General features: G+C 41.5%; 7 protein-coding genes across 9 annotated transcripts; 2 read left to right on the forward strand and 5 right to left on the reverse strand.

Moving 5' to 3' along the window:
• Positions 1-7,012: 7,012 nt before the first annotated feature.
• LOC121887541 (ubiquitin carboxyl-terminal hydrolase 31-like) lies at positions 7,013-23,498 on the reverse strand. The gene is made up of 16 exons (XM_042398377.1): positions 22,051-23,498; positions 18,191-18,328; positions 17,912-18,000; positions 17,047-17,139; positions 16,641-16,776; positions 16,129-16,279; positions 15,716-15,896; positions 15,514-15,625; positions 13,347-13,441; positions 12,561-12,638; positions 12,266-12,395; positions 11,824-11,943; positions 10,719-10,944; positions 10,464-10,622; positions 10,196-10,348; positions 7,013-10,090 (listed from the first exon to the last, which is right to left on the reverse strand). Exons 1-16 carry the CDS (start codon positions 22,585-22,587, stop codon positions 8,547-8,549), a joined length of 3,942 nt encoding a protein of 1,313 aa, XP_042254311.1. The 5' UTR covers positions 22,588-23,498; the 3' UTR covers positions 7,013-8,546.
• A 1,299-nt stretch (positions 23,499-24,797) lies between these two features.
• On the reverse strand, positions 24,798-32,330 carry cog7 (component of oligomeric golgi complex 7). The gene is made up of 17 exons (XM_042397054.1): positions 31,754-32,330; positions 30,277-30,425; positions 29,918-30,034; positions 29,513-29,681; positions 29,263-29,345; positions 29,010-29,132; positions 28,344-28,542; positions 28,117-28,244; positions 27,827-27,981; positions 27,591-27,707; positions 27,425-27,490; positions 27,110-27,296; positions 26,879-27,019; positions 26,616-26,699; positions 26,255-26,369; positions 26,008-26,151; positions 24,798-25,647 (listed from the first exon to the last, which is right to left on the reverse strand). The coding sequence occupies exons 1-17, from the start codon at positions 31,917-31,919 to the stop codon at positions 25,481-25,483; spliced, it is 2,310 nt and encodes a 769-aa protein (XP_042252988.1). The 5' UTR covers positions 31,920-32,330; the 3' UTR covers positions 24,798-25,480.
• A 690-nt stretch (positions 32,331-33,020) lies between these two features.
• LOC121887504 (myeloid-associated differentiation marker-like protein 2) lies at positions 33,021-34,248 on the forward strand. Its single transcript, XM_042398302.1, has one exon. It carries the CDS (start codon positions 33,180-33,182, stop codon positions 34,074-34,076), a length of 897 nt encoding a protein of 298 aa, XP_042254236.1. The 5' UTR covers positions 33,021-33,179; the 3' UTR covers positions 34,077-34,248.
• A 1,314-nt stretch (positions 34,249-35,562) lies between these two features.
• Positions 35,563-36,501, forward strand: LOC121886399 (myeloid-associated differentiation marker-like protein 2). Its single transcript, XM_042396326.1, has one exon. The coding sequence runs from the start codon at positions 35,607-35,609 to the stop codon at positions 36,462-36,464; it is 858 nt and encodes a 285-aa protein (XP_042252260.1). The 5' UTR covers positions 35,563-35,606; the 3' UTR covers positions 36,465-36,501.
• A 148-nt stretch (positions 36,502-36,649) lies between these two features.
• LOC121886397 (putative protein MSS51 homolog, mitochondrial) lies at positions 36,650-41,305 on the reverse strand. The gene is made up of 7 exons (XM_042396323.1): positions 40,133-41,305; positions 39,780-39,959; positions 39,073-39,222; positions 38,862-38,986; positions 38,192-38,755; positions 38,011-38,104; positions 36,650-37,479 (listed from the first exon to the last, which is right to left on the reverse strand). The coding sequence occupies exons 1-7, from the start codon at positions 40,186-40,188 to the stop codon at positions 37,275-37,277; spliced, it is 1,374 nt and encodes a 457-aa protein (XP_042252257.1). The 5' UTR covers positions 40,189-41,305; the 3' UTR covers positions 36,650-37,274.
• A 44-nt stretch (positions 41,306-41,349) lies between these two features.
• LOC121886398 (putative protein MSS51 homolog, mitochondrial) lies at positions 41,350-51,104 on the reverse strand. Its single transcript, XM_042396324.1, has 7 exons — positions 50,931-51,104; positions 49,237-49,414; positions 48,820-48,969; positions 47,637-47,761; positions 46,766-47,329; positions 42,924-43,017; positions 41,350-42,140 (listed from the first exon to the last, which is right to left on the reverse strand). The coding sequence occupies exons 2-7, from the start codon at positions 49,392-49,394 to the stop codon at positions 41,933-41,935; spliced, it is 1,299 nt and encodes a 432-aa protein (XP_042252258.1). The 5' UTR covers positions 49,395-49,414; positions 50,931-51,104; the 3' UTR covers positions 41,350-41,932.
• Positions 51,105-52,278: 1,174 nt separating this feature from the next.
• capn15 (calpain 15) lies at positions 52,279-94,497 on the reverse strand. 3 transcript variants are annotated; one of them, XM_042397585.1, is made up of 12 exons: positions 94,421-94,497; positions 74,466-76,128; positions 68,277-68,485; positions 66,221-66,404; positions 65,029-65,252; positions 64,160-64,285; positions 62,820-62,972; positions 60,562-60,723; positions 60,235-60,470; positions 59,955-60,124; positions 57,682-57,860; positions 52,279-55,661 (listed from the first exon to the last, which is right to left on the reverse strand). In XM_042397585.1, exons 2-12 carry the CDS (start codon positions 76,104-76,106, stop codon positions 55,484-55,486), a joined length of 3,462 nt encoding a protein of 1,153 aa, XP_042253519.1. In that variant the 5' UTR covers positions 76,107-76,128; positions 94,421-94,497; the 3' UTR covers positions 52,279-55,483. The 3 variants fall into 3 exon arrangements, with proteins under 3 accessions (XP_042253519.1, XP_042253518.1, XP_042253517.1); XM_042397584.1 differs by lacking the exon at positions 94,421-94,497 and adding an exon at positions 91,566-91,830; XM_042397583.1 differs by lacking the exon at positions 94,421-94,497 and adding an exon at positions 87,168-89,491.
• Positions 94,498-144,179: the final 49,682 nt, after the last annotated feature.

Consider the following 144,179-nt stretch of genomic DNA (forward strand, 5'->3'; position numbering starts at 1 on the left):
GTTCTAATTAGGGTGCATGCCTCGTGTCTCACTGAGGAGAATAACAAGCCTCATCCCAAGGCTGCCTCGAGATGAACCTCACATCCGCAGCAAACCAAAACACATCTGATGTATCAGCAACCCCTGGACTCCAGACCACACCTGAGTAGACATGCAGTGCATTAGGATTTTGATGGGGGTTTATATCATGTGGCAGCATTTTCTAAGCAGGAAGTCCTGCAGAGCTGGAGCAACACTGAGGACAGCCAGGTAGAGAGGCTCTGCCTGCTGTTTTTTAATGGCCAAACAGTTTTTTCAGGTAATAAACACATTTACAAACCCCAATTATTAGCAAGTGGGAAATTACAGGAGGAGGAACAAGGTGAATTTGGATGACGTTCAGGCTTATGCAGAAAGAAAGATGATTCTGCATAAGCTTGCTATATTGTGTGAGGCAATCTTAAGTTACACACATATGCACATATATGCAAATGCTTCTACACATATTGTAAATGCAAAATAAGGGGAGAAAACAATTGTCATATGGGAAAGAATGAAAGTAATCTGTAATATTGTGTATAATCAATTATCAACCTTATTATGATATTGCATAAAATCCACAATGACCTACAACCCACAAAAATAATCCTGTGCTTTACTTCACAAAAATTTAAATTGTAATCCATCAAACACTAAATTTACTGTTTTTGCCCATAAACATCAATGCACGCACACACACACACACACACACACATACACACTCACACTGGAGGATGGTCCAACCTCCCCTGGCGGCTTGTCTCATATTGGATGTCAGATGCTGGAGACAGCTGCACTCATCACAGCTTTTATGAATACATTACCTTTTATGTTCATCCAAACACTAATTTATCTTCCTCAGAAAATCAAACAGGACATACATTCACTCATCATTCCTCTGGAAAATCGGAACTTTCAGAAAGTGTGCTGCATGTAAGACAAAAATAGCTGCAAATATTTCAGCTGGGTGGTAATTCAAGCCCCGTCTTTGACAGAGCGTGTGCACAGATTGTGTGTGTATTTGTGTTGTCTGTTTGTGCCCGCTTTTTTTTTTTTTTTTTTTTTTTTTTAGCAAAGATGGCTTATGAAATATCAAAGTGTGTTATTTGCCTCCATGAAACTCCACAACATCAAAGCCTTTCCCCCCCTCTCCCACAAGAACCCAAGAACCTCGAGTTTTTTTACCCAATCAGCCTCGCCTGTCTTCCATCTCAGCATTGCTCAAAAGGCAAAAGCCTCTAATGATACAAGATACAAGACGGAGAGACTGCTGCCAACAAAACGGGTAAAAAAAAAAAAATGGATCAACAACTAAACAGGCACATTTTCGTTGATGATTGACATCCCTGCGTCTTTTTATTATTCCTGTGATGTTCGTCCAGACACACTGATGCCAGAAACTGTGGCCTCACACTTTGGCTGATGCAGCAATCTGGTGATATGCGCATCTCTGCCTGCCAACCACCTGGCTGGAAGAAGCATAATCAACCTCTGAGTCAATCACTCTTCACACAGCCAATGGTGTAGGATGAGTGTCAGAGGAAGCGTGGCAGACATGCGCTGCCTGTATGTCCAACTTTGACACCTCACACCTTGCTCTCGAGCATCCTGATGTATTGTACATCTGTACTGGCGAAGCCTTGGGATTCCAGCTACCCACTACTGTGCATTATGTGGGAGAACTGAATGTGCAGCGTGTGGGAGGAATATGGCTGCTTGGTCTTAGACATTTTACAGGTTAGGGTTTTAGTATGTATAACCTCTGCCATCTTGAGCACAAAGAGCACTTATCTAGCTACCTAAAATGTCAATGAATTAATTAATTGAAGCAGTTTGAGAAAAACATTGAATCTTAAATTGCTTACTGGGAGGATGATGAAGGACTCTGTTAAAGCAGATTATATCCTGCATCTGGTTCTATTGCATATAAAATGCTTTTGTATCTATAATTTTGTATTTATCTATACAATTGAGGACTAAACCTGATGGGAGTTGCTTCTAGTCCACAAACAAGAGCACAGTCTCCTTGGGTGTTAAAGTTGTTTTTCAAGGCACCACTCACTACTTGGGGTTATGTAATTCAGCCCTGGATGTCCCGCATGACACGTCATGTATATTGCATCGCCTAAAAAGCAGCTCTCTCTCTGACTGCACTCAAGGCTTACTAGATTTTTCATCTCCAATTAAAAGGGAACTAAAGTACTGCATCACTGGACTCAAGAAGATAAATAATTGACATGCTCGCTCCTGAAACAAGTGAATAATTGAATTTGTTTTTCATTTGGTGGAGAAAAAAAAGGGTCTCACATTGAGAATGCATTCATTGCTTGATGTAATGCTACATGTCTAGTTGTTAAGATGATTAAATGAATAAGTTGGGAATTTGGTCATTTTGTTAATGGCAGTGTTCAGAGTACTTTTCCCCCCCCCAACTCCATTACAGAGACCAACAGGTAGAAATAAAAAATAACAAAACAATAAAATTCAAAAAACACCATCAAGAACGATGCTATTTGTTCTGTTTTATTTATTTTTTTAAAGATGCAAGGTGTTGTTTGCTATCAACTGGACCAAAACCTGCTGAGGAAAACCAATTAAATACTCACTTCATTTCAGTCATCAGTGTGACCTTTAAGGACTTGCTGCTTTCTCAAACATCAAATTAATTTAAATTAATACTTCTAGATACATAGTTTACAATCCAGCTAAGGAGAAAACTGTAAATATTTTCTTCCATTGTAAATTTGTGCCTGACAATTAGTAGGCACAATTGTATTAGTACAATAAGTACGCACATAAGTACAAATTAAAGAATGACAAATGCTAATAGCTTAGCAGTAGCACCAGAAAGGTTACAAAGTCTTAAAAACTGGCTCAGTAATGTCTGTTTTACAGCAATATCTATCTTAAGTTAGCTAACGTTAGCTAACATTAGCCACCATAAGCTACTGCTCCATACCCAGAAGGGGACTGCCTATTGGTCTGAAGGTTCATTGTTCCATAACATAATTTGAAAAATTTCCCATTGGACCAAAAGCCGGATTATTATCCCAAAAGCAAAAGCCCACTGCTACGAAGGCCTGTTGCTCCAAAAACACACACTCTGTTGGAGTTCAGTGACTGTCGGCCCTTGTACTACTTTCCAGATTCCATTAACATATTGCTCAATTTAACAGATAACGTATAAATCACAATGTATGACTTTGTATGACTCCTAAAGAAAGACTTTTCATTTCAGCTGATATTTAACTTTAACAGCTCTTCTGTGAATTAAGTTAAATAAACTAAAGTAAGATGTGTAACATTACTGTTTGACATTCTTAAACACCACCAGTCAACTAAGCATGTCCACACAATTTTTATAACGTGATTTCATTAAATCAGAGCTTTGCCTTGTGAAACATGACATCAAATCCATCAGAGTGAACTGTGAAAAGTCTGAAAGTTAATGTACATTTTAAATGACTGACGACGAGGCAAATAAAGTCTGTTTCCTACTGTCAGAGGAAAGCCTCTATTAACATATTGTTAAATTTAATAGTGTATTTTGACGTGCTGGATAAAAAAGAATGATGTTTTATGATGTGACAACTTTGTAAGTCTGGTTAGGTTTAGGCACAAAAACCACTTTGTTAGTGTTAGGGAAAGATCATGGTTTGGGTTAAAATGATCACTCGCACATCAAGGGAGAGTGTGTGTTTTCGGAGCAACGGGCCTTTGGTGCAGTGGGCTTTTGTTTTCAGGATAACAGGCCGTCGGACTAATGGGCTTTTGGTCCAATGGGAAGTTTTTTCGAACTATTAGGGTTTTGGAATAATGGACCATCGGATCAATGGCATGGAAACCAGAAGAGGAGAGGCTTTAGTCTAAGCTTTAGTAAACAAATTTTTCAAATGCTAGATGGCATTTGAATGTTTATGAATTCAATTTTTAATTTACAAGAGAACATGCTATTTCTTCTTTCAAAATTACATAGTCTCGCTTTAATTGCCATTTTTAATTTTTAATTTTAAGAAAATTCTTGAATGAACCTGGGTCAGTGAGTGCATCGATTATTTTGTATTTGTTCAAGGATATGCTAAGAATTATTAAATTGCTTAAAAGGCATTTATTTTCTTTTGCAGTAAATGGTACTTCAGAATGCTCTCTGATCTATAAATACCAGCATATCTGTATTCAACTCAGCTACTACCACCTGCTTTTGAAAGTTTTCCACTTGTCTGCTAGTCTCACACCTTTATTGTGTTTTCCATCAACGTGCAACGGTAATATGTAAATGAAAAGCTTAATAAGGCTTTCAAATGTCCCAGACTCCTCTGGGTTTTCTTGCTGTGATGTGAATGGATCACATACAGGCCTGTTAACAGGAAGAACAGGGTAAACATTCACGAATATGGTGGAGACAATATCATAAACTTATGTACTTTCTAATACAATAACCCTGCAATAAATATTGTGCATTCAAAATGATTAGTTTTGTTGAAATTGTATTATAGAGGTAGTAATTCTCTAGTAATTCCATTGTATTTTTATCTGTAGTTTGGTGTGTGTTGTATTTGCATTGTATTGCTGTATGATGTAAAATATACTGTATTTGAATGTTACACATCTCCGCAAACATGAGCCTAAAAAATTAAATGAACAATATTTAGCAATATCTCAACAAGAAAATTATAATAACAAAAGGCTCACAGTGTTGTTGGGTAATTGATATGGATTATATTATATACAATAGGTGGTATATCACAGAGGTGTTTGTGATGTTGTGTGCACCCCCTTGTATGTCTTTTTCGCCACATTAGTCAACGAATCGACCCACCCAAACAGCAAGCAGTGAAAAAGTGAAAGCTAATCATGAAGATCCTGCTTATTGTCTTCTTCTATCCAGGGACAGAATGTCTCAAAATGGAGACTTAGCAACAGCATTAAGGATTGAATTTGGCCCCAGGAGACACCAAGATTGGGTTGATCAATACGATTAGATTGCCTTTCTACAATGCATCAAGCACATTAATGTAGCAAAAGCAAAACATGTTAACTAATTCAGCATGTTAGCTGCATTATGTTCAGGAGTCAAGAAGGGTAATGTCACGGTTTGTGTGTTAAATCCAGATAAAAGTTGTTGAATTCTCCACTGAGGTCTTGCTAATGATGTTCTCTTGGAAGCTGATACAATTGGCAAACAATTATTGATTTCAGCAGAAGAGCCTGGCTCCTTTACAGAATGATCTTGTGCCAGGTTGCAGTCTGTGAATTTTCTAATTACACTCATACATGCATATTAATTGAGCAACCTCATGTTTTTCTCCAGAATACCAGACAAAATGTTAATTTCTGATAAGCTATACAGAGTAGATCCTTCCTGTTGTATGTGAAGAGCATGTTGTAGCCCCCAACACACCACAGGCAATTTTTAAATTTCATCACTTCTCAGACTGCGCAAGAGGTGAGAAGTGAGAGGGTGAAAATGTAATTCCCAAAACTGATGACTGTTATACAAAATTACAAGAACAGAAAGACAAAGAGGCAGCATTAACTCTTAATATGCCCAGTCTTGGGCCAAACTAATAAAACCCCAATTGAGTTAGCTCTAAATAAATGATGGTGCTGTAGTTTAATAACATATCTCCCTTGCTGACAGCATTATATTTGACGGTACTATATATCTTAATAATCCCCCAAGTTCAAATTGAAGGGCATTTCTCAGGGATAAATTCATGTCGGATGTTGCTTTATTTCCCTAACCTGTTATTTTTTTTCTATCTATTCAGATTTTTAGGCAAACACTGAGCTCCACCAAGTGGAGGAAATGAGAAATGAAAATAGAAATCCACAAGAGAAGCTGTAAGAAAACAAACAAACACAAAACTGTAAATGTACAGTAACACAAACCAGCCAAACCTACATATGTCCTCAAAATGTCATTTAATTATATCATTTATTTTCTTCTTGCATTGCTAAATCAATGCCAACAAACACCGCTTTCTCTCATCAAACGGGTGAACACCATAAATGTAAAAAAAAAAAGAATAAAAATTACATTATATCACAGAATAAAAATGGAAAAATAAAAAAGCATTAATCATTTTCATGCATCTGTGAAAATAAATAAATGTCAACATATTTGTACATCCTTTTTATTTCATCAACATTGTGTGCTGATTTTGAAGATTTTCTACAGTCACTCAAGACTATTGCAGACATGACTGCATTTCAGAGCCACTGCGATGTTTATATACTGCATGTATTGGGTGTTATAACCACAGTATGGACACACTGTAGCCACCAGGCACTGAGGAGAATATCTTGTGTTATTTTGCACTGCGCATCAAGGAACCATTTGTGGTCTATTTATAAACGCTGCTCCTTGAATGTGACACTGACATTCAGTTAATTTAAAATTCTGTTGTATATAATTATAATTTGCTGTCATTTCAATATTTGTATGCGGTTGAAAAAAAGTTCAATGATGCCTTTCAGTGCAGTCTCCAACAGTGATAAAAAGTCTCTTCTAGGTGAGCATTAATATTTAAAAAAAACATGTCCATCCAATAACAGTATCGGTTTTGTTGTAGGTTTTTTGAGACACACAACAATTGACATCAACACAGTGTCCGATTTTAGAGATTATATTGCACATCAACATTTTTTTGGATCATCATGGGAAAAAAAACAGCGGTTATTTCAGCATTTTTTCTTGAATGGCCCCCAACATAAATTGTCAACAGGTAAAATTCTAGTCTCAGAAAACAGTCCTATATGAAACACTACTCTCTCTGGAACAGTGTAATTTTAATTCCTCAGCCTTAGTGGATCAATTTTTTTTTTACAGAATCTCATTAAAACTTGCATTTTCAAAGTTGATAAATGAAAGTCATGGCACAATTTGTAAAATGCAGCAATATTTTGTTCCCAAAGTAATAAAAAAAGAAAAGAAAAAAGCTTGGAATCATGAGGAAAAAGCGTGAGACAAATGAATACAATACAGAAATCATTTGCATGTGAGTTGATTTACTTTGAGAGGGTGAATGAGCAATACTTATCATCCATACAAAATGTATATCACTTTGAAGAAATGTGCAAACAAAGCTTTAATAAAGAATGCCTTAACATGCTCTCTGATGCTGGCATTTGGAAAAATATACAATTAGAAATATATACACATCCAAGAGTAGCACTTCTACATACTCAGTGTGGGCATTAGCAAGAATTTGCTTGCATAGTTAAGTGCATGCGTAAGCGATTTATCATGCAACAACTGTCATATACTTCATGAATGGTGATCTTTTTACTCAATCTACGTCGGTGCATTCGGTGTTGGTCTAACTCTGTAAATGCAAGCTAAAGATGTGCGCAAGCTGTAATGTCACACGTGAAGACAGAGGATGGGTAAAACACACCATAATGCTATATGTACATGTATGGTGTTCAACAAAGGCATCCCAGCTGTCTTTGAATATGCTGTCTGTGTGCGTTAGTGGCTTTTTTTTTTTTTGTACATTAACCCTGTGTTCATCTGAGAGGAATGTTTGGAGATGTCTGGCAGTCTGAAGAGGCTGATCCCCATGAGGGCACCGCAGTCAAGTGTTGGCATCAGCAGCTGGAGGGCAGAAGAGGGTGGTGGGTGGGGTTCTCTGAGGGGTAACAGGTTATTACTGGTAAATAAACACAAAACATTTAAGAACCATTATACAAACCAAGGTCTCCAGACATTTAATACCAACGACACATGCTTCTATCCTGCACTTCTCCTCTGCCTCTCGATGACAGTCTAATTTTGGCTGCACAAAAATACTTCTTAAAGGCTGTTGCACAATTACTACATCAAGGAGCATATGTAAACAGCAGTTTGGGTTAAATAGGCTTAATCGGGTTTTTACTTGAAATTACATTTTCAGTGCTTAATAAATATTAAAATTGAATTATAAATTTACCAACACCTGCAGTTATACAATTTTGATTAAATACTTAACTATGATTATCTGAGGCACTGATGTTTGTTGTTGACATATGGCTCTCAATATTGATGGAGAGCTTGTAGATAAAGATTTTTGGAAATAATTCACTGCATCTTCATGTTAAAAATTGCCAGTAAACTTCCTTTGGTGACTGAGTAGTCCGTGTTTGATGTCATGTATCTCAAAAGGTTTCATTCTGCCGTTATATCTGCTTTCCATCATGTGCAAAGTCACTTTTATGTTCACCTCCTACTGAGATGTACTTCTCCCAACTATGCTACAGACAGAACAAGGCAATAATTCAACACATGTGCAGCCCATGCTTATTTATAATACAGTATAATATTCCTCAAAATCATTGCAATCCATACAAAGTGCTTCGTTAAAATCCATTCCTAAATAACTATTTAACAATGTGGACAGTAAATGTCCAGTATGGCAGCTGGTATTCAGTAACGACTGAAAAGCTACAGGTGCTTTAAAGATGTTTGTCAGACACTCGGTCTAGTTTGATCGTAAAACACCTCAGAGCTGCACTAGAGAGATTGTTATTGGGCCCTTGAAAGAACTTTACTTGGACCTCTGGCTAGTTTGTGTGGAGCTGATAGGGATTTTTCTGGACTGCATTGTCTTTTTAGCAGGCTCTTTCTTTGAAGGTTCTTTTGCATTAGCAGAGGACTGGGTGGTCGTTTCTGCTCCAGATAGCTTGGATTTTGTGGAGGGCAGCAGTGAATGCTTAGCTGCACTGGACACCTTAGAGGATTCCTTGTCTTTGGCTGTGCTCACATTAGTCTGGGCCTCTGAAGCCCCATTCTGGGCTTTCTTGCTTGCTCCATGCGGGATTCCCTCTTTTGCTGCGTCTCCACCAACATCCTCTGGACTTCCTTTAGCTTCTGCCGCCCCTGCTTTCCCACCATCACTTGACTTGCGTGTCTCTTTGGGCCTCAGAGCAGTTTTGAAGAAGGACAAACCTTTGTCCTCTATCTTACTGTTCCTTCGAGGCCCCTTTGATGGCGGGGCTGCACTCACCGATGAAACACCCACACTCGAGGATCGCAGACTAGTCATGGAGGAGCTACTGCTTGAGCTTCGGCCTCCCGCCTTGTTCTCCACAGCACGGCCAGGCCTGACCTCCGCTTTACTACCAGCACTCGACCTGGAGGGAGGACCTCCATGGTTAACCTTCTTCTCTGAGACCACATTGGTCCGTGAGGATTCACGACTAGTACTCCTGTCTGTTACTCTAGTCCTTCCTGAGGCAGAACTTTTCTCGCCTCCCCCTCTGGGTGATGTCCTCCTCTGAGGCTGTGAGCTTTGTAATCCTGGAGAACCACTCTTTTTCTGTTTGGCAGAGTCAAGATGTATTACCTCCTGGGTTTGTGATGACCCTTTCTTGGAGGGGGTTGCTGTTCTTGAGGAACCAGCCTTACTAGCTTTAGGTGGTCCATCACTTTTATCCTTGGGATTTGATGCTGACTCTGCACCCTTGGTCTGTGTTCGAGACGGTGACTTGACAATGGCTGGGGATGCAGGAGACAGAGAGCTGGACGATGTTGAGGAGGTGGCAGGACGCTTCTTGGGACTCCTTTCACTCTCCAACCCGGTCTTTGCTGAGGTCTTTTTGACAGCAGCGCTATCTGGAGCCCCATTTCTTTGTTTCGGCTCCTTTGCAGTCGCCCCGTGTCGAGGACTGACTTGTTCAGCAGCAGTGACTACATTATTGTTATCCCCAGCCTGGGTGGAGCTCCTCTGCTCTGCCTGTGCCACAGCCTTGGAGTGAACTTGCTCTATCAGCCTCTTACTGCCTGGATTACTATCCAAAGCTGCAAGAGATGACTTGCCCCCTGAAAATCTTTCTGGCTTAGGTGACCCACTGAAGCAGGAGGTTGACAGCTTGCTATCAACCACCTCTCCTATCCTCTCCAGTGTCGGGGAGGAGGAGTGGGATTCCAGGGAGAAGCGTGAGGGAGAGTTGGAACGAAGTTGGAGCTTAGCGGAGTGTGACCAGGATGGCTTAGTGCCGTTCTCACCGAGCACTAGTGGGCTGGCAATAGAAGATCTTGAGGAGAATGTCTGTCTTTGCATGCCTCTCACTGCTGACCGGCTTGATAAGCCTGCATTGTAGAAAGATACACATCGATATTAGATTCACCAAGAAAATATTCATGCTTGTCACCTTAGAAACAATGAAATAAGCTCAGGAAATAAGTGTCTCTCACCATCGTCCTCGCTCCGTTCACCAGCAAACTCAGCGGACTCAGAAAGGGAGGCCAATGAGGTGCGTCTGGAGGAACCAGATGAGGCTTGGCTAGGTGGACGACTACCCATCAGCCGGCTAATCCAGTGCTCACACAATGAAGAACTAGTGGATCCTAAAGTACCAAACAGACAGTGGTTAAACATGTGCAATATATTTCAAAAGGAACCTTCAAACATGTACAAGATGTAAGGGAGTTTACAGCAATTAAATATGATAATAAAAATTACCTCCAACAGAACTGTTGGCAGACCAAGATGGAATTGTGGCCCGTCTTTGATAAAACAAGATGTAAGCAGTCTGCTTACAGACCTCATCTTCAGAAATGGGTTGAACATCGCTATCATCAAAGCAATACCACTGTCCATCAATGGAGTTCTTACACTGAGCTACAAGACAGAAAGCAATAAAATATAACAAAACCAGTTACTAAAAATCAACTGGAACATGTGTCACTGATTCTGTGGATGCTGCTGCTCTGTTACCTGTGTAATGTCCTCCCTGCATGGTCCCATGATGATTACACACTGCATACAGGTCATAAAGGTAGTCCTCAGGATCACGGCCCATCCCGTAAGGCCGTCTCCATGGCGACCAGTGGGAGGGTAGACTCCAACTGCTCTGGCTCCTCTTTACCATGTGCGGAGCCATGTCCATGCCAGTCAGCGGGAACTTCACCATGTTCTGCATCTTCATCCGTCGATCCCCATCCTAAAGGCAAAGCTTGACATTAACTTTTTTTGCTCACCAGCCACTGTGGCTAGTGGTTTTCCAAAGTTGGTAGCCACTCAACATTTTCATTGTCACAATTTTGTTATTGGGAAATTACATTTTATTTGATTAAAGTTGACTACGGTGTGCTACAATTTATTTGAAGAACTAGATTTACAACCTTTTAAATGTAAATGACCATATAACACCAAAATATAAAATGTATAACACTACAGTCATCAAATATTCAGCTCTGATAAGGTTGTATGTAAAGCTCATGTTGTATGAAACATGCAACCAATTCAATTGTTTCCTGATTCAAAATTACAGAATTCTATACTTCTAAATGTTTCTTGCTAGCTGTATGTTTACATCCTCAGAAGTGAATGTGAACTGTATGTAGATGCAGCAGTAAGGGTTTTGAGTGTGTGTAAGCAGCCTGGCCATGCTCTCGTAGCTGCAGCAGGCAAGGGGGGGGGGGGGGGGGGGCATTTATCAGCCCTCTAAGTGGCTGTAGGAAAGGCAATGCTCACTGGGAGTCGAGCTGACAGCAGTTTTCCTCGGATCGATCTGCAGCGCTGCTCCAGTTTATGACAAAAGAGTTCACAACACGGAATGCCACCCGCCAAAATAGCTAGTAAGAGTGACTGTGTGATACGCAACTGCTGAATTCTACCTGCATTTGGCGGGTGGGCGGGTGCTAATGTCAAGCCCTGTCAGATGGATCATTTATTTTACAAATTCAAGTTCAGTGACAACAGTATACACTTCGCGAATAGCAAGTTTTTTCATAAACACTTCCTACATAGTAATGTAAAAAGATATCTCATGTTTTTGGTTACTCTCAGACTTAATCAAGACTTCTGTCTTCATCATTACCTGTCTAAAGCGTTTCAGGTGAAGTATGAGGATGTCTGGCAGGGTCCACAGACTGAGCTTGATGCTGCCCTGCTGAAGCTGCTTACAGTGTGGACATCGCCAAGCATCATCAGGGGCAAGCTGAAATCATTTTGGAAGAAACCTTAGTTAGTAAAGAGCAACTCAACTCCAACTTGTGTTTATGTTTTATTTAGACTGTTTTATGTTTTTTGGTACTGTAAAACATATCAACTGATGCCATTTTTATACACGAAACAGTATTTATACTGAAACAATATTATATAAAAACATGTAGAAAAGCTTAATTGTACTGCCATCTACTGGACATCAAATGATTTCTTAATTTAAGAAACCTCCTTGAACTCACATATGTACTCAGTATCAGTGATATTCTCACCACTACACTACTGCAGCCTACATGATACATGATGTTTCAGCCTACCTGTTCCTCTTTGGTGTAGAGTTGAAAGCACTGGGCAAGTGAGCAGGTCTGAGGCTGCAGGTGCTGCTCCTTTACTTGACGCACACTCTCAGCATCTGGGATGTATTCATCCTCAGTTCTTTTGAACAGACTGCAGGCGTAACATGGCACAGAGGGATCAAACAGAACTTCAAAAGACAGTTACAGTATATATTTTTGTTGAGTTCTCAGGGGAGATATAACACATCACACATCTGCCCTGAACTTAATGAAATATGTGTGATATGAGATTCAGCCCTCGTCAGTTCTCACTTACTAGTCTTTCGTCTCCTTGTCCCATTCAACAACAATTTTGACGTGAGGTGGCCCTCCAGGACCACAAGACTTATATGCTCTGTTAAAAAATTAGGTCAGAACAGGAAATCACATTATATTTTCTATTGTGGGCATTTAGCTGATATCATTTATGCAGAATTATTACTGTATAGAATGATTAGACTACAATAGAGTAAGTTTCAATTTTAGATTGCCACTACAAGTCACTACAATGAGTACAAAAGTACATATCTGCAGAAAGAAAAGAAGAGAAAAAGCAGAGAAACAGATAATTTTGTATCTAAAAAGTTATGTTTGCAAAAGAATTTTATTTGGAGTTTGATGATGAGCATGCCTTTTTGAAATTGCATATTAGTAGGCATTGCGGTCATGAAGTATACAGTAATTAAATGCGATAAATATGTTCTGACAAACCAAAAAAGTACTGCATTATTTCAAACTTCAACTTAGTTTAAGGGTTCATCCTCTGTTTGTTTTTTCATGTGGCAGCGGTGAAGCAATTTTTTTTTTTCTCATTCCCTCATTTTAATAAATCCGTGTAATAATCTCAATGGTCAACACCCTCTTAGAGGAAAATCTATAAAAACCAGACAAGCTATTATATATCTCAAGAGATATTTTAACATCAGCACGACTAAAGAGTCGGCCCACATTCTGTAGCTCTTCAATCAACTTCAAGTGGACTGCAGGATTTATATAATGATTCAAGTATATACTATTCAAGTATAAGGTAACACTTCCCCCTGGTGGTGAAAAGGGACATTACCTCTCCACAGAGGGATGGCAGAGTGGCTGCTCCTCCTGAGGCAACAGATATGTGATTCCAACTACTCCTACCACACGCAAAGTGAAGGGTCCTACCTACAGACCATCAAGAACGAGACAACATTATAAAACATGACATGGCAGCATTATCAAACAATTACTTTAAAAGGTAATTTTGTAATTTATATACTTTTATGATGTCAGATGTCTGTTAAACATGGTCAAAGTTCCAAAACTTGAGGTGAACGTATGTAAAAATGAGGCCTTAATTTCAAAAGCCCAGGCTCCAGCCTGCTCTGAACGCTCTGTTTGCAAAGTTTCCTCTACTTTCACATCAAACTGACATCAGATTGTTCATGCATGCCCACAAACTGTGTTTTGCTCCTTAACTGTTTTTGCTAAGGTTGTGCCACGGGTGTATATTTTGGATCAGATTCAGGCTTGAACAAGTTCATATTTCGACTTAAGAATAGGGGGTCCGTTTCACAAAGCAGGTTTAGTGAAAACTCAGAGTCTGTTAACCCTGAAACTCCAAGTTTTCCGTCTCAAAAAGGGAGGTAACTCAAACCAGAGAAAGAGGGGTAACTCTAGCCTGTTTCAGAGAGAGAGTTAATTTAAGCTCTCGGTCAGTTACCGTAGTAACAGACTATGAACCTAATCTGGTCGGGACCAGGTTTTTCTCAATGAACCTCGAGTTTCTCTCTGTCTCCACCCTCTGTCAGAGCCACACACTCCATTTGATTTCCTCATTCATTCAATCAGCAGGTGAGTTTTGGCGTAGTTCTGCCGTCTGTCATTTAAAAAAATCATTAAAAAAATCAGTCAATATATTAGAAGTCCATTAGGCACAGTAGGTGGCGACTTTTTTCACTAACATGGCATGTCCTTTTGATAACGATCCCGTGGATGAAGGTGCAGCATTACTGCGCATAGAATTAGCCTAAATATTCGTCGGCAGATGGTTATCAGACCGCGCATAAATGTTCTAGCATTTCCAGACAATTATCTTTTTGAGCTTAGGGCCAGCTCCTCTGCCTCCGTTAGGGGTGGCGGTGCTGGACCACCACCCGTTTTACGGGCATTTGCCTTCTTTCTGTTGGCTGAGTGGAAGTCTGTGTTAGTTTAAATAGGCTTAATTATTTAATAGAACGTGATATAGATTAGAAGACATTTATGTGTGTGAAACCAGCAGTCAAACAGCCACTTAATATTTACTTAACAATGTAAAACATGATCAAAATGAGGTACCCCCATGAGATTATGCTGAGGTTTTACCTGTTTGAACAATGTTTTTATATTTCATCCTAAACTGCTGCCAAGTGCGCTTCTCCCCCGCGGCATTGCACCTAGGCTAAATGAAATAAATTAATAGGCGACCATTCAAGCAGTTTTCCTCTGTACTATTATTGTGATTGCAAAGGACTACATTTAAACTTACGCATTGACCCGAGCAGCAATGTTCTCCCACGCTGTCTCCTTCTCTTTTGCAGCTGCAGCGGTGATGCACTTCTTTCTGAAAACGTGTTCAAACTCGTCGTATGAGCGCACTAAGATTTCTAGTTCTAGTGGGGCGAAAAACGCAGCCCTCCTCATCCCCGTTGCCATGGTGACTCGTTGAATCGGGGCACCATTGATGTTGGCTTTTTATCGTTGTGGTGCACGCGCTTAACTACAGGTGAAACTACTCCGAGTTGATTAAACTGACTCAAATCAGCTGTTCTGGAACCGGAAACTCAGAGTTTCCTATCTCAGAGTAGATCAACTCAGAGTTCAGGATTAGACTCAGAGTTTGTTGAGCCTGCTTTGTGAAACGGACCCCTGGAAAAAGAAGCAAAATCCGACTACTATTGTTTGTTTATGTAGCCTCCAGAGCTGGCAGAAGTCTGCCAAGGCGCATCTTTAGGAGCTAACAAATCAATCAAGAGTGGGCTCATCGGGAGGGGGGACAGGAGCTAAAGCGGCCTGTTTCAGACAGGCTGAACTGAAGGGGCTGCATAAAGGGCTAGTATGCGGGAAGAGAAGTTGTTTGAACTATAAATCATGCAAAGATATTCTAGTAGAGCCCCAGAATATAAATATAGACCTGGAAATGTGCATGTCAAGTCCTCTTTGACATCCAATTGTCTGTGTGGATGCGTCTGAAGAGTACGTTACAGTATGTTATGTACCTGCACAAAGACTCCAGGGCGCAAAAGATGCCGCATCTTCTCCAGAATCTCTTTCTGCAGTACATCCCATGTCACTGTACGCTCCAAATACAGTATAAATGGATTACCAAACCTGCAGGAAAAACGTAAAAAAATATACAGTTTTAATGCTTTCTTGGGCACAGTGATAGAAATCGTAAAACACTGCTCTTCATTAAAGTACCTGCGTCCTTGCTGTCCAGCACAGGCCCTGTTACACACCAATAGGACGATCTTCTCAGCCTGCCCAGTATTCTTATTGGGACTCTGAGGTGGGGTTGTAGGCTCTTGTATTTGTGTAGATATCCTGTTATTATCTGTGCCATACTTCAAGTTGTTCTGGTTGAGATTTGCATGTGGGCTCCCTGTAATAAAGCAGAAAAAGTTACTCACATGAAGTTTTAAGAAGTTAGAACCGTACACTGTCTTGTAAGCGTCTTCAAAAATCAATCCAATATACTGGTCAGTATGTGTAGTAGCCTCCCGATTAGAACATATATCCAATATTAGTCCATTTCTTATCTAATTTAGTCTCTTACTGCTGTAATAAGACAAAGAGCTAAACGAATTTCTGAAGGAATAAACAGGAAGTTGTACCGCCTCGCTTCGAGCGGATCTGCTCTGGTCTGAATAGTTCAGGTGTCTCGAAGGCAAAGATGGAGTCACTCTCCTGAATGATCTCAAGGTCGTCGTCGTCGTCACAGAAGGAGCGATGAAAGCCGTCGTAGTACATTTCGGTGAGGACGATCTGAGCAGAACAAAAAAGGGGAACAACAGCAGGGTGTGGGTGGCGTTTGAATTAATTCATTTGATCTAAATGACCCAGATATTCCAGAATATCTACCAGGTAGTAACAAAAATTCAGATCAGAGAGGCTTTAGATTCTGAAATACAATGAACGCTTATAAATATTTATATCGCGCTGATAGTAAAATTCAGCTCAAATCAGTCTAGATAATCTTAATCTTCTATGAGACACAGCAAACACAGACTTAACCAACACTCCTTCTCTCTATCCAGTTTCCTCAAAGTAGTACACACTAAGTTTAATCCTCTTATTTCTGATACATTCATGTCCTCCAGAAGGAACATTTCAAATGAGGCTGCACCTGTTGAGCAGGGATTTTGGTCTCTTGGGCCACAGCTTGTCTCAGCCTGGACACGGTGCCAGAGAGAGGCACCGCCACCCCGACTCTCATACAGTGGGAGCACTTTCCTTGGTACACTACTGTCACATACAAGGGCCTGCAACACAGACAGAGTGAAATTAATTGGCTGTTTCATAACCATGGCTAGAGTTATGGTTCAAAGATAGACAGCATCTTCTAATTTTAGCATTCTCCTGTCAGATCTTTCATGTTGTTTGTCTATGCTGGGTTTGACAATCTTTTTAATGCCGGCTTCAACAGCAAAATGAGACTGGATCTTGCCTTGCTCGCATTTTCGGATAGAGGGACATTTTTTTGGTGTGACAGATATTGTCTTACTCATAAACTAGATACAGAGTCACCTTACCGTGTGTGAGGTACCGGGATTGGCAGTGAGATGCAGAGGAAAGGATCAAAAGTGTTGCTCTGTTTCTGGCAGTGAGGGCAAGTCAGAGAGGACCTACACAGAGACGTGATGAGAATAATGTAAGGCAGCTGGAACAGTGTATCATTTTTAAAGGAGTAGTAGCCATTTTTGGAAATATGCCTCTTTGCTTTCTAGCCAAGAGTTAGATGAGAAGATCGAACCCACTCTAATTATCTGTACAGTAAATATGAAGCTACAACTACCAGCTGATTGGCTAACTTAGCACAAAGACAAGAAACAGGGAAACAGCTAGCCTGGTTCTGTCCAAAGGTAACAAAATCAGACTACCTAAGCTAATCAGCTGCTAGATGTGGATTCACATTTACCGTACAGACATGAGAGTGATATTGATCTTAACTCTCAGCACGAAAGAGAAGAAGTGCATTTCCCAAAACTACAACTAAATTAGTGGAATACACGAATGAAAAACATAACATTCACTTCTAGTCAATGGTCTGTACAGTGTTATGTTTGATGTGCTGTAAAGATTATAGTTGTGCATAAAGATATGATGTGAAAAAATTACAGGGGGGTAGACAAAATAATGTGCACACTCGTTGAAAAAGGTCCCACAACTTGTGTACCGTTTGTATATGTATATTTATCAAGGTCAATAGATGACACCTTTTCTACTCTCTGAGGAAATACTCTCTCATATTAATCATTAATGTAGAAATCAGTATTTACATTAGGTATAAACAGATTATATACCTGCAATTAAACAGTATCATCAGTGGATATCTATGAATCAAACAATGATACATTAATATCACTTGAAAACTTGGGCTGAGATTGAATGTTTCACCTGTATTGTGCCTGAAACAGCTCCTGTACAAAAGAGCCAGGTGCTGGTAGTGGAGATCCTTCAGGGGCATTTTCATCTTCTACTGGAGGCTGGAAAAACAAAGGAAGGCGGTGCAATTATTTGGCAAAGAAGCACAAGATAATGCATGTGAAATTACAGCAGGTTGTGCCAAAGAGACGACATCCTGTTGAAATATAAAAACTTTGATCAGAGATTCAGATTACACTATATCTGAATATGTACTGTCTATACTGTTTGTCCAACTGTGTTGCTGTTTACCTTCCTTGGGGGTCTGCTCTCAGGGTGGATGATGTTATTGAGGTCTTCGTGGACTCTATCCAGCAACCAGAGGAGGAATTCCTGGGCATCGTGCTGGGAGTTACCCCTGAACTGAAGGGCGCTCTTTGACACCACATTCTGCAGCAGACAAGAGCAGAATAAACATATTATGGTTCTAATGGCTCAAAAAGACAGAAGGGATTTTGTAGTGCAATGAGTACCCTTTCTTTCTTTCAACCATGCCTTGTCATAAAATATTCATTAAGTTTGACCAGGATCATGAACAGCACAATCCTAAAGGTCAGCAGAGGTGTGGGTGATGGTGAAATGCAGGCGCGGAGAGGCTTTTTAAAAACCAGGACACAGGCTGAAAATCGACAGCTTAACCTCACTGACAATTAGCTATTGGAGATCACAACAGTGTGTACACTACAGAGCCACCCAGGCTGGCAGCTATTAAAGTCACCTCTACTCATGGGCTATCAAATGTCACGCAAGGTCAAAGATATGAAGGAACCGAGCAATGTGCGCTTTCTCAGCCCGTCCCATGAGACATCCTTCCTCATTTTGAAGGCATTAGCAAGGCAGCCTCACCATTTTCTGCAGAAAGTGGTGCAAACAAAGAGCTAGACTCTCATCTGTGGCTTGACCACAGAGGTTGTCCTTAAGTAAAAATCTGTTGATGAAAGTAGATCTTAAGTTGGCTTTAGTATGTTACTCTGACAGTTTGAGGGAGGATACATCACACTCAAACTGAATATCAATTATGCATTTTATGAAATATTTGTCTTTTTGAAACTGTTATGCAGTTCGTTCCTCTCAAGGTCCTGGTGAATAAAAGAAAGTGTCCAAAATGTGCGTGATGCTTTGCGTAAAAGTGATCATTGTAGGTGACAAAACATTTGAATGAAGCTCTTACCTAAATAAATGCAATAGTGCAAACATTCATTGTCTGTGAACACAGTTTCAAGTGATTCTAATTAAGAGTAAGTGTTGGGAAGAACATGCTCACTTAAGAAACTTCTATTTTAAATTTGAAGTCTCAAGTTCAATCTGATATATCCCTTATTTTCTCTGACATAACAAAACTCCTCCAGAGACAAAGAGGATGTTACACAACTGTTTTCTCAGTCTAAGTAGTACTCCTCACGACAAGGAAACTCATCTTCGTGTGCAAAATCAGTGCTAGCGCTCATTAAAGGTTCTTTTTATAATTTTATTTTGGCTGATCATTACCACAATGAAACACCAGACACAGAAAAAAAACAGGATTTGTCACTGATCACAGGAATTATTTTGCATATAGGTACCACAAGGTGTAACTCATTTGAACCCATTCTCCATCTACTATATTTTAAATTAAATCAGGTGAAAGGACCATTATCACAAAGCAATGCTTGAATTTGATCCTTAAATATATATTTATAATACATGTCAGACCTAATCTGTAAAGTCTTAGAACTGTATCAACCATTGATTTCAGTTGCCTTGTGTTGCTTACAGGCTACCACCATTTGTCAGATTTGTTTTACCATCAATCATGTTGTCAAATTAAGTAGCACTTTTCACAAATGGTGAAGGTCTCTCCCAATCATCCTCGAGAGTTTGTGTAGGCAGTTTGGGTGGTGTACAACACCATAATCTTCTACACCAATTGCTTCTGAGAGAAAATGGCTTCTGAGACACAGTGGATAATTCCCCTGTGTTGTTATAACGGATGTCCTCCTAATGATCTTTAAGTGCTCTCGGTTATGGCTCAGATTGTGGTCTGAGAGAAGCGGCACAAAGCGGTCACATGTGCACGCTCGGCTGTAATGTACACTGAGTTCAATTAGCTGCATTTAAGGCGGTGACGTATAAGTTTGAGAGCAAAATCCATCCAGATATGTAATTTTTTAAAGATATTAGATGAAAAAGTAAGTTACATAACTATTGCATTCCTCCCCAAACATATAAGGAATGACATTACTGGATCTCACCCCGTTTATTTAGATAATCATGAGAAAAAACACTAACTAACAAGAATGGTGAGTTTTTGGATATCAGATTTCCTAGTTTATTACAAATTATATACTCAAATTAACATATATTCTTTAGCAAAGTGACAGAAAGCCTGTAGCTGTATTTCCCTACCCAGTCAAACATATTCAAAGTCTCTCTAAAGAGAATAATCTATATCCAATCAGACAGTTTGTACTCTGGCTGGCAACCAAGGTAGAAAAAAATGGACAGAAATAGTAACACCGTCAAGAATAAGTGATGTGTAGTATGGTCCTTTTCAATTCAGCTCCTCTCTATTATGTATTTTGAACTTAAGATGAAAATAGGTTATCAGACAGAAAAAGAAGAACAAAAAGTATCCCTGCTTTGTGAAGAGAACAAGCCTTTGTGATTTTGACAGGCAAACTTTTCAGTGCTTTATGAGGTGAAATGATGAAAACGCAGAAAAGGGCTGGAACAAAAGCTGAGAAGTGTGGAACAGACAAATCGACCGTGGCAGAGAAGAGGCAGTTCAAAAAAACTGATGAGTTTAATTACAGCTCAGCTCTAGCACTCAACACTCAGCTGACCAGCGTTAAACTGCCTTTTAAAGAAAAGAGTTTTGTCTCCTGACACTGACTTCACTAGGTTTTATTCTACTAATAATAAGAGCAAATATTACGTAAACTTAATAAGTGTGAGCTCTGCTGGCTCTGATGTGGAATCTGAATCTTGACCAAATACAGCGAGACAAACAAGTTTGTATCTAAACTGTAAAACCAATATTTTTTTCCTATAGAATCGACCAAACACTGATGTTCTGTGACTCATTCTTTTCCAGAAACTTGTTGACAAGCAAACCAGTCATTCAAGGCTGATGCATAATCACTGCATCTGACTGTCTGCAGTTATTCTGATAAATGAGGCATATGCACAATATTTAATGAGCTCACAGTCATAATTTACCATTTGAAAGAAAGCATCTGAATATGATGTTGTAGATGTCAGTGTGTGCAGAATGCAGAAAAGACATTTTTTATTTAAGAATAGTAAAAAAGTAGCATTATGCAAAATTACTACTACCAGTACTAGTACTACTATTACTACTACTAGCCCCATGTGTGCATCTCATGTCTTATCCTTTGGGCTGCAACTAACGATCATTTCCATCATCGATTAATCTTCCGATTATTTTCTCGATTCATCAATTTATCGCTTTGTCTGTAAAAATATCAGAACAATAGTGAAACATGCCTGTTATAATTTCTTAGAGCCCAAGGTGACGTCTTCAAATGTCTTGTTTTGTCTAAAATCCAAACATATGCAGTTAACTATCATGTATGACACAGAAATGCTTCAAATCATCAAGTATGAAGATGAAACCAGCAAATGTCTGGCATTTTCCCTTTAAAAATGACAAAAAAAAGATTATTCGATTTTGAAAATAGTATACCAATTAATTTTCTGTCTATCAATTAATCGTTGCAGCTCTAGTTATCAGTAACAGTATCATATTAGAGGCACAAACTGGGGCTAAGGTGCTACAAGCCCATTTGTATCTACCCTCAAAAGTTTACTCTTCTGTTTAAAATAATACTTTCTCTGTTCACAAGTGAACAGATGGCTTAAAATTAACCTCCAGCTGGCAGGAAAACAGCAACCAAACTTCAACAAAAATCATCAAAGCTTTAAACTTGAGAAGATCCTCACATTCCCCTTGTGTTTATTAAAACAGATGAGGGACATTAAGGTATCTGGAAACTTTAATCTAGTCTATGTGAAGGTATTTGACATGATTTGGGTCTATATGCAGCTATCATGTGCCTCAGTGTCTACTTGTTGTGAGATTAATTATGAAAATTTAAATTCGGACAACATACCTTGAAGTCTCTGCTGTGCTGAGGTGTGTACTCGAAGGTCCACAACGCCCGAACCAGACCGGACAGCTGCTCTGTCACCTCCCCTGCCTCCTGCTGCTGGCTGCCCTTCTTCTGCACCAGCACCCCGTTAGACTTGGCCTTGTCGCTGTTGCTGCTGGTCTCTCCTCCTCCTTTAAACTGCTCCAAAGCCAGGTACTCAGCGAAGAGCTCCGTGTTGCTCAGGCACTGCAAGATAGCGTTCATGAAGCAAGTGTTGCCGTGGTTTTTGAGCCCGGCGACACCCGGCACCTTGTCCCCGAATGGGAAACCCCCGCAATCGCTGTCGTCGGACGGGACTGACCCTCCAGTCGTGGTCGGGATCAAAGTTGCGTCGTCCTTCTCAACCTCGGCGGCCTGCTCGTCGGTGCCGAAATGAGACAGAGTCGAGAGAGTCCGGAGAACTCTGTTCATAAAGCTCCCCACGGAGCGGACCGAGCTCCTCCGGAACAGCTTTTTGCTGAAGGATTTCTTCTCCTTGTTACTCACAACTTTCGACATGGTCGGTCTGGTGGCTTTCCCCGCTTTTTACGCCTTTAAAATCCACAGTGGGCCCCCTTGTTTAGAGCATCGCCTCGACACTGTCATCCCCATGCAGGGACAGCTCCCTCACTTTGCGATGTTTTACGCATATTTCACAGAAATATCAAGGCCTGGCAGTACTGGGGGATCATATCATATTGAGACAGCAGAGTAACATCAAACGACAGTCAGCCCACTTGCAACACTGCGTCGGATTGCATAAACACCCTCCGTGGAGAGCCACCATCAGGGCGCTTTACATGAATGCCTGGGGTAGTCCCGCACCAGCCAGCAGCCGGTCGGTCCGGTGACATAACATCACCTGTGCCATTGTTCAGACACGAAAAAAAACACAAGGTGCTGGGGGTGCCTATCAGCGGACACAATGTCTGTGAGACATAAACATCAAATCAACCTTTCACATTTAGGCTCAAGAGTGACGAGCGGAATTCCTCATCATTTATTAAAGAAACCGCAGCTCCACCCTTTTAAAGGTATTCCTCCACCCCTGCTCGTCAATCCGCGGTAATGTTGAAAACTGACGGGTTGGTGATATTTACCCGGAGGATGCCTTCACTAAACCGACTCCACAGCGGGCGCGCTGGTAGGAGCTCTGCCAAACTGAGGAAGCCCCCGACCGGAGCGGCACAGCCCGCCGCTCCCTCGCGTTCGGCCGCCGACGAGCATCTTTTCTCGCGACAGATGTGAACGGTGCACGTTTGGGTGTCCCCATCCGAAAGTTGTTTTAAATATTTGTTTCTTTCTTAGTTCGCCTTAATTCCTCCTTTGGATGGGATTCATGGCAAGGCCGCGTATCCAGTCTCCATCCTCATCTGTAGGCACCGATACTGCAGGCAGGGCGGTAACGGCTGACGTCAGGGCCAAACACTGGTCCATGTTGGAGGAGAGCAGGTACAGCGGCATGTGATGCTGGATGATGCTCCATCCCCCTTTCTGGCCAGCATGCACACTGATGAGCTCCAATCGGGTAGCAACGGCAGTATATTGACGTTAAAATTAAAATAGCAACTGTCAAATTTACATATTTTGAGGGTCTCTATAAAGATTTCAGTGGCACACATTCAACCTACATCTCCCTATAGTAACATGTTATAACATTGTCCTAAATATTGGAGGAACCTTCAAGATCCTTAAGGGGTATTGTGAGGTTTGTTTTGTTTTGTGATGGGTCTTGTCAGTGATTAGAAATTACTCTTCCTGTCGCCACAGATGTGTCAAACTTAAAACGAAGGCTGCTGTTAATGCTGATTTCCATTATCAATTATTAGAGACAAAAACATTTCTAATTTTTGTATAGTTGTATTCTACTTATTTTCATGGTTCATTTTTCATTCGACAGTGTCAGAAAATAGTGAAAAACGCCTATCACAATTTCACAGAAGCCCAAATTGCTCCCATCTTTTGTCCAACTAACAGTTCAAACCTCCAAGATATTCAATTTACATTATAATTAACATTAAATACAAGTGTGTAAAGCAGAAAATCTTCACATTTGACAGGTTGGAACCAGAATAAATGTTTTCTTCAATCCACTGATCAATTAATCGACTACTTCAAATATTAGACTTGGGCTCCCCCCCTACCAACCCCCGGTGCCATTCTTCTCAGTCATAAATCTCATGTGTGTGGTACAGTCAGGTCTTCTATGTCCACATGTTTTCCCCTGACAGTTGACTGTGACAAATACGCCAATTTTCATGGCTTGAGGGTGAAAATACATTCAGCATCAGTTCAGAACAAAAAATTGCAAAACGCAGCACTGTTGAGATGTTGGATATGGTTCAACTGATGTGTGATTATAAAAGAAGACTCAGAGAAAAGGCCATTTACATTTACAAAACTAGGTCAACTACACTATAAACTCATTCAACCCTCCCCCATTTCATCAAGTTAACCAAAATAACCTATAAAAAGTCAAGTCAATTTTATTTATATAGCGCCAAATCATAACAGAAGTTATCTCAGGACACTTTTCAGATAGAGCAAGCAGTTGGTGACAGCAGCAAGGAAAACTCCCCTTTAACGGGAAGAAACCTCGAGCAGAACCGGGCTCTGGGTGGACAGCCGTCTGCCTCGACCGACTGGGTTGAGAGAAAGAGAACAAGAACAAGAGAGAGAGAGCAGGAGGAAAGGACAGCACAGCACAATGCAACACATAGGCTACACGATAGTGTTGATGTAAATGTTTTATGTACAGATTTTCAAGACACTACATGGAAGAATATCCACATCCATATTCTTTGTCCACCGCCTACCACAATAAGAGAAAGAAATATCACCTTCATTGAGTAAACGGCTGAATATGAAGCTCGGTTAACAGAAAACTGTACAGCTCATATCAGAAATATTACCTAATATAACTTAATATTATAGATGAATTATATTAGTATGACAAATAATTAACAACAAATAAATCAATCAGATTTCAAATGCTCTCAAACATCCCCTGATGTACATTTTGTTATTCCCTTAGATGTTCTGCAACTAATAAGTGCAAAAGCTAAAGATGTTTAAGCCAAGACACTTTCACCTTTTGGTTTGACTTGAAGGCATCATCACTGGTGATCATTTAAAGTCATCATGTAAAGTAACTGCAGTATAAAAAAGAAAAGTCAGAACCATCCTGATTTCTATCTCTTAGCATTCCCATAAATCCCATACCTATTTGGACAGGAGTGTCCTACAATGCCGCAACCCTAAGCGGGAATCATTACAAGGAAATCTGAGACTCAAGGAGCTGTAAATGACATCACGTTCCTCTGCGTTTTGTTGAAGAAGCCAGCTAGTCTGCAGCGCCTCTCTGACAGCCCCCTGTACCTACACGGTCAGTCTTCCGCTCGGTTTGTTGCTGTTAGTAGTCGATGCAGCGGAGGGCAGCGATGGTGGAGGCCAGTCGACGAGGCAACAGTTTGGCAGTCTGTCTGTAGTCTTCTGGTTTGGCTCTCAATAGGGTGAGGATTTGCTGGAGGGTGCGGGAGGGCTGCAGGCCCAGAGCGTCCATCACGTTGCTCAGATAGTCTGTGGAGCAGGAACAGGGGTCATCACCTCAAATTACTTTATTGTAACTGGGAGCAGTAACTTCATTTAATCGTTCTTTGTTGGTATTAATAACAATGCAATTACATATCACTGTTGTGTGAAACCCTCTTACCTTCATTTTGGTCATTTTCATACTTTCATTCACAAGATTAAATGGTTTTTCACATTGTTAACTCTCAAATAAAAGCTGGTATTCAAATAATAAGCTGTAGAATTATTTAGAAAAACTTTAACTTTGCCAAATTACAAAATTATCACTTGATGAAATGCTAAAACAACAGCAGCTCAGCTATCATAAGAAATCTCTAATATGTGAGATATGAAGGTGTGGTTATGTACCGATATCTGTGGCCAGCTGTTTAGTGGAATGGGGGCTCAGTTGGGGGATAAGCAGCATGGCATCGCAGTACGTCTGCATGGTTGCCCGAGCGATGGAGCCCAGCCAGTAGTCTGCGGTGTTGTCCAGTTCGGGAAGGTCGTCGCCTGAGATACAAGGAAGGACGTGTTTCAAAACGGATCACAGGGGTATGAAGGGAACAAGAAGAGAGATGCATTGAGAGGACAATCAGGGTGGATGGTCGGTAACCTTGCTCTGGAGGGAATGGCAGCTTCCCAGCGTGTAGGGCCATCTCTAGCGCCGGATCCTCCTGTGTCACAAATGGTTCCAAGTGGAGCGGCAGAGACATCAGGTACTGACCTATCTGAAAGAGTAAAACAGAGTCATTAATATGTCTGGCTGTCTGGGAGCTACAGTATCATAAGCACCATACTTATATTAGCTGTAAAATATGTATGAAAAGACATTGACTTTATTTTATGAGATTACATCCTCATGGGGTTTTTTTTTTTGTATTAATCTGCACTACATGCTTAAATTACATCAATTATGATTTAGTGATTATTTACATTAAATGTCATGACTTATATTCAGATCAAAGCTAACTAACATTTGTGATGTATTCTTGCGGTGACAGGCTGAAAGTAGGCAGGTCCTCTGTGTAGCTCTCTCCAAAACCAGGTGACTCTTGACTCTGAGCACAAAGGGCACGAATGACACAGTATGAGATGAGATTCAATTAGATACGTCACACACTCAAATGCAGACACGCACACACACATACACACACACACATAATCCATTAGGTCTTAGCGAAGCACTCAAATCCTGACAATCAAATCAAATCATGGGAGAAACTTGACACTTGCTCACCTCCATCTTGGAGACGAGGCAGAGCTGGTGTTTGATCTGTAGGAAGACCGAGTCGAAGGCCAGCTGATTGGCCTGCTGGTTGAGTCTGGTCAGAGCTGCTCTGGGCTCAGCTAACAGGCTGGAGTTGCCTGTGCCTTTCTCCTGCAAGACAAGGGGGGGGAAACAGATGCATGAGAATAAACATCATATACAGATTTAATACGTATTCCAACACCGAGCCCTGCTCCGTACCTTTAATGAGTAGAGGACTTCCATCAGGCTGTTGTATTCAGCCATGCTGCCCCTCTGAAGGTAGTTGTATTCCTGCCAGGGGTTCTTGGTGGTGCTCTTCCTCTCTGTGGAGCTGGCCTCCTGGATGCCTGCCAGGCTGCGGGGGCTGTATGACTCTGACAAGTACTTACCTGCTGTACCCAGTATCCTACAGGAGGGATTGATTGATTGATTACAGAGAATTATTGCAATTACAAAAATGTGAGAATGTGCCTAGATAACAGCATGCTCGTCTCTGATGTCCCTTATGAGACAAAGTTAAAATATTTCTCTTACTTGTTTGACAGCTGTTGCTCAAAGGCGCCACACTGTCTAAGTAACTCTCCACAAGTGGCAATAATTCTGCAAAACACAATAGAAACATATTAAATGCACAGACACAACTTTTGGTGTAAAAAATTTGTGTTTTATCAAATGATCCCGAATGTAAAAGCGTATTAACCTGACTGAGTTCTGGAAGGCTGTCCAGTCCTCCTGGAAAACAGATGAACTGGGTGTGTCCTCCAGTTTGCACTTCTTCCTGATTGACTGCAACGTTGTGGAGAAGTCAGACACATACCTAGAAAAAGCATAATGTTAACACAATGCATAAATCAATCCAAAAAAAACCCCATCCATACACAGTAAAATGAGGCAAAGTATTTAATAAGACTTTGCATGAAAGTGAAGGATATCTACTTGGTAAAGAGGGCTTTGAGAGCTTTGAGGAGGCCGCACACAGCCAGTCCGTCAGTCAGTTTGACACAGCGGTCCACAGCGGCGCTGGCCAGGCCGAACAGTTTGCCAACAGAGTGGCTCAGCTCTTCTACACAATCAATTACCTCCCCATGTTCCTAAAGATAGGGGACAATATGGAGAATGTGACACAAAGCACAAACACAGAGAAAATATAAAAATACAAGGTGAATAATATCAAAATTCTGGATGTAAAGCTATTATATATCATGTGTGTGTGTGTGGTGTCTCACCAAAGGAACAGCACTGATCTGGATGAGGAGGTGAGCTTCCTCCAGATCTCCATACTGTAGCTGGTAAGACTTATAGGGGTCGTACAGCGCACAGACGAGCTCGTTCACCTTCAGTAGGTTATGCTCACCTGGAAATGACACAGAGAGAATATGACGACCACTTCCACCACATCTGCAGTATCTACGGTTGAATTGTTTTAGCTGTCATTCCTCTGCTTTGTACAGACCCAGGTGTGGCAGCATGGCAGCCTCCAGGCTGTGTCCGAATGTGGACGTGGTGTTGTTGAGTTCCAGCAGGGTGTCGAGACGCTGCTCTTGAGCCGCCCGGTCCATGGCCGTGCTCAGGCACACGGGGATGGATGGGACCATGGCCCCCAGAGTCTGGATCAGCAACACTGTCACCACCTCGTAAGGGTTCTTGAACACCTGGTAGGTATTGAAATACGGGTAATGTGTACATGCTCAGCGTAGGCAGCGATGCACTGACCCATATGAATTTTAGAATAACTAAGATCAACACATTTTTTATACTGCAAAGCAATGTTTTATGGTGCAGGTTGCATTTATTACCTTAAAAAATGTGTTAGACTTGGAAAGTATGTCAAAGCAGTTACTCAACCTTTTAATTCATGCATGTGTTAATCAAATGAAACTTTAAATGAGTCTCTACCAATTAGTTTTAAATATTCATAATCAATAATGAGTTCATAATAAGACTGTAGAAGAAAAGAAAACAACTTAATTTGAGACAAAAAAAGAGCCCAAAGTTTGGTATTGTACTTTTCTTCACTGACTACTGTCCGGCAATTTCAAACAGTGTGTTTGTATTGTTTCTAGTTATCACTGCAGAGCAACTGGTTAAGTGTCTCTTGTGTTGCAGTGGTGTGTCTGACCTGGCTGCTCCACTGGAGCTGAGCGTGCCACGTGGAGAGCAAGGTGTCGTAGAATTCGGAAAGCTGCTGGTTCAGACTGAGCTCGCTCTGAGAGAGATCCTGCCACATGCTCACTAACTGGCCCTGGAGATACCGAGAGATAGACATTCATTCACAAATACATACATTGTACGCTCACACCAAAGAGATAAACGTATAAGAATGTGGTTTTATGATGAGATTACTAACTGATGATTAGGACTTAACCACTTACCTTGTGACACTTGTAGTAGTAGGCGAGGAGCTGTGGCATTCTATCTATTTCTGTGAAGACTTTAACAAACAGCTTGGCTTGGTCTGCAGAGAAATGGTGAACATGAAAATTAAATAGACATACTCATCAGATGATGATAAAAAATAAAAATAAAAAAAACACTGAAACTGAACTACAGTGAATAAAGAAATGAAATACATTTGCTTTGAGAAACTCTTCTGAAAAACACATTTTTCTACTGGGTTCTTACCTATAGACATGGAATTAAAGGTTGCTACTATCTGGGGGCTGGCCAACGCCTCCAGTCTGTTTTTCAGAGCCTCCAGGTGGACACACTTCTCTGAATAGTCTGGTGTGTCCACCAGCATTGCCAGACTGTTCTGCATGCTGGTCAGCTTGGAGGAGATCACTGCAAGGTCCTGGAAGAAGAAAAGAACAGAAATATCTAGATGATGTTGAATACATAATCTACCAATCTATCAATATGTTAATACACAGTACAATATGGTTTGATGTAAAACCCACGAATATAAATGAAAAAGAAAGCTGATCAGTTTATTGTAGCTACCATAACAAAAGGTTCATTATTATGAAGCAGCAAGCCAGTCACAAACAATAAGAAGTGGAGTCTTGTGGCCATATCTTTCTTTTGTACCTGTGTTTTGAAGGTCTCCTCAATGTCTGCACTCAATGTGCTCCATTTATCTGCCTCCTGCAGTGCCTCAGCTGCCAGTTGCATGCGACCTTTCACTTGATCAATCTCCACCAGGACCTGGTGAAAAATATCCACACCAAATACAAGTCATGTACTATCAGACGTTGACTGTTATAGTGCTTATTATTGAAGCAATTATTTCAATAATATAATATCAGGTAAACACTTTAAGAGTCAAAATAGTAGATTTGTATCTTTCTTTTACATACAGTATGTTACTTGTGAACCCTCAATATACTACACAAGTACACATATGCTATTTATGTAGTAATGACATAGTGATGGATTTTCTCACACACCTGCATGGACTGCACAGTGTCCTGCTCAAACTTCTTGATGTCCTCTTTCACCAGGACCATTTGCTCCTTTAGGAAGGAAGCCTCCTGTTTCACAGCCTCAACATCTCGCAGCACTCTGGGCATATTCTGGACGGCCTGATTACTGCTCTCTACACAAAGACATACAGTCAGTAGTCTTTCAGTCAGTAAAAGACACACAGTAACAAGAGTATCTCATACTTGAGGCTCGAAATTGCCAGCCATCAATATGTGCAAATTTCCTTGATAGGATTCAAGATTAACAGAGTAAATGGCACTGCTATCTCAACATCTGATAGCTTTTTACTGTCATCATGTTTCTACCAGAGGCTGCACATTAGCAGTGACTCAGTCATCAGGTCACTGTATATAATGGATTCACATAAACAGTGTTGACCTTAAATGATCTCTGCTCACATAATGAAACCATGCAAAATTATAGTTAGGATCGGTCCATACAGAACTACAGAAAAATCCTTTAAAGCAGTTTCTATGTTGCGTAAATATCGATCAAGGCTTTTTAAATAAACTTTGTTGGTGTCCTCTACATGTAATTCATTTGATGTTGTTGATTTAGGGTTACAAGCTTTTATTGATATTTCTGTTGCTTATTTTCTCAAATAACTGATTCATCGTTTTGTCTGTAAGATGTCAAAAAATGGTTTCAAAAGCCAAAAGGTGACATCCTCAAATGTCCTGTTTTGTGCAACCAATCATCCAAAACGTAAAGACAACCGTTTTACATTTCCAGAAGATTAAGACAACCACTAAACATTCAAATTTGAAAAGGTGGATACATCAAATTGACTTTTGGAAGTAAAACAACTCACTGGATAACTTATAATTGTGATAATTTATCATTATGTATATAATAGCCTATAGTGTGGATTAAATGCAGCAAAGTTTTATTTATAAAGTATCATTGTTATATAATATGTTATAATGAAAACAGGTGTTGATTTTTTAACTTTATGGACTTCATGGTCATTTTGGAGGCTGTGCTTTGTGTTGCTGTTGAATTGAATTTGTGTTATACTGAGAAGTGTTTCTAATATTTAGTCTACCCTCATTAACATAAATAGAGTGAACAAGATATTAACATATCATCTTTATTGGCCAAGTAACATATGTTAACATATACAAGGAATCTGACTCCGGTTTAGTGGCTCTAGAATTATCACCTTTCTGACAATGTCAGCAAAAACTGAAAATGTATAAGCTTCATAGTGGAAATTAATGGCAGAGCTGCTGCATTAAATTGCACAATAATAAAGTGGTTGGTGAGTGTATATACTTTATATTAGAAACAATGCAGTCAAATGGGATTCATTGCATAGCTCTTGCATTTATTTTAGCTTGGTGTACCTAATAAAATGGCAACTGAGGTCTGTAAAACAACAGCTACAGTCTCTTAGAGTGTTTCTATGCAACGTGTCATTAGTTTACTGTAACTACCAACCTTCAATAGCATTGTTGACTTCCTGGATGAATAGCTGCAGTTTCATGACCAATGTGGCTGCGTGTGTGTCCGCCTTCCCCGGCGCGTCCTTCTGCACCACCCTGAAGGCGCCGTTTACCCAGTCTTTCACATCAAAATCATCATCCAGGAATTTAGAGAAATCCATTTTGCCCCTTCACAGTTTGACCAATACAAGAAGCCGAGCCTTGTTCAGCCAAACTCTTCTGCTGCAGTCTGTCATCGACCCATTGCTAACGCCAGCTTTAGCTAATTTTTCCCAAACAAAGGCTTCGACACGAATATAAAATAAATAGCCCAGGAAAATGAAATGATCATTACAACTAAATACAGTTCCAACAAGGCAACGGCCTCCTCCAGAGTTGATTTTTAAACGTCCACAGCATTAAAAGGGGAAAAGTAGAGACATATTTCTCTATGTTGGATGCTAGCAGTGCAAGTGACACTTGACAACAACTTCCTTTTTGTGCTTCCTGTTATTTATCTTCCGCAGAAACAAGCGCCAGCACGACAAACTGACCCGCCGTGTCTTCTAAATCCTGTAAAGAGAGTAAAGCATATTTCGTCTACAAAATTTTAATATTTTTGTTTAAAAAATTAAGATGTATCGTGTTTGGTAAAGAAAAAAAGAGGGGAGAACCATGATACATCCATTGGGAGGACTTAAAGATGTGCCACATATAAGTACGTCCGTGCAGAAACTTTTAACTTTTTTTTAATTGGACTTCTTTGCTCTGAATTTGACTCACAGGACTCCTTCCAGGCCCAAACATGCTCCACCCATCAAATGGCTGAAGTTACTAAGTTTTACAGTTTAATTCATTGAATATGCATCAATGTACTCTGCTTCCCTCTTTAGGCTAACAATCATATAAACCAGCACAGACACACAGCCAGTGGATCTCATTTCGGATAGCAGGCACGTCACATCTGGGTCTACTGGTGATGCAACTTGAGTCAAAAAAGAAAAAAAGAGCATTGCTTCTTGCAGGACCAGGATAAATGTACTGTTGACATCACTGGAAATCCTCTTCTTTATTTCACTGCTCATTGTGGTTTCATGTAGAAAAAACATCCTACACCTAGAAATTATATATTTTATTAAAGTTTTATTGAAAAAGGACACAAAGACAACAAAAATATTAAATTACTATAACATAATAATATCCCTTTACATTGTCATGCTCTCAGAGACAAAGGATTTCATTCATTTCATATCTGCTGCAGTTGACATTTATCACTACTCATCTTCTGTTTTATGAATATTATCTAACCAGAGGACTGTGGGAAAGGCAGTTGGAGGCAGTAAAACAACTGAAAACACATCTCATTTCAGTCTTTAGCAGCTGCCTGTGAGGACGTACACAGCGAAGGTGTTTCAACAGCACTTCTGCTCATTCAAAGAGAGATGGGAATAATGGATAGTATTAAGGACACAATGTCTAAAGCTGTGTTTTCTCCTTCTACTCTGATGTCCGGCCGAGGTGGGCTCCACATGGCTCAGATCATTCTGTGTCTGGTCACCTTTCTCCTGGGTGCCTTCAGAGGAGGGAGCAGCCATACCTACTGGAACTACGCCATGTTCACCTGGGGCTTCTGCCCCATCATGACCCTCATCATCACCCTCATTGAGATGTTCAAGCTGGATATAATACTCAATATGTTTTGCCTGGACTGGTCTGACTTCGCCACAGGGATGGCCATGTCCTCTGCGCTCATGACTGTCTCTGTGGCTATCACCTATGCCAACTTCTATGCATGCCTGAAATGCCTGTACGGCTGGATAGTGACTATATGTGCTTTCTTGTGTGGCTTAGTCTACCTGCTTGAGGTGGTGAAGGATAAATTTGTGGACAAGAAGAAAGGGAGCTACCTGGCTGCTCTGCCTGGATTCTGGAAAGTTTTGGAGGCATTTGTGAGCTGCATGATTTTTATATCACTGACTGGTTACAGAGACAAGCCGGCTCTGATCTTGTGTGTTATAGCATATGCTATTCCTTTCCCCATCCTGCCTGTAATCATAGCCACCAACATCCTCAAAAAACTGAAGAAGTGTTTGCCCTTTAACTTGGACAGGTTTGTGTTTATATTTCTGGTGATCTCAGTTTTGCTGTATGTATTTGCTGCTATCATGTGGCCCATTTTTATGTTCAAAAACAATCCTCGTCCCAGTGACTGTCCACCCAGCTTCTGTATCTGGGCCATTCAGTTTATGGTTGCGTTCATGACCTATGTGAACCTCATTCTTTTCACACTGGACCTCATTTTTACCCTCCTTGGTATCTGTGGCTTTAAACGCACATAAGCTTACTGCTGATTTGATCTTTAAGTGTGCCTTTCAACAACTACGTACTTCTATTAAATGTAAATTTGATGCACACATCAAAGGAAAAACAAACCTAAGTAAATACTGCACATCTCATCACACAGGATTAAAAGTCAAGAGTAGAGAATTCTAGATTTTAGTTTCTAGCTAAAAAAAAAAAAAGTGTAAATAATGCTTTTAAAGCCCAGATCTGTGCACAGAAGTCACATTGTCAACATTTGGGACCAAACAGATGCTATTTTACAGAGTGTCCACAGCCTATATTTGAAAAGAAACAGCACTGTAGCTCTACACCAATCACAGATTAGATCTTTAAACATCCACTTCTGATCATACTCAAAAAACCAGACCTGCAAGGTACATTTTATCAGGCATCACATGTAATTTGGGTCAATAAACAGACTGACAAGGAACAGATTAACACATGATCACATGTAATACAACCCATGTCCCATGTGCCGTATTGTATATTTTTACTGTATGAAAATTCAATGTATGATGTATAATTTAACCTTAAAATTAATTTCTATTTGTAATTTTACATTTTTATACTGTCTAATCTGTTGGTGTGATTTTATTGTAAATCTGAAATATGACCCATGAAAATGAGACTGCACATGGATGAACACACATGTTTCCTGAAATCTGTCCCCATCATCCAAACATTGATATAAGCCAGAATGCTAAAAGCCATCAGTGCACAATGGGACTAAAGTGACTCTCAAATAAAGATGTATGCATGACCTCATTCTTTCAATACCGGATGAAAAAGCCTAAAATTACAGGTAAAATATGTACATGTGTATGTGAAAGAGACAGAGAGATAGGGTGTATATGTCTGTTTGGAGAGCTTCATAAATAATGTTTAAAAATTCTATTTTTAGTTTGTTATTTCCAAGAAATCTCAAATTTTGAGATTTAGATCTGGTTATGGTTACAAAAAATCAATTCTGTTTTCCCTTTATCTCAGGTATGTGGTCCATGGAAGACAAAGATAATGAAGATGAAAGATAAGAACAGAAAGATTTAAGATATTCATCTTTTTTATACTGATTTTCAACACATAGGGGGAATAGATACAATTAGCTGATGCTGGATTCTGAAAATTTTGACTGAATAAATTACTGAATAAACTACAATAAATATAGACATGAATTGCAGGGAAAAACTCTAGATAAGCAGAAATAAACAACAGTGTCTATTGGGGGTAACATACTGTCAAACAGACAGTGTGCACAATAGTTTCCTTTTCATGGAAAACACACTGACAGAGTCTGAAGAGCAGTTCATGAATCAAAAAATTTGAATAGGATTGGGTATGTAAATAATGTCTGCCCTTTGTATAAGACTCAGCTCTATCTCAACTTGAGAACAGAGCAGCAGTAGCGACGAGGGCAATTACTGATCAAGTAGCATAAAGTGTAGTTAATCTTGCGATTGGAGTTTTCGCATAAATATAGACACATCTTCTTCCTATTTTCAAGATCTGGGCTTCCTAATTTGAGCATCATGTGTGGCCCATTCAAATCCTTGCAGGGCATTTTGCACCTCCTGGAAATAATCTTCAGCACTTTATCTCTCGTCGCCGTCATCTTCAGGGGCCATGTAATGATTCCATGGGGCATCTGGTGTGAGTTTGTCTGGGTTTTCTGCATCATTGTGCCCCTGGTCCTGATTGTGGTGGAGGCCAAAAAGTGGAATGTCCTCCTGGCTGCCTTCCTACCCAACTGGGCTGACCTGAGCTGCGGGCTGACCCTGCTGTGTACTGTGATGATCATCTCCGCCACAGTCGCCTTTGCAGCTATTTTCGTCTGCCTCTCCTGCATTCCGAGCATCATGTGTTTCATCTTCTCCCTGGTTGCCACTGGGGTCTTCCTGGTTGATGCGATAATGCAAAAAATGAAGTGTCCAAGTGGCTACTTCTCCAGCCTGAGAGGAGTTCTCCGTACAGCAGAAGCCTTTATAGCTTGTATTATTATCACTGCAGGCCATGACTTCTTTGTAAGACTGGAATGGTACAATCACCCGCCTGGGATGATATGCAGCATCGTTGTGTTTGCCATTTGCCTGATCGTCACTGTGATCATCATTATTCTCAATCTACTCAAACTACTACAGCGTCTAGTCCCATGCGGGCTGAATAAGTTGGAGCTTGTGTTCGACATCGTGGCAGTGCTGTTGTACCTGCTCGCTATCATTCTTTGGTGTGTCTTTGGTTATAAACGCTATTATTACCGCTATGAATACAATGCTACCAACTTCTGCCACAGTTGTGCCTTTGCAGACCTGAATGCTGTTACTGTTGGAGCCATAATCAATCTTATCCTTTACATTGTAGATCTGGTTTTGGCTTTTAAAGCTCGCTAAAAATATAGACATGACGTGCTCAAAGATTGATGGAAACACTGATTTACTATTGTTGATTTCAGTTCCTCACTTGCAAGTTGACCACTCAATAAAGAGAATATTTAACAGACAATAGCTGTGTATGTGTAGGTATGTAAGGTAATGAATGATTGACACTTATTACACATGAAACTTTTTTAATCGCATTAAAAAATAGCATTAAATCCTGCATTGCAGTATGCAAGTGTTCATATCAGCAGGTGACAATATGCTGAAAAAAAGCTTGTTTTGGTGATGTCATATTGTTAATTGCAAATAAATTTCATACTTAATTCTCAAGCCTCATGATGAAAATGTACCATTTTACTTTGGGGTATCATTTCTTCTAGTCACAAATGATTAGAAGTGTATGATGTATGAAAGTGGGTTTGAGTCAGTGGTATGATCAGAGTGGACAATGCAGTCTCTCTCACATTAAATATTTGGATAATTCGTATTGTAGACTTACAACACCAGTTGACATTTGACTGTGAATACAAAGTTTTGTTGTATCTCTGCCAATACAACAATAGCTCAGATACATGAAATTCAAATCACACAATTCTGTCAGTTGACTGCCATGGAAGTGAGATAGTGAATGCAAATGTCATAGCAAACACTCATAGATGCTATCAAAGTAAAATGGTGCTAACCTTTACAACACTACTTAGCTGTAATACATGATTAGAATGTATGAAATAGCTTATAGAGACTTAAAAAAAAAAAACAATGCTTCATAGAAAAATCTGAGTTTCGGTCAGGTGTGTTTTCGCACCGCAGCACTTAGCTCCTTCAGGCCTCATCTGGTTCCTCGAACTCCACAGTCTCCAGTAGACCCTGAAAAGAGAAGTAGTGGGAGTTGCAATAGACGGGAGGCTTGTTAGGATCCGAACCCGCCGCTTCTGGTTTCAATGATGCAAAAGGGTTGGCTCCACTTCCCTTCATATCCATCTCCAGCTCCAACAGGATCTGTAGGGAGTAGGTCATCTCTGTCTCACTGTGGAAGGAGCAAAAGAAGCACCAGCAGCCATTACATGTCGCACATGTCATGGATGAGTTCCCATGGATGATAAGAGAGCAGCGAGAGAACAAACAGTGAGCTTGCTTAACTGTAACTGTATATTTGCATACTTTCAAACACTTGTGTAAGACATTGTACAGTAATGCAGATAACACACATCCTAGCAATGTGCCAAGTTGTATAATATTCACTGTGAAATCAGATGGAGAGCTGCAGGGATATGTAATTATTTTAATACATTACAAGTTACTTTATATGATTTAGTTAATTAGCAGTGTAATTACCTACAGTGACAATTTCAAGCCATATTATGCTCTCTGTAAACTTGTAATCCAATGCATTTTTTTCTAAGAATTGGTAATCTGATAACTGTATTGAAATCTGTAATCTGCAACTTATTTCCTATTTGTCAGCTGCAATAAATGACTTTAACATTTTGTATTTAGCTATTATAATTCTGTTACAACACATATGCTAAGTGTGTGACTACTAGTCTGTAACACTCACCTGAGAGCAGTGAAAAGAGAAGGAATCTCATAATCCCTAAGAAGCAGAAGTGTTGGAAGCCAACCCTGGTCCAGACCCTGACTGGCATCAAACCCTTGACACAAAAAAGAAAATAAGTATGTATAGGAGAATGATATTATATATGATATGATATTACATTCTACAGGGAAGATGTCCTCACCAGGATTAAATCCGACCACCAGGTCCGGCTTGGCTGCTTCCTCTTTCTCCACCAGCTCCTCCCAGAACTGGTGGTAGAGACCCTTATAGGCACTGATGAAGACCCTCTGCCTGGGGCCAAACGCCCTGAGTGGAGGCCTCATGATGGGGCCGTCCATCACCTCTGGTCCCACCATGACTACCTCTATGCCTTGGTGTCCAGGAAACATCTTGTTCAGCTCATCGTAGTCAGTCAGTCTGGCTGCCAGTGTCTCACTGTGTCCTGCTCCCACCAGGTGAATAGTGAGAGGTTTGGAATAAGGTTTAAGGCCAAACAGCCTCATGCCCCAGGCTATGGTCAGCGGCCTTGAGAAAAACTCACTGCAAACCCTCCACAGTGACTGCTTCAGGTCCTCATCTACGGGTCGAGGCCTGCCGGCGTTGGTCCACAAGTCTTTCATGGTTGCTCCGGTCAAAATGGGATCAAGGCAAGCTGTGAGATCTCCCTGCATGGCGAGCCAGTCATCCCAGCCCTTAACCTCTGACTGGGGCTTTGACCATTTGTCTGTAGGGAACGGAAGAACTCCTGACGATGGGACAAAGGAGAAAAAATACTAAAATTAGTTTAGTAGAACTACACCCAATCCATGACTTCTTTCTTGCACATGTCTTATCTACTCATAACACTTTACCTTTGTACACAAGCCATTCTACAACTCTGTCAATGGCAGCTTGACGCAGAACTGAGCAGAACTTCTTATGTTTGGGCCAGTCGTCCTTCTGACACTCTTTACAGCAGTAATAAACATTTAGACATCTGCGCAAAGAGTGGACAAAAGTGAGAAATATGTGATTGTAAACTCTGATGAAGGTTGCATAGGTCAGATCTTTGTTTTTGTTTACCTGGAACAACGCTTCAGGCTTTGTGGGTTTGAAAGTTGATTGGGCCGCTTCTCACAACGTGCACAGATCTTAAAAGATTCCTCCATCTTCTCAAACATCTCCTTTTGAGACCGGAAGGCCATGGGTTTACCCTTGGTGTCCGGGCCAGTTCTGGAGAGAGAAATGAAAGCAGAATAGAGATATAATGGACTAGAGTAAATGACCAGTAACTGATTATTAATTATTAAAGTCACAAACCACACATATCACCCTTGTTAAAAATTAACAAATATGCTAAATATTAAATTGTCTAGTGAGTTTATATCCACATGTATTCCCACCAGCCACCAATGAGACTTGCACTTTTCTATTCTTAGACTGGGACATTTGCTGTCGGAGGAGGGGAGTGTAGGGACAGCACAGGCAGATAACATAGTGACTTTACATATAATAATGTTGCAGAAAATGGGGCCTGGAGCTTAATGGTGACAGCTCGGACAGAGAGTGAATAGCAGGGAGCAAAAAAGCATGAAACAGCCGGGCTGTGGTGGCATGCTACTATCTCAAAATGCCATTCAAATGTCAAGCAGTCACTGTTGACGAGCACGAGGCGCTTCCTGCTGCGCGTGGCTTCAGACACCTTTCTTTGTGTGTGTGTGTGTTCTTAAAGTAGCCATGGAAAATTAGGAATATACCTCATATTAAAGTACCAAACTTATTCCACTTACTTCTCTGTTTCCGTCATGTTGAGGTTTACACGCTGCTTAGTGTTTCTTCTCCTGCTGCTGCTGCTGTTCTGGTTTGAGATATGAGCGGCCTGCTGCGGGCTGCCGCTGCCAGATATAACACCTGTGCTTTCCCTTCTAGAAAGCTCTGACAAGTCTGGACCATTCCTGACCTCACAGGAGCTGCAAATATATGAGCCATGTTAAAAAAAAACAAAAAAACATTCACATCTGTACAGACACATGTTTGTTTTTTTACGGAAAGATAATTCCATAAATCCACTCACGGTTGTAGGATACGATTCTAGAGGAATTAATTTTAATTAAGACTTTAATTACTTTTAATGATGACCCACCGAGACATCAGGTATTCCATTATTCCGCCACCTATATTTTCGTTGTGCTTTTGCATCTTTTCTCCAGTAGAGGTCAGTGTCGCACAGAAAACGCCGGATTCATGAAGTCAAACACATGCAGACCAATAAGTAGTGGTGGACTATGTTTAAACATATAGGCATCAGTGTCATGATTGATTAATAATTATAATTACACATGAATTAATCCAACAAGAAACTCACTTTTTTCATGGCGACAGATGGCAGTTTCCAAAGCAGATTCACACACGGACCCCTAATTTCCATTAGGTCTTGCATTTGGTCTTGCTCATATGGGAATATTTTTGTTTTTCCATTTATCGTTGATTTTGAAGTGTCATCACTGCACATGGTGAGATAATTGTGATGAGAATGAATCCCAATTCATTTGAGCATATTCCCTTGTGTACTGTATTACTTCACTTCTGGTAAATTTAAGGAAAATGAAGCCATTCCTCTTTTTGACTGAAAGCTGGAATACATACAGAATTTAGAGGAGTTTAGAGGACACACCAATGTTTATTTGAAATATTTGCAGAAAGTGCATCTAGTAGGGATAGTTTTGTAGTGACGAGGTGGTATTTTTAAAGTTGCTACAGAGGCAAAATCCTATGATTTTGGCCTTGCAATATAAAGCAATCGTGTCTAATAGGCCTGCAATAAGTGGTTATAATGCTTATAATGCTCAGCTTTGTTGAGACTGTGTCAGATAGGTGACTTATTTCATGGTCGTTTTTAAGCCTGTGGCTCATGCTGGTTTTCGGTGTTGCATTGTATTGTAAAGTGTTACTGTTATTGTTAATCCACCCTGAATAAAACTTTAAATGCTGCTTGGCCTTTCTATTGTTAAGAGATAGGGAAGAGGCATGATTGCTTTTGGAGAGTTTCCACTCAGCACATAAAAACATGTCATGTCCTCGGTTTAATCTTGTGTTGTCTGGGCTCTTGAGCTTAACAAACACATGAAAAATGTCCAAATACCCTCGAGCTCAGCCCACTCCTGTGTAACACAAAACTCTGAAAACAATACTGTAATTTAGTGTCCCAAAGATAAATACAAGAGGTTTCATAGCCTGCTTATTACATTTCAGAATACTCAAACATAACCATTTTCATATTACTATTATCACTATTAAGGAGGACAACAAGAACGCAATGACTAGATGAATATTGAAGAAAAAAATAAACAAAAGACTTCATTGTGTCACTCCATCATTTATTTAGATTTCATTTTAAATCATGTGTTAAATTAGTATTCATGTGATCCAATTTGATGCAGCTATTGTGTGATCTGGGAATAGGTCTAGCTGCAGAACAAATTAGGCGACCATCAAATGATGAGTGAACTCATTTTGGTCTCATTACATGTGTACACCCATGAGCCTTTATATCCAACACCCGTGTCACCTCACGGCACTGACAAACCTCTGAGCCCTGCTGGTGCCCTTAGGTGCCGTCATCCAACAAAATGAGCCTTAAGCGGAACTCTGAGTGATTTCTGTAATCTGCCTTGTTAATTAATAATTAAAAGATTCAAAGAGCAGTGTTTAGCAGCCTATTGCAGCAGTGAATGTGTCTTCTTAAAAGCAATAAAGATGTGTGTTCCCTGTGTAAGCTTCAGTGTCCAGCGGCAGCATGATTGAGAATTGTCCATTTCTGAAAGGTTGCAGAAAGCCCCTCAAGGATCTCCGGAAATCCCCAACCCTATTTTGAAACCCGCATCTTTAAAGGGCAGGACTTGTGGCACTCCAAACAGGCTTTGATAATCCTCATAATGGCCTTCTAATTGTCTGGACCGGGCTCCTCAAAGTCTTCTCGTTGCAGCAATCCTTGGAAACAGATGTAGTGAGAGTTGCAGTAGACTGGCGTTTTGTTGGGGGAGGCCTGGACCTGTTCTGGCTTCTGTGAGGTGAATGGATTGGGTCCACTGTCCCTGATGTGCATCTCCAACTCGAGGAGGATCTGCAGGGAGTACTTGAGCTCCATCTCACTTTGGGGACAGAGAAAGAGAGAGAGAGAGAGCGAAGGAACCAATTAATGAAGTAAGTTTCATTTTATTATCCTCGTGAGAGACTGATGAGAGATTAAACACCTGTTCGAAGACTTATTTTAACATCCATCCTCAAGGGGACAGTTTGACAGAAATGAGAGGGGAACAGCATCAACAGAAGAGAGAGAGAACAACATCAATAACTTTGCAATATCATCAAGTTACAGTCTACTGGGGCAGTTTGTAGAGAATGCCTGCAGCAGAGGAAACAAATCTTTTCTTCAACATGGTCTTTACACAAACAGGAAACGGGCTTTTGCCACAGGAGGGAAAGAGTGTGAAGTGAGAGGAGGAGTGGGCAACGATAAGTGCTTTGAGACTGAGGACTGTGGTGATGAGGTCAGGTAGGTGAAGCGTAGGGACCAAAACATGATGTATGGGTGAACATGATTGTGCCATAAAGGAGGGCAGGATCTACTAAATAACAGTACTGAAAGAGAAGGAGGAGGTGCAGTTGGATGGGAAGGTTCTGTATTAAACAGTTATGACATTTTCTCCTTTACAAGTTTAAGAAAAAAGCAGAGAAGCATGAGACTAAGCAGGTGGAAAGCAAACTGTTCAACTGTATAACATGACAAGTGAATATTCAGATAGCAGATGCAACTTAATGACTCCCTCTGGAACAAAGAATTTTAAATGCACTATTGCTCAAAGGGGTATGAATTTTATTATCTCAGCTATAAACAGTGAAACGGGTACAGTTTTTACAGTAATGTGACTAACCTGAACATGGTGAAGAAGGAGGGGATGTTATAGTCTCTGAGCAACAGAAGGGTGGGCAGCCAACCCTCTATCAGACCCTGGTTAGCGTGGAACCCTGGGTTAAAAACACAGTAAAACACATATGAGTAATTATATCAGTAAGGCAGAAAGATTAATATCAAATGCACTCATATAGACATCATGAGAGAACATATTTGTTTTAGATACAAAACAACAAGAATGTCAACCTGGATGTGTTGTGAAAACACCACTCAGGCCACCAATTCTCCATTCAGGAAGTTGTACAGCCAACTTGTTTTCTGTTACCCATTTCATTATTAAAGCCCCTGAAAGCTAGGTTTTTGGCCACTTGGGGGCAGCAGAAACTAGCTGTAAACACAACTCTGACACGTTATTATCACATTTTTAAGTTGCTATGTTGACAATGTCGGCAAACAAGTTTCCTATTGTCATGTCCAGCACATACACAGCAACATTAGCATTCAATTGGAATCATAATCCCGGCCACCTGATGAATGTAAATCCAACATTCACTCTCTCTTTAGCTCTGTTTTGCTCTCCACCAACTCCTAAGGGAATTTGGCTCTTAAGCTGCTAAATGCTTGGCTATCTTTATCAGCTAGTTGATGACTTTGTCTGACTTCTGTTTGGTGCATACAGGTAGCATACAGGGTATTTAGAGCTTTTCCAGTGAGAACAGCTGCTGGCTGAAAACAATGCTATGAGAGTGGTGTGAGCGAATCGCAACAGCTAGCTGCAGGCCATGAAACCAAAACAATAAGCTAAAAGATGCTATAAACCCCTGTTATAAATTATTGTAATCCTTTCTTAATACAAAAATAATGGTCATTTTACATATTTCTCCATAACATTAAAGTCCCCCTCAAGGCATGTTTCAAGACATATTAAAACAATCAGCTTCAATTAACAGGTCAAACCTACATCGCTGAAAAGTCCATTCTCAGTTTATGTGCACTGGATGTTTCATGTTTTCACATCATATTGTTTTATAGACAACGAGTGGCTGCAAAGTAGTTGTGTCACAAATCACGCTCATAGCTCTGAAACTGAGATTTATGGTGCGCGCAGAGAAACTTTCCACTCTCAGCAGATGAATGTGAAAACAGCCTTCAAGTGTCAAACTCTGCACATACATCATTCAGCACAGTGAAGCTCAAACATCCAACTGAAGGAACAAGAAGAAAAACACATTTTTGAGTGGAGGGAGGCTTTAAATATTCATTACTATATCAGCAATAGTCAAAGTAAAACAAAAAAACATCTTTAGGTATTATTCATTAAGAGTTTAACCCAGCAAAATAACAGGAAGCTGAAAATCAGGGCTTTTAATCTAGAATAAGCCACCCTTGCAACATTCCTATTTCCCTAAATGAGTTGGCTGAATGACAGACACTAAGAATCACTTATTGAGCTCTCTGTTTCTCATCCTACAGGTCTCATACAGCCCGACAGAGAAAAAAGTCAGGTCTCTTTCCCCAATGAGGTGAAGATCGAACGGATTACACTCGATTAGTCTCCAGTTTGCCACGTCTTCCTCTTGTTGTTGTCAATTTCAGCCTTTCTTATCAGTCAATATGACAAAGTTAATCTTGCTCCAAACAAGCTAACCTCATTTAAGAACTTCACCTGACTTGTTCAAACTCACACACCAGCTGAAAATTCACAGTGACATTCTTGCACATACACACCGACAATCCGGTGCAGCAGTCCGGCTATATTTAAGCTGGGTTGGGTACATAATCCTTCAGCATATTAACTGACAGATGTCACTTTCCCTCGACTCTGGTTTATTCAGTAGTATGCTTTTTTTTTTTTCTAGTGAAGTGAATAGCTTGTCCTTCAACCAGATGACTGAGGTTCAAGCCACCATGGCAGCAAATACTGTAAATCCACCCTGCTTATGTGTCCTTGAGTGAGACAAATCCAAGAGAGCAGGAAAATTTTCCCTGCACTGATCAATAAAGTCTCACATTATTAGTTTATCCAGGAAAATTATATAACTGTAGATTAATATTTAGTAAGCATCAAGGAAAAGTGCTTGTGCAAGGAAACTATGCATGTGAAAAATATGAATGCTGCAACATGAATTTCTTAAAGCTTCAGCTGTTCCGCACTGTACATACTGGTGTGTACACTGGTTATGTGTGTGTTGCGGGAGGGGAGGGGGGGGGGGGGTGTTGAGCATGCCACAGAGGCGGAGGATTGTTGAGGCCTGTGATACTGGCACACAGATGGTATCATGTTATCTGCCGCCTGCCCCAAATTTCCAGGGGACTCAAACTGCAGAAAGAGATTGATTTGAATAATGCATACTGTGATACGAACATCCCTGAGGTTACGCTTCTCATCATGATAAAACATTTAACAGGGAGTTAGCGTTTAAGCGTTTAGACCTTCAGGAGATAAGGTGACAAAGAGACACTTCTGACTGTTAATGACTGCAATAATTGCCTGGCGCCAGAAAGAGTTTGGGCCATATGGCGGATAAAGTTGCTGTTAATGGTAATAGATTTATTTTGTTTCCTGGTCTGAATCTTTTAGGGAGGATTTCTCTAATACAACTCTCATTTATTCATGGATATCCAAAGCCATAGGGATGTTCTGTTTGTATTTACGACGTGCCTGTTCTCAGTGGTCTATCTTTGTATGGATGACATTACTTAGCTCACATCCATTTCCTTTGTGAGAGCTGACAGCTGACAGCACCCCCCCTCTCTCTTATTCCTTAAGGTCAATGTCTCTCTGTTTCCTCTGTTTATCTGTTTTCACTGCCTTCTAGTAGTCTTCTCTTTCTCACTGTGACTTTCACACACATACACACAAACACACACACACACACACAACAAACACACACACCTTTCGTCATGCTGCTTGCTTCCCTATCACTTAAACAGTGTCATAATGCAGTGCTCTGCCAGCTTTGCGCTATGAAATGCAGTCAGCCACTCATGGTAGTTTACTCACAGGATGACTGATACCTGTATATTTAGCTCCGGCAGAGCCCGCAGTGATAACTGAGCCAGGGGTTATGAGTGTGGTTGGGTCAGGGCTTTGCTGCTGCTTTGCAGGTTAAAGGGTCAGAGAACAGACTCAGTGCAGAGCTTAGAAAGTGCAGAGTTATATTGCGACTTTAATGAGGTGATTGTCTGTGAGGGTGGACAGATGAAAAGAGTTTAACTGTAACATCTTATTTATCATGAAGTGTGGGAAAAAAGTTGCAGTTGTGATTTGTATTCCAAAATGGTGTAGTATTAAAACGTATGATCAAAAAACAGACGAAAAGGTCAGATATTTGTCCTCATAATAGTTTTGGGATGGTGAAATTCTTTTAAATCAATGATTTTGCACACGACCGGGGGTTACAATGTGTGCCAGAGTGAATCCGACAGGGGAACAGAGTCACTCTTTTCAAAAGGGCAGCTTACCGACATTATGCTGAGTCCAGCAATCAGAAGCCAAACTCTTTCCCAGCTGCTCACATTAATCACCCAAATCCCCAATAAAAGTCCAGAGCTAATGAATAGGCCAGATCCTGTGAGTTACACGTCTCCCACTCGCTCTGTTCCCTGAAAGAGGTAATTGTCAAACAAGCATAAAGAGAGACAAGTCACCATTTCTCCAAGACAGCTGACCACTTAAGCTAAGCAGTTTCTATTTATAGACGCGCTGATCATATGGCTCTTCACTGGGTGATTTATATCATTTTGAGGTGAAAGACTCCTTTCAACCACACATATGTCAAGCTGTTAGTGCGTGTTCGATATCACCTCTTATATTTAGTTTGCGCATGTCTGGCAGGATGTTGTGAGTACTGTACATACCAGGATGAAATCCAACCACCAGGTCTGGCTTGGCTGCTTCCCCTTTCTCCACCAGCTCCTCCCAGAACTGGTGGTAAAGACCCTTATAGGCGCTGATGTAGACCCTCTGTCTGGGGCCAAACGCCCTGAGTGGAGGCCTCATGATGGGGCCTTCCACCACCTCCGGTCCCACCATGACTACTTCTATGCCTTGGTGTCCAGGGAACATGTTGTTCAGCTCATCGTAGTCGGTCAGTCTGGCTCCCATGGATTCATTGTGGGATGCGCCCGCTAGGTGAATAGTGAGGGGTTTAGCATACGGGTCAAGGCTGTAGTGCTGTACGGCCATGCCAACTGTGAGAACTCGAGAGAGGAACTCGCTCTGAATCCGCCATAAAGACTGTCGCAGGTCCTCGTCATCCGGCCGCGGTCTGCAGGCGTTCTTCCAAAGAGTTGCCATGTTGCCACCAGACAAGATGGTGTTCAGACACGGTGTGAGGTCCCCCTGCATGGAAAGCCAGTCCTCCCAGTTCTTCACCTCAGCAGCTGACTTACACCACTTCTTATTAGGGAATGGAAGGTTGCCTGTGTGGGGGGTAGAAGATGTATGATGGATCCACCAAATTGAGGAAACAGATGAGAGTTGATTCTGTCTGGCAAGTTTAGTGTTTGAAAAGCAATCAGGGACATTCAAAGGCTGAGGAATTTTAATTAAAAATTCAAAAATGTATTGCTCTGTGGCTTTCTGTCACTTTCTCTCTCTCAGGCATTTCATTTCTGCAGCTCAGCTTTAAAAGTATGCCATCTCATTACTGTGATTTTCTCTGTTTTGTGACCTCAAACAGCTATTAAGGCATTTTAATTTCAGCTGCACCGGCTATTCATCTCTCACCAGTGAACATCAGCCACTCCACAAGCCTGTCAATGGCCACTAGACGCAGCTTCTTGCAGACCTTTTTGTGCAGAGGCCAGTCCTTTTTCTGACAATCCTTGGAGCAGTAGTACACGTTCAAGCACCTGTGAGACAAAGATGGTGGGGTGGGGTGGGGTGGGGGTGGAGGGGGTCACAGAAACACAGAGGAATCAGTGAAAGGAATGAAAACTACACAAGTTTTTTGTTTGTTCTAAGATACATTGAAAGATTTAATCTGAAGAAACTGATGATTTATGACTTGAACATCATTTAGAAGACCTGAAGATCATCTAGAAGAAAAACTCAAGTGAGTCAGAGAACGCACAAGTGTCCTTGAAACTTCTGCACAGATACCTCGTCCTTAAGAGTAATAAACAGAGCAATGTGAGTCAGAATGAGAATCATGAAAGTGCTGGAAAAGTCACATGCTGGCACTGTTGGACTGTTGGTGGTAAATCTGAGATATTAAAGGTTGAAGTGGGTTTTACTTGTCACTAATTCTGTCGTCTGTCAACCTAAATGTCTGCTGCTACTGGTAACTTTTTGGAGAGAGGCAGTGGCAGCTGAGAATTTCTAGTGAATGCACAAAGCTGTGTGTGTGAATCATAGCGAGAGAGAGAGAGAGAGAGAGAGAGAGAGAGAGAGTGTGAGAGAGAGAGATAGGGGGGTAGAGAAGCAGAGAGCCAGATGACAAATGAGGCAAAAAAACAATGAAATATGAAGCATAGTGTGTCACACTCTCTATTGTCAATCCACTCCTCGAAATACATTCCGTGATGTTGTGACATTATAAACTGCTATAAGCTGCTCTTAATAGGCTCCAGAGTTGCAGAGAGATGAATCACAGTCAGGGGACTTTGCTATATTTGAATCTGGCCATTGTCCACCTTTGTAGAGCTGTCCACACCTTTGTAAGCTATCACTCTACTCCTGATACAGCGGCATCTGGTAATGTTTCATACATGACAGCTATTGCACAACAATGTCAAAACAATGCCCTCACCAGGTTTCAGTTGCCAAAAATACTGCGATTGTCAACAATGATTAATGTTAATCAGTGTTAATGCTAGAATATTGTAAATCACACGCCATGGACAACTGCATCAGTGATCTCACCAATCATTCTCAAGCACCACCCTTCACTTGCTGGCTTTGCACTCACTTGACGCAACGCTTGAGGCTCTGTCCCTCAGTGAGATGCTCTGAGAGTTTGTTGCAGCCGGTGCAGAATTTAAAGGTCTCCTCCATCTTCTGGAACATCTCCTTGTAGTTGCGGAATGAGATTCCTTTAGTCTTTCCTTCGACAGCGGCCCTTTTGTTTTTAAGGATAAGACACTTTATTTGCCGAGCACAAAATATGTTCAAGAATATGGTGGAATTTGAGACACAGAAGAAACATACAGAGCAAGTAGTGAAAGCATGGGATATATGGAGTGGAACTATATGAGTATTTAACCATGTAAACTAATCAAAGTCTGGATGTTATGTACATCATACATGTAACAAGAACTTTAGCTGAGTAACGGCTGGACAAGACAGTTGAGTTTACTAAGTTAGTACTAAGTTAGTTAGTTTTTACCTGTATTGTCCGTAGTCCTGCATGTTGAGGTTGTTGAGAATCACCTTAGAGAGCCCAGGAACGTTGGAGTCAAGAGAGTAGAAGCCAGATTGGTCCGAAAAGACGCTGTCATTCCCTGGAGCATAGGACTGTGGGAGCGCTGGGATCTGGGATGCCATTTTATGGCCTTTACTTTGCACTAGGAGAGCAATGAAGCATTAAATGTTGTAATATTGTGCACATATCACATAATGTTTATTCCAAAAGGTGGACAGATGTTTGATTTGATGATGATTTTGTTTACCTTTTCCCATAAAATGGAAATCACAGTGTACTGTCATAGTCTTAGACATGGACAGTTGGTTACAAGCAAATGTATGCTGTGCACTTACTGACAGATAGAAAGCACATTCAATGGGATGTGAGGGACAAGGACCCCCCCCCCCCCTACCAGCTCAGACTGACATTTGAAAAGAAACAGGGCTAAAAACGAAGACTTTGACAGAAGGACTCCAGAGAGAGTTTGAAAAGCTACTCTTTATGATGCATCGCCCACAAAAAGCCATTTCAAAAGTGCACAGTTGCAAAAGTGAAAGTATGGGCCTCCACATTTTCAAGGATGACTTTCTCAAGGATGTACGATTATTTCAGCAACTTAATAGCTTATAAACATAATAACGACTCCTGAGAGTTAAATCCTACTTTAAACTGTGTTAATCTCAAGATAGACACTGTGGGTATCTCTGAACATACCTATAATGGTGTAAAGTAGACAGACTATACACTTCAGACTGGGATGTGGTTTTAAAATACACCCTGTCACTCTCTTAGACACACACAGACACTGGCCTAATGCCCCGATGACAGAAACCCTCACAACAAGAGGATCACCCAAATCTGAAACAAGCAGAGGCTCCATTAGACATGTTCTTTGAGGTACGTCATCATGCCACTGCCCTTGACAAAAATCCTCCGTCAGCTCACCACGATCCCCGCTCCCCCACTACTTGCATGTCACATGATTTATTCACTTGGCCTGTCGTGAGGGGAAAAAAAGAGGGGAGAGAAATGTGATCATCTAGTGGTGGCACACAGCTCTCTGTGGCTCCCTCTTTCTTTAGGTTTTAAAGCTTTAGGTTTCAAATGACTACATACTATCTTTAAATTTATCTTACATCAAATAAAACCTAAAATAGGGATCATAAAGTATCTCAAGGATCAAGCAATGGACAGAAGTTTAATCTACAGGCCTGCTTGTGCTGAACATTAATTAACCAAACTGCATTAAACTTCATGAAGCTTGCAGCAATAAGACTATATTCTTAACCTGAGATCTGCACATGAACACAAGTTTTTTTTTTTCCCACTTTAAGGGAACTCTGTATCTTTTCAATTTCATACTGTCTATTGCTGAGCAATAATTTGGCCTTATCATGTCTGCAGACAAAATTGAAAAGCCTTTATCTAATTAATTCCTTCATATCTACAGAGCACCAGGGGGTTGGAAATGAACAGATTTCCCACAAGAGGGCAGGTTTAACTTTTCTCTCAACATATCTTGACCATGACACTGCCAACTTATTCGCATGCACGGTCCTTTCGCTGACCAGTATACCCAGCATTATCACATTTTCACCTTGCCTTGCCACTCCAGACTAAGAAGATGACTCTGGTATGTCACACAACAACACCAACAGATATTCTAGCATTCGTACCTTTGGTTCCAGACGAAAAGAGTGCTTTCTAGATGGGTTTCCTTGGTTCTTGGTTCAGAGGTGATTGACAACTCCTTATGCAGGATGTCACAATCCCAGTGTCTCTGCTGGGGTCTGTAAAATGTACCCCCACAGAGCTAAACAGGGCAGGGAGGGTGGGGGAAGTTTCGGGACTATGGAGTGTTCTAGACATCTGAGGTTTGAGGGGGACGGGGACTGGGGGGGCTGGGGGAGAGACAGGGAGCTGGACAGACTAGAGAGGGGGTTTGGTGGGAGGCAAAGAGGAGAGGAGCAGATCAGGGTAGAAATACATTTTTAGAAAGGAAGGGTGGGATGGAGTAAAGAAGGTGGGGAGGTTTGGGAGAAGATGGGTGGAGATTCAAAAAGGGAGGGGTGAGGAGGGGCGGACTTTTTTGGGCTTCAGAGACTCAGTCACATGGACTTACAGTATCTTTCCTGTTGTTGTCCAGTGGTTTTTTGCTGCTCCCCCAAATGTAACGCAACCCTTCAACCACGGCCTACCCTCGCTTATATGCACACACACACAAACAGAAATACACACACGAGGATAAAGTGCCAGAAAATCAGATAAATTAGAAAGATATATTCCATATAAAAATATTATTCTGCAAAAACACACTCAGTCTGCTGGGAAAGAGGGAGTCCAGAGATGAGAAGAGGCACATCACAGGCTGGGAAACGGAGAGCAAAGAGGAATCAATGATAACAAACACATCGGAAAGCGGATCTCTGAAATCGATAAAAGTTCAGTAAACAAGTGTATGTGTTAGTAAAAGAAAACGTTTGATATGTAAATATATCATCCTTTCATCAGAGCCCTGTCTTTTTCTTCTGAAATACTTCATGCTTGCAAGCTTCAACTTCCTCTTATTATTAATCAAAATCTAAATAATTTCTGCTCTGACTGTTTATAATCGTGTGCTTTTCAAGTTGTTTCTAACAAACTAACAGGACAAGCTGCTAACCTTTGCTAATTAGCCCTAAACAACCATGAATGTCATGTAAAAGAACATCTTGTGCAAATCCATCCGGTAGATGTTGAGATATTTCACTGGATAAATGAAAACATTGACCTGCTGGTGGTGTCAGAGGAATACTCAATGAATCACCAGATTCATCCTCTGGGTACAATCAATAACTGAACCTAATTTCATGGTGATTCACTCCATTTATGAGACATTTCAGTGTGAGCCAAAGTGACACTGCCATTCCGCTACGTGGCTAAAAAGGTAAGCGAGCAAGTCTGTTCCTGTGTAATAAATGGAAATTGGTAGACAGAAATATGGATAACATTATGTTAGTAATAACAACAAATGTTGCCTTTTAATTTAAAAAAAATTTATTTGGTCCATTGGAACCTGAGATTGAAAATTAAACATACATGTTTGTACACATGTACTCATATTCCCCCCAGAAAAGATCAATAAAATATATATCACATTCGTCAGAGTTCCATTTTTTCAGCATTAGGTTTTTTTTTTGTTTTTTTTTTTACTACTTTGATACTTTTTTCTTTATTTTGTACAAGTTTAAAAGAGTCAGTTGATTCCCCGCCCCCATTTTATATCTTTTGTGTGGCTTAAGTTTGCAGTCTTTACAATTTACAAGGAGGGGACCAGACAAAGGAGAGGAGAGAGAAAAGGCGTGTTGGCTAGTCTGTGAATGACTAGCTTATCTCTGGCTGTTGCCTCTTCAGCAGCAGGGGGGGCCCCTTATGCATGGCGGGGTCACCGTCACAACTGAACAGGAGAGGATTGGGTTCACAGGACACCAGCAAGAGCCAAAGTGACAATTATGACAAAAACATTAAAAAAAAAAAAAATCAATCTCATGTAAATGTAAAGTGATCCAGCAGTGACACTGAATTTTTGAGGTGCCTTGTCTTTGCAGGTGTTTCAGTGCAGGTTCATTTCTTGTTGAGCTAAATCCCTCTGGGCTCAAACGAAAGCCATAAATTATCACATTCCTTTATCTGTCATTCATCAGTTCAGTATTCAACAGTATTCATTAGACAACAGGCCTGCAAATCACTTACACAAATAAATTAGACGCTAAATTCACAGCTTCTTGGCTGTGACCACGCATTCACACTCACACAGGGCCAACAGACAGTTGAAAGTGGTCATTATACATTATGTTTCTTTGGAAAACGTATTTACAATTTCATTAAAGAAACATTACATGTAGTTTTCTTACAAATTATCCTGAAGATGTCATGAAGTACGGCCTACTAGAGCTGGTAGATGTGGTTGTGCAGAGTAAGTAAGACTGCAAGCATCGGGACACAGTGCTGCCATTTGACCATCAACGCTGACAATACCAACAAAAAGGGACGAAATGCCCATGAGACGGGCACGTTTCAGCACCTGTTTAACTCAAGGTCGCTGAGATGAAGTACTAAACTGAGTCATCTCATGAAGGAACTTTAATGTTTAGATTCAAAATGAATAAAACATAAAAAAAAAAATCCCCTAATCATTCATTGTAGTATGAGTGCTCCAAGGATTTTACTTTCAAGTTTTTTCCCATTTCACTAAATAATAGTAAGACATCAACTTCATCCTGTTACTATAGTACCGCATTAGTCTCACCCCTCTCTCTAATTAAACATCTATGTTGCCATGGTGAGGACTGTAAGATCCTTCTTGAAACAGGAGTAATGGCTTTGACACTGGAGAAACAAGGAAGGACAGGCTGATGGGGTGCTACAAGAGGACCTACGTAACAACAGCTGTAGGCAACCTGTCCTTCGACACAGCCCGACCGAAAACTGCGACAGAACGAAACTACTTTCTGTGTCACAACATGTCTCGAGGGCTCTCTTCTGTCTCTTGTTATGTGTGCATGGAGTCTGACAAAATGGTAATTTGTTATTACACGAGGACTCCGTGCTGTTGCAACTGTGATGTCGGTGTATTCTTGTGGGAGGATGGCCCAGATGCTTGCGCTGCACCCAAGCAAACAAAAGTGGTCCCTGACCTCCCAAAGTAAACTCAGCGGCTCCTCTTAAGAGTTCCCCTATGGCAAACTGACTGTTCAAACAGCCACTAGCTCTTCTAGTACTCCCTAAGTACACTAAAAGTGTAAATCGTCACCCCGGCAAACTGTTGAAGTGTGAGAAATACCGATTGACCTTCAGTACCAAAACGATCCGACACAAATTTTTGGGGTGTCAAAATCCAAGAGTGCAAGGTGCAGCATTAATTCACCCTACATCATTGTGAAGAGAGTGTGAATTTATGTGTTGAGATATAAACTGACTGGTGAACTGGATGAAGCCTGAGGGGGAAACTACAAAGCTTGTCATGTAATGACTCACCTCCACAAGTCAAACCCCAAACTGGGAATGAGTGAAAATGGATTAAAGGGAGGAAAAAAAAGGAGGTACAGTGGTTGCTTCTCGGTATGGGAAAAAGCCAATATTATATGTTTATGTCTATCAAAGCACTAGGATGAGAATTCTACTGTTTGTGGGTATTCACAAGATAAAAACCTGCATCACAATATTACTCTCTATATGAACCTGGCTAGTCAGAACAACAGAGATAAATAAAGATGCCATTCCAACTATCTGGACACCACACACCTGCCACAAAATCAGCTTGAGGTTTTGCTTGAGTCTGGCTTACTGTACAAATCATGGGTTTGGTCCTGAGCTAGAGAGAGCGCTAGACAGCACTGCGGTGATGATGGAGAGTGGGGACAAGCAGTACTGTATGGATGATGGCTTTTTCTACAACCTCAAACATGCACAAAAAACAGATGAGACGGCAACAAAGGTCATGTATAAAACAAGTAACACTGATACTGACAAGTCTCAAATTTAAAAAAAAAACAAAAAACAAAACATGTATGACTGTGAGGAAAACTGGTAGTCGGGTTTGGCTCATCAAGTACCGTACTGAAGGCTCCCGCTTTGTTAGCTGTCCGAGGGAGCGGGCGACATGGAGGGTGGGGGGGGTGGGGAGTGTCTGATCGGGGCGGGTGATTGGCTCATAGGTTGTGGGTCGGTAAATGGCTCAGTAGTTACAGCACTCCACCCTGACTTTTCCGAAACTCATGGAAAGCAGGGTAGTCTCCAAGCATACGAAACTCAGGGCTGACATCTGCTCCACATACAGCGCTTGTACCAAAAATGTCCACATTTCATAGTTTGAACTGGTCCTTTCAGGTGCCTGGAGTTGGGGGGCTCCTGCATGAAAAATCATTTTTGTGAGTGAGTCCTGGTCACTCCATGTGGCCCGCCTCCCTCATTTCATCCTGACATGGCACATCCACTTGGCAAGGGACAGAGTGCATGCGGGCCGGATGAAAACTTCAGCATTTGTGGAGCGTTAAAAGGAGAGCACATAAACGCTGCCCGTTCCTGCTTTACATTCAGGTGTGTGTTCATCCGAAGAAGACACACAAAATACACATCTTGCTCCATGTTGTAGGGTCGAACATGCCGCTTGCCCCCCTTGCCTGGTTTTCCAGTGGTCTGACAGTTAATTGGATTAGAGTCTGTGTGTATGTGAGATAGTGGGCGGTGGTCATAGGGGCCTGGGCCGGTGTAGGCCGTCAATGTCTGGGGTGAGTTGGGGGCTGTGGGTGGCCTTGGTGGGGGTCCAGTCTCCCAGAGAGGCCTGGGCTGCCTTGCGGTGAGCGAGGCGGTGGGTGATGGAGAAGCCGGCGTTTCCCTCCAGCTGCGAAAGCACCACCAGCACCTGCCTGCAGGGGGAGACAGAGCATTGAAATAAAAACACACAGCTGAGAGAGGCCTCCAGCTGCAGACATTTCTAGCTTCAGTCAAGGCAGATTAAATATGAATACAAACATGGTATCTTCAGTTGTGCACTGTGTATGTAGGGACTGTAAGAAAATCATTGGTGTGAGGAGGGGGCTGAATCTTATATTTCATATTTCATTTTATAAAAAAGCAAGGCCCTATAAATATTTTCTTTGGACCCCCCCCTGATATCCTCCCTCAGAATCTCAATACAAGATATTCATGGAAAACAGAAGAAAATAGTGAAAATACAGCCACTCTCTAATTTCAAATAAAGAGCTGCTAAATAAACACTTATGCAATTATCTAATGAGTGAACCAGGGAGAGGTGGCTGCTGATGGACTTTCTACCCACGCCAGATTCCAGACAATCAAAATAAATATGAATTTCTTTTCTTTCTTTTTTTTTAAACATTAAATCTCACAAGGGAAGGCTGAAATAAAATCCCCTGCTCTCCCCAAAAAGTCAGACTACCCTCCATTCAGCTAAAAGAAAACAAAACAGCTACAAGAAAACAAAACAAAACATAACCACTCCCCTTTTCTGTCTCCTCCTCACCCCTTAATCATTTTCATACAGTCCCTAAGTATGCAACTGTTTTGGGAACTGTTTATTATTCACTCAGAAAAGGTAAAGCTACGATTGTAGGGAGACAAATAGATCAGTCAGCACTGTAAAGTAAATTGTTTGATTCATATCAGGATAAGATTCACACCTCCATAGTTTTAATAATATGTGAGTTCACTCCAGTAACATTTACTGTACATCTTGTCTGGAATATGATTACCTTATCTTCTAAACGCTTTCACTTATGAACTGACTGTATAACCGTAAGTGAATAACAACATTAGAAAATAAGACTGATATTGCAGCGTTAAGTGTTTTTATCAAGTGAACTGCCATAATGTTCTTGTTAAAGGAGAGAGGATGTCATTAAGAGACATGGTCCTCATGCATGGTGACTTTTTTACAGTTTCCCATTAAGTGGGACATAACTCCGAGGTGAGGAGGCTGTAAATCTATATTAATGTGCGCTGTAATGGGTCTGTACAACTGAAACAGTTGTGGATGTCCACAGAACCTAAATTCAGAGAGATCTAATGATGTGTGAAGAGCTCCCCTGTGCTCGATTTCGCAGGTGTGTATAATATTTTTAGGTCTTTAAAGGGCAGTGTACACTGAGTTCCCAAAAAAATAAAAAACAAAAAAAAAAGGCTGCTATAACTGTAGGTAGATTATTAAGAAATATACTTTACAGCACTAATCCACTGGGATCATCGTGTTTATATAAGTGTGTCTGTGAAAGGATATACAGGAATTGACTACATGGGTGGATGTTTGCTGCACCTGTTCCAAATGTTCGCTAAGCATTTTAATCTCTTCCACTTGTTATCTGTTCAGGTTATTCCTACCGAGCCAAAATAGCTTGAAAAAAAAAAAAAAAGACTTTAAAGATTCCCTCTAGACATATTTTAAGATGTATATAAAATACTCTACTTTGAATTATAAATTGTGTCTCATATGGTTTTCCCACAAAAAAAGTTCAGTTATCTTGTTAAAAATCATTAAAATTCCCTCTACTCCTCCTCTATCATTAAAAATTACAGAATCTATAAATATGCAAATATATTTCATTTCAGAAGTTTAACTGCTGGACACAAGACGTCTACTATTTCACTGTAAAGTTCATTCTGAATGTTTGTGCACTGGAGGCTTCAGATTTCCACATCACACTTGTGTAAGTTGAATATTGGACCAGGATTGAAACACAGAGAAACTTCCAGTGGATGAATATGAAAACAGCTTTCCACTGTCAAACTCTGCACATACATCATTCTGCACAGTGAAGCTCAACATTCAACTGCACAAGAAGAAAAACATATTTTTGAGTAGAGGTGTACTTTAAGATTTATGTGTGTATGTTTGTGTGATAAAGAGCAGAGGGTATATAATGTGCGTACCGGTGTAAAGGCGGTACGCTGTCGATGGTCTTGAGGCTGCCGCGTGTGGACACCACATTGAAGCTGTCAGTGCAGTCACAGGAGACGTGAAGGTAGTACTTGGGATGGCGGTTCTCCACCACCACGATGAGCCCCGCCCAGCCGTGCGTCAGGTAGTAGCAGGTCATGCCCTCACGGCCCTGAGAGCACATACGGATGAACACAGTCAAACAAGTGGACACACACTGATATGTAAGCAGAAAAATGTACAAGAAGAACACATTCGCACATTTATGTGAGTTTATGATTCTTATGAGTTTAAAAGAATGTATTATATAGAACCTTGAAAACTCACATACTTTAGAAATTTACCATTTTAGACGCAAAAAATAGCAATGCATGAGAGTTTTTCAAAAAGGGAGAGAAGGTCAGAGAATGTGAGGCTCCTCGCTGTTACATATAAATGGAAACATTTGAGTTTCATCTCAAGGTTTTAACTTTATTGTAAAAGTAAACGCATTTTAGTTTGGCAAGTTTGGAGACTCTGCTCATGTGATGCTCCTGATCTGATCAAGCTGAGCTCAAACCCCCCCCGACCAGAGAAACACTAAATTTGATGAAAAAGAACACATATTTCAAAATTCACACATTTGAAAGGATTACTGCAAGAACGCAGCACTCAACTCATCTGTATGCAGATAAAAAGAGTGCTAGATGTTTCTATGGACCACCTAGTGTTACTGATACGTTATGGTCATGATTGGATGGTATATGGAAAATGTGAGTGTAAACGACTGATGCCTGCCTGAGCTACCGCAAAGCTCCGTGAAGTGAAACAAAACAAAAAATAATAGACTAGGTTTCAGCGAGATGTGTGATGTTAAGATGTATTAAAATCAGCTGCTAGTGCTTCTGCAGCACCAGTTCAAAACTATTTGGGACAGATTTTGCTGCTCGTCCTCCAATTTGGGGGAATTCTGAGGTTTGTAATCTATATACAAACCTCATATACAGAACCAGTTAAACGTTTGGACACACCTTCCCATTCCCTTCAATGAGAAAGTGTGTCCAAACTTTTGACTGGTACTGCATGTCAAAGGCTGGTGTAGGTAAAGAAAGTGGTATTTCTTCTATCATAATGTGTCAATGTGTCACATACCTGTTTTATGGCTGCACTGCATTCTGTTCTACTGAGTCTTTTACCTGCTTTGAGCCTGCTAGCTTTCTCCCACTATGACAGTAAAATGGCAGGTCTGAACAGAAAACTTTGTGTTTGGTTTTGATTGACCGACACCAAAAACTGACAAATAATCTGCTGTCTAACTACTAAGTGGTGGCGTTAGAGAGGTACATCACCAACAGCAGCATTTCATAGATTTATGCCTTTAAGACTGCATTCAACATTTACAAGAACGACTCTGTCTGACAGTGAGATGATTTTCATCTTTCAAGCAGTGGCTGCTGATCTCTCTTCTGGAGCCTGTAATTGTAATAAAGTGAAAACAAGTGCAGCTTAACTGCTTGAACTCCTGCCATATCACCTCTAAATGGCCCAGTAAAATTGTCCAGCAATCCCACTGTACCTAAAAATATGTCCCAACTGCACACATACGTGGTGCTAAATAATAAAGTTCTTGTTTTAAGTGTCAGGACTGCTGAAATCATTTATTAATATCCACAAAAACCCCACATTTTTTAACCATATTGTTAAAAACACTAGTTTTCATGTAGTGGCTGCCATGCACTCCCAAGTGCTTTGCCCACCTACTGTGAGAGGTGAATTCCTGGAGAGCTGAAGAGCTGAATGATATAACAAAGATGATCTCAACAGTTTAAAAAGAGCTGTCATCCTCTTAAATATCAGCCAATGTGACAGCACTTTCAGGAAAGCGTTGTTCAAGAGAGCCAGAGTAATTTGTTTCCTTGGGTGTGAGAGCCTGTGTGTGTGTGTGTCAGATACACATATTTGCACATGTAAAGGCAGAATAGGATTTAAGACTGCAAAGAAAATCTAAAGTGCAATCTCAAAGTGGCTTACAGAGGTGCAAGTATTCTTCAGCTTCACAAGCAAATATATTATATTCAAAGCAGGTGAATAAACAGTGTCTGTGTGTATGTAACTGTGAGATAGAAGGATGGGGGGGGGGCAGTGAGTGAAGGTGAAAGCAGGAAAGTGAAAATATAATAACAGATATTTCACAGAACCATTGGTTGGTTTATAGTAGATTTGTTTGTTCTCTTATTCTCAGATATATATCTGTGTGTGTGTGTGTGTGTGTAAATGTGTGTTTCACCTCGTGTCTTTCGCCTTTGTTTTCCGTGAGGAGGATTATAGCATCGGCAAGCGTAGTTGCAGTCGCTTCCACCTGCTCCACCATCACCTGTCTGGAGCTGTAGATGGCCAAGATGTAGCCGGGGAAGTCCTGGCTGGGCCGCCGTGCTGCTCCGCTGGTAGGACTAGAAACTGGGAAAGAGATAGAAAACTAGATAAATATTCATAAGCGAAAACAACAAAAAAGCAAAAAAAACCCACAACAAAAGCATTGCTTGTGCAAATGACGTGTGTACACCTACCGGGTGTGGGTGGACCTCCCGTCCCACTGACATTCATCTGCCAGTGGTTGAAGGCGCAACAGACAACAGCATACTCCCCCGGCTCCAGCATCACATCACAGCCCACAAACTTCTTCACCGCTCGCTTGCTGTGGGCCAACAGGCGGCCCAGGGTCAGTTTGTTGCTGCTGCCGAAGGAAGCGCGGAACACCATGATGCACAGGTCCAGCAGGTGACTGTCGGCCGTGTCTGAGCGCCTGGGAAGGGAGGAGGGATGAATGGGTTAAAGAAAGAAAGAGAGGAGTGAAGGGAACAAAAAAAAGCTGAAAGGGAGGGAGGGCTGATTACCTGCTTCCCTCCTGGAAGAGAGCGAACTCTAACGCCGTCCTCTCCAGCACAGTGAGGGCTGTGACTGTGACCGGCCCGCTGGCTTTGCTGGGGAAACAGCCCTGTAGCCTCACCTCCTGCCAGTCTGAGTGGATCTTACAGATGTCCACTGAGTCAAAGTACCTGTGGGAGGAGAGTTGAGAGAGGAGACAGCGTTCTTTAGTCTATATATGGCATCAACAGTGAAATCTGTGTGTGTCTGTATGTTCTTCAGAGACACCAGCGGTTTGACTGGATGGTCTCCGCCTGTCATGAGCCGAGTGTATTTGTATGCATCACACGGAGCTCTTTAACACCGGTGTAGCCTCTGAGGGTGCTGCTGTACAAACACCATTTACTTGCTAACATATCAGACCTCCGTCTTCAAAGACAGAGACCCCAAGAGACATCCTCTTCCTCTCTTCCAGTCTGTTTTTTCGTTGTTTCATCACTTCCTAACCTCGCTCTGACAACTGCGTTACATCTTACTTTTGTCTTCTTGACAATCAGGAGGAAGCGAGAGCAAAAAAGGACAAATATGCTCAAGTTTTTCATTAAGTTTTGATCACTAGAGACAAACACCTCTGCTGTTGATAAGTGTTTTGCACTATCACACGTTTTCAGTGTAATAATCTTTCTGAAATGTTATTAAGAATCAACATCACTCCTATTTGTCCGCTTGATGCGTATGATTCGATATAAGGGCTTTCTAATTTGGTCAGTGTTTATCCAACAGGCTGAACACGTTTTATTTTTCCTTTAGGTTTATCATATAGTACAAAGCTGAGAGATTATGTGTCTGTCAGAGAAAACAATAAACAGTCGGAAGACGGATGGGATCCTCGTCTGGGCCAAACACATTTTTCAGGTTTGTGTTGTTGGAGAGGACAGCCGCATTGGTCTTCCTGGACTTATTGCAACTTTTGTTTTGTCAGACAGGAGGGACATGAATAACAGACCCACAGACTTACATAATTTATCTTTAGGTGAAACTACTAACTTTTGTGACCTTGTCCATCCATCAGATGGTTTGCTAAGAGGAATATTTCTGAGCGGCTCAGTCCATGAGATCATTTTGAAGTTGTTGTGTAAAAAGGTTGGCTTATTCACACAGAATAGAAACATTTACTAAAACGTTTTCGCAGATTTTCTTCAAATTTTATTTGAATTTCAGGTTTGAGGATTTATTGTTACTGTTAATAACGTTATGGTTGTGTCAGTAATGTTTTGGGAATGTTCTGGGCAACAACTCCCTATTGTGGTTACATTACTTTCATTTTTGTTTTCATTCAAACCGTTAATGTCATCGGTGTTTGTTGTCTTCTCCAAGGTCACCAGCCTGAGAAAGATATGCAGTCACGCAAAGAAACACCCAGAAGGACAGCAACAGAAATACCACTCAATACTGGAAACTGTGTGACTGAATGACAGGATTAATCTAATATGACAAAACACACTGTGAGGCATGACAAGTCTAAGCTTCTAACTGCCAAATCCCTGGAAAACAGAGCAACCACACAAAAAAAAAAAACATCACAATTCCATAATAACACTGTGGTGTGGGCACCAGTGTATCATATGCTTGTCAACAAATGTATGAAAAACAACAAAAACAGTTATTCAGATCGGTGTCAATACCAGATGGTCGTAAAATCCGCAGAAGCATGAGATTACTAAGCCATCCATCACTTTTAGCACATTACTGGATGTGAGTCCATCCTGGCACAATTAGAGGAGATTTTGAGAGTTATTTCACCTGTACTCGGTTAACAAAAGCTTTGACATTTGTTATGCCAAACAGCTGGTGTTGTGTAGTTCTTCCCTGGGATAACCCCCCCCCATAGGAAGTCATGCATTTTACATTTCTAACAAGTGATGTGTCTGGAATAAAAAACAAGAAGTGTAGCTTTAGCAGCCACGCTCAAATTTAATAAAGCAGAGAAGAATCAGTGCGCCCATCACACTGCTGAGCTCGGTGATTGACTGTGAAGCCAAAGTGTAGAGCAAAAACACCACAGCATGATGGTATGATGACTAATGTTGACTAAATATTCTGGTTCAGTGTTGACTGGAGATGCTGTCATGAGTCCTAAGGGCCACTAGGGGGAAGAAAGGCTAACAGAGTGAGTGAGTGAATGTGTAGTCTAAAAAAAAAAAAAAGAGGTGATTCCTATCTACAACTGAGGGATTTTAAAAGAAATCACACTTTTTTTGTGTGTGTGTGTGAACGTGGGTCTTACTTTATAAAGTCAGTATACTCCATCCAGAAGACCCCCTCGCTGCTGCCGTGAGCCATCAGCTCGTGACGCAGGTGCTGCGGCCAATCTGTCCACTCGTCCGACCAGCTGCCGTTCCACGAGAAGCGACCCCACGGGTTACGTAGTCGCAACAGCCTGGAGCGGGAGAAGGAGATGACAGACAGACAAGACAGGGAGAGGCCAAAAACAGAATCCAGTTAAAGTGACAACAGCTTTCAGTCAACGCAGCATCCCCATCTCTGCAGACTCATATTGCTCCTCTTATGGATGATTGCCTCCTTTTTTAACAACCCATTTCATTTTACTGCCTCCTCCCTACAGTGAAAAATGTAGGAGGCATAATAGGAAACCATAGTGGAGAGTTCCCACTTTCTAAAAAAAGTGCAGGTGAAGAGCTGTTTCCAAGCTGCTTTTCATCTCCTCGGGCTCCTAGCAAGAGGACTCCAACTCATTTTAGATCAAGCGCTGTGGCCCAATCTTCCACTCTGATTGCTTTATGGCAGTAAATTAAAGTGCTTGTGTGTGGCTCTTGAGCAAATTACATCTGGGATTTACTGCTACTCTCAACTTCCTCTCAAAGGTAGGACAGAAGAAGCCTCCATTGTGTTGACTTGCAGTGCTACCCTGATCAAAGGGATCAAACTGAACTGGGGTGCACCTGTTCTCTACTGGCATCAAACCCCTTCCCAGTTTATCTATGAATCCTTCAAAGAACACCTTCACAAAGTAAGGATCTGTTTCATCAGTTCTAAACTAAGGAAAACTTTTCATCAATATCTATAATATATTTAATGTAGCTCAAATCTGAGGCAACACAAGGTTATGAATACTTTTTTAATGTGTGCAAAATATTTAATATTTTGTACAATGCCAGTGAAACCTATTGTATAATTCATTTGTTTTTGAACTACATCAGTCATGAATGGGAGATGTAGCTGAAGGCAAAGGAAAGAATTAAAGGAGACTTTTTCAGCCTTGAGAAAACTAAAATATGGATGTTATAAGTGGAGTGGCACTTAAACTAAAAGGGTGACGGGTAATGTTTTGTTCAATAGAATGCGCTGTATACTTTAAAGCCATATGTGGCCAGAATGTCAATTGAACATAGACTATAATTTTATTTTATCCTACAATGTCATGTTTCCATTAGAAGTCTACTATGTTAGAAAGATAGATAGAACAGATGTGAAGAGGGAGCAAACAGATAGATAGATGAACAAAGGAAAACAGGTGATGATCGGGATGAGAAGTAACTCATAGAAAGTTGAAAACACAGTCAATTGTTCATTTCAGTTCATGTTCCTTCCACTGTCAATCCGTACCTGTAACCCTGGACGTCTCGTACATCCAGGATGGAATAGGCGTGGCGAGGCCGCAGACCCAGAGACTCATAGACAACATCGTCTACCTTCATGTTGCCTCCTCCGCAAGACGCACCCATTAGAAACCTGACAGAGAAGCACAACACACAGGATTCACAACATTGTCATTGGTGAACATACAATACGTCTTTACACAAATCTTCTGGAATGAATTTAAGTAGAGGTTATATCCTCATGTATGTTAATGGAATGGACAAAATATTAGGAACACCTGTACACCACCACCACCCACTACCACCTCGATAATAAAAGTAGAATTATCACCTTTCTGACAGTGTCAACAAAAACTTGAAAATGTATATATAAGCTTTGTAAATGTAAAATTCATGACAAAGGCTGTTGTATTGGATTGCATTAGATTGCACAGGTGTACTTAATGAAGCGGCTGGTGAGTGTTTATTGTCATGATGTTCCAGGCCGTTCCCCTTTGATATATTAAATAGTACTGCAGGTTTTCTGACAGATGGACCTGCAGTTTGGCCATAGATGATTTGGCCCCTTTGGAGCTCTGCTAGTTGTCTCATGTTGCTTTGAAAGCTAACATATCAAAGTGCTGATTACAAGACCTCTTTTGTTACTGACATATGTTGCAAATTGGCATTCATCACCTTCCTAGTTTTGAAACACCTTAGTGTCTTTTTCCAGTGAGACGTTTACTATTCATTATGCCGTCTATTCCCTGTATAGTACAAGAATATACCAACCTATTGTTTATGTATTTATGAATTATTTTATTCAAAAAAGCAAAGTCAGCAAAGATGATGTTCCTTAGAAAAAGCATATTTTTCCATTATTCCATTATTTCTTACCCGGCCTCCTTGGAGCTGAGCATCTTGGCCCAGATGAGGTCTGTATCGATGGGTTCCTCCCTCGGGTTGGTGGAGCTGACCTGCAGCATCAGGGAGTCGCAGGGAGCCCCCGTCAGTGTGGCCAGGCCCTCGATGGCGCGCCCTGCCTGCAGGGCAAAGTAGGAGCCATGGAGTTTGGCCAGGGCCTTCTCAATCAGCGCCACCCATAGCTGCTTCCTCTGGGCCTGGAATGATGGGAAAGAAAAAAAGGAAATAGTCATCAATCTAGGTTGAAAGGTTGACATGTAATGGGATGTTCTGTGTGCTGTGGGGCTTGTTTTGAAGTGTTGCCTCTCAAACGTCTGGCTGGAACTCAAATATTTAAAGGTTTCTGAACATGATAATGTGATAAATGAAAAATGGAATGTCTTATTTATGCATTCTTCTATTATTCCTTGTTATCTTATCATCATTCACATTACAGTTTTTTTTTTATACCGGCATTTCTTACATTCTCAGCCATAATGGAGAAGCAATACACTTTGATCTGGCCTGCCCTACAAAACACCACTTTCTTTCTTGAGGATCTAAGGTGGATGATGCCAGCTAGTCACTACAAGGTTATGTAGGTAAGCTATTAAATCTCTCATGTGTGTGTCTGTGCCTTTTGTTTCCCTGCGTTTTATTTGTTGCATAATGCAATACTTCATTTGTCCTGTAATTGACTGTTGATTAATTAGACCTGCAGGTATATTCCTCCTCTGTAAGGTCCTTTGAGGCACGCAAGATAATGAATGAACTTGAACTTACATTAATAAGATAATAGTAAATTGATTTTGCTGTGACTCTGTGAATGTGACTCCGTGATGCTGAACAAGCACGGAGGAACTTAGATTGATGCTTAGTGTTACAGAGAGTGAGTTTATGTGCTCAGTTGTTTCATGTTCGGCTGCCTTCAAGGGTCACAATATGGTACGAGTGTGACTATAAAAAGCATGTCGGAGGGTGAACGCTCTGCGCGCTTCAGTATGTTGCACTGTAGTCTCTATCTTCTATAACCTCTATAAACGGAAAAGGACAAACATTATATGAGCAGAGTAGGGTTTGTTTCCGCTACGCATTGTGCATCTCTGACATTTGTAGTGAACAAGTGTCCAGGTCTTGTGCAGCCTTCCTTTTTCTAGCTTTCACTGCTTCCCTGCCTCTTTCTGACCTGGGAGAAGAGGAGGTAGCCGTAGTCGTCGCAGGGCAGCATGTCGTCCACCAGCACCGTGGTCCACGTCCCGTCTTTGCATAACCGGACCTGGTAGGCTCCCTCTTGGCAGATAGTCCTGGTGATCATCACCCTCTCCACCAGCTCCGGACGCTCCGCCAGCACCGCCAGCGCACTCAGGAACCTGGAGAGAGATAAAACTCAATGAATCGGAAAATGAAAAGAAGTCAGATCAGCATGGACAGGATGGGTTAATGGAAGGATGTGACTGAGACAAAGCACACAGACAATATATATGAATTAAGCTGTGAAATGAGGGACCAGCTGATTGTGATGGACAGGCGGATGGCTGAATGGACGCCCACTTCCGTCAAAAAGACAGGCAGGTATAAAGAACATTGATTGCCGGACGCAATCAGAAAGAATAATAAAGAAACAGACTGACAAGCAGCCATCAGACTATATATGCGGAATTAAAACATCCTCTGAAAGGTACCTCGAGCAGTTATGAACGTTTTTTTTTTCTTTCTTTCTTTACATAATTTGGTCTCATTGAAAATCAATCACACTTCATGAGTTGAACTTCTATGCCTTCTGGTTACCTCCCCATTACTGTCAATTCACCCTGCAGCAAAAACAAAACTGGCTCACCTCCCCTTATTAGCTTGCAAGAGAAATTAGGTAATCAGAAATCTGGATTCATCAGAACATGCAAATTCCTCGCACAAGAGCGGCTGGGGACACGTGGATACAACTTAAAAGGAACGTATTTCCTTAAAAGTGAGCATTGGTTCATCTAAAAATATAGGAAGATATTGTATAATACTGATTTACTGGCTGAAAACAGTGGAGATTTAAGAACAAACTCACAAGCTACTTTACTTTTTCATCTACAGATGGAACGAATATGGCTCTCAGTTCGCCAGTCAATGTGTGTTAGCGCGGCAGCTGTTTAAAGACTTCAATTCTTTTGTTTGGGGTTGCTAATGTGTATTATTAAAGTTATATTCCATCTGTTCCAAGTGGCAGCTGAGCGAGGCCGATCAGCTCCTTCAGCCGCTGATGAAGAACCGATCGGCAAAAGGAATCAAATGAAAATCCAATTAGCCGTGTCATAATGTGACTCTAATGTCAGCTTGTGTTGCAGCCCTACTCAAGGACGAGGGTGACTGGCACTTCTTTGCTGTGCTGTCATTGGTTGGCTCGCGGGAGCTAGGTTGTTTGCTGGTTTATTAGGACACGCGTGTGTGTGTGTGTGTGTGTGTGTGTGTGTGTGTGTGTGTGTGTGTGTGTACGACAGAGAGAGACAGACAGAGAGTGAGAGAGATGCAGCCAAAGAGGGAGAATTTGGGTTACATCCTGTCGAGAGTGAGAGGAATCGGCTCTAGGGAGGGTTATTTTTGATAAGCTGTGTGTGCTGGTGATGAAGTGAAACTTGTGTTGGGACAACTTTGTGACTGACTGTTCTTTGTTGTGTGCGTATGTATATGTGTGTGCATGCGGGGAGGAATATAGTGCATGACAACACACACATAGGCACGCACACACACACCCCAAGGGACACACAGAACAAGGGCAGAGAGATAAAGCATGTGTCCAGACCCACATTTCCGTGAATAATCTTCCTGTCAGGTGTATCTGTACATCCGTCCCGACTCTACCCCGCTCTTTCATTTAATGCTTGTCTTCTTCCCAATTTTTCAGTTTCTCACTTTCTCATTTTTTTTTTTTACTTACTGTTTTGCTGCCTCTCCGTCACTGTCTCCATCTCTCTCTCTCTTTCAACTAGCTTCAGGCTGCAGTGTTTGTCTCAAGCAGACTCACAGAACTGAAGGGTTTTCTGTTTACCTCTGACCTTCATTTAAACATTTCTTTTCACTTTGGGGATCTTTGGCTATTTTTGTTTGACCTGGCTCATAGCAGCAATCAGGGCAATCGGAGCAAATCTGCTTGTTTTTTTTTTTTTCCACACAAAAGTACTTTCTGTAAATGAAGATTCGCCTCTAGTCTGTTCCAAGTTACTGATTAGTGTCCTTGTGTTCAGCTGACAGCTCACCAGCAGTTTCCCAGCAGGCCTTGCAGAATGTCAGAGGGTCGCGGCGTACGGAAGACGGACCACTTGACGCCCCGGTCTTTGAAGTTGCTGCAGTTGATCTCGTGGGGGCGGAGCCACTTTTTGATACGCTGCTGGACGCTGTCACCCTCGGGGAAGCCCACAGAGCGAGGTCCCGGGGGGAAACTGTCATCCACAAAGTTCACAGCGTTCTTAACAGGGACCAGAGGGAGACAGTGGGGGGAGATGGAGAGTGAAAAAGAGACAAAAGGGTTGAGACAGTTAGACTACTGTGCAAATATTGTCTTCAATGACTGTTGGGGAGAAAACAAGAAGAGAACGATCCTATCTGAATGCCTGAACAGCCATTTTTAAATTGTGCCCAAAGGAGCCGATGAGAACACTAAAAATAAAGTTGTTGTCAAACAGCTAAAGCAAGCTTGAAGGACACTTGAAGCTTATTAACCTCTAATCAGCATTTCGGATATGACATATTTTGCAGGTCGATTATGATTAATACAGGACACTACAGGCCACCCGATTAGCTCTGGATGAACAAGGACAAACTGCTGCCTCCCAAATTTATTCATGTGGCAGCAGGAATTATTTACACTCTTAGTTCGGCATCACACATGTGCACAGCAGGAGACCAAACGTGCCGCCGTGTACCAGCCAGGATACAGGACACATATGCAAAACAGTTTCGAACATTTGAGGCGGAAGACTTTTCTGACATATCCCCTGCAGAGCATGGAGCTTTTTTTTTTAAAATGACACACTGGATTTTAACACTAAGAAAAAGCCCCTGAAATGCAGCTGCATCTTTACTGTACACAGAACCCGGACTACACGGATACATTAACGGATCGAGACACCCAATCTGACACACTATCTGCTCATCTAAAACTCTCCTGTACAAACCTGAGAGGGCAAACTGCCACACACGCGACCCTATCCGGTTTCCTATTTGTGGTGTCAGAAGTGGGCTTGGCCAGTCGTGTTGCGAGGCAGGCGAGGAGGGATTGTAATGCGGGGACCCCACAGGTGGCTCGCAGTGAAGTGAATTGATTAGTCGTCATACCCTACAATCCAATTCTGTTGCCTTGATGCGGCGTTAGCTACCAGGCGGAATCGCTTCAACTCTGCCTCACTACCCCGGCCATCCGAGGTCTCCGTGTAGCTTACTGATTCTGTAGTTCACTGGCTTATGTATGACCCTTGTGCTGGCTTTTATTGTATGGGCTTAGATGCCGATGTGGATTTGCTACAGCAGTGGAGGGGAAAACTTCAGCCCTGGACTTCAAACTAATTTATCTCTGTAAAGCCTAGAGAGGAATAACAAAGGCAAGATGTGATCAGTGATCAAGGATTAAGACCTAGGGTTAAAGAGTCAGACTAATTAAGTCCAAATTGTTCCTGCTAGAGCTCAGCTCTGGCTGCTGGCTGCTAGATAGTTACTATAACATCTTTATGAGGCAGGTGTTCATACAGTAAATGTCTTTGAAAAGTATTTTTTTAAGCAGCTCACACATACACATTCTTATTTTTGTCACTTGTGGGGTCCATGATTAACTTGTGGGACCGGTATTTTTGGTCCCCACGAAGTTTTTTGGATACAACACCATGAGTGAGCTCTCAGTCTTGGGTTCCCATGAAGATACAAAAAATGCACACACACACACACACACACACACACACACACACACACACACACACACACACACACACACACACACACACACACACACACACACACACACACACAGTTGAACAGTGATTACGCAGTGATCAGCCTGTGTCTTAACAAGCACACAAATACTTTTTTTAAGCTGGATAATATGAATCTAAAATATTACACAAACATCACCATTTGGTTAAGAGGTTGAATTTAAAAAATGTTAGGCTAGTTGTATTTGACAGATAATAAATTACTATGCTGAGATGCTTGCCAACAAGCATCCGACATAATGTACATCAAAATTACTCTATTGTTTTAATCTGGTCTGCGAGTTGTGGCCATGATTCAACCCAAACACAGTCATAAATTTGTTTCATTTTGCTTCAAATTGGGCATCTATTTTAGTGCATACCAACTATTAATGCAATATTATACATATGTGTGGTTTCATATTCTGTGTTTAAAGAATAAAGGAAGTATTTTAAGACTTATATTTCCTATTTGGAAGGTACGGACTAATTTCCAGAAAGAGTTCTCCATCACTCTCTTCAACCTGCAGGTTAAAAGGAGCTTAAGTTGATAAATAAATCAGGAGCGCCTAATGATTTTAGCACATGGTACGGTGCATCCCAGTGTGTGCTTGGAAATTCATGAACACATTTCAGAGGATTGTCATTGCAAGAGATGTTAATCAGTAGGGTGGTCTGCTGCAGTCTGCCCATTTGGCAAGGTGCTTTACATGCGACAGTTAGTCTATTCACCTCTGGAGCGTACAGTGTTCTTTAAGCATAATGCTTTTTTTTATTCTCAAGAGCATTTACAGTCATATGAAACTCAAGGTCATGCTACTCCATTCAAGAGGATGATGGGTGATTGGAATCAAAATCAATAAGCTACTTCAACCTAAAGGCAGAAGCAGATCCCTAATAAACAGAGAATGTTTATAAAATTATTGAACCTATATTGAACCTTGAAGTCTTATCAGTTGCCTGCACTGTAATAAGATATAACTTTAGCACCCACAGTGGAAACACTTATGAACTGTGTGAGGAGTGTAAGTAGACATTTCCTGTTGTTCAGGTTGCGATGTTGTGACGTCTGCCAGCGTAAGTCTAGCTGACTGCCCTCATCGAGTCAGCCTGCTGCTGTCTCTGATTCTATCACTGGCCGCATGCCAGCACGCAAACCCTAGACTGCAATTCAGTGCTAAGCTAAGAAAACCTGCTGCTTTCCCGCCATCTCCCGGAAGACACAGAACTGGCAGGCATACAAGGTCTTTTTGAAGGTAGTAAGGCTTGTAGCTAAATATTTACATGTTACAAACAACCTATTTATCTCCACAAATGTGGTGACAAGGAACTATAGAGCTGGATTTCACAGTGCCACACTTATTAAACCCAAAACAAAAGCGTCCCAGAACAGCCTGGCACGTACAATTCTGTCACACAGGCAGTGAAAACCTGTCACTGCAGGCAGTCAGAACTAACATTCCAACATGGAAACCAAAACCCTAGATAAAATCCAAAGTGTGGAAAAAATTTAGTAACAAGTGGTTTGAAGAGTGGTGCAAAGGGGGGGAAAATAAAACAAATGTGAGTCAGTCTGTTGCCATGGAGCATCTCTCTGTTCCTCCCTAGAGGGTGACATGGAACGGGAACAGAGGAACCAGTTCCAGCCATGCTGGGTTTTACAGTTCACAAGCGGCGCCGATGGCTGTTAGTAGCATTTACTCGTTTGGCACAGTGAGTAAGTGGACACGCTCTGGGGCACTGGCATCAAGCGCACACCTCTCGCTCTCAAAACAAATCAAGGAGAGTAGAAAAGCAAAGAGAAACAAACTGCACTCAGGTGAGGGGAGAATAGTTTTTGCACCATTTAGAAGTCCAGCTCCAGTTCTGGTATTTGTTGGTTGCTGCGATCTGAACAAACTCTCTCAGTAACTTCAACAGTACATTCCATCAGCAACACCTTCCTTTATGATCCAACAAGTCTAGAAAAACCATCTAAACCGGACAAACAGAACTCGTGTGGTCAGACTGCCCGCATGCTTTGTAACCGAGTAAACCGAAAGCTTTTATCATTATTCACTTTTCACCACTGTTGTTTTTGGTGCTTGTTAATGTCTTGACAGAGATGGATTAAGACTGGCGTCACTTGCTCACAAATTTCACCACCCCTTCATCTCTCTGACCCCTAAAACTGGGCTGCTGTAGTTGATGCTGTTAGTGATTACATTCACTATAGGGAAGCAAATCATTTCTGCTCTCCTCTCTAGCTGTGCTGCTAAAAATAGGCCAGCCCCGTGTTCACCTTAGCACGTACTCACACACACACACACATAGGCAGCCAGTCACACATTGACTGCTACACAGGAGAATTGAGAGCAGCCGTGTGGAGAGGGTGGGATGGGGGTGGAAGAGAGGGTGCGGTGGGTGGCAAGGGAGAAGCATATTTTGAGATATTAGCAAAGAGCAGGGAAAAAAAAAAAAAAAAACACAGGATGAGCGTGAAGATAGATGTGATGGAGGGAGAGCGGATAAAAAGGAGATGAAGAGGGTAAAGTACTTTGAAGAGCGTAGAGGGGCAGAGTTTGAGAGAGGGAGGCCTAAAATATTTGTAGGAGAAAAGGGAAGATGATAAAAGAAAGACAGCTTAAATGTCGATCTTAAAGTAGGAAAAGAGGAGGGGAAGGTGGGGATGAGGGATCTCCGATATCCTTCCTTCCTACTGAGCCAACTTCCCTCCCACGCTCCCAGCAGTGAGCCCTGTGACTTTCAAAGAAGCCATTAATAATGCATTTTAAAGCTTACTTCATGCTATTGTAAACATGGCATGATAGGTGCCATGGTAGTGTAGGTAGTTGGGCTCACATCAGATATCCAAATAAATTGCCTGCACCCAAAATTACGTAAATCTCAACAGTTCTGGGTTGCAAGGTAATACATATTTCTTGAGGTTTAATTGGTCCGATCAGGTTTGTCTTATTAGCATAGGTGCTAACAGTTGTAACACGGTCTCAAATGAACCCTTCTGACAACCCGAGTAGCATATTCATGACAACGTAATACAGGCTTATCAAAAGGTTCGGCACTGCTGAGACAAAGTGAGTATGACATGTTGTGTCATAAAGGATGTCACGTTTTTTAACTATAGTTGCGATGGAAGACGTCTTTGGGTCTCCATACAGCCATGACACTGTGAATGAGACCGATCGGCGCTCGTCAGTGACAAAACTGACCTCAAAGTCTTCTTGATCTTTGAACAGCAAAAGCTGAAGCGCTGGAGCAGGTAAAAATGCATCATTATATTAGGTTGTTATGACAACAGACAAGCCTGTAATTACTAAAGCATAATTAGGTTTTTCTCTTTTAAGGAAAAAAAAAACTTAATGATTAACCTTTTGCCATCTAGCATTTAAGTAGCTTAATGAAATTAATGTTTCAGGGTATATATTGATGAAAAGGGAGCTTTTGCTGTCTATTTCATAAGTACCAGAATTCTGATCATTTAAATAAGTTGGTAAAATTGACTAAGGGAAGCTCCCTTTAAAAAGAAATTTCATTTAAAATGATCAAAATAATTTTTATCACACGCAGACGGGTCCAATCATAATATAACATAACATATATTTCACTAAGTAGTCTAATATCTTCCTAAATAAGAACTGGGGACAGGAAATGAATAGCCTGGCTTAAATTGAGCTGTCAGCAATAATAACAAAAGACAACACCCAAGCAGAGTCTATTCAAAAACAAACAATAAAACTGGATTCATTAAAGCCCCCCAGTTCTGGAGTTACAGTCCTGAAACAGAGAATTTCTGAATTTTGTGAAGTTACTTCTCTGTGACTGAGGGCAGGCTGTAGCTGGATATAAAAAGAGAGAGAGAGAGAGAGAGAGAGAAACACTGTATCTGCAGCTCATTTAGGTAGCCAAGATTCACCCGCTGGTCGTTTAAAACTCAGCTAACGAAGCAAGTGCAAACAGAGGCAATGACAAAGCCTATTAGCATTTCTCTGAAATTAGAGAGATTGAAGGAACGGGAACAATGCCAGAGCCATAACAAAAAGAGGAATAACAATGAGGGAACTGTGCGCTGAAAGCCAATGTGCACCCTGTGACACATTACACCATGAAGTTAGCAGACTATGATTTCTCAAAGGAGTCAAGGAAAACTCAACAAAAAATTGCGACATGAGATTAACTCAGTTGCTGGACAACAAATGACCATGTCAGTTGCTGGTGGATGGAAACTTGGATGAGGCTTTACTGGTTTATCCTTTTAAGATGATGCAAATTCAATACAATGGTAACAGCAGCAAGGTCTTATAAAGTGGTAAAAAATCCAAGTAGTGTAAATGATCTCACCACAGATAGCCCCAAGCCCTTATAATTTACTAATGACATACAAAGTGACTCTGCATCCTGATGATCCTCTAACTTTTGAGCCATGATGAGTCATGAAAGTGTTAATGTTTTCTTGTGTTTTCCAGCTACCACTAATTGTTCTCTTACCTCTCTGCAAAAGCTGACAATGTTCTCCCAGAGCTCCTTGGCCTCACCCTCGTCATTTCGTCGACGGGCCTCTACATGCATGCTTTCTCTCCTCTTCAGAGGCTTAACAACCTTGCGAAGGGTGAGGTACTGCTGGGGTGTGTGGCACGCTGCACAGTTCTTGGCCTTTGTGTCGTTAAGCAGCGTACATGCTGGGCAACTCCACTGTCCTATCCTCTCCTGAAGGCTAGATGAGGTGGAGGAGGAACTAGAAGAAGCGATAGCAGAAGAGGAGGAGGAGAAACCTCGGGCCTGTTTCCGTGTTTTATGACCAGAGGAGGATGAAGAGGAGGAGGAAGGTGTACAGGAGCATGTCGTGCCGGGCCCCAGTGGGAGGCCACATTGCGGGCAGCAGCGGGGCAGGGGCGCTTGCTGCTCCTGAAAGCCGTGCAGTTTGGAGGAACCGCAGGCTGAGCACTTGGGTGCACCTGTAGGGTTGCGCAGGGTGCACTTGGAGCAGGCCCAGGTGCTAAAGTCTGGGCTAGAGGGGCTGGCTGGGGTGAAGCGTACCGTCTCACAGCCTACCAGGTCGATGAGGTCAGTACCAACCCGCGATGATCGGCAGGCCTCACACTTGGAAGAGCTACCTGGGTTGGGCAAGGAGCAGCTAGGGCACTTCCAGGTGGGGACTGCTGAGGAAGCAACAGGGAGGTGGGGGGTCAGTGGGTGATGTTGGGGGTCTTCTTCCTCCAAGATACTGAGGCGCTTACTAGGGTATGAGGGTTCCTGGGGTTGGGCATGTTTGGGCTTGGCTGGTCGCTGTGGGCCGGGCTGGGGTGGCACGCTGGCAGTTGAAGGGGAAGTGGGACTGGGAGTGTTGGTGCCTGGGTTTGGCGGGCGCCCTGGAGGGGGCACCTCTCTCCTGCTGCGTGGTACAGGGTTATTCTGGAGGGAGGAAAAAGAAGTGAAAGGGGAGGAGAGGGACTGTGAGGACACATGGGGAGGTTCTTGAGGATCACATGGAGGTGGTGGGGGAGAGTCATCTGTTAGGTCTATGAGTAGCGGGGCAGCCCCTGATGTGTGCACAGGAAACCCCAGCACAGGTGTGCGCACCTCAGGCACCACCAGTGCCTCGGGGGGGATTTTAGGCAATGACAGTTTCCTGGGTCCACCACAGGCTGAGCATGACAGTGCCACTGGTGTGTTGTGAAGTGTGCAGCGAGGGCAAGCCCAGCCCGAGTGCTGCACCTCCAGGCCGCACACCTCTCCATTGCTCTCTGACCGTCGCAGCACTTCCTCCTTAACCGGATGCTGTCCATGAGGTTCTAGTAGCACCGTGGGGGTGATGGTAGGTGTTGGGGGTTCGGTAGGAGCAGGTGGGAGGCCGTTGGCAGTGGCGGCGATGGTGGTGGTCGGGGGTGTGTGAGTGGCAGGAGATGGTCCGAAGCCACAGACGGAGCAGGCTCCAGATCCCTGGGGGTTGTTGAGGGTACAACGGGGGCAGGCCCAGCGGTGCTCCTCGGTGCTGCTCAGCCGCAGGATCTGGTTAAGGTCGGGTTTTTGTCGAGGTGCCTCACAGATGGAACAGCGAGGTGCCGCGCCGGCATTTAAGAAGGTGCAGCGTCCACATGACCACTCACTGCCTCGTACTGCTGCTGCCATGGAGCCAGGAGAGTGAGAGTGGCTGGAAAACAGTAAGCAATGAGTCAAAACAAACTCAAGGAATAAATCTGTCAATTATACATTCTACAATATTGCTGTGACTGCCTAGCAATAATACCTGTTAAGTATGCAACTGTTCAATAATTTGAGCTACTTCAGTCAGTAATATTCTGAGCAATGTTTAATCAAAGTGGTGAAACAAATCGGAGGAAAGGATAAGACAGAAGCAAGATTGGGTCAGAAAGAGTGAGAGAAGATAAATTATAAAAAAGCCAGAGAATGAATACATGCTTCCAGTCAACTCAGGGTGATTATCTAAAGGAAAAGAGGACTGCAAAAACATCTGCAAGGGGAGGAGAGACAGACAGAATGAGAAAAGAAAAATAGAGTGTGAGAGGGAAAGATTAGCTAGTGCAGGGGAAAAATCAAATCTCCCTCCTGGGGGCACTGAGGGCAGTAAATCCATACACAATGGCCACATGATTAGAGCCAGGAAGACAGCACATAGAGAGGAGGAGCCAAAGGAGGGGAAGAAGGGAGAGGAGGCTGCTATTCCCTCAGAATACTGAGAAAAGCGTTTTTAGAGTCCTCCTGATGGACACTTATTAGAATAGAAAAAACACACAGGGTTTTTTCCACTTTCTATTAGCACCTCTCTCTCTCCTGTTACCCGGTGAATGTTAATGCAGGCTAGACTGATACAACTTAAGGTCATGTCAATCCCATGCCCAAATGAATTCCGAATGCCAGAGGCTATTAATTCTGGCAGCACATATGACTTTGACATATCTCACTGGCCTGGATTTAAAGAAATTTAAAAACCCTGACTTTCAACACCTTCGACTGGTCTTCAACAGTGCAAACAGTACAGAGAGAGAAATGTGAGGAAAGAGGGAAGCGAATCAATTTTTGACCATTTTGAATCTGACGCACAGGCAGCAATTCATCTATCTAGTCAGGCTACTTAGCTGAACAACAAACAAATATAACCTAAAGCAGTCTGTGGTTTTGGAATCGACTTGTACGTACAATTCATCCTGTGTGCCTGCAGTTCAGTCAATCTCACTTATTGATAGCGGGTTTATTAGGGCTTTTTGGGGGGGGCGGCACGGTTGGATACCTCCAGAGTGCAAGGGGGGTTTGGAGTGGGATGGCCCTGAGGGACGGACATGGTCGCTGTCTTGACAAACCCATAAATGTCACTGTCACTCAAGCTGCTCATGTGTGAACAGCAACACAGAAAAGGTAATGTGGGAACTGTATGGTAGCGGAGGGAAAGGTGCTAAGAGCGAGGATACCGCTCTGCTCTTCACATTGATCCCAGTGGCAAAGATGTTGCCCACAAAATGACCACAGAGCTTAAGGATTTGGTTTCATCTATTATATTATGGTTGTAGAACCGAGCCCCTGTTTTCTTTCTGAGCAGTGTAAGGTTGCATTGATTAAAGCTTTATGAGGAAGCATTGGTTTGTGGCTATTTCTAAAAAGTCCCGGTGGAAACAGCCTATTTTGTTATGAAAAATATATTCTTATTATCTTTTTTGTTTTCACATTAGGGCATGGAGGAAAAACAATGTGATATTTTTATGCCACTGATGGGAATATAGAGGAGTCTTGTAAGTATGACTGCTGGCTGATGAGCTTAGGTCCTGCTCTTCTCTACTGCAGCACCATGTGTCCTAGCCAGCTAATTGTCCTTAGTTCAACTCCATTAAACCTTTTCAAACCAGGCGAATCCTCAGAACCCAGGGGAACCTTTTACATCCAACCTCTCCTTCCTAGCACACTGTCCTCTCCTCTTGTCAGCTCTGCTCCCTAAGGTAAGGAGGGAAAATGACAGCGGGGAGGGATACTAATGTGTCTCTTCGGGTGTCTTCATGTGTGTAGGTCCTTGCCGCTGGCTGGTGTTTGCTTGCGTGTATGCAGGCATGTAGCTATATTTATTTGTAGATATAGCATAGTTGCTTGTTTTTATTGTCTATCTTCATTTGTGCCTTGGTTTCTGTGCACCCTCAGCCCCAGGACAGAAAAAAGTATGGAAGGAGAAGTCTCAGTGCTTTGTGTCAGGAGCCATTAGCACTGCATTCATGCTCCTGGGCTGAAGTCAGCGCTCCAACATAAACCAGCCCCCCCTGAGTGAGGAGGAAACTCAGCCTTCCAGTGATAACAGTAAGAAAAAAATAGGAAAATAATTTTTGTTAAGACATACAAACGCTAAGAAATAGCACTTTGCCCTTTGTTTTACTTTTCATCTCATAGTGTTATATATCATATCCTATTGGTAGCTATGAAATATTAAGAGGTCATGACCTTAAACATTACACAGAAGGGCCATGACTGAGTAAGGATTTTAAAATGCAACTTCTCTAGCATGTAAAATTATTTGCCTAAATCTTAAGTTCTGAAAATATTCTATCTATCCCCAAATAACCCATGCTGCGTCCTTAGACTGCAACACATTCTCCACCCCCTCAGCAGTTTAGTTAAATGTGGTTGAATTAAGTGGCAGCCCCATGCTAGCATTGATGGCACATGTTCACACCATGCCTAGCTCTCCAAAGGCTTGCCTATCTGAGGGCCGCGACAGCGATGACGACGACGACAACAACAAGTGTCAACACCTCATGTTTGATGACAGGTTCTTCCCTGTGGCCATTTTCATAACTGTCAGGTCTCTTTCATCTTCGGCGAGAGAGCAAAGTCATGGTGTCAGCCACATGGAGAGTTTGTCAAAGCAATTGATTTGGCTCTCGCTGGAGCACGGGGGATTGCAGATTCATTATGTTTCTGTCTGCAGCAGCCGTCACAGGAGCTTCACATCAAAATAATCAGCCTCTCAAATAATAAGCTAGATATTAAAAATGATCTCATTATTATCTGTTGTAAGCATTACACCTATCAAATATAAGATATGATTAACAACTACAGCCACAATCCCAGCCCTCATTAAAAGGATGCACTGTGAATGCATCATGAGTGCACATGCACACACACACACACACACACACACCTTTGTACAGTACATGCCTGCAGCAGACGATGAACCACTATAGCCTGTGATCCCTGGACCCGACTTAAAAGGATGCTTTCCGTGTACATGCTCCACAGGAGTGCGCACGAACACACATAGGCACACAGGCGCACGCACACACACCTTTTGTCCTTGGCCCTGTGTTCAGTGGAGCTGCTCTAAAAGTGCCCACTTCAGCTCCTCAGTGTCGCAGACCTGGGCGGGTAGCCAATAGCTTACAGTGGAGAGAGGGAGAGAGGGAGAGAGAGAAAGAGAGAGAGAGAGACAGAGAGCTCACCTCTAGAAATCCCATCTCTTTGCAATGAGGTTCTCAATGCAGCCTGCTGCCCATAAAGTAACTGTTCCTGGCCTAAATTCACTTAAGTAAGAGACCCCTCACCAATTTTCCAAAGCTTCACTGGGTCTAAGACAGTCATAGAGCATTTAAGTAGACTATTACCACGAGTGTGAGCTCTAAACCTGTAACATCATGGTGGTGTGAAAAAAAGTCAAATTAACTGACACAACTGAGATGTCAGCAAGAAAGTCTTTAGTCTTCACAGAAAAAGTACCTACTAGAAGCAGACAGAGTAGAGAGGAATACGATCCCGGGCTTTTAGAACTGCTAAGGCTAGAGTAATTCTACAAAAGCCATACTCATAGCGTGTATGCCACCTATGGCTGGCTGCTTGGATTCATTCCACATACTGAACTCTGTTACGAGATCAAGTGAGCCGAGTCTCGCCAGCGTCTCCCTGCCTCGCTGCGGGACATTTGGCCTTTGTGCGACAGTCATTAGCGCTGCCTTTCCAAGGTTGGCCCTGAGCCTAGAGCCTGAAGGGAAAGTGAGGTACCCTCCTTGGCCATCAGGGGCAGAGTTTATTCATTCAGCACAGAAACAAGCACCGAGCCGAAACTGAGTGTTATCAGATTAGCAGTCGCTGTGGTTTCTTATACACGGCTATACTTCAATGTTTCCTTGATATATAAACACGACAATAACTGATTCAATGTACATATTCAACTGCTTCTTCACTCATCAGTATCATAATGCTGTAAGCGTCTTCAGAGGAAATTTTTTTACTGTATTTGATTAGCTGTACTGTATTTAATGCACAAAAGTGTCTAATCTAAAAACAAAAAAGATGATTAATTAAGTACAAAAGCACAATGCAACGCTCTTAATTCTTTATTAACAATTCAAACATTTTACTGACTGTCAAACGGATCAACCCTCCACATCAGACTGAGCTTAAAAATAAAAAGGAGTCAGTCAGCACCTCAGAGATATTATATAAGAGATAGCCTGTCAGTCAGTGTCACACGTTTTCATGACAGTTCATTTTGCGACAAGCTGTAAAAATTTTGCAACGCAGCGTTTCTCAAAGCCTTCACTGTAAAAACTAGTAGCCACATAGAATGCCTTGATTTTGACATTTTGTTTACTCATACACTTGTTCTCCATTGGATAGATAAACAGGATTAAATTACAATTTCACGCTTCTTATTTTACAGGATGTACATGCCATGTGTATCTGAGAGGAACATACCAACTTTAACTTCCTGCTAGGAGACAAAAACAGACCAAAAACTGACTGGAAATGTAATGTGTAGCTTGTACAAATTACAGTTTGACTGTGTACCTTGTACTGTGGGTTGAATACAGTACATGCCAAGACAAACCACAAGGAAAAAGGTGCGTGTTTGTATGACTAAAAGTATTTTCCAAGTCAATTCAACATAGCTCAATGACTCAGCAGTGGCAGGATGTGAGGAAGTGAATTTGCCTCTATGCTGTGCTCTAGTTAATAATGTAGCCCAATCCATACAGCGCAGGGTCAAGCCTGTCAGTAGACCTTTTATATCTCCTTGACAGGGAATTATACTGCAACTGCTTACAGCTACTGCTTGGACTATCACACACCCTGATGACAGAAGACAAATACTGTAAAAAAACATTCAAAAAATGTGGAAAACAAATAATTAAAGACCTCATGCAATACTGTCACATTGAAATTTAAGAAACAATGTCAAATAGCACAAAGCAGTGCTGAAACGAGTGGCTAATTAATTAAGCATTCAGATTATACCCTAATCAGTTTTTAACTGGCTATAGCTTCTATGTTACGTTTTAGATCATTAACAATTGAATATCTGGGGTTTCCTGGGATGCAGGTGGAAACTATATTAAGACTTTCATATGGGGTCAATTAAGCCTCATAAATTATCAATAGGGTAATCAATAAGAGAAATAATCAGAACCATGCTATGCTGCCTTCATTCTGAAAGTGCAGCACATACATTTTCATCCAGTAATCCTTGCTAGCCTAAGTGTTACCTTTACAATGTTTTTATAATGAGCGTGGGCCCAAATTAATTAATGGATTGATGTTTGCGAGAGAAGAATGGCTGTGATTCATTTCCTTCCCACAACCGCACCTACAGTGTAGGCTACTTTACACAGTGAGCATGTCGGTGAATATCTATCGCTCCCTCTTAGATTTCACTCCTGCTACACTGTATCTCTCAGTCAGATATTACTATTATGTTTTATAGATGCAAAACCTACTTTTCCCCACAGGAATGGACAGTTTCATCTCACCTCATATTAAATATGCTAATCTTGTTCAGTTAATAATGTATTTGATTTGTTACTTCTTGCATGCAACAATCATCTCTTTTAATGTGAACGTTCTCTTAAGTTATCTGAACTTCTTGATAACCAGCTTTGTGATATCAGATGCCTGGGATTACTAATAGGCTGTGTGAGCTAGCTTGCTGTGACTGTGTTGAACTCACATTTTTAAGACAAGCTCCAGATGTAGCCCTCCTCACTCAAACATACTTAAATAAAGTGAGTCACTCTCCTGGTAAACATTTACAGGCGCACTTCAGTGTGAATGCAGGCAGAGAACTGTAGATACTGTGGTAGCTTATAAAATCTTTATGGTAAGAAAAATGTCTTAGTTATTGTGCACTTTGACGATGAAACTGTTTAATCACAGCAACCCTAGAAGTGACAGGGATATAGGGAGTGATTTTCATAACTACCAGCTGCAAGGGCATTACCTTGGGTTTTCAAAGCACTGGCATTACCGCTTGTGCTTTTTATGTTTTCTTCCACTATAACACCACCGGCAGACAGAATGATGATGCCAACTGAGCGGTGATTCTTGTTGAACAGAGCACAGCTTGTTATTAAAAAATGAGACTTATCAGAGGCCAATATGCCCTTGGATAAGACAAGCTGTAAAAAAAAAAAAGGATAATGAATATTGAAACATTCTGCTGCATCTGAACACACCCAGAAAACTCCAGTGACAGGGGATTAGATCAGCACTTTCACAAATTCTTTACTGCACTTGAGAAAACCAACCGAGAATTTATTTTACCCCTTTAGTAATGAATGCAGTCTGCGGCAGTTTTTTTTTTTACTGGCAAAAAAAGTTTTGTTTATCACACCATTGTGGGGTTTTTCTTGCTTACGAGATCAGAGCAACCTTTTCACTTGGAGGTAATTTTCCCCTAGCAAGCATTGCTTCCTGTCTATCAGAGGTGCTGATGAGTCAAGGTCCTGAGGATTAACTTTAAGAGCCTCCTTACCTGCCAGGTAATATGTTGTGGCATGAATATGAGTGATTACTCTACTCTGAGCCACTACTGACTGCTATTTATCTGAGGCGAGTTTCTAGATCCCAGATTTAAGAGATAGATAAAAGAGTTTATACTCTGACACACTGCGTCTTGTGACGTGATACAAGGGACTGGTGACAGTGAAGCTTTAGTCACAGCGGAAAATACAACAAGATAACTGGGGAGGTTTTAGATGAAATGACATTGAGCAGGACACTTTTTAATGAGAGGGACTTTTCAGCACAGGATATGAAGACTAGGAATAGGTTTAGAAAATGTTGTGGTGTTGGTGGTGGCACATAGACTAAATAAAACTGAACTGAAAATGAAACAAAAGGTCCTTTGAAAATGTGTCCTTAGGCCAATACATTCCTCTAATAAACATCACAGAGTCTATATACTAAGGGCATTTTCAAAACTCAACAATTATTCCCCTCTTATGAGAAAGAGCATAGGGTGTGACACTGTAGAAACAAGGATGGCGTTGTTTAAATGTTATGTGTCAGGGAAATGTTATGCTCTGTGCTTTTTATGACGTGATGTTCAAGGCAGTTCGTTGCTGTTTTTATGTAAGCCTGACCCAGAAGATCACACATCTCATGATCTTATAACCTCATAACCCAGAACCATCATCAAAGTAAGATAAGAACAAACAAACTTTAATCCTGTAAAGAGACTAAAGATGCAAAAAAAAATGCAAATACTGGTCAAGAAAGGGCAATAACAGTAGCTTCTGACCTCTAGTTGCGACCCCAGTGAATATTTCACGACCACTGCTCATTTTTGAAGAGTGAATCTGTCAGCGGTGGAGACAGCTTCAGACATTTGAATCTTTAAACAGAGGAAACTGTCTGACTGGGTTTCAGCAGACATTAGTGGCAAGGAGCAAAGCGGAGAGCGAGCAGGAAGCCGGCAGGAAGCTCCAGAGTCGGGGAGGAAGAAGGGTAAGAGATGGCAGGGGCACAATGTTTAATCCAAAGTTCCTGTGGGCACCCAAACCTGGAGGGCAGGAGCACTGCTGACACAGCGCTGCCTTCAGCAAGAGGGGAACTTCTCAAACAGGCGGCAAAAAGTAGAGTTTGACTTGCTGTTACCACAACAAAAATTTAACCCTTAAAGGCAGACCATTAACAACCACTTGCCATGAGGTTGCTCACTTGCTTCTATTTGACTTTACTAACCACTGACAGGTTATGTGGTACTCCGCAATATAACCTGTGTGATTTGCCAGAATGGGTTTCTTTCTATGTATGAGACAGCCAGGTTACCATGTGTGGCCTTATCTAGGGCCCAATGGAATTAGGTTAGTGAACATATGCTACAGATTTCCATGGCAACAGGAATGGGGGAATCTGGAATCATGTCAGTTGCAGTGCCAATAGGCTAGTTTTTCTTTTGCCGCATCAGTGCACTGTTTCCCAAAGAAAGCCACACTGTGAGACAAAGCCTGCATGCCAAATCTATTCTACTGGCTTGGGGACTGACCTGACGCGGCCCCGTCTTCATCAGACAGGCAATAGCGAGGGAGGACGCGCTGAAATAATTCTGAAATAAACACTGCCAGTAATCATTTCTGGTTGAATCCAAGTGGACCGGTTTTAATCCAATTAAAGGGAGCAAAGCCAGTGGAATGGAGCTGCGATAAACGCCATCATCCATCATGCTGGGACAGTAAGAGGCACTGGGGTCGACTCTGGAGAGAGAAGACATTGACTTTAAGGGCTCAGGGCTCCCAAGGCTATTTGCAATGTAACACACTGGAGCTGAAATTATGCCTCTCCGAAGATACAGGTGAACAGTAAACCTACACAGAAAATGGTGTTGTGGGTAACCGTAGGTCGCCAATGCACACACCCTCACCAACAACTCATATGCTGTGTAGGTTGATTGAATTCCTATTGTAAGATGGGTCTGAAATAGAGATGAAAACTAATGTAAACATATTACATACAAGTATAAGAAACAGCTAAGTGAATGTCTCTGAGCGACCCCCGTACATGTTCGCCTACATGCAGCCTGCAAAATCATAATTTTAGCACAACACTGTGATACAGAGATAAAAATACTTTCTATTGATAAAGGAATTATAAAAAGTTCAGTTTCTGAAGTTGTGAATCATTGAGGGCTTACAAAACATCTCTGTTGCACATCTTTGTCTGGTTGAGTGGGTAGATTTCTAGAGAGAACCTTCGCATTCGAGGTACGGATACAGATTCAGCGCGTGCAAACACTGAAAACGAACCGAAATTACCCAAAGACAAGACTATTTCTGCAGTCTTTCAGCAAAGAAAAATTAGGGGGAAAAAAACATTTTTATAGGACAAGATATTAGAAGAATAAACTGTATGATAATGGCTGAAGTTAAGCTGGGCTCATACTGCTCTGTTGTTTCTATATTTCATGCTCTGTCACAGCTCAGCAAAGCTTGCCTAACATTGTTAGCCTCACACAGCAGTGTGTATAAGTGCATGAGAATGTGACTGCGAGTGTGTATGTCAGGGAGTGGGGGTAGATAAGAGGGCACGTTCCAAGTGCTAGTGCACAGTGTTTCTAAAACCTCTATTGTCAGAATGTGTGTGTATGTGTGTGTGTGTGTGTGTGAGACCCTCTCTGCCTCCCAGCAGTAGTCTGAAATGGTGTGTACGGTATATCTCTGCATGTCTGCATGTGTTTATGCGCTCAGCTGACTGAGGGTGTATTCTAATTGGTGATGGAGGCAGAGGCTCGTTGCTACAGAGATGCACAAATGTAGCGAAAGAGTCTGCTGAATAAAAGAACAAGTTTACTGTATGACGCAAAACTACACTGACAGTTTGAGCTACACTACAGTTTCATTCATGCGTAGAGCTATGGTTGATGGAAATGTGTTTAAGCAGGGGCTAAAACCGGCCCTGTCTATATTTTAAAGCTCTTAGAAGCATAAGCAATGGATGCCCTGACAGCCTTAACTGTTAAATGTAGAGCAACTGCAAGGAAAGCATTGACAGCAGCAGGCAGGAATCAAGAAAGATGAAAGCCCAACTGGAGACTGATGCTGAATAAATAATGACATCCATTGTGGGGAAATGTGATCGGGCTCTCTGAAAATCAATAACTAACAACCGGACCATGAAGCCCTGAGTGACTCAGCAACAACTTCAATACACTACAGGCGATCGATATCAACTGCCTGTTCTCATTTCATCGAGACATGACCCAAAAAGCTGAAGGAAAACTGGAGAGACTTCTAAACAAGTTTCTGTGAGGGCGGTTGAGGAGATCATCTCTTGGATTAAAGTCAGTCAACACTGCTGGATGAGGGGCACATTCAAACTGAGCCTCTTACACAGTGCTGATAGGCCTTTCGGTTTGTTGACAGTGATTCAGACGGCAATGACTGGAACAATGATTTATTGCAGCAGTCTTTCTTGTAGATACAGTAACTTAATGTATCTTTTTAATGCAGTCAATACAGACAAACACAGACTGTATGAATAGCATGTCTCTTCCACAAACAGTTTGCACTGCAAGACATAAATCTTACTCAATTACATAGCTGCTGGTTGCTCGATAAGAAGTTTGTTCTTGGATAAAATCTTAATGGGAGTTATAGTCTGAAAAATCCAAACAATTTCAGACAAACTAAAAGGTGCCTCTATCCACAGTAGAGGCTATTTTGTGTGGATAATATATGAGTGAAACAGCACATCCATGAAGACAACTTTATCAAGATCTAAGAGAATGTATTCAAATTGCTTTCAATAATTCCCTAAATTAAAAAAAAACAAACAAATCAAGCTTGATAAAGAAAAAAGCATGACAGAAAAATTACCCTTGGGCTGATTTTCATTGGGCTCACAGTGGCCAAGTCAATCCATTTCTCCAGGCAATCCACTCAGCACTGCCTAAATAGTAGCACACACTGTACAGCTGGGCTAGGAGGAATCAAGGGGGTGGGATTTTGGTTTACAAATCCGGCTTAGCCAGATTTCGGGTGCATCATAGAAAAACATCAAAATGCAGACTTTGATTAGATAAGCTTTGATGAAACAGTGGATTTGATCCATAGCTGTGAGGTTATTGAATCCTCAGCGAGCTTAACTAAAGGCCTGTGAAAGACTAAGTCTGCTTTATGTGAGAAAGTGGTAAGTTTCTCAAAATGAACAACGCTGATGAGGTGTCATTTTATAGCGCAAAGTGCACCTTGCACGGATACTGAAGCCAAAAACAGCATCAGCGCGATATCTTCCACATAATGCCTTCTGCAAGTTGTACTCTACACTCCCAGCTGGATATGACAGCATTGCTGTGTAATCCAACCCCACATCTCATTCCTACAGTGGCTTCCCCAACAAGCGGCCGGTCCTGCCCTGTGCCCCGAGTGCACTCAACTGAGAGATGTGTTGGCACCCGGCTGGCTAGACAGCGTTGGCTCTTACCTGCGCTCTCGATGAGGCAGCGGGTGCTGCTGCTGACGTGTGATGAAGGTGGTTCCCCACACCGGGCTGCTGTGGCTGTTCCTAAGCCAGCCCACAGGGGGTGACGATGGGTAGGGGGTGCTGCGGAAGCCATGGTCCGACTCAGTCTCTGCAGTGAGAGACGAGGCCGAGCTCCCCATCACCACGGCGATAGGGAAATAGTCTCTGAATGCTCTCTAAGAGGGGGATCTGTTTGTTTTGTTTTTTTCCCTAGAGCACAAAAGTTGACAAGGGGTCCACAGTTGTATTCAGCCAAATACTCTGATTGTAAAGAGGGTAAAAGGGGTTGTTTGGACCACAAAAGCAACCTAAATCGTGTATTAGCATTTGCGGTGAACTTCCTGTTGACAACTTTCTGCTTCACACAGGAAGCATTTCTTTCCACTGCTAGAATATAAACAAATAAAAAACCCAGCAACAGAGAATCAAAGATAAGGGTACTCAGAAATAAGTGTAATCCGCAGGTGGCCAAGTGTGCAGATCGGGGTAGATTTCCCACAGTGCATGGGGGGAAGAAGTTCTCAATTAAAATAGTAATTTGGTGTGTGGAGTGCTGATTCCAATTCAGGGTATTCAAAATACAATTTTCTCAAAGCAAAGGTTTATAATTATCTCTTTTGTAGACTTTAAGCTTGTAACAGTCTGCACCATGTCTTCCACAGTGCCATTCATAATTCCTCCTGCGTTCCTTCTGACACATCTCTCCAGTCTGTGCAGTCTCATGCCTGGTTCCTCTTCCCTTTGCACATGCTCAGAAGATCAGCGAGAGCAGGAAAATGTGTGTAGTGAAGTCAGTCAGCATCTCGGTGAACAAATAGTTCAAGGTTCATCCAGGACATCACAACAGCATCATGGTCCTTAAAGACAGCTAATAGTGATCAATAGTGGCATGGATCTTGAGTTATTTCAAATATGTGCACAGGGGGGAATCAATGCATTGCATTTTCTGGGAAGGGTGTTGGCAAAACTACAAGTATGCTAATATCCAAGTCTCATCTTTCAGACATGCAGCCTGACTAGCAGCTGCTGTGGAGGTTTACCGGTCAAACACCCCAGCTGCGTTTCACCCACTGGATAAAATCTCATGTTTGAAATCATTGGGAAGGGCTTTCTCACAGATAAGACCTCTTCTGGTATGAACAGAATTTTGGATTTCCATACGAAAAAAGAGAACTCACATGAACTTCAGAAATTAACCTGAAAAAAAGAAAAAAAAAACACACGAATAAAGGGAAGATGTTTCCAGAAAGAGTTTTCAAGGCGCTGCTTTACCTTCAGTTGCCACAACATGAAGATGTTTACAGCTCAGCTTCAAGTTCTGTATAATATCCGACAAAATACCCGAGAGGAATGTTCCGTTTCAGGCTGCGGTGCTCTGCCAACACAAGGACGGGAGATGATCCTAGTTTCCGCTGTCTGTGAGACACAGCTTAATTTGGTTCTGATCCCACCGCCGAGGTCGGCCAGTCTAGTTCATCAACTTGCGCTTGGATTTATGTGGACTTGACAGCTTGTCATTGCAAGTCTCTACAGGAAAAGCAGCTGAATAAAACAAGTATCATTCCAGCGAAGCTGTGAAGGTGGAGAAACCACATTTGCATGCATCTTGACGAGTATCGATAGCCAGTAAACCCTGAGGCAAAAGTCTAAATAGAGCGATGTTCCGCGGTTTGTTGAATCTTTAAAATATATGGAATACATTTAGTATCAGCTGATTATTAAGGAGATAATGCAGGGATCACATGTGCTAAAATCTACATCTAAGGTTTCCAGGTTGAGTGAATGTTACATGATAATTAAATGCTGATAACGCGCGCGCATATGGGCTTTCAATTTATCCTGTTAACAGCACTGCAAAGCATTACTTGTATAAAAAGGTGGTCTGTGTCCGTTCCCACACAGCGGTACAGAGGCCAGGCAGAGTACCGTGCAGGAGGCGACATATGGGCTTAGGAGACGTGAAAACAGCCGAGGAGGTTTCATCCAGAAAGGGGCACTCAGTCGCAAATTTCACCATCTTCCGCCGGGTCCAATCCAGCCTGCGTTCATCTCGTATTTCCAGCGTAGATGGGCTGTAGATGCTGAGCCTTGTTGCCTTACATTACAAGACATCCTCGATCCAGTCCCGTTGTCGCCTTGGGTATTAGACCGCTCATAGTGTAAAACTGCTCCATCCCTTAATGCCTGTATTTAATGGTCCCATTATATTTTATTATTCTCCCGTTTCACATAATTTTCCCCACGGCATTTAATTCTCCCTCACTGATAGCATGAGCGCAGTGGACGAGGATGCAATCTCCTCTATAACAGCGGATTACTGGAGTGTCAGCAGAGCGCATGCGCACTGGTCTGGCTAGCAGAGAAAAGCTGGAAGGCTGCGTTCAAGAGATTTAAATAAACCTCAATAGAGCCCGAGCCAGAGGTCTCACTCATTAATGTGAATAGAGTAATGAATAGTGATGGATGTCAGAGACAGCCTGGGCAGGATGAGGCATGTTCATCCTGAGTATACCAACTGTTTATACACCTTATGTCACACATTTGCCCAAATGAGCTGATATTATTCTACTGAAGAAGACCCAGTCTTAATGGTCATTGCCAGGGGAGGAAGTGGAGGGTTAACTACAAGACAGCGGTGACTGCGCGACACCCATCATTGCTCAACTGTCCCTGCACATTACTGAGATAAGCCTTCAAACTTTCCCTCTCCTCTCTCTTCCACTTCATATCACTTTGCTGACCTCATTCCTGATCTCTCCTTCTCTCTCTCTGAATTCAGTGTTCACCAGCAAGACAGTGTATAAAGCACAAGCCTAACCTCACATGAAATGACTCATACCACATACTGTTCTGTGCATCCTTTGTTGCATAAAGCAGTGGGTTAACCATTAGTTTTGAACTAGAAATGCAGTTCAAGCAGACTGACTGACTGTGTGGGCTGTCTGACTGTCATTTGTCTGGAAATCTTGCTTAACCAGGTTCACGGTGGTTACAAGGGTGTGTTCTTCATGCAAAGTTCCAAGCATGACTCCTGTTCCTGTTCCTGTTCCTTTGTTGAGACTGAAACTGGTTTGTTGCTGGGTAAACTTGATTGCAATTGCAGAGAAAAGTATAGCCTACAATAACATGTAACATGGTTGCCAATGTAGACTGACGTCCAAAACAAATACCAGAGTGTGGGTCGAGAGCTCTCAAGAAAGCCTGCGTCATTCTGATGGCTAGGAACAACCAGTTTATGAGCTTATAAGTATTAGTTATAAAACTCCATTCAATGTCCAGAAGCAAGGGCAGGTTGCACAATCGCCATCAGGTATTTTTGTTTAGTTTAGCCAAATCATGCAATATTTATTCAGAAAGCGCACACACAACTACAAACATAAATGCAGGCATAACTGAATTACTAAAGCAGCTTGCACAAATTGTAGCCATAAGATAGTAATAAGAACACTCTTGTGTAACTTTAAACAAAAAAAAAAAAAAACTGGACATAATCCAGACACAGTCAGAGGACTGCAAGCCTTTGTTAAGGGTGCACCTGTCCAAGGGCCACCTGTCCCTCTGCAAGTCAGCACCCAGTGATACAGCAGCTGACACAGTCAGTGCAAGAGAGAGAGAGAGAGAGAGATTGGATTTCATCTCTATTCTCCAGGGACATAGAGGGGGAAGAAGGGGAAGGAAGGATGTGAGCTGATTTCACGGTACATTGTAAGTTATCATTTCTACACCACCCAAAATGTCCTGACTATCACAAGCCTTTTTTCTCCCTCTCTAGTGGACATGCTGAAAGCAGGACACAAATGAGAACCTGCTGCAAACTCACTCCTGAGCAGTCTCAATGAAATACTGTAAACATACTGATGTGGGTTTTATTTTTGACGTTTATTCCACTACAGCCTGTCCTTCAACTGGATTAGCTGTGGTCAGGCCTCAGGTCAACAACCAATCCAGCCCCCCCAAGTGCCCATGAGCAAGCCAATGTATCTCTACTGTTTCCAGATGCAAGTTTACCTTTCCCTCTGACCTCCTTGGAACAAACTAGTCATATCAAAAGGTCCATGCTGTTGTAGTGTTATCTTGTTTTGCACATTGAGGCGGCGGGAATAAGATAAACTCCTCAGCCGTCATGTGTAACCATGGTTAAATATACGCGGAAATCACTTAATCAATCTATTTGTGGACAAACTGTAAGCCTGTGAGCCCTGTCACTTAATTACACGAACATTGAACAATCCCATTGAGACAACGGGAGCAGAGGACGTTGGGGACCCTGTAAACAAAGACACTCTTTGGTCGACGTTATCGACGCTGCCATACAGCTGTGTACTTAGTGAAGTCCACGCACGAATCGGCTATTCTTACCTCAAGTCGGCTGAAGGGGAATTATTCCTGTTTTTCAGTCGTCTGCGCGTTAACTTTTCACAGCCATCGAGACGATAAGTTCTTCCCTTGTTGTACTTTAGCCACCGTAACCTTTCCAGGCTTTAGCTTCGCGCTCTCCGCTGCCGGCGCATTTTCCAGACATTTGTGACAAACACGTATATGTACAGTTTATTTTCACTCCGTCAGGTATTATCGAAACTGATGTGACCGTGTAGGTTTCCCTCAAACCGCCCAGGAAGGAAGGGGAATCTCCAAGGAGCAAATACAGAGCGCGCGTACGTCAAATACGTACCGTATATAATCTGCTACGCGCGAGCGCAGGTCAGCGTACGTAAAACCAATTCAAGAATGCGGGGGCAGAAAACTCCATTTCCCATGGACAACACGGACATTTTCACTAGGATATCCGGGAACGAATGTCGTTACCTTTGAGAAAAAAACAAAAAACAACAACAAGAGCAAAAATCAGTGTGTGATTTCGTATTTTCATTTCATTCTCTCAATCCACACTTTACAAATTCTTGTCATGGCTGAATTTAAATATTAAATTTCAAATCTCAGACTAGTAAAGACCAGAGTCAAATAGTGGCACTCTGGTGCCATCTAGTGCCGCTATATTTGAGCCATCAAGTGTCTGATTTGAACCGGTATCAGCAATGTGTGAGCTGGGTCTAAATTCAATAAAACAGGTCATTTCACATACTGAAAATGTTTATGTCCTCCACAAGCTTCATAAAATATATTTGTAATATTACGGTTTTATCAAAACTACTCGACAGTGAAAGGTGATGTCATTGGATGCTTTTCATCTATCAGCCTCCGGTTTGCCCCAGTTTTAAAAACTACATTTATCCTCATCATCAATGGCTTACTGTAGGAGGCAAGTGCCATCAATTTGTTAACATGGAGCATATACAGAGAAAATATGTAGGAGCACTGACTCTCAATACATTTATTCTAGTCCACCAGAATAAGGCTTGTATATTAAAACCAATGCTCTTATTGCTAGTAACTGCTAGTATAATTCTATTAATAATTATTTCCGTTGTAATTATGCAATATAGATTTCTGTATTAAATTTTTGTTCAGTTGACTGTGTCTGTTTTTTTGTTCCTTCAATGCTTGTTCTTTGTACACAGATTCATATTTAGAAGTCATATCATATCATATCATATCATATCATATCATATCATATCATATCATATATCATATCATATCATATCATACTGCTGCTGCTGTTGCAACTACCACTACTACTATGACAAGTGCTACTGGTACTGTCTGCTGAGCATGACTTCAATACATTTTTTTATTTGATTTATTGTTGCATGTGTGAATGCTTTAAACCACCTGAACTGCAGCCTAAAATATATTGGCCCAATAAAAAAAAATAGTTTGATATATTGTAGTATACTATGGCCGCTAAACCACTAATCACAGGGTACTATCACTTTCACTATTACAGTTAATACCAGTACTACAACTACTACTGGCACTACTACTTTTATTACCTCTACTGACCTACTTTACTATCACAGATGTTGCTCTGAGTAATACTCACTGTAATTAGGCACTACATTCTTCTGGTGGTTTTATTGTTGTCTGTCTGTCTGTCTGTCTGTCTGTCTGCTCTGAAACTCTTAAAGAATGATACAAGGGGGAAAAATAAAGAAACATCTTGTAAATCTTGCTCGTCCCATCACCGTGTATGGATGTAGGTCATATCAATTGCATCTTGAGAGAATGATTACTGTCCTGTATGACATCATTATAATGAAAATAAAATGACTCCAATATTACAAGAGACTTTTGTCTTTGTAACAAACAATGAGTTTATGGTAACCCCCGTGTTTAATCCATGGTTTTGTACAGTATAGGATAACTTGAATATCCTTGTATTTTGTATTTGGTTCTATTTTTTTTGTTTCCATTAATCCAACTAATTTGTCCATACAATAGGTTTAAGTTTTCAGTTCACTTATAAGACGTCATGGTTGAAAACCTTCCTAAGGACATTATTTTAACTCTATTTTGAGCTGCTATAGGTTATCATTTTTTAGAGTTAATTTAGCCTGCATGTTGTTTGGTTGAACCAGATGAGATGTCTACTGTACCATTACTTTAAAACCCCCCAGTGAAATCTAGATTTCATCAGGATAAAGAGTAGCATGTGAGACATTCAGTGAGTCTGGATTATCTCCGTTAATGCCGGTGTCACCCGGGTTGTTTGAACCGGGGAAGTTCAAAGGATTAGGCCAATATCAACCGGGTTGGGTACTTCAGTAATGAGATAGCAGGGCAAAGTCTAGAAACCCATTAACGTCTTATTAAGATAATGGTCCTGTGCGCATTCATTCAGCAGAATTGACTTGGATTGTGTTTGTACCACTGTATGAATTGAAATGAAAGGAAGAAAAATCTCAATAAGGGAATTCAAGACACTTTTGAAGAGGGTGGGTGAATCAATGCGAATTATTATAACCTTAGAGGAAGTGAAATTGATTATAGGTCATTTCTCTGTGATACCCTTGAAAATCCCTAGGGAACAGACAGTCTGCCAGCACTCAAGAGACACAAAGTATCTGTGATTATAGTGATTTATCTCCAGGCTTGAGTGAGGCGGAGCAAAGCATCCTCTGATAGAAGCAGGGCAGAAGAGTTGAGAGAATGAGTATGGGCGGAGAAAGACACCGCTGGACGTTGTTTCTCACATGTCCTGTAGAGCTAGCGCCCACAGCGTCCATGCATGTTTGGATAATGTTTGTACCGGTGTAACAAACTAGTCAAATCTTCGGAAAAACACGACAAAAGTTAGCTAGTTGACTGTAGCTTACCCCAACTCGTCCCGGGAATACTTGTAAAAGGAAAAGAAGACTTCCCTCGTCAAGAAGGTATGAGAATGAATGCATCTTTGTACACTTCTTTTTGAACACTTGTGCACTTGTTCTTCGCTCGGAGAGAAAGAGAAGACTAATTACTACTACACTGGGTGAGTAACGTTAGCTACAGGGCAGAAACGTCTGAAAGTTGCTAGCTGGCCCACTTCAGTCAACTTTTGGTGTATTGTTTTCAAAGGCCAGTGTCGGTGCGTACACACTGTTGTCATGACAATGCTAGGGAAACCCAGCGCGAGGCACGTTGGAAGACACAAAAGAGCCAGCTTCAGTGTTCAGCTTTGCTTCACAGTTTCTCCCTCCAAAACTCCTCTAAAGTTTTACAGAAAGTCTATAACAACACCACATATAGTGCTGTTATTTCGTTTAACTTTTTTTTTTTTGAATGAGAATATCAAAGAAAGACAGGCAGCTTTAGTACCATTTGGTCACTGGTATCCTGTGCCAGTGGAAAGAAGAGCATGAGCACTGTAGGGAGGTAAGGGGGTCAGAAGGATATGTGCAAACTGTTGGGCTAAGGTGTGTCCTGTGTTTATATGAGACAAATTGTGACCCTGCTAGTCAGGAAAGGGATGCTTTTAGTCGGCTCTTTGCTGTTTTATTGCCAACACACATGTGGAAACGACTGGCTTCCACAATAGAGAGTGAGCAACACAATTGTCTTAGGGGAAAAGGAAAAAGATGTGTGTGGGTGAGTGAGAGGGGTGGGGGTGGGCGACAATTGCATGAAGGACAAAAAAAAAAAAGTGTGTCACTGTATGTTTCATAGGGCTTGTGTGCACATGTGTTTGTGGATGGTAGGAAGACGGGGTCAGGGTCACTCTACACGGTCATGGACTTATGTGAGGACAGGACAGGAGTGGGCGCATGGGTAGTGGGTCGGTTGGGACTTTGTTTATGTCACTCACTACTACAGATGTTACCACGCGCAGACAGTACAACACACCCAGACAGAGTACATCAGGCAGCTACTGGCATGTGTATGGCTAATGACAAGCAGGATAAGCTCTCCCCTATGATGAGTCATTATTATACTTGTTTATAATCTTGTGCAAGGGAAGTTTTCACAACTCCAGGTGCTTAAAGATGACAGTCTCATGGACCAGTGCCATACTTGTCACAGAGTGCGATGCCAGCAAAATATCCTAACATCAGCAAGCACTCCCCTTAAAGAACTGGGTGGCCAAAACACTAGGAAGACCAAACCACACCAAAGCCAGGAAGCTTCTTTTATAATTATTGTAATCGCCTGTATATATATTATATAAATCTAATTACCTCTAATTTTGCGGATGAGTAATATGCCCAAATACTTGTTGAACTTTGAAGCATAATCACTTCATTCAGTATCATCTTGCTGTCAGGTAAATAGTTAATATTTTTTCACTTTTGGTGCTATTCTGAAGTTGCAAAAGCAAATGCAAGAGAGCAAACATGTTTGTTGTCGTAATCTTTTCAATCAGAGCATAAGAAAGCTCAAAAAAGTGAAATAATACAGAAACTACCTCAATGAAATCCACAGTACATAGGCTTTATAACATATAGTGACAAAATTGGATCCAAGATAATTTTGCTGCATTGATTATTTGTCCTAGGATTTGTCGAGGATCTGTGTCAGCTCTCCCTCTCTCCTTGTATGTTGGGGCATGCAGCCGCATCTCCCCGGTCTGGCTTGCGCCCCCAGGGCCTGGGAGCACGCTGACAGAGACACATAAACATACGCACACACATACACTCAGGCACATGGGGTAACATGAACAAGCCGACATCAAAGATACATCTGTTTCTTATGCATGTTTGATGGGACAGGCAGGCAGCGGCTGGCCACTGCTCCGAGTTACAGTGCAGATTAGTATGCATGACTAGGTGGAAGCAAAGCCGTGAATGTGGATGACTTTGGTGAGGGAAAGAAGGTAGTTACAGATAGGTTGAACATGAGAAGAGAAATGAGACATGAGGAATATGTTGTACATTTTACTTCTTGTCTGTTTTTCATAATTCATGTTTAAATGGCATGTTGGATGACCCTGAGAGTAGCACCAAAAGCAGGTATTCATAAAAAATAAGGTTTAGGTGACTAAAATGTGTCTACTGCTAAGGCTAATGAAGGGAGATCTGGAGAGCATACCACAGCGTATTCATAAAGCTGAGACACTAGTAAGTTAATAACTCTTTCCTCCATTGTGCAGTTGTCTTTTGTCCCTGCTGTTTGATGTATTGTTGAATTTTTTAGCTGTGAGCAGCTGGTATAAGTCCCTTTGTCTGTCAGTCTGTTGCCCAAACTTTACCATTCTGTATGGTATAAAATTAGTCATGCTTTCAGCGCCTTCAGCGGACACGCCCCCGGTGTTTCAGAGAATCCCTATTGGCTATTCAGGAGAAGGCGTCCAACGTGGGACAGAAGTATTTGTATTCGTAGGTTTGATTTGTACTCATAAATTTGATTCATAGCTATAAACTTGGGATTCATACATAAAATTGAGTTCTGTGTGAACAAACAGATGTATAACTGCAAACCTTTGTGCAAATCTTCTTTATGTACTCGCACACTGGAAATTATTTGTGCACATCTTTTTCATTTGTTCACAAAATGTCATGCACAGCTACAGATCTTACAGTTTTCGAAAATGAAATCTATGTGTTCAGATATTTTTTACACATTCAAACATTTGAATTCATTCGATCGAAACCTTTTGACACATTCACACATTTGAATGTATTCGTACAAAATGTTTTCACACGTTCAGATATGGTGTTACACAGCTACAATACATATGACCCTAATTTAAGCCCGTAATTCTGGGACACAAAAACTGTATCGGCTGGTTTCCCAGACAAGGATTAAATCCAGTCCAAGAACATTTGGGGAATTGGTCAAAAGATGTCTCCATTTATTTTTATTTTGCAGACTGAAAAATCCTGTCCAGGAAACACATTTTTGAGTTTATTGCAGTTGGTAATTTATAGATTTGCCACATCACACCTCCTGTCAAACTAGTTGATCGAGTCAAATTAGTCAAATGACTCAAAATGATCAATTGATTATCTATTAATTTTCTGTTGCTCGACTAATCAATTAATTGACTAATCACTGCAGCTGTAATAAAATTAATACATTAAAATTTCCATCAACAAAATATAAAAATAATGACGAAGAAAATGAGCGGTTGTTAGGCAACCAGCAGAGACTACAGGAAATTACTGGCTTCATTTTCACACTTAATTTTTGTATTGATTAAACGAAGAACAAAACAACTACAAATTAATTAGTTAATTAGTGACCTTTTGAGGTGCTGCTGGGCGAACTGAACAAGACTAGCTGTTTCCCCCATGCTTCCAGTTTTTCTGCTTAGCTAAGCTAACTGGCTGCTAAGTGCTATCAATACTCTCATCTAACTCTCTGCCAGAAAACAAATAAGCATATTTTCCAACAAAGCTCAAACTAATGTTTTAAATAGTCAAGTAATCAGTTTTAAAAATGATCGGATTAATTTTCCGGCAATCGATTAATAGACTAGTTGTTTCAGCACAAGTTCTGTTTATTATTTAGGCTTCTTCAACACAATGCAACTGTCTCCTTCTGTGATATTTATCAGTGTCCTTGTGCAGCACAGTACACATGAAGCTAAATCGAGATGCATGTAAAGGAAAGGTAACTGAGTTTGCATTTCTTGACCTTGCAGCACAATGCAGCACTCACTGTTAACATCCGCTGTCTCCGCTTTGCCAGAATCTTTCTATCCAATCAGTCAAAGCAGAGATTGGCTGCTTATCAAATTTTTTGACTGGAGCAGATCTTGGCACAGGAGGGCACACGCAACCCAAATTTAACTGAAGTTCACCTTCCAAAAACAATCAGCACTTTGATTCAAGGGAGCGTCCTCTCGGTGCAACTCGGCAGCATGTTTCCCTTCTCGCCAGATGTTCTGCTTAATTAACATGCAGGCTTGGGGCGAGAAAGGTGTCACCACCCATACACAGTTTATCCAGGTGCTGCAGCTCTGCATAATTACCTCACATCGACATGAATAATATTAATTAGATTCATGGTGCGTTTCCTTGAGTGAGAAACGGGTCAGTGTTATTGGTGTTGGGAAAGATTTGTGGGCGATGATGAAGAAACTCTGTCTGCTGTGTTGAATGTGTTCTTAAGCAAGTAGTGTGTGTGTGTTTGTGAAGATGAAGATTATATCTATGGCATGAAGGACATTAAGTAATTAAATCAATGCAACAGCCATTCAAGTGTGTACTTGATGATGTGAACAGTTGGTAGTTGAACAGTTGAATAGGATCCATTGACAAGATGAACTGACAAAGATAGAGAGAGCTTGATAATCCTGATCACATATGTTTGCTTCAGTGCTTCTTCAAACTCTTTAGATGTCTAAGTATATACATACAGGAAAGACCAAGACAGCAGAGAAACCCAGGCTAGCTCTGTTTCCATCATAAATCACACAGTATGAGAACAACTTTGAAACTCAACACCTCACCATCTGAGAGGCCTACAGAGGCCCTTAAAGAGACAGAGAGGAGATGACAGATATAGAGGACAGAGAGAAGACAAGGCCATAGTTTGAGTGAGTTTACATTCTGTACATCTCCTGTACGCCTTTAAAGATAAGCGATGATTTTGAATGAGCGAAAGATAGCGTACTCCGCCTGCTGGTTCATCATTTCCCTCTCTTTTACAAAGTTCTCACAATATACCCTTGATGTAAGCTCTGCCAGGCTAACACATGTGTGTGTGTGTTTTCCCAGGTAAAAGCCACACCGTAAGTGAAGGACTACTGTACCGACCCAAAACCTGGGGAGCCACTGGAGCCCCAGGGTGCTGGAATGGAGCAACTCCTAGAGTAAGAGAGATTACGTCTTTATGTGCCAAACATGTTTTATTGTGTTTACTGAATGAACTTCCTCCTGTTTCTATTTTTGGGCTTCCTGGAACTGTTGTTGCCCACGTTTCAGTTGTCTGCATGGCATTGAGACTGGAAAAGCATTTTTTAGCGATATATGGTAGCAGACTGCAAATGATTCCAGCCCATTGCGTCTTTTGGATACTGTAAAAAACAACTTTGAGAAGCATTGCAGGCCCTTCTACACAGTTCACTCAACCTTTGTATATGTCTCAAGCCAAAGCCATTTTGAATTATTAGACTCTGATTTAACACTTAGTGGCCCGGAATTGAGTTTTAAGGTGAGCTGAGGTGAGGACATTTAATCGAGAGCGTGAAGATCCTACAACATCTGGACAGAAACTGAACCCAAGCCCAGTTGCACCGGTCTTCTTGGACAATTCTTTTGACAGCTTGCGACATCATAACAGATGCTCTGTGTTCTTCCAACTTGTCTCTCACTGTTTTAGTAGGACAGGTTGATGAGGTGCTTGAAGGTTTACAGCCCAGCATGTCTGGGCATTTTGGAAGCCTGTTATTTTCTATTTTTAGAAAAACAGAACTTATCATCATCTAGTATGCAAAAGGTTGCCATTTGATTTGATGAATGGAGTTTCTGGGAAGTAAGGCTTAGATACACAATCTTACTGGCACAGCGAGGCAGTGAATGCAGGGAATATAAAGGAACCCACATATAATCATGAATACACTACAGTCTAAATCCATGAAAGCGCACACAATTACACGGAAACTTTGTGGCACAGAACCACAGATATTTCTACCTTTAGGTCTTCTTTTTAAGCAGTGAGTCAGCAGAAAGCATTAAAATGATGCCTCATGGAAAATGATGCCTCAGTGGAGCGATAACTGAAACGTCTGTATGAGGGCAGTCTTACACTGTTGGGGGATGGGGAGCTGATTTATCTAACCCTACATACCTCCAGTCCTTTGGATGACCTTTTCTGCTCAACACTGCTACACTGGAAAGACATTCTGACATCTGTATATGCATTTGTCTGTCTGCTCACCTGTCTATCTGTAAATCAGATCATCTTTACTGGCATGAATGTTGAAGGGAGACTCATTGTGCAGCCAAGCGAGCTGTTGACTCCTAAGATGTGGGGAAGTTTGCAGAGGGGGATTTCTGAACATAAGGTAGCTTTGTGAAGGAATCCTTCTCTTATTTCAGAATACTTGTTGCGTTTAGTTAGGAAGTGAACTGTGAACTAATGCTCTTTTGTGTATCTATCTATCCACCCATCCATCCATCCATCCATCCATCCATTCATCCATACAGATGTAGATCTAGCTACCCAAAGCCTCAAACAACAAACTCCTATTATGTGTTTATATTCTATTTGTAACTGCTGAACATAATCTGCTCTGCTTCTTACACCACATAGTAGTTTCCTTTGCAAAATGATCCCTTCCCCTCTTTGTCAGTTCTGCTGCGGCTGGGCACAGCGAGATAAGAACCATGGGAGTTGTATCTTCTTCTTGGCTCTCTTGCACGTCCTCTTCCCTTCTCGACACATTCCGCAGATAGCAGAACCAGGATTGGCATTGTGTGACTGTGCGTGTACAGTATGAGTCGGCTTTCTTTGCCTTTCGGTGACGGTGTGTTCAAGAATGCGTGTGCGTGTGTGAATCACACTCTCCTTGTCACTTCATTATACCCATCTCTCATCGGCGGTAGATGCAGCATGTATAATTCAAACCTGTGACTGTGTCCAGGAAGGGATGCGTGCCTACATGCTTTCCCTCCTACTTGCTTCACCCCTACCTGTCAAGTGAAACCATTCATTTAAAGTATATTGGAGCCGGCCCCCCCCCACATGTCTTGTATTGACTGTGACGCATCAGCGATTGTTGAATCACGCACCTCATTATTCGACACCTCCTGGCTGCCATGCCAATCTGACTAGCTCTCTCTTAATGATGAGGTTACGCCTCCGACCTGCCGCTGCACCGTGCCAAGCAGTAGTGACAGAGAGGGGTTCCTGAGTTGCGCAACTCTACTCTTTTCTCTGGCCTGTGACTCACCGGTGAGTCATCAAAACAGGGAAAGTTGCTTTAAATGCACCTCCATGCATGTGCACACACACACACATATAAACAGTCATGCTTGTACTTGTACAGATAGTGCACCTCTACATTCACCTTTTTCTTCTGTTAGACAAACTCTGTTGGAGTCACAGTGTGTCGATGTGTGTGCAAAGTTAAGAAAATGGTGTGTGTATGTGTGTGGTATCCGTGTACACCCACAGATGTCATATGACTGTCCTTCCTCTCTCTTTTTATGTCCAAGTAAACAGACAAAACACACAAACGCACACACCATTTATAATAAGCAACACAATTGTAATAGAGTTTGTCTTTTTCAGATAAAGACTAGAGAGCAAGCCAATAATTGTTTGACAATCGGGGCATTCCAATTATTTTTTCTGTTGATTCAGCCTCAATAAGATAAGACCAAACATAATGAGGAGGACGGCTCTGGTATTTGTGGTAAACTGGGCTCAGAGTGGTTGGGTAATCAGCCACTAGAGGGCGACACAACCCTTAGTTTCAAACATGAAAGGTTGAGTTCACAGAACGAACGATATTAAGAGTCTCTTCCATGTGAATCTGTGTCGATGGTGATAATAGCATCATATTTCACTCCCGACCTGTAAAGGATGGTTGGTTGTTACTTGATTGATGTTGTTAATTTACAAAGTAACTGAGGTTGTTGCGACAAAGTGACACCATACACCATATTTCAAAGATCTAAGCTCGGGAGAGTGGGCGATAATGCTTGTTTCATTTTAATGCCTCATAACGTGTTTTCACATAACAATTTATCTGTCTCCGAGCAATTTTCCTGCTCCCAAGAGGCTCGTTTACTAATGTGGATATTTGTTCTAACCACAAAAAAAAAAAAAAAGGAAAAAAAGATGGAACTTGATTATATATGAGGTCAGATGTTCCTAAAGGAAATATGGCTCAATATTAGATTGTACAGTTTAATATCCCGTGATACAGCCTGTCATGGCTTGACAGTTAAGCGCAGGTGTTGGGACAGCTTTGTTGCAGTGGGCCCATAAAACCTCATAAATCTCTAATATCTGTGTCACGATTTCACTTGTATCACAAATAATCACGCTGCCATTTAAAGAGGACCTTCATCAGAAATTCACATAACACAGACTGTCATGTTAAATCGCCACAAATTAACCACAAGTCATCCAGGGCTGCACCTTATGATTACTTTCATTATTAAATAAAAGATAAAGTGTCTCTTACAGGTTCTTAAAGCCAATGTAACTTCTTCGAATTGCTTGATTTGTCCGACTATAAATAATAGGTCTTCTAGGTGTAAAAAAGTACAGTAATTTTAGAGAAATTATAGAGGAGTTCATTTGTTTTTTTGTTTTTTAGCTGCTGTGGTTTTGTGTTTTGTGGTTGGATTTTTGATAGCCTATGGTAGACCATTAATGTTCCCTTGGGGACAGTGTGATCATCATCATGCTGTCTGGGACTTACGCAGTGCTGGATTTCATGTGACTGATGAAGCTATTGTGTTATCACGGTTAGGGCCATTCTTCACTAGATATTGTAGTGGCAGTCAAACTTCCAACTCTGTGATTCTTATGTACTTTCACAAAATGACATCATGTCTTATTATTACAACTTAAACCAAGATTTAAACATTACTGTCTCGGATAATAAGCTACTGTAATAGCTCATTAATTTCCCTCTTTGACTCTGCTCACATCAGTGTCATTTGTCTAGAACAACTGCCCAGAACAAATTTACCAGTCCCTTTTTCTAGGGTTACTTAGGGAATTACTTGCACCAAGGCTTAGCTGGCAGCGATTTGATCAGCAGTTCCGACATTAGATTTATTCACACAGCCTGTGAAGAAATCAGTGATGAGAAATTGAGGTCTAAGCTATTTGAGGAGGTAATGGCCACAGTTTATCAGGGGGGCTTTACACAGTATATCAGCATTTCGGGGAAGGCAGAAGCAGGGGCTGATGATAGAAACCTGTCACCTTAAAGTCAGATTCTTTATGGTAAAGTGGGTGACAATTACTTACTTATGCTGTGAGTAAACAGTTAAATGTGCTACTTGAGTAGTAGAGTTAAGATGTTTCTTTCTTAAGCTGTGTAAATACTATCTGTTGCAGTGAGCAGGTAACTAGAAGGGCTCTAATTGGTCATCTGGGGCCAAGCTGTCAGACAGAGAATGCAGGGGTGCACAAACAAGTCGATGTTAATGTTCGTGGCCTTTACACAACCTTTTTTTTAAAGATGATTCATGGCTGCCGCAGCTGTCAATGCCTCCTGTGTGACTTCCACATTGCAACTTTTTTAATTTTAGTAACAATAACACAGTGTTTGAGCCAGGATTGTTAAGAATGGCCCTCTAAGTACTTTGATAAGAGGTCATTTAACTATTGAAAAGAGACACCACATCCCCAAATACGACGATTCCTGTTATTTGAACTTTATTCTCAGAAACTGTTGTTTTCTGATGCCACCAAGGACATATGAAATCACACAGAAATCCAAATCTTTCTTAATGTGTCATATGATTTTCATGAAACATCAAAAAGTGTAGTATACACAAAATGTTAAACATGTTCAAGAACACATTTCCAATCTCGTTTCTGGAATCTGCACGGAGCTTATTTACGTGCAGCTGTTGCACCGTTTCATTTCTGCCTTCACTTAAATTGTAAAACCACAGCACAGAAAAGGTCAAAAGTTCACCAGTAAATTGTTATAATTAGATTTTACTTGAAATTATTTATTAGAAAGCAAAGAACAAGTGGAATGTTCCACAAATCGCTGACAAAATTCTGTAGTCAGTTTTTCAGTCTCTTGAATATTTCCAAGACCCCACCCATAGTTAAATGTACTCCAGTGTGGCCCCTGTGCCTGTTTCACATCTGCATTACGTACATGGAGGACAATTGCAATAGAAATTTTATTTTCTAAGGGGGTTACAAACACAACTGTGCACCACTACACACACACACACTCCTCCTCTAGCCCTGCAAAATACACTAACATGGTGTGAAACGACCTTCAAATCATAGCTTCCTTTTTGTCAGGCTGCAGGTTCAGGATTTGGCCTAATAGCAGTGACGCCAGACCAGCAGGCTTGTTTTTTTCTTGAGCTGGTCTGTTTATTTGTTTGACCTGTGACACAGCGCAGTCCTTGAGGTACCTGTTTATGTCGCGCTCATCGCTATGCATTCATGCTGAGTGTAGGGCCTGCATGCGTTTGGGTTGAGAAGACAGATTATCCCCGCCTCACAGGGAACGCTTGTGTGTTTGTGTGCTTGTGTGGGTGTGTGACTGTGTGTGATTCTCCAAGGCTGTGCGAACAGCATCGCTGGAAGGTCTCACGTCTGTGTCTGCAGATAGACATGATCTCACCACGCTGTCAAAACCTTTTACAAACCCTACACAGACTAACACATCCTTGATCCCTTTCATCGTCATTATGTTTTTTTTTTTTTCTGTTATCTCTTTCCTGTTGTCATATCTTGATGGCGTGTTTGCATAGCTAGTGTCAGACGAATCGCGATTCACCCGTCCAAAAGAGATTCTGATTGTGCGGCGGTGTCGGGACCACCACCGGAGAGCACTCATCTCACGTCGAACACTCTGCCTCCACATATACACGCATAAACAAATACATACGGCATACGGCATCACATCACTCTCCCGACAATGATGACAATGAGAAATGACTCACAGCGTAGTTCAAATTCAACCGATCCACCACATAATGAATGATGGAGGGGCGGTCGGCTGGACATCAGACATGAACAAAAAACAGAAACAGTGGTTGGTCTCAAAACATTGTGTGTGTGTGTGTGTGAGAGAGAGAGAGAGAGAGGAAATCACTGGACTGAGATCAAATTATCTTCTTAGATGTTTACGCGAGAGAAGAACAAAGACAGCAGTGAATATATAGTGCCTGTGTGAGTGTCACTTGATTGAAAGGGAGAGAGAAAATAAAGAGAAAGAGTGTTTGGGGGGAGGAGGAATAGTTGCCCTCTAGTGGTAGTGTGTAAGCGTGTAATGTGAGAAATGTATTGAATTGTTCATAAGGGGTTCATAAAAAGGGTATATCAGGCTACATTACAATACTAAGGATGCTGCTGAGTGTTGAAGTCATTTAAACATAGTCTAGCACTGTATAGCATAGTGAAATCAGTGGTAACCTGTGTCTGTCTGAAATGTAGAAAACACAATTAGAATTGCATTTTGGCTTCCTTTGAAAACATTTTTTTGTAGTATTAAATTTCGTATAAATATCCGAAACATATGAGAACACTGGCACAGTCTGTGCATTTAGTTCTGATGCAGTTTGAACAAATCACTGACTCCAATAATTGTATGAAAACCCAAAAGGTGCTCAAAGAGAACTAAGAGCTGTTAGAAATATTGTGTGCTGCTCACTGACACGGTGGCTTGAACCCACAGTCGGTCTCTTTGAATCGCTAGTATGCACCACATTGCTGCCATAAATCTTGTGTGTGTGTATGTGTGTGTAAGCTATACATCAACACCCCAGTGAATCCCCCCCCCCCCCAAGAGGAATTGATTAGCTTGGCTTAATCACTGGGGAACATAAGCTGGGGAACCATTACTGAGAACAGGTACACTCAAAAGGAAGACTGGAATGAAATCTGGATCCTTGCAGCTATGCACCCTCCAGTTTATAATGTATATGTATGAACTGCCTATGTATATATGCACGTTTTTGCCTAGAGCTAATTAACAAAACACAGTCTCAGTCCCTCTTACCTGCTCACGTCTCTGATCTGCTTTTATTGGACACAAATATGGTTTTAACATCAAGACACAGTCGTCTCCTGAAAGTGATGAGTCATCAGGAGTCGTAGAGGTCAAGGGGTCGGGAGATGAAGTGAGTTAAAGAGAAGTTCATTGTCAGCAGCTGATACTTGCATCGCTTCATCTTTTATTCAGACCAGCCCTCAGGATCAGAAGCTATCTAAATAACAGTGTGTCTGACTGGCATATACGGAGGGGGAAGGGCGTGGTGATGTAGAGCGAGAGAGAGGAAGAGATGGTTGGTCAGGTAGGAATATATACGTAGGGAGTTATGGAGGGAGGCAGAAAGAGAAAGAGACATTTAGTTCTAAGCCGTCCATCTCTCTCTGACGGTGATTAATTGAGAGGAATGTGGCATTCCACTGTGATGTGTATGTACATGCTTGCCTGAATGCATTTGTAGATGAATGGTCATTCAGTGTCTATGTGAAATACAAGTTTTTAGTAAATTATGATGAGATGTTGAGTTGAGTTCATTTTACTGCCATTACAACCAGACATGCAGCTCAATATACTAATTTAACCATCACATAAATAGACAAGTCTAAAATGCAGAAAATACCAGAAATAAATACGGAGAAGAAAATAATTAATTTCTGAAATATGAATATTGTGTCAAATACAAGGTGATTTATTCTACCAATGCTGAAAAATACATCACATAAAGTAATTAGATTCAGTTCAAGTTCAAATTTTTCAGTGGTTCAACTTTTTTTGGCTCATCACTGCATGAAAAGCTCAGGTGTAACTAATAACATTAATGACAGGTATGCGTGCTTGCAGCCATTATTAATTAATGACACCTGTGCTTTTCCGGCTTTAATGTGACAATACACGTGCCGTGTGAGACATATTTAACATTCACATTTGAAAAAAATGTCACTTCACAAATGTCAAAGAGGATATATTGAGGTAAGGAGAAAAAGTATTTGGCTAACAAAATTACTTTTCCAAGCATCATCTATCATTAAGAAGTGCTGAGTGAAAGTCGACAGGAAGCATTCTGACTCAGTCAGAAGAACGGCTCGAGGGCAAACACGATTCCTAACAATGTCTCTGCATCATACAGTTGAGTGATTTCTCTTGTCCGATGAACAGAACACACTTACAAGTGTATATAAATGTGAAAATGTATGAAAAGAGACGAACAGAGATTTTATATCCTTGAAGTTTCCCCCCCTGTGCAAAATATGTCAGTTGGAGATATGAATCATGCGGTACCCAGCTGTTGTTTGTTCCTCTCTGATCACCCCTTGAGCTGGATACAGAACGTACCAGTGTCCTGACACACACACACACACACACACACACACACACACACACACACACACACACACAGTCATGGATACATGTCAATAATTCTTAGCAATTCACTGAGAACATGAATTGGCATATGTGAAAGATAGATGATCCACCGCTGGATGAGAGAGCTGGATAGGATTACAAGAAATATTTTTTCAAAGAAGGATACTGTGTTTACCTTAAACACTTTACATTGCAGTTGGAGGTACATACAAGAATATAAAGAAATATTTCTCAAACTTTGCCTCATAAGACTTTTTTCTGCTATGACAATTCAGAATGCTGGTGTATGCGGTGTGCTATGTGAGCTGGCATTTACACTCATGTCACTATGGGTTAACTGCTTACATCGAAAGATCTTATAGCAGGAAATATTTTTCCTTCTGAACTGTGTCCAAAATCAATACCTATTTACATTATATAGTGCCCTTAATTAAACAAGGGAATGTAAAAACTAGTTTGACATGTACACCACTTTCTGCTAACAAGTGATGTGAAAATTACCTGTCAGTGACACTTTGCTCTGTCAAAATGATTGGAAATGATGACTGAAAATGATTATTAAGCTAAGTGTCTGGATTGTGATTATGGTGATTCCAACCCTTGATGATCAGAGTAAACATCCTCAAAGTGATCCTTGTCACAAAACAGCTGATTTCAGTAATAAAAGTCATTGTAATCATTTAACAGGTGGTTGTAATCACATTAATCTAACAGGTGTTACTCCCATAGCAGATACTGTCATTGTAATTAGCTTTAGATCTAAATCTACTCTGTTTCTTTTAATAATATTATATATGCAGCATATATAGATGGAGTAGTAATATAAAATTTCTATGGAATCAAACAGGTGCTAAGGTTGAGAGACAGATAAAAGACATGAGAAACGTAGAGGTAAAGGAGGAAATGACTAACCGAGGATGAGAGGAAAAAGCAAGGGAAGTTGAAAGAAAGGATGGCTTGGTGACAGATCGAAGTAGAGGCAGGGATGTCAGTGTGCGAGACGACGTCAGGAACACGCTTACACATCTGCACAGTGAGTGATGTTATCCTGGGGCTGCCTCACAGGTTCCTTTACTGATGACTCATAAAGACTGTGGCAGTGTTCATTCACTGTGCGTTGAGTGTGTGAGTGTGTGTGTGTGAGTCTGTTTCTATAGCACGTGCTCATCATTACATGAGCATATCAAAGATTCTTCCGGTGTGTTTTCATTTGACAGTGAAAAACCTATTTTGTGTGTGTGTGTTTGTGTGTCTTGTGAATGGTCCTATCTGACTAATCCCAGTAGGGAAGGCAGCCGTGTGCTGCCACAGTAATTACAGGAAGACGCTTTCTTAAACTGTCTCTCACTTTCTCCATGGCTGGCTGTATGTTTCTTGTCAAATGAACTGTAGAGTGTAATGGTGTATCAAGGAGTCTGCAGACTGATTGCCAGGATTTGTAGAGTGTGTGTGTGTATGTGTGTACGGTGACAATGATTCAGTTCAGAGTGCTTGGCGATTATTTATTGTCACTCTTCAATGTGTCACAAGTGGCTGTTGATTTCATATTCATGAGTGTATGCATGCTCCGTGTGCACATTGTAGCCAGACTCTTGCTGGATTTTTAAGCTGATACCAATATCAACATTTGAGACATTAATGATGATATATCTGATTTGATTTAATTTGATTTATTGAATGTGACAGTGCGCAGTATTAAGCATAAATGATGCACTGCACCGGAGTTAGCTTAAAGCTAATTTGCATCCGTAGTCCCCCACGATTAAAACATACAACAGCACAACAACAAACAGTACAAAGTAAAAAAAAAAGAAAAAAGAAACAAACAAACACAAAAAAAACACAGAACACACCATACAAAATACAAAGCTACACACAACAGCACATCACATACACCCACCATGTCAATTAAAAATTAATAATGTAAACTAGGCTCAGTGGTCACACAGTTATCTGATATTGGCCTCTATGTTTTTTTAAAGGGGGCATAGCATACTTTTTGTGATTTTCTGTACTGTTATGTTGGATTTCTATGTCAAATATAGTCAAAGTTTCAAAACATGAATGCATATAGACGGGCACCCTGAAAGTCAAAAGCCAGGGCTTCAGCCTGCTCTGAATGCTTTGTTTGCAAAGTTACCTCTACTTCCTCATCAAAGTGAAGACAGATCGTTCACGTCCGTAGTGTTACTGACTTTGTTCCATGGATTGTTTGCATTGTCCACTTGCATATGTCAGATCGGAAGTGAAATCCTACTGCTATTGTTTGTCTACATAGCTTGAAGTCTCCTGAGGGGCAGCTTCCAGAAGCTAACCGATCAGAACAGAGTGAGCTCATTGGGAGGGGGGCCTTAAAGGAACAGTGTGTAGGACTTAGTGGCATCTAGTGGTGAGGTTGCAGATTGCAACCAGCTGAATATCCTTCCCCTCAACCCCTTCCATCCAAGCGTGTAGGAAAACTACGGTGGCTATGAAACTCGTGAAAAATGCAAAAGGCCCTCTCTAGAGCCAGTGTTTGGTTAGTCTTTTCTGGGCTACTGTAGAAACATGGCGGTGCAACATGGCAGGGTGCGTGGAAGAGGAACCGCTCTCAATGTAGATATCATGGCTCATTCTAAGCTAATGAAAACACAACAATTCTTATTTTCAGGTGATTATACACCAATGAAAACATGCTTATGTTGAATATTATATTCCATTTCTGCCAATAGATCCCCCTAAATCTTACACACTGGTCCTTTAAAGAGACAGGGGCTAAAACGGCTTCAGACAGATGCTGAACTGAGTGCTTGCATAAAGGGCCAGTATAAGATAAATAAGGTGTTTTTTGAACCGTAAATCATGCAAAGATATTCCATAGAGCCACGGAATATAAATATAGAGATGGAAATGTGCATGACACGTCCCCTTTAACATAAACTCAACATCATTTTAAATTTGATTATTAACGGCCCTGCACACCCACACAGGTGTTTTCAATTTTTCTAACTAATTAGGTCTCTGCTCAGGTTGAAGCTTGGCGGGGCTTTGCTGGGAATTAAATGAAGTCACCAAACTTCATGCACTAATTAAAATGATAAAGGTATAATTTTTCCGCCACTAAAAGGTGCCAAAAAAATGCTAACAAGATAGTCAGGGAGATGTCAATCAAGCAGTGTCTGCAAATGCCCACACTGTCTTAAGAAGGGTTGTAATCAGATATTAATGAAAATGCCTGTGGAAGTGGAGCAAGAATATGTCAAAGCTTTAAAGAAAATTTACTTATATGTGAACTGAGCAGGACATTCGGAATGACAATTTGTCTGATTTACCTCAAAAGTATCTGCAGTCTCGGCATCAGAGGAAAGTAACTGGCGGGCATTTAGTTTTTATGGGCAGGCACCCCAAATTGCGGCACCACCCCCACCTCAAGGGGAGGGGGGTAGACCCCCAGCACCTTCACTACTCAATTATTGCCCCGTCCACCCTGCACAAACATCAGTCAAGCTTTATTTGCATAGAATAGACAATAGTGCATCAACAGTCACTCATGACTGCAGTTTAATTTTATGATTGCGGCACCAAATATAAGTCATATAATCATTATAAGCCCATAGTGAAGCATATATATATATATATATATATATATGTATGATACAGAACTTGTGAACTTGTGAAACATTAAAAAAGAGTGAAACTAAAAGTGTAAAGGTGACAAATGGAAGCAAGCACAGCAACAACAATAAACACTGCACTTCTGGTTACGGCTTCGGAGCAGAGATACTAAACATGAGGACAGATGTCTCACTTTACCCTAAGTCCAGACACAAGGCAGGTTTTTTTCCCCTCCCTGTGAATTTTATTTTATTTTTTTCCCCAAGGCTTGTGGGCCCTTTCACATTGTCGGGCCTGGGGCTTGAGCACAGTAAGCCTGTGCATTCAAACAGTGTTGATGCTGATTTCTCCTGGGAGGGTTAAAATCCTGGATGGACAGGCCTGGCCCCCCGGGGCCCACCCTTAATGCCAGGTCTTACTATCTGTGCAGCAATTTTTTGTTACATATTGGTTGACATATACACAATATTCTTTGATAAGCTAATATGACCCAATAATATTGGTTTATCAGTCAAGCTTTAGTGAACATGAGCATAGAAACACACTCACACAAAAGTTATGGAACGCCAACTCATGCAATGGGCCTGATGTTGTTTTTGTATATTGGTGGGTAAACATGCATATTATTCAATCTTCAATGTGTTGAATGCCAGTAAACATTCATGTTTTGCACCGGCAGTTTCTGTTTTGTGAAAGTTCTTTTCTATCGGGACACGTGTCTGCCTCACCTGTTTATTGTAATAGCTCATTATTTGTGAAATGAAAATCTAATTGTTGTATCAATCCCCAGGTGGCCTAACACCTGAATGAAATGAGCTACTTTTGTTTGTGTTTTGATGGTTGATAAATAAGTCATGAATAATAATTTATGTAACCCTAAATTATGATTGAATTATTTAGCATTTACAATTTAAAGTAGTGACTGTTCACAGTGGAAACAACTTTCTCAAGCCAAGTATTGTGCTCCCTAATGGATATTGCCAAAGTGAGTGTGGTTTTATGTTGAATGAAAATAGCCTTGGAAAAATAGCTGCATATGATTTATTCATCAGCCAAAACCATTTTAGAGCCAAATGCAGACTAAAGGCAAAAAGGAACCAGAGCTGTCAATAGCTTGAGCTCAGCTCTTCCTCACTGTGGTGGTAAATTCCCCGCAGAGGCATGGTGTTCGCTTCATTGCTGCAATATCCTTTTTTCTTCCCCAAGATTCACTGTCTTTCACTGCATCTCTCTCAATCCTCTGAGCTCCACCTCGCTCTATCACTCTGAGTCTAAACTCAATCTTTCTGTTTCTCTGTCTCGACAGCTATTAAAAGCAGGAAACCAAAGTTTTGTTTTTCTCTGGAAAAGGTAAGACTTTTTTTACAAGGATTTAGTGTTTCCCCTACGTTGCGTGGTTTTGCCTGGCAGGGGGGGGGGGGGTGATTAGCATTTCTATTTCTTTTTAGCGTTGTCAGGTTAGGCTAACCCATTGTTGCTAACTTCGGAGCTAACCCCCAAGCTACAGCATTTATTATCTGACACACTGTCGTCTGTAGTGTAAAAAAAGACGAGAGAAAGAGAGAGAGAGAGTGTGTGAGAGAGAGAGAGGGCAGCAGTGGTCTAGCAAGCTAGAGAGTGAATGAAGAGAGGGAGCGCTGGTAGCGAGAATGCCGATGAATCAGATCAAAAAAAGTTATTTTCTGATTGTTTCACAGCGGTTACGTTCCGGAGGACAAATAAACACACCCACACCCCCACACCCCTCCACTCGACCCTGCGGCTGAACGCCGTACCACTTGATTTGGTCTGAATACGGCCTTTTACTGCTATCCTTTTCCTCTGCTCTGCTCACGTTCACCGTCACTTTTCTGACATTTGCTCTCTCGCTTAACCAGTCACTTGCTTATGCACTGCCCTATTCCTTAAAAGGAGCTACACTACCTGTAGTTTCCCAGGCAACAACACAGATGTTGACTTGCGATTCGAAACAGCACTGCTCAGAGGCTCCCAAACGCTATTGATTTCCGAATAAATGGATATTTGGCGTTATTTTTGGCATATAAAAAAATATTTTTTGGCCTGGCGGGGGTTCTCGTTGCTGTTATAGGGGAAACACTGATGATTACTACAAGATTTGTAGAAGTATTCAAATAGTATTTGAACCTCCTAACGCTGCAGATTTATTGGAGAATTATAGACATGTTCTTGCGTCTGCATGGGTGAGCAATGCAGAGGCTTTAAGGGTTACATTATAGTAATATTACACTCATTTCATTTGTCTCTGTTTCTTTAGTATTCTCTGTCTTTCTTTGTCGGCTTTCTCCCATTCAGGGACTAGGACTCAAAATATTACTATTCCTCCTGGGCAATAAAGTCAGACCATGCTGCTTCTCAGATCAATAGGCAGTCGGGGGAGGGGTATAGTGCAAATCATGACAGAAAGGGAGGGGATGAAGAGAATTTTGATTGTGAAGGAGGAAAGGGGGCGATCAATAAGCTGGAGCACATACCTGCAAAGCTCACACAGCCCACACCTTTCACACAACATTAACTGCAGTGTGGGGTAACAGCGCAGCAAACAGAAGCAGAACACACACACACACACACACTGACACACAGACACAGAGCCTGTAAATGTCAAAATCTTAATCTCTGCACCAGTGCTACTGTACAAATTCCCTTACATGCATTGTTTCAAATTCTATTCTGATTTTCATGCAACGTTTAATAGAAATGGAATATATTTTGTATTGGCAGTGTAGTTACATCTTGATTAATAGTCTGGATGTTAAGAACAATTCTTCTTTTTAACCTGTCAACACCATACTGTATCTTATGGTTACTGGTGTGTCCTGCAATGTGTCCTGAAATAATCACAGACGGCACATGCAGGAGTATGATTCTAACATTTGTCAGGTATCTTTAGCATTTGGTCACGTGTGTCTTCTCTAAATACTTTGTGTTTTGGATGTAGTGCATTTTGGTCATTTTTTTCTTGTTGAATGTGTCTTCAGTGTAGCTGCCTTTCACACACAGCCTGGAGGCATATATATTTTCCCAATGAGTAATGTCAAATCGTGCTACATTTATTCTCTGCTTCAAGTGCAAGATGAGCTCTTTCTCTCAGAAACTGTTAGTTTCAACATCGCATTTGAGCTGGAAAAATTTCAACCTTGTGTGCTCATTGACTTATGGGTTCCATCCCACATGCTTTGCATGTGTTTGATGTGATGGTAATATCTTTGATTGCTATTGATCTGAGTAAACCTAGCTCTGCTGATCTTGATCTCCTCCTCCTCCTCCTGATAAAGTGGATGCGAGCTGGCCAGTAATTGTACACGATCATTTCTATAAAAGCCCAGCTGTGTCCCATATTAGTCCTGAAATAATTACTGAACCTGGAGATGTTCACCATCGCTGTATTTTATTGTCAACAAAAATAAAAATGGCAAACATGAGAGGAAAAGTACAGTAGGGGGTTATATTATTTCTTGAGGTGCGGGTCCTGGCTGGAAGCCTGTTGCAACTGTGAGTGCATACATATATAGTATACTTACATTTCACACTTGGGCTTTGATGTGTGCCTTCTCATGTCAGCATGATGTACTTTATGTCAGATAATTTAGAAGCGAGCCTCTTGCTGTTTGAAAAGAGGAAATAGAGGAAGGAAAGAGAGAGGTGGAAAGAGAGAGGTAGACATGATATAGAAAAGGGAGGCATATGGAGGGAGGCGGATGAAAGGGAAAAAGAAAAGATGGAGGATGTAACTGAGAGATTTTGACAGTGAAAGCAGAAAAAGAGAGAAAGAAGGAGAGAAGAAGGACATCGTCACCTATTCTGAAATAGATGAAAAACACACTGAGAACCAGACAGCGAATAGACGGAGGAATGCCTGTATGTATGGTGTCTGGATGTGTGGGTGCGACACACACACTCACTCACTCACTAATGAGCTCTTCACAAAGAGCCCTCCCTCTTCCCTCCTCCCTATACTTCCTTTCTGTCTTTCCCTCGTTCCCTCGATGCCCCCATTCTCCCTCCCATCATCCTTTGCATTTGGAGTTCCCTCAGATAAATACAAGGGGCCACCAGCTGGTCATCCTGACTGAACCGCAGTTGTTTTTCATTATTGATGAAATAAGAGCTTCAGGGAGATACTGTTTATTGCTGTACACAAAAATAAACACATGAGAAAGTTGTGATCGTGGAGCAGGTGCACTTCAGGTTGAATGTATGTCTGTGTGTGTGTGTGTGTGTGTGTGTGTGTGTGTGAGACAGAGAGAGAGAGGAGGGAGGAAAAGAAGAGAAAGACACACATAAAGCCACCTGCTCTCCAGCTTTGATCGAAGGTTGCGTGTGTGCTCACCGGGAGTCGAACGATTCTGTGAAAGAATTCATGCATGAGAGAGAGAGAGAGAGAGAGCAACACAGACATTATGCGTTAACAAAACAGAGGGAGACATAAAGAGAGAAAGAGGGGGGTGGGCTTACGTACAAGCATCATAGCAGCTCATATTCTCCCACCAGCTCTGCTTTCTCCAGCATACAAGAGGACCAACACTGAGCCACCACCTCCCTCCCTCTCTCTCTCTCTCTCTCTCTCTCTCTCTCTCTCACTCTCACTCCTCCTTCTTGTTTGCTCCCCAGTGGGGGGGCACTGCTCCTGCTGTGTCGATTGGCAGTTACAAACGTTACTATTTTGAGAGAGTCAGTGTGCGCGCAATAGCAAACGATCGAAAGAGGGGGAGAGAGGCAGGGAAAGGCAGAGCAAGGTTTGGCTCTTTCTTCTGCACATTAAGTGCTTTGCACAAGAGGATGTGGGAGCACAGGGAGACTCGGACCTGCGGCTGACGCCGAGCCGTGCTGCTGAATCCAGGTAGAAGTAGAGTGAGGCAGACAGTAAGCCAGCTGCCAACCAGCTTTGCAGAACAGGACAGGAAACATTTTTTTTTTTTTTTACGGATCAAAGGGAAAGAAGGCAAAAGGAGAGAGGGAGGTGGAGGTGAGCAGACAGAGGAAAGATGGCGAGTTTTGGGAAACTCACAGACTACTTTAATCGCCGTAAGTCTCGAGAGGAGCTGCGGGTGGGCAGGAGCTCACGGCGGAGTGGCAGTTACTGCTGCACTGTGGCAGAGGCCAGGTAACCTGTCTGTGTGTGTGTCTGTGCATTGGTATGCCAGGCTACATGGGTACATTGTACACCATGCATTTATCTGTATGCCTGTAAACATACACTATCACGTTTTTTTCTGTGTCTGCATCTTGAGATGATTATGGTATCATTGCTGTATAATCATTGTAACTCATCCACACACAGTGTCCCTCTGTGTTTGTCAGAATTTAATGATTTAATAATATTTACTCATTAAATATATATTGAGAATATAATATGTATATACCACAGAGTGGCAAGCTGAATAAGAAGGCATGCTTAAATAAGTTAATACTGTTTAAAAATGTCAATTTATCGGTGCATTTATCTGTATCTGCACACAGGCAGGACTGTCAAGCATACAGGTGTTTGTACACATGTGCATGTGTAATCATGTCTGTACGCGTGTGAGATCAGGCATTGTGTTATATAAGTGTGGAGGTGCAGGGGATGTGTGCTATCAGGCATGGTGCTGGCTACTATGGATTCTTCCCACTGACGTGCAGTTGAATACCAAGGTTTTTCTATAGATAGAAATAGAGAGGATAAAGTTGATATACTGCATATAAAGGAGAAGGAGAGACAGACAAGGGAGAAAGAGCTTTTTCAGGGCAACGTCTACTCACTGCACAGCAGCATCCTGTCACATATATCATACTATGCCACACATTCACAGTGGGAGCTTTCTCATTGTTGGCTGCTGAGTGGCTCCAGCACACAATTTGGGTGTAAAGTGCCTTGCTCGAGGCCAAATTGACAGACAGTGTTGGTGAAGATGGAAGAATATTTATCACTAAGGTTTCACATTGGATATTTTCCAGACAAAAAAGCAGTTTGAACAAGCAACTTTTATTTTGCAAGCCCACTTGTCGACAGTCAATTTGATCACCACCCCAAGTAGCTACAGTTGAAATTACTATTGAAGTGTGTGTGTGGCAACACGTTTAATCTCCTCTTGAACACATATTCCAAATTCACTGTCATCCCTGAAAAGATCTGTGCAAGGAGACATACAGTATATTAAAGATGTCTAATCGAATTTTCCTCTGTGATTTTGTTGTTATTATACTTGGAGTGTCACACAGATTTTGTGTCCCACAGAATCTGTTCACAACCTGCAAACTTAATTTACGTGGTTAAGTTGCTAAGTTCTAACATTCTTTTGCTTTAGTAGTGCAATTAGAGTATGGATCTTAAAATTAGGATCACTAAAAAAAAAGTTTAGAGTCCTGTGTTTCTCAGTTTGCTTTACTTTCAAAAATAAAAACAGGAAACTGAAACAGGAATCCCAGTTCGAATTGCTTGTAAGCTCATGCTGAATTATATAACCAAGATGAAAGTAAAAATCCAAACGCCAATATAAAAATCTCCCACCACACTACCACGACTCTAGACTTTGAAATAATGTCCATCAAATCCCATATCACAGCAGAAGTGTTAACGTGGGTGGACGTCTGATCCAAAAAAAAGCTCTCAGATTCTCTGCCATTACAAATCCAGCATCTCTCTCATCCCCACAGTCTCTTTGTCTCTGTCTCTCCCACTCACTGTCTCTTTCTCACAAGACACCCCCTTCCTACGTTCCTCCATCTCCTCCCATCAAACATGACTTCAGCAAACTCCTTGACTCCATCAAGGTCCACGGTAAAGGGATCTTTATCTCCGGTCCCATCCCTCCACTCAACCGCAGCTTGGGTCGTTTTAACCGCACTCTTAGCCTCCACCTCTGGCTGCAGTCAACCTGTACAGCCGCATTGTAGCTTTTATTGACAATTTTAATCTCTGCACATGCCCAAGGCTTCTTCTGTCATGGTGGCATCCACCCCAATGGCTTAGGTTCACACACTTTAACTGACAATTATTCTTTATTTATTCTACACAGTTTTGAACTCTCCCTCAACCTGATTATCTCTGTCCCTCCCCTACAAACACACAGTAGCTCCCCTCTGTGGTTAGGAGCGCCTACTACCACCTCCCTGGGCATATGTAACTCTATATCACCTCACCAATTCTTATCCACAATGATTGGGAATAGGCCTAGAAAGTTCAATGTTAATGTTGCCAGAAAACTCTCATATTTACGTGCTATTCTGACTTCTTTACCTATGTATTCATTAAATACATAGGTAAAGAAGTCCTTTACCTTGGAATCGTCCTTTAGAATCAGTCTGCATTGGCCATTCAAGTACATGCTCTATTAACAACAAGGGCACCTTTCTTAGTGATGTTATCATAGACAGATCTTTAGACTTTTTATTTTTAAGTGAAAAATGACACCAACCAAATGACTTTTGAAACCCAAATCTGTGCTCTCCTCCTGGTTACAATTACATTCATAAACCCAGGGACACTGGCCTCAGTTGTGGTCTTGCAGTCACCCACCGTGCTGCGTTTCCTGTTTATGAAATTCCGGTGCCAGATGTAACCTCATTTGAATGCCCAGCCCTTAAACTGTGCGGCAATACTCCTGTTGTTGCTGTTTCAATCTACCGACTAGGGGTGGGCGATATAGCCCTCACGATATTTCAGGGTATTTTTCTATGATAATGATATTCTGGACATGTGACAAAATACACCTCACAGGATTTTTAGCTCTCATTGTACTCAACCCGGTGCTTCTGCCTGAGGTGGTGAAATAAGTTTGTTGTATTGCCTTTTGTTGTTATAGTCTTCTTGCACTTCTTACATATTACCGTGGTTTGTTGTACATCTGATCTTTTGTAACCAAATCACTTCCACACTACTGAGGTTACTCCCCGTTTTGGAACTAACTCCTGCTGGTAGCAATGTTACTTTCTTTTTCAGCCATGTTTGTTGTTGCTGTGCGTAACGGTATTATGTCATTACTTCAGTAAGTCGGAATATAGCCATTATCACAATATGAATTGTTTTTAATCATGTTAAAAATTATACTGACATTATCGTGATTTATACAAAATGGCACACCCCTACTACTGACCACCAAAGCCAAACCCACTGTTCTTCTCTGAACTAACTGAACCGCTCATACTTTTAAGTGACAAACCTACAGATACTTGTGCTAATAAACTGATCTACTTGACTGCCTTAACTTTTCCCAGCATGTCGACTTCCCTACCCATAACAAGGTCATATTCTCGACCTAGTCTGCATCAATGGATATCAAATAGCACACTTAGAGGGCACCTTTCTGGGCATATCCAATCATAAACTACTCACTTTCCTTCCCGATTGCCCCCTGCCTCAAGCCTCTAGATTAGATTACTGTAATGCTCTGTTTTACGGTCTTCCATCACTTATCACTAGTGAACTTCAATATGTTCAAAATGGCGATTTATCTTTTATTAAGATGCCTATACTATTGTATGTATGTGTAAGATTGTTGTCACTCAATGGTCAGGCATTGTGAATGAGTGGAGACCCAGTTCATGGCCTCAGTAATCACCTCTTTCCAACATTTCACTGTTGTACAGCAAGTGCCCGCATCACCTGTCACCTTCTGCTGAGACTAATTAATGACCCTCCTTCTAAGTTTAGATTTTCCAAGAGCTCATACAGTACAATATGCCTGCTCCATTGGCTGTGAAGACTTCAAAGTCCCTCTCCTGCCAGATTTCATTGAGATATTTCTAATCTGTTATTAAGAACTTGAGCTCCTTTTAACAGTTTTCTTTGTTACAATAAATCCACTCATTCCCACCTTATGTGCTATCATAACGTTAGAGGATATATCAACTTAGGATTGCCATTGAGTCATCTTGATGGCTATTTTTCTATAACTTTGCTTTCAACAACCTAGCTTCTTAAATGATCATTTTCTGGGTTCTTTAGTCTTCTATGACAGTAAACTGAATATCTTTGGGTTGTGGACTGTTAGTTGGGACAAAGCAAGAGAAAAGAGAAAGAGAAAATAATCATCAGTTGTAGCCCTACATGCAGATTTAACCCCAAAAGAGACATAAAGTAGTTTTAGCAGTGTTTTGCAGAGGGTGGGTGCTATGTGCCCTCTCTTGGATACAGCCCTAATGAATGGTGACAACTCGGTCAGTCCATAATGAATGATGAGTGATGGTAAATCAGTCTGTGATGAACAACTTAATGCCCATTATTATGTAGAGGGATAAGTGTCCAAGTCTGCAATGCCTGGCCTTTGTTCCTGCTTGTCAGTTTAGCTGATTGAAGCAGTTTCATTCAATCTATTCAGTCTAGTGACTCCTCAACCAATGTCTACTTAACAATGAAAGATATAGACAGAGGTTAATCTGTCCATATCCCTCTGTTCCATGCGGTCAGAGGGTCCCGCTTCTCCCATCCTCCTGAGAATTTCAAAATCCCTCCCCTCTGACCTCCAGGAGATATTAATGCTGCTGTCAGTTTTATCTGTTAACTTTCTGAACATCCAAGAATCACTTAAGTTAAGATGGTGATGTCCTAAAAGTAAAGGGGAAAGAGAGTAGTGGGGGGGAATCGTACAAGAGAAAAAGAATGCTTGCAAAAACACATGTAAGGAAATGGCAAGAAATCATTTGGAGGAAGGACAAGAGAAGCGTTAAGGTAGACATGAGAACAGAAGTAAAAAAGAAATATCACTGTGGTGATACAACCCAATACCACACATTCAAACACAGTGAGAACACATTAATACTGAATAAAATTTAATGAATGGCTACCAATACCAAGCAGTGAGTTACCATTTGTTTAACAGATGAATGAATGGAACATTCATTAGTGCAGATGTATTAGAACAGGATGTTTAAGATTGGATTTAGAAAAACATTTTTAAAAAAGACATGTAGTGCTCATTAGTCTGAATTGTTTCATTCTGTGTTAAACCTTTAAAAGGTTTAATCACAGAACCAAAAATCTTCTGCCTTTGTAGAAAATAAAATTTTCATGAAAACTGCTTGGCGATGTGTATAAAAAGGAGTATGAAGATGTGCGTGCACTGTACTCTGTCTGTGTCAGAAGTTGATTCAGCACCATGGATAGCTCTCACTATAGTAGCTGCATTCACCAAAGCACCCCGTGCCATTCACCATCATACAGCATTCATAAAGCCCCTGGAAACAGATTCCCTTTTAGTCAGGCCTTAATGATGATGTGGTAACCTACACAGCAGCTTGAATAAAGGTTGAGAGTAGAAACACGTCACGCATGGCTCTACTCATTTGTGCAGAAATAGGTTTTAGTGTCAGAATTGGGAAATTACTTCAGTCAAGGGGTTATGTGTGCTAATTTTAGCATTAAAATAGGTCACTAATACAACTCGTACATCAGTTGCGCTTAAACCTGTTCTTGTGGAACACAGGAGCGAAGCGTATTTTAGCCTGCAGCGAAAAAGAGAGAAGAAGCTTTTGCAAAGTTTTCTAAGCTCTCTTCATTGTCAATCAAGTACAGAAAGAGATAGAGAGAAGAAACCAAAAAGCTTTCTCATATAGCGTGCATAATATATCACCATCACCCCATCATCTATTAATTCTTTTGCCATCTCTCCTCTTCCTACTCATAAGTCTGTCATTCCTATTTTTACAAAATTCTTAGTCATTTATTTTCTCACACATAACACTGTGGAACAGACAGACTCTAACAAAGAAAGCCAGTCGTTTCCATTGACTGCAAAACCAGAGATAATACATTTGGCAACAGAAAATGTGTGTTACATTTGATGCTTACAACTCAGGGCAACAAATTGTTTTTGTTGAAATGCAGATTGCTGCTGAGAAGCAAAAATATTCCTCTCCTCTCCTCTCCTCTCCTCTCCTCTCCTCTCCTCTCCTCTCCTCTCCTCTCCTCTCCTCTCCTCTCCTCTCCTCCCCTTCTCTGCCTCTCCTCTCCTCTCCTATCCTATCCTATCCTATCCTCTCCTCCCCTTCTCTGTGTCTCCTCTCCTCTCCTCTCCTCTCCTCTCCTCTCCTCTTGTTTTTATAGACAGGGTCGCTTAGCAACAGGTTTGTAGGATGAGTGAGGCCCAAACTGTCAGTGGCCTGGGCCGCCCGTTCAGCCCAGTGTCTTGTCATCATGAAGTGCTGATAGGAGGCCAACAACTGTGTTTGTGCACATGTGTGTGCTTGTGTGTGCTTGTGTTTACCAGTGGTCCTGGAGTTATTTCATCTTATGCAGAATGGCAGAATGACTGTGTGTATTCATGTGTGTTTGCTCTAGGCAAACGCTTTTTCATGCAAGTCAGTATGGATTGCAGAGGAGTGAGAGACTTGCCTGTTTCCATTTATGACCATCTAAGTGTGTGTGTGTGTGTGCCATGCTAGTGTGTAGACAGTCACTATCAGCTCTTCCTCTGATATTCAGAAATACAAAAGCATCATCACACCTTTCCAAGTGCTCAATGTCCAACCTTTGAATCACATCGACAAAGATTCTCTGATCTCAGGTCAAATATTCACAACCGCAACACCCACTTCCTCTATCAGGGGAGTATTTTACTAGCTGACAGTGGGCAGATGTCAGTACTTTACATCTTAAGCCTGTGTGAATGTGCTGACTTAGAGCTGGCTGTCGGTTTACCTGATAGCTCCCTAGTGATAAATAGCCCTGAGCCTGCAAATACATCTTGAGCCAGACAACTAAGGGAGTTAAAAGAGAGGTGAAATTTTTCACTCAAATACAGGTGCATTCAGAACTTTACTCAAGAGCACTTCTCTGCAAAATGAAACGTTAAAAACTGGCATACAAAAGCATACAAGTGTCAAGCTTCGCGAAGGCAACTCTTCCTTATGCAATGCAGATACAATGAATGATGCAGCAGTGACTGATTCTCTCATTATGTAATTAATGATCCATAATATTTAATTGTAAAATCAAGCATTTAATGGATTAGATATGATCCCATACTTAGATCTATACTTAGATATATATATTTGGCTGGCTTACATCAGCGAACATTGATGTATTTGTTGAACTGTGCTCATTGGATGATACATGAATTTGTATTGCCAAGGTTGCTGGTATTATAGCTACTTTGGCCACACATTGGTACAACATTTGTATGCAATCGTGATTCTGTAATGCATTTCAGATAGATGTAAAGTCACTGAAAGTAGGCTTTGGAATTATTAGTCAAGTATGGTTTTGAAAAAAGGTGGGTGCTTAGAGATCAGGGTGAATCAAATAGGAAAATGTGGCGTGTGAGAGAATGAAAACAACAGCACATAAAGAGAAAGAGAAAGGTTGAAAGATGCACAGACATATCAGCCCACATTTATTTTCACAAACAAATCTTACCTTAAATTGCAGGTTAAAGCCCATCTCGCTGAAAACAAAAGGACACATCAGCCCGGAGGAGCTCACCTAGCATGTCCTCGACTGATTCTCATCCTGGGATCATGTGTTCTGTACCCAAAGTTGTCACGCAAGAGTCTGGAGGTCAGACATCTTGGACTTCTGCCAGGCTGACTCCGACATCTTTTGTTATGGCCGGGTTTCATTGAATTTGATCACATCAAGCTGATCAGAGCTGGCTTTGGAGGGGGATTCACTGCAGTGACTCAGTGATGTCAAGGTTTTTTCCAGGTCTTACCTGTATCTCTGTTCTATCATACGTAACACAGAGTTTTTAGGGATGATTTTATGTTGTATTATCACATCTGTAACGTAATGTAATGCTGGAATTCTGATAATTAAAACAGTCTAGTGGTGCACTCATTTAGTCAGTGACATGCCTAAAAAGGTTTGAACAGTTACCTTTTGCTTAATTAAAAAGTTTGGCTGTGACATGACACCGCAGTAAAACAAGGCTTGTAGTATCTATTAATTATATTCTATATATTGTACTTAATGGTGAAAAAACACTTGACAACTTTCTAACATGGACATCACATCTCATTGATATTTGCAAATTATTTGACTGTGTTGTGTCTTGTCAACAATTTGCCATTAAGCCGCTCTTGTGATTGTGCCCATCGATTAGTCTCCCACTGGCAAGTGTGTGCTATGAAAGAAAGCAATTTCTATTGCTTGTGTTCCAAATGGCCTCCGGCTTGATTATGCTGAGGTGGAAGTAATTTCACTATTGATCAGTACAGCTGGTCTCTTGTTGCTCATTAACAGTATGCTGTGTATCAGTGTCCAAGTGAGTATGTATGGATGGGTGTTTGCGTACATGTGCTGGTATTACTTTTTGCTCTGTGCCTGTCAGTGATAGCATTACTGAACAGCTGTTATTTTATCACTGAGATAATCAGTCACTCCTGGCGTGAGCACTGGGTTACATAAGCCAAAAATCTAAAACATTTATTTAAATGCACAGCAGAGACAAATTTTAAAAGGGTTCTGATATGTACAAAAGTGAGGAATAGGAATAATAATAAAAAAAGATACATTTTAATAAAAAACTAGTAAAATATGTCTTATTAAAACATCAACAACACCATCAGATATGATGTTTAAAGGAGCATTCCAGCAATTTAGCATTTCACCTCCATAAACTTTGGGGACTTACAAAGGACAGATTGAAAAAAGATTGTCAGAATCAAAGCTGCAGAGATCAAGATATACTGACTTTTAGTCCCGAGCATGAGGAAGCTCCAAAAACGCTGGATCCAACATTTCCCATAATACAACCAATAGCATCTTTTTGTTAGATGCAGTAGAAAGCAAGCACTTCATAGCAAAACCATCATTCATAATTCCCACAAACTAGTAATTGTGACTTAAATCAAACATGTATGAGCATGCATGCAAACAGCAGACATCCCATAAACAAAACATATTGGTCTGTGACCATGTATGAAAGGTTGAACAGATTCTAAAAGGTTTGCACAGGAGGATATTTGTTACCAAACTGCTCAGTTTAATCCGATAGAGGTAGTTACCAGAGACAGTTTTATTGATTGATTTATTGATTGATTATTTGTGCTGTCCAACCAGGTCACTGGAAAGGAAGCTGCAGAGACCCCTACTGGCTAAGTCCCGCACCCTACCCAGCATCCCCCAGTCCCCTACGGTCTCCAGGGTCCACCACTCTGATCTCATCGGTGGAAGTCCTCCTCGCAGAAAGAACCCATCCACCGCCACCAGCCACCCAAAGGCCTGCACTCTGCCTCCTGCAGGTAAAGACATAATAAAGCTGACTACCAAAACAGTATTTTTTCAGTCATCATTGCTCAGGGAATGTGTGTTTACCAAAATGGCAGCAGGCGACAATGTAGAATAGATTGCATCCGTGTGTGAAGCTTTCATCTCCTTTGTTTATTTATTCATTTGTTCACATAATATTTCAGACAATGGCAAAGTCTGGGAAAATTCTCCCTAAATCTCCCAAATGCACTGTAGTACACAATAACAGCATTGCAGCTCAAAACACTCATTTTCGTACTGAAATTGCTGTTTCTGTCTGACCTGTGTTGTGGGAAATTGGGGACCCTTCAGCTTTAGCAGCAGATTGATTCACTAATGATTACTTCATGTCTTCATAAATGTCTTGTAAGTGACCATATAAAACACATGTCTCGCTCTTATCAGCTTTGCAGTTTTTTTCATCTCTTAGTCGATAATGTGTTTACTTCTTAAACTGTCTTTATTATTGAGTCAAAGTGTTGGCTATCAGAGAAGTGTGCCGTGCTGTGGATACAAAAAAAGAAGAGGCCACAAGAGCTTACGCTTTTGATTCCTCTTAGATACGTCAAAAATGTTGTTTCCACTACCTTTCAAATTTCCACAGACGCTGCTATGCTTCTTTGATATTTGCTTCACCTGATGGAGAGCACACAGCAGCTAGCTGTCTCAGCAGGAGCGCGTGCATGACAGATATATCCCCTCTACCTACCTCTCTGTCTCTCACCTTTAAATCAAACGCCATTCCTTTACTTGAGAGGGAAAAGAGTCGTGGAGAATCCTGAAGCCTTAGCCTGCTGACAGAGATAGCTTTCATCTTAAGGACGGATGAGATGTTTTTTAAGGATGAAAACATTTATAGGTGGTGAAGATGTTATGTGAAAAGCAACCCCACAGTAGGTCTTTGATTTATACAGATCATACAGAGCTTTTCTATAGAAATCCAAGATTCCCAGACACCCAAAAAATAAGTAAGATTATATTGAATGAAGGATTGAGTTAACACATCCGTTAAACTACTAATGAAAACAAAAACAGAAATTATGAGCAAGACTTTGTTCAGTATTCATTTGAATGTCTCTTAAGTATATGAAATGCTTGTGCTTGCTTTTATACGGTTGCAGAAATGACTAAGATAAAGTGTTTAATGTTTTCATGCATTCATAATTTCTCTGTGGGTAATTAAACATCAGTCGATTCTGCTTCTAGCTGCTCTCACATTTTTCCAAAGTGCGTCATTTGTAAAGTAATCTTTCCTCCAACCCTCAACACCGCATCCAAGACATGGACAGACTCTTGTCAGGAAGCCAACAGTCATCAGATAAGAGCTCACAGCTGTAGAGACATTCTTAAACTGTCCTCCTGCACCAATAGAGAGACACAGTCATCAGTAGTCTGTCACTGCTGATTGACGTCGTTTAACTTCATCAGAGATTCCCGCTGCCACCACCGGATGCATTAGAATTGGCACATTTCAAATGTTTGGGGGGTAAGGGAAACAGCTGTGTTATCATCCTTATTTGTGATGTTTAAAACATGATAAACTTGCGCAGGAGGCAAGCACACCCTGCACCCTCCGCTTCCTGAAACCGCACTCTGTCCTCTGCGTAGCGTTTGAGAGAAAAGAAATTCATAAAGAGAGAAAAGAAACAGCAAACATCAGAGGGAAAAATAACTTGGTCTCACAGGATTCACAGGTAAGAGACAGCAAACGCAGGAGTTACCAACTTAGAAACCAACTGGAGGAAGTGCAGAGTTTTCACAATACGATAAAACAAAACAGTTCATTTTAAAACAGAAAATGGTTTGAACAGATGTCAGATTGACAGGGTTCTAGTCTCACTTATCAATGCATGTACTTTAGCACCTATAGGCAAATATCTCTGCTTTGATTTTGCAGATATATTTATACAGTGTTGTTGGCAGGATAGGTTTAAGGGGAGTAAGATGCTGACATAGCTATAGTCTCTTTTTCTGATCCCTCCTTTTTTTATTGCAGATTTTTTGCTTGATTGCTTTCTCTTTCTGGCTCCAACCTCTCTCTTTTTTTTTGCTGACTCGTAGTACTACAAATCTCAACCAAAGCTGGATGCGTCCTCTGCTTGACAATACATGTATCTGGGTTCGAAAGGCCCCCAATTCATACTCAAACCTTATTGTGAGGCCACAGCGCTAACTGCTAAGACACCACGCAGCCCTAAATTTTATTTTGACCTTGGAAAAAAACATAAAAAAGCACACTTACAAGACAGCTTCCATTCCAGCAGCAGGTGAGAGTTAATTTATCACAAAGGGCATGCTATTGCCATTTTATTATGTGCCAAACTGTGAGAGCAAATTTCTCTTTTTTTTTTCTTTATTTGTTAAAGATTCAATTAATATTAAGCATGTAATTGGGTTCCCTCCCTGATTAACATGCATTATCGACACAGCTTGCAGCGGTTCAAGATGATCAACTCAAGTGAAAGAAGGACACATGAAAGAAGAGTGAAAGCACTCCGTCTGCAAGAGACTTTCTCATTCTCTGTCCCTCCCTCTCGCCAACTCTCTCTACATCTCACAATCCTACTGTCTCTCTCCTTTGATCTATGAGAATGTTATTTCCTCAATAAACCCACTTTGGCAGAAGAGCTTCGAGTCAACCCCAGTCCTCACTGCTCTAATCCAATAAATCTTTACTGTCTTGCTTCTAATGATCTTGAACTTAACAGCACTGTCTGGTTTATTCAGCCCAAGTGCTTCCATTTTATGCCCAGACCGATCTGAGTCTAATTGTCTGTCTTTGTCTTTGTCTCTCTGTCTGTCTGTTTTCCTTATTCCCCTTGCCCTGCTACTGCTGCTGCTGCTCTGTATATCAAATGAGAGAGACGTAACTCTCACGTGGCCCCTTGTTGCTTAGCAACCGCTGTCATCGACCATGATGCTGCTGAGCCTCTCTCTCTCTGTCTACCTCTCTCTCTCTCTCTTTCTCTCTCTTTCCTGCAACTTTTTTTTTTTTTTTTATAAATAAGTTCTTTGATAAACCAGCTACACTTCATTCAGAGATTTAACCAAAATCCCTCATTACTGACAATCACACATCAGAGCTTGCATCAGGAGTTGCTCCCCTGTCATTATTGTTGCAGTGTTATTAGCGTGGAAGCCAGATGTGTATTGGCTGCTGCTCAGACAGAGGAACTGTTACTGTAATATTACACACTCTGATGATCATTCGTAAGCACACTCCAAAGCAGTCACTGCCAACAGAATTTCATTAAGACTGTCATTACAAAGCAACTCTGAGGTTTAATATACATTTGTCTTGAACTAAACATGTTAGACAAAACACTGGACAGATGTTTCAGAAACTGAGAAGGTAAGCTTATAAAATGTTTTGGCGGCTTGACACCTTTTTGACACTTTTTCTTTAGTTGTTACTGTTGTTAATCGGTGTCTGGTATAAGGCTTGAATTGATTTACACGTTTAATTCAAATTTAATTGAATTGATTTATCTTTTAATTTTGCAATAGCTATAATATTTTTAGCTGTACATTTTAGCCAGACTTTGGTCCAGATTGAAATATCTCAACAAGTTTTGAACGGATTGCCATGAAAGTTTGTTCAGACATTCACAGTAGCCAGAGGAGGAACCCTACCGACTTTGGTGATCCCCTGACTTTTCCTCTATCACCACCATGATGTTGAGATTTTGTATTTTTAGTGAAATACTGTATCTCAAGGATTATCGGATGGATTTCCATGAAGTTTGGTACAGATATCCATTGTGGCCAGACTGTGTAAAACTTTGGTGATCCCCTGACTTCTCCTCTAGCGACACCCTGAGGTTGACATTTCTGGTTGTGATCGAATGTCTCGACTGTTATTAGATGGATCGCCGTTCAATTTAGTATAGACATTCTTGTCCCCCTCAAGATTCATTGTAATTACTTTGGTGACCTTTATATTTCCAGCGGCTCTTTAGATCAAAATTCTTATTTGACATTCCCATCAGCTTCAGCTGTACTGTGTTTAGTACCAATTAGCCAATAGAAGTATGTTAACGCGCTAAACAATGATGGTGAATGTGGTGAACATTGCCTGCTAATACACAAAATGGGATCTTTTTATCTATAACTCAAACCCTTTAGCTATTTGATTCCATGCTTCATAATTACATCTTCAAAAAAGTGATTTTGAAGTGATTGATTGAGCCTTTAAATCTCTTTTCCTTACTGTGAATAATTTGATATTGTCCTTCACCTTGACAGACAGATTTGCAATAGCTTACCCAGCATGCATCAGGTCCTATAAGTAACTAAAAGACCAGTGAGTGTTTTATGAGTGCTGTTAGTCAGGCGTTGGACACTGACAGGATGCCTGACGAACATTAAATATAAAGCAATGGAAGTCGGATGTGATTAGCGCGGCTGAGCTACGTCCTGACAGCACACATCCATTTGTGTTGTGTGACTGTGAGAGCTCAGCCATCACGTCATAGCTGGAGGAAAACGCCACCGTTGCTGCAAATTTGTTCCTTCCTCTTCATTTTATATGAGCCATAATTTCACTCCAGTGTTATGGAATCATAATGAAGTTGTTAAGGAATCAGGCTGAGAATAATGTTGGGTTGTAAAATATTTTACATTAAAAAAGAAGCTTAATAACATAAGGGGAATACTTTATAGAAGCAATCAGTGGATGACAGCCTGCAATTTGTGGGGTGAAGTTGTAATTATTGCTTAGTATAAACAAATATTCATCTGTCCAATCTGTCTTGTTCTCATGTCTTACTTTATTTTTACAACCCTTCCTTTTCCTCCTCTACATTTTTTATCTGTCTTCCTCCCTTGTTTCCTTCCTGACTGCACCCTAATCTTGTCATTTGTCCTTTTTTTTTCCCCTTCTAGGGGAGCTGTGGCGTTTGGAAGATGACATGGAGGGTGAAGATGAGCCCGAGCATGGCGGGTGCACTGAGGTACGCCCTCGCTCCCAATCACCCTTTTCCCATTTTCGGGCACGAGCTGCCTACCTACGCAAGAGCGTCTCAGCGGATGACCACCTGGACATGGGCTTGGACTACAGCCCAGGGACTGCAGTTGAGGGCAAGCCAACCCGTGGCAAGGGCAAGCTGAAGAGGAAATTTGTAAGTTGAATGATTTCCAATTTTTCACTGAGATAGAGTCGTCTTTTGCACAGATTTGCAGGTTTTGTTTTCTTCATATTTTTTCACACATTTCACTCAGGTCTAAAGAATGAATTCATTCTGACACATGCTTGCACATTCACCCGTGCAGGCACAAGCACATAAACACACATAAGGACAAAATAGTGCAGGGCCACCTTTGGCTTTGGCTTAGACAGAAGTGTTTGGGGGATCTTTATTTTTCACCTCTTACCTCCTTACCTTTATCTTGAAATTTATTTTAACAGTTTGAATCAGCTTATTTCTGCTGTGCAGCTCAGCACCTATTATCTGATTTTATGTCACCTCACCATATAAATCCAACCTCCCATCCTGAGGGAGTATCCTTAAACGGAGAGTTCAGTTTTTTTTTTTTTCATCAGAAATTACTATAATTGCAGCAAAGTGGACTATTAACATTTTGGTCCGTAACACAGCATTTCAAGAAATGTTTATCCATCAACAACAGAGTACCCTTTCTTGCAGTGTATTTGTAAAGCTGTCACACTTTTATGCTAGATAGAGAAAGCACCAACGCTTTTTGCTACATTAAGTTGATAACATTAATGACACTAAAATAAATATTTACACAGGACTTTTATCATTCTAACTATAAAGTTTGAACAATGAAAATACCCTCAATAGTGCTATGAGCTTTCCAACTAAAAGCTGCTGGCTAGTTTCCAGCATCTAAATCTGTCGGGTCCTGACCTCGTTCTCCGTATTTTATTGAATTGGGAAAGTATAATTGCCTTACTTGTGGCTGTTTATTTAGATTGAAATCTACTTTTTAATTTGAATTTGTTTGTATATTTAGTTCACTTTCAGTAGGCCTAGTGTGTGTTTTATTGGATCTGTGGTGGGCAGTGAAGGGCAGTATGCTTTGAGAATATGCATTAAAGATTGAAGACCTCTATATTGTCCATTAGTCATTGGATCAGGTAACTGGAGACCTCATTACCAGCCCGAGCTTTGTAATTGATTCTTCAGTGTCACAGGTGCAACAGGACACCAGCATAGGTAGGGGATAGTTTGGTGTAAGAACTTCAGGTGTGTATACATCAATGCGTGATAGAAGCAGACAGTTATGCTGCTGGATGGAAGGAAGATACAGACTACTTTTTGAGATCTAATCTTCAGACACTTGTAGTTAAAACAGCTGTCTGGACCTCAAACAGATAGCTCGAAAAGGACTTTTTTATCACGTAGCCCTTGACACATCTCCTGGGCTCACGAACTAGCTGGTTGGAGCACTTTGTAGGTACGACTGATCTGAGGAAAGAAGGAAAGAAACACATGAGACAAACTTTTATCGCACTTCGCAGTTCCAACATCTTGACTTGACTCAACCGCATCTCTCGGTGAAATGGGGACAGCACTGGATCTGATGACCTGCCGCTCATGTTTCGGGGTGAGAACTCACAGGATCTTGTCTCGTAATAGCAAACAGAGTTAGGCGGTATTTGAAATGTCTTAGTATTGCATCATACTTGGTCTTTGAGGTCGGAATACAGCGTTACATCTATCACTTTTACACTTACGCAATACAATACATTCGGTGGTTGCTTTCTTACAATATGCCTTTTTATGCAGCTCTACAGGGGCTGCAGTTCTGCCAGCCAGATGAAAAACAGACAGAAATATATATATATTAGCAGACCATCAGAGAGACACGTTATGTAAGGCACCTTAACAACACCCCGCATGTATTTCTTTCAATTTATGAAAGAAGAGACAAGTGTTCTTTTTGAGGATGTTTTTAATGTTTTGAGAAAAAAATCATTTATGCTTTCTATCTGTCTCTCTCTTTCTCTGTCTGTCCTTCTCAGTCAGTCTCTTTCCCTTTTCTTTTGCAAAGCCAGGCAGGAGACAGTATCGGGAGTGTTTGTTATGAATGCAAGCAGCTCATTGTTGCTCATTTCTTATGCGCTTTTTGGAGCACCACTTGCTTCAGGAAAATTACAGTGACAAAAACAATGCAGCTCAGCCAGGTGGCTCACACAAACAGCAGTTGTGATGCAACGTTAAAACATCGAGGCGTTTTAGTCTGGACAGATGCAGAGCTGAGAGTAACACACAGAAACAACGCCTTGAATATCAGGACGATGATGCAGAAGGACATAGTGAGTTATACTGAATAATTGTGTGGTGGTGTGTGGTAAATACATATCTACAGTATGTGTATTACAAAGACACAAAGGAAGGTGGATTAGTCAATTAATTATACAATAAATAATTTCCCCCCCAAGATATTTAGACCAGGTGACAAGTACACTGTATTTATGTATGAGTGTAATGGTAAAAAAAAAGGCAGAAAGAGAGATAATGTGTGTATGTGATTATGTGTGTAGTATAACAAATGGAGGAAAAGGGGATTGGGTGGGAGTGAGAGGATTTGAGAGAGAATGTAACCCCATGTTGTAAAGCTGCCAAACTGTGCATTACTGTGAAAGTTAATTATCTACCGTAACCGTATCATCTCGTCTCCGGCAACTTTTTCCTCTTAACCATCACACACCGAGTGCTGCATATCTTCCGGTGTTCAAGGTCACGCCTCTCCAGTCCCAGCAGTACACAGCACATGGTACAATAAATTCCTTTTATTATTTTTTATTTCTTTTAATCTAAAATAAATAGCAAACATCCCCAATACAACTCCCACCGGAAGCAGCTTGTGACTTAACAAGAGCTTTATTAACCTGACTGACTGACTATGTTTACCCTCTTCATCTTGCTAGTGCTTGACTACACTGTGTTCCAGTGAAATGCAGCAGCTCTCAGTTCATCTGTCTATACTTGAATCATAATACCTTAAACAATGCCTTCCTAAACATTCTTTAAAACATGAGAAGCATTTCTAGTACATGCAGTATGTGTATGGATATACTATATGTGTCTGTCACATGGCACACTCTGTAGCATCAGGCATATCTAGCCAGTGCTGCTGTGACATTGAATACAACGCTGCCTGCCAAACAGCCTGAATTTGTCGCCTGATAACGTCACCAATCTCAACTCATTCCTCACACTGCTCCACAGTACTGGGTTGACATCTGGGGACTGATCTGAAGTCACCTTCATAGTCCTGGAACCATCTTGAGATGATGACAAATTATACCTGAAGGAAGAATCCATTTTAAAAAGCAATGAAAAAAAAAAAAAAAAGGTCTTTACTGTACGGAGTGATGTCAGCGATTGTCGTCACAAACCTCAGGGAGCCTTTTCTGGGGCTATGACACCAATATAGACAATCAAAATACACTCAAAGTTCATTGTTTTCAACAGCCATAATTTAATATCATATCATATTGAAGCTGAATTGTATTGGGTTGCAAGTGTGAGTAACTAAGGGAAAATTTGTTTACCTTTGTATGTACTCTATGTATGCTTATGTATGTGAGAATGTGTGTGAATGCGCAAAGCATAACAGCAGCAAACTAAAGGGTTGAGTAACCCACATAATCAAAGTACAGACCGTATCATTTCTGTTGATTGAATGGCTGTAACTACATAATGCTTTGTTCATGCTTATTTGCAGCACTTTAGTCTGACACGCTCTCTGTTTGCAAGATGACTCACAGAGTTTGCCCATTAAGTGGAACAAGGGGAGTCCATTTTCCTGCATTTTTTTCACAAACCAGGGAATGCAAATGGCTATTTTTCACAATTTCCTGATTCACTGGCGGCCGACAACAGCCGGCGGGAAAACACCGCAAGACAACTATTCAAACAGATCATAGACATACATACTCACACACATGCAGGCCAGTCTAACAGGAAACTCAGTGGTACCCAGTTTGTCCAATGAGGTGAATGATATTCAGCATGTTGCTTTGGTCAAAAGGCTCTGGGTTGTCTGGATTGGTTTAAGAGATACGTCACTGTTCCCTGTGGTTAAGCTCCATCTCTGTTTGAAACCATTAATGAGAACAGGAAACAGGCACAGTGTGTGCTCACACACAGTCATTCATAAATACACATGAAAGATAGCCAGAGAACATCTTGCGTAAATACAGATATCAGATACTGAAATGGCATTGGCAAGGTTTTAATTGGGGCCTTAGAAGTATTACAGTACTGTCAGTTCTGAGGTCTATCTTGCCACCTCATCTGTTTGTAAATCAGAACATTTGCCTCTAAAACAGAAAATCATTCTTCTGAGATTGGGAATGTGGGATTCTGTATTCAAAGATTTCCATCAGCAGCACTAAGGCTCTTGCAAAGCACTTGCTTTAGTTGCTTTAGAAGGCTGGAATCTAACCAATCTCACCATCTGTTCGCGACATACTTAAAGTGAATCTTAAATCAATAATAAGTCTTTTTGTGTCCTGTGAACACTGATGTGAGACAGTGAGACACATCTTTGGAGTTTGAAATGGGCTCTGTGCTTGATGCCGTACTCAGCCAGTTAAGTTGTTTATTTCCCATCTGTTTGAGTTCTGCGCGACAGACTAAAGCTCCTTTTGGATGCAATGTGTTGTTGCAATGAATCACGGGGCTTTCCATTTCTTTTCATTGGCTAAGTCACCATTTAATACATCCTCAGTTGGCATGTAAACCTGTTGTCAAAGCAGGTTTGGATGATTTTCTTTTGCTTAAACTCAAAGAACTGCAATAAGAATACCCAGAAAGAAGGAGTCATACAAATTGGGTGTTATTGTGGGTTTCAGTGCTGTAAGGTAGCTAACCTGGGGTGAATGAAAAGAATAAAGTAAATTATACAGTATATAATTTAGAGAAAGTTAAAACTGTGTGATTTTTATCCACTTGGCCATACTAGCAACCAGTTGAGATTATTTGAATCAATATTAATATCAAATTTATAACATAATTGAACTTTAAGAGGAGTTTGTTTGTGTTTGAACAAAAAAGGGAATTGCTTATTCTCAATTAAGTATTGCCAGAAAATATATGCCACCTTTTAGGTGCTGAAGTATTTTTTTCTAAATAAAGCCACTTGAAAATGTTTTTTATGATGATAATTATGATGATTTTAAATGTTTTCTTCAATATTTGCATGTCTGTATGCATTCAATTTATTGTAATTGTATACTTGTACCACTAACAGTAATGACAACATGGATGTTTAGCTCTAATATTCCTGTAATGTGTATTTGTGTTGGCGCTGTGATGCTGTTGGATAACAGCAGGGTGGCTCAGTGTGCATGGCCACTTAATTCTCTGATTACAGTCATTTAAAAGGTGAAGTGGTTGTTGGTAGCGACACACCAGCATAATACCAGCTGAGGGGTGTTGCATGCACGCCCTGGACGGGGGGTCCTGTCGAGCACTATCATGAAAATGTCATTTCATTACAGTACACACCTCTCACACACCAGTGAGTACACACTTGGAGACATCTACTGAAAGGCCAGGGATGACAGATGTTGAACGGCGTACTGGCAGCAGTTTGAGGACTGCACTATTCCCCCAAGCTGCCGAACTTCCAGTGGCCTCAATTGAAACAGGATACAAGGGTGCAGCCTCAAGGCCTTTGCGGCATTAGCACAGTAATTACTGGGGTAATTAATCTTATGATGAGGCCCACGTGGAGTCAGGGAAAGGCACGGTGATGGGAACTCCTCCAAGCTGTTTTCTTTTCCTATGATTTCATACTTGCTGTCTTTATTTATGTTTCTCTCCCTTTCTTGTCATTCTACTTTTTCTGTCTGCCCCATTCTGTCACTGTCTGGATCTTTCTCTTTCCTTATAAGGATAACGGGAAGTGGGACAACGAAATGTTTGGTTGAAGATTCCTGAGGTCACTTGGCTAATGACTCCCAATTAGCTTGATTAGCTGCATACTATATGTGCCAATGTACCTCAGGAGAGTTTCACCAGACAAAGTATGGCTGCTTTCCTGCTGACTTGCCACAGTGGTGATTTGATCACCAGCTAAATCCAATATTCCCTCTTTAGAGAGATTTCATTTGTAATATCGGTATGTTGACGAATACTACATAACCACCATCCACTGATGTGGAATTTATTAAACAAATGTAGACTCAGCTGTCCAAGATGAACAGATGAGCTATGCTTTACTGTGGATTTTCTCATTTACATCTACTTACCCACTGCAGCTAAGAATTTGTTGAACACACAAATAAGCTTAACCAAAATCCCTAAATTGTCAATTTGAAAAAAAAAAAAAAAAAACCCAACCAGCTGTAAGAACTGCAAGGAGGATTGAACAATGTGCTCTGTCAATAGTGATAGCAAAGTGTCTGGTGCACAAGACAGAACAGACAGTTACTTCCTTTCCATCACATCTGTCACACTGGCACTTTTCTATCTGAACACATCGTCTTTTAAAGCAACCTTTGGATGCTCTGTCTGTTGTATATTAACTGTCACGTCGAACACATTCTGGCAGGTTTTTTATGTTTCAATTTACTTTTTGTTACACCAACTGTCTTTTAGTGTATCTTGTACCACAGCGCACAATGGATTTAAATCTTCATGCTGTAATACCAGGAGTCTTCATTGAGTAACCTAGCTTTTGTTGATAATGAAACGTTCATTTCAGTGCAGCTCACATAGCTTGCTTAAATGTGCTGCATGCAGATCCCATCTCTCATTTTTCTTGTTATTTACTGCCAAACTCCAAGATGTTATTCATCACATGTATACTCTATGCTTTATCTCTGCCAACTGTGTTAGTTTTGATTCTGGCCACATGGTGGCAGCATAATGCCACATAATAGAAGTCCTGCCTTACAATCCTTCACCTCGCTGGGTTATGTGTGTGCGTGTGTGTGTGAGTGTGTGTGTGTTAGTGTGTGTGAGTGTGTGAGTGTGTACGCGTGTGTGGCTGAACTGTTACCTGGGTGGTGCTTGAGGTTTCTCCCCGGTGACTCATTCATCCTGAGATGACTAACACACAGACACCACAGTGGACAGTCATAACTGCCATCGGAGCCAAGGTTTGGCCGCGGACGGCCTACTGACATTCATTATCTATGGAGACTTTTATTGGAATGCACAGCAGCAGGCGAAAAACAGGAGAGAGAAGCCAGACCCTTGGCTACTTTGTGAAAATAAAACAGTGGTGTTTTTGTTTGCTCAGCATTCCTCTGCCGAACACCGGTTTGACAATCAGGGCCGTGAATTGGTGGCTCAGCAGGCCAAGACCCCAAAAGTACTGAAGTCATAGCTTTGAGTCTGGTTCATAAGCTTTTGTGTTTGGCAACCTCTTCTATAGATGTAAAATGGGTGAATAAGGCTATAAATGTAATAATAATGTGAATTAACAAACAAAAATAACCACACTAAAAAAGGATTTGGTGGAGTGTCTCTCGATGTAAACGGATTTCAACACATAATTGTTCATTAACTGCATCAGTGGCTGAAGTTGAATTAGCACACCGGAGGCAGTGGTGAAAGTTAGTTGTAGTTCAGAATCAAACTCTTAATTGCCTGGCTTGGAAAAGGCGCATTTGGTTTCGGTTTGCTTTTTTGTACACACAAATCGTACATAATTCATCACAATTTTCAGCCATCCTCTCCCTCTCTTTGTGCTGTTTTTTCCACCTATCCCTTCCTCCGTATTTCTCTCTGTAACTCTGGTTTAGTGGATGTGAGTTTGGCCAAAGAGGAGAACCGCAATCTGGTTATTCTACGTAAAAAACAGGGAGAAAAATACCTCTGGTTTTGAATGTGCTTGTTCAGTTAGACCTCTCTTTGACACACGTGCACGCACACACGCTCACCCACAACAGACCGAGAATGGCATGGGAATGTTTTCTGCAGCCACTTTGGTTGCCGATGGTAACCAGTGAGATGGTGTTCATTAACTATGTAGATCTGTAAGCATAGTTCATTAACTATGTAGACTCTCTCCATCACCATCTCTCTCTTCCCCCTCCCCTTGCCCTCTCTTCCCCTCTTCTTTCTCCACTCTTGCGTCTTTCTCTGCAAGCAGTTTAGTTTAACTGACTGACATGGGAGCTCTTGCCGAAGATTACTGTGGAGTCAGTAGTTCACTAATGGTGATGTATAATAAACTCTCCTCTCCTCTGCCCACTTCTTTTTATATATATATATTTTTGGGGGCATTTTATGCCTTCATTAGATAGCGACAGTTGAGGGCTGACAGAGACAGGGAATGACATGCAACAAGGGTCCACTTCTACTCTCCATGTTGGCTGTTTCAAATAAGAAATCAGACTTCTTAACCACAGGACATATTTGGGGCAGTGGAATTACATGCTGTACTTAGTAGCTTTGAATTCTCTTGTTCTGTTTACACTGACTTTGCCCTCTTACAGGCTGTACGGGCTTGACCACTGTTTTCTGCTGAGGAGCGCACTCCAGCATGTGCCTAGTCTTTCCCACAGTTTGACTTTCTCTGGTGCTGCCCTTCCTACCTGGGTCTCATCACAGCAGCTGATCCTCCAATAGCATTTTCGTGACTACAGGGCATTTTGCTGCAGTTACACAGTAGCAGCACTGTGAGCACACGGAGCGATGTGACCCGGAAAGCAGATGACGAATTTGATGATTATCTTTCTCTGAAACTTAACCGTGAGCAACCCCAGGTGGCTCTCCGGACGTCATCGAGCGATGGTGACCTGGATGCGGTGAGGGAGGCGCTCTTCCTCACCTACAATCAAGAAGCCTCTGTGTGAGCAGACTTCCCAAGACATGATCATTCCATCCTTATAAAGGCTTCATGCGAGGTCTGAGGTGGCAGAGGGCTGACTGAGCAGCGAAAGCTCCCTGTGGTGTCTAAAGCTATCACAGGAACCCTTTATACCTTAGTGGAGATTTTAATTCTTGAAATTATACTTTAATGTATTCTCTATCTGCTTCCTCCAACACTTAAATGCTTACACTTAGCAAAATATTGAAACCCACGACAAAGGGGGGACAAAGGGAATTGTTCTAGTACTGTTTCCCCTAAATTCAGCTTAACATTTTATATCTATTCTAAATTTTCAAAACAGGAGTATAGTGCTATACACTATTATTTTCACTATACATGCAGCCCTTTTCCCCTGATGCCTTATCCATCCAGAGTGAGAGGAGAAACGGCATCGTTTGTGTGTACTGTGTGCTCTAGCAAGCTATATGGAACACGCAGCCTCTCAGCAGCTGTTCGTCTGTTTTGGTGATGGGGCTCTTGGCAAGCCCTTTTCCAAACAGAGGCTCGGACACGGGCTACGTGAAGGCATTTCACATGCCTGTGAGCGAGCAGACTTAGACCCCCCGGAGCCATTCGAGCACACTCTGCCCAGTTTTGGAGGCTCTGTCGAGTAGAGAGCGTTCAGGAGAAGATACCTGTTTGAATTTGTCTACGTATTCACCTCATTTCACCTCACACACCTTTGATCTGTCGAATATTTTCGGATCATCTCCAGATCCGTGCTCAGTTTTCACACTGCGGAGCTTTAGGGGATATTTTGAGTTGCTGTCTCTCGTTATCTGGCTCTGGAGGTATCATCATCATCTCATCTCTGCCTTCTCTCGCTCTGTTGACGTTCTATTTAAATGTCTGCTATTTTTCATACATGTTTGCTCACATTTTGTCCTCCCTTCTCTTCTCACTTCCTCCTATCCCCATGTTTATTTGCTTTAGTGGCCACTGTGTTTTTAAAGTAAGCCAGTACAAAACAAACACTATCGATTTCCCCTCCATCCCTTTACTTCTATCCCTCCATCTCTCCTTCGCCTTCTCCTTCCCACATGAGTTCTTCCCTCCTTTACATCTTTCCTCTCACCTCTATTAGCCCTCTTGACACACATACACACACACACACACACACACTCCTTCAGCCCTTCTATTTGTAATCTGCCCTCCCTCTCACATCTCCCACCTCTATCTGCGGCCTCCCCTCCACTGACCTGCCCTTAATCGGTCCGCTGCAGTTGCACCTACAGGATCCAACCAGCTGTCAAACAGATCCCTGCCTGTTGAGGTTAACCTTAAGTGGGCCTGAGCCGGGGCCAGAGCCTGGGTTTTGAGTGGTTCTCAGGGTCTAGGGCCCTCGGGCACAAAAGGAGGGCCAAAAGCATTTCTTTGAGAGCACCAAATCTCCTGTCTCCTCTTCTCCCTTTCCCCGGGCCTCCCTCCCTCCCTCCATCCCAACCTCCCTCCATCCCTCTTTCGCTCCCCTCTACCCCCTCCAGACTTTCTGTCTGCGCTGACACCGCCTTTAATAAGGGGGAGCGGGGTGCACTGTTTATTTGTGTGGTGCGAGGTTAAAAACTTCCCCCTTAATTGACATTCCGGTAACACTTTCCAATAATGGGGCGAGCAATTTCCTTGAAATTGATGTGTGTCCACCGCAAGGAAAAACACTGCTTCTAGCTTTCACTCACCCATGGATGACCTACACTTGCGCTGAGTCTTTTGTCTGTGTGTGCATGTGCATGCGCGCGCGCGTGTGTGTGTGCTCATGTCAGCGTGAGAAATTGCACGAACGGTCTTTAGTTGGCAATACCAGCATGTTTGTGTGTTTGTAAGACACGCATCATACTTATGCTGCGTCTCTCTGCCACTAATATGTGTTTGTCAGTCTGTTCGTTATTATGAACGTGTGCATATTTTCAGCTGTGTAACTCCGAATGTGGACTTACACGCATGGGAATATGTGTATCTGTGTACGTTTCTGTAATTATCTTGTTTCCAAAGCTTTTGTTAGCCTATTTCTTGCTTGTACACCCTTTATTTCTGTACCCAGTGAGGTGGACATAAATAAATAATTCAAATATTTTCATTTATCCCACACACCATTGAGTGACAGTTGCACCACGCTGAAATGCTAAAACAAATCCACAGTAGAAAGCCTATTTTGCCCTCTGCTCAGTCAATGTCTGTCTGTGAGAAAGTATGCAAACACAAACATCTCCCTCTGCTGCAGACTCCATCCTTGGCCGAAAAGGTGACCACTGGATAGGACTTGTGGCGTAATGACGGTTGGTGTTAAACATGTGTGTGTGTGTGTGTGTGTGTGAGGGAGAGAGGGAGAGAGAGAGAGAGGGAAAGAGACAGAGAGAGAGAGCGTGAGAGACAGAGTTTGTCAATAAGTAGATGGGTAAGTGTGATAAATGCGTGTGTAAGTATGAATTTGTGTGTGTCAGTGTGTGAGCGTGTGTCTGTGTCTGTGTGTGGCTGCAGGCAGACGCTGACTGGTTCCTGGCCTTGTCATTCTGTCTCCCACACTCTCTCTGATGTGGTTTGAGGCTGTGGCTTTCACTATGGAGGGGGATAGCCACCGCACACACTCACGCTGTTCTCACATGTCTGTGGAAACACACATTGCGCGCTGGTATGCAGTCACAGTCTCAGAAATGCAGGCGCACATACTGAACAAACACACACACACACACACACACACACACACACACACACAGCTCAAACCCTGAAGGATGTAACAACACAACAGCAGCTTGCCAAAGTGTCTGAATGGACGCCGAAGTGCACTCGTAGACTAACACACACACACAGCGCTAGACGCCATCCGTGGTGCTGGTGGGCTCCCACAATAAGCGGTTAGTTAAATAATATCAAAGACAGATGTTGGCTCTGGTCCCATCATACTTTGTCAGTGTGTGTGATTGAGAACATGAAGGAGAGTACTGATATGCAGATACTTGGGAACACATGTTTCCTTGGAAATTAATGTATGTGTGTAAATAATTGTCATTCATTTGTGACACTAAAACAAATTCTGGAAAATATATAGCGCGCAAGCTTTAGCCGTTTTAGCATGTGGCTGAAACGAACTAAATATTGCATGTTTTTTTCATCAAAACAGTTATTTTGAAGATTTTTTTTGTTTTCATACTGAGACACTGCATCATCACGCTCCATTGTTCTTCCTTTTCTAAGCATTCCTTTTACTGCTTGCACTGTAAGAAATAAAAAGATAAGATAGAAGTGGAAGTGGTTAGCATTCTTATTCACCAGGTTCTTATATAATAGAGTGTACGCTTTGTTATTATTGTGGTAAATCTATCAATTATATGATCAGTAAACATGGAAACAGGATAGGTTGATTGAATGATTGCGATGAATGATTTCTGTATATTATTTTAACCGACATGTTTTGTCATGCAGCGGCCAAAACTAAACAACATTTTCATTCATGCTTTACTAACAAACCTGAATTTCACTCACTATTTGTATTTGAAAAGTTAAATTTACTATGGACCTCTGTTGAAGTTGGGACCAAACAGAGTTCATGACATTGTTGGCCCCCATTTCCCAGGAATTATGTGAAAAAAAAGAAAAAAAAAACTAATAGGAAGAAAAGATACAGTAAAAATACTTTTTTTGTCTGTTATTTTGTTATTTTAGATGACTGTCAGTTGTCTTGTGGTCTGTGAACAGAAACTTGAAAGCCTCATTCATCAGCACTGTAATTTGGAAAAGTGACAGGCCATTAAACACACTCATATGCAGAGACTCTCACAGAGACATACGTCCATGCATGCATGCTGTAGAAAAACCACCATCTCTCTCTCTCTCTTATCTACACACACACAAACCCACACATGACAGTGAGCCTCAGCAGAAACTCTGTGTCACTGACCCCTCCTGGTTACATGGTGAATTGGACATTTGGCACAACACATGTATATTCACACTAATCTAATAAATAGCTCCTCTAATAAGATGCCAGAGTCCAAATCTGCTATTAGTGAAAAGTGGTGTGTATCATGAAAAGGGAACAGGGAAGAGGAGGAGGAGGAGGAGGAGGAGGGATGAAGGTATGGCAAAAAAAAGACAAGACTTGTTCAGTTTATCTGCCAGTATAACTCACTTCTGCTCACCATCCCTCCATCCATCATTTAATCAACCACCCGTCCGTCTTTTCTGCCTCCACTGCACCAGATGCCCAGTAATTTGGCTTTATACTTATTTACTTAATTAACTTTCAAGGTTTAGATGTTTATATCTCCTCTCAGTTCTGTTTACTTTATTAATGACATGTTGAAATTAGACTGCTGATACTGTAAGGTGTTCAAATAGTCTGCCCTGTTCAAGGTGGACTGTTTACTGGCACATCTTTTAAAAGAAGGAGACATGTTGGTCATTATCTTGTCTATTTCATCTTATTTTTTCCAACTACTGGCAATCTGCTGTCTGTGAAACAAACAAATCCCTGAGTCTGTTTTTGAAGGGATAAACTTTCTTGTTTATCATCACATTCTTCAGTTCACCCTTCACCTCACCTCTGTAAGGTGAGTCTTGCTTATCAATAACGGCCACTGCCAATCCCAAAGTAGTCTGTATCTCTCAGAGGGCTCTTGAGGGGCCCTGCCGTCCCTCATTTTCTGCAAGCCTGTCTCTTTAAGGTGGTGTTTGTTTTTGCGGAGGCTCAGCTCAGTGAGACCTGTGCAGGCTCAGTGCTGGTCTCCTTTCATAGGGGCTCCATTTTGTTCTTAATAAAATGGCACTCAGTGGCCGGGGGACTGGCAGGCACCCAGCTCCCTGGGAAACCAAAGAATGCCGGCCTTCATTTAGCGACAAACAGCTACTGCCTGAGGAGGCTAGTTCTCCACTCTGCTCCTCAATACTACTGCTGCTTAGGCCTGTGTGTGTGTGTGTGTGTGTATGTGTGTGTGTGTGTGTGTCAGTGTGGAATGGGGCCACGGTTGAAGGAGTCAGGTATGGCGGCTCCTTACATAGCTTGTCTCTTGTTGACGTTTGCTTGCACCATTCTGTCTTTCTCTCTGTCTGCGTCCCTGTCTTGGCT

The sequence above is a fragment of the Thunnus maccoyii genome, chromosome 20 (assembly GCF_910596095.1).
Source record: "Thunnus maccoyii chromosome 20, fThuMac1.1, whole genome shotgun sequence".
In the NCBI taxonomy this organism is placed as follows: domain Eukaryota; kingdom Metazoa; phylum Chordata; class Actinopteri; order Scombriformes; family Scombridae; genus Thunnus; species Thunnus maccoyii.

What these genes read in the sequence shown, in the direction of transcription:
- LOC121887541 (XM_042398377.1), bottom strand. Translation starts at nt 22,587, where the DNA reads ATGTCGAAAGTTGTGAGTAACAAGGAGAAGAAATCCTTCAGCAAAAAG. An exon ending in ATCCCGGTACCTCACACACG is followed by an intron (nt 16,777 to 17,046) that starts GTAAGGTGACTC and finishes TCTGTGTTGCAG; the next exon opens with GCCCTTGTATGTGACAGTAG. An exon ending in ACCTGAAACGCTTTAGACAG is followed by an intron (nt 10,945 to 11,823) that starts GTAATGATGAAG and finishes CTTTGCCTTTAG; the next exon opens with GATGGGGATCGACGGATGAA.
- cog7 (XM_042397054.1), bottom strand. Translation starts at nt 31,919, where the DNA reads ATGGATTTCTCTAAATTCCTGGATGATGATTTTGATGTGAAAGACTGG. An exon ending in AGATCAGTGCTGTTCCTTTG is followed by an intron (nt 27,982 to 28,116) that starts GTGAGACACCAC and finishes CCCTATCTTTAG; the next exon opens with GAACATGGGGAGGTAATTGA. An exon ending in GCCTCGTCTCCAAGATGGAG is followed by an intron (nt 26,700 to 26,878) that starts GTGAGCAAGTGT and finishes CTTTGTGCTCAG; the next exon opens with AGTCAAGAGTCACCTGGTTT.
- LOC121887504 (XM_042398302.1), top strand. Translation starts at nt 33,180, where the DNA reads ATGGGAATAATGGATAGTATTAAGGACACAATGTCTAAAGCTGTGTTT.
- LOC121886399 (XM_042396326.1), top strand. Translation starts at nt 35,607, where the DNA reads ATGTGTGGCCCATTCAAATCCTTGCAGGGCATTTTGCACCTCCTGGAA.
- LOC121886397 (XM_042396323.1), bottom strand. Translation starts at nt 40,188, where the DNA reads ATGCAAAAGCACAACGAAAATATAGGTGGCGGAATAATGGAATACCTG. An exon ending in AACATGACGGAAACAGAGAA is followed by an intron (nt 39,223 to 39,779) that starts GTAAGTGGAATA and finishes TTCTCTCTCCAG; the next exon opens with AACTGGCCCGGACACCAAGG. An exon ending in AGCCTGAAGCGTTGTTCCAG is followed by an intron (nt 38,987 to 39,072) that starts GTAAACAAAAAC and finishes CTCTTTGCGCAG; the next exon opens with ATGTCTAAATGTTTATTACT.
- LOC121886398 (XM_042396324.1), bottom strand. Translation starts at nt 49,394, where the DNA reads ATGGCATCCCAGATCCCAGCGCTCCCACAGTCCTATGCTCCAGGGAAT. An exon ending in CAGGACTACGGACAATACAG is followed by an intron (nt 48,970 to 49,236) that starts GTAAAAACTAAC and finishes TAAAAACAAAAG; the next exon opens with GGCCGCTGTCGAAGGAAAGA. An exon ending in AGCCTCAAGCGTTGCGTCAA is followed by an intron (nt 47,762 to 48,819) that starts GTGAGTGCAAAG and finishes TTTGTCTCACAG; the next exon opens with GTGCTTGAACGTGTACTACT.
- capn15 (XM_042397583.1), bottom strand. Translation starts at nt 87,346, where the DNA reads ATGGGGAGCTCGGCCTCGTCTCTCACTGCAGAGACTGAGTCGGACCAT. An exon ending in GCTACCTCCTCTTCTCCCAG is followed by an intron (nt 65,253 to 66,220) that starts GTCAGAAAGAGG and finishes CCATCATTCCAG; the next exon opens with GCCCAGAGGAAGCAGCTATG. An exon ending in CTCAGCTCCAAGGAGGCCGG is followed by an intron (nt 64,286 to 65,028) that starts GTAAGAAATAAT and finishes CTTCTCTGTCAG; the next exon opens with GTTTCTAATGGGTGCGTCTT.